This window comes from Taudactylus pleione, unplaced genomic scaffold (assembly GCF_031769625.1).
Source record: "Taudactylus pleione unplaced genomic scaffold, aTauple2 ptg000086l, whole genome shotgun sequence".
Taxonomy (NCBI): Eukaryota; Metazoa; Chordata; class Amphibia; order Anura; family Myobatrachidae; genus Taudactylus; species Taudactylus pleione.
Window position 1 is genome coordinate 13,427,914 of NW_028284488.1, and position 144,179 is coordinate 13,572,092.

The following is a 144,179-nucleotide window of genomic DNA, read 5'->3' on the forward strand; positions in this document are numbered from 1 at the left end:
GCCCCTTGTCTGGCTTCCCTCATGTTCAGAGCAATCATGGCCCCTTGATTTTTACAGTGAATAAGCATCATATATTAGCAGGTGTCTGAATCCTGGATATATTAATGTCTTCATGCTACAGCAGTGACCCACTGGCTGTGTACTGTACACACTGCTGGCAGCAGAGCTTGTTATCAAAATGTTAATGACTGCTGAGGTGCCAGAATGTTTTTCACAATCTAGGACATTTGACCCCTATAGCACTGATAACTAGGACAAAGGTGTGTTTCTGTGGAAGGCTAAATGTTTAGTATTCCATAAGTAATGCTAAACTGTGTTGCCATATATAATAACTCCAGTTCATGCCTATAAATACAGATATGCATACTCGTATAGGATTTACTTAATAGAAAAACCATTTGCATCAATGGGTTCTGTAATGTATAAGCAAAGGTTATGTGAAGTACTTGTGAGTAGATTTTGTTTTACTTTTTCTTCTTTGTTGCACACACTTGGCTTTATTTAATTTTGCTTCTTAAAAGTCTAAAGGTGATTCAGCTCCCTTAACCCAAGAACAGAGTTACAAGATTATTGTTTCATTTGATTATATATTTGGGTAGACAATTTGCATGCGAGCCAATTATTTGGTCTTGGCCAGAGTAACCCCCTAACTGGCTGCACTGCAGCCTGTTACTATGGTCACACCAGGGCTGATTGCAGTCTTCTGCCTAACGCATGTTCCTCCATGCCCGAAAATTATCTTATTGATTTTGTCTAAAATTACAAAATTAGTCCAAATATGCCCCACATATGGTCAGATATTTTGCTGGGAATTTTTAAGGTACATTGCCTGCTCATTGTTTTATTACTCAAGTTACAAATGTAAGAAAAGAGGACCTGATTAGTTTGAGACGGCTATAATAATGTCTGGTATGTTGGATAAATACTGGTAATTCCATATCTCAGATTAAAAGTATTTTACATTTTACCTGTTTCCAACAAAATGCAATCCTCAGAAGTCCTACAATCCAAAGCGTTACATCAAGGATAAATATGAGGGATTACTTTCTTGTTCATTTCTGCTGATAACCGCATTGATTATATTCAATTCTAATACATAGTTTATATTTTATAATTAAACAACATAAAATGTGTATTTCAATGTGTACACCTTTTGAAAATAAAGTAAAAAAAAAAAAAAAAAGTTCTCTAATGCTGGGTACAGACTGGCAGATATATTGTGCGATCAAGTGATCGGCCAATATATCTTGTGTGTGTTGGCCAGAGTGCATACCAGTAATATGTCTGTGAATGACGTCGTTCACAGACAGATCACGTCTGCACAGCAAATGACAAATATATCTGCAAATATATTGGGGCATTCGTACTGTGTGTAGAGGGCGTCGCGGCATGACCCCCAGTCAGTGGGACCTGCGTCTCAAACTAATCAGGTCCTCTTTTCTTACATTTGTAACTTGAGTAATAAAACAATGAGCAGGCAATGTAACTTACAAATTCCCAGCAAAATACCTGACCATATGTGGGGCATATTTGGACTAATTTTGTAATTTTAGACCAAATCAATAAGATCATTTTCAGGCATGGAGGAACATGCGTTAGGCAGAAGACTGCTGTCAGCCCTGGTGTAACCATAGTAACAGGCTGTAGTGCAGCCAGATAGTGGGTTACTCTGGCCTAGATCCAAATAATCTGGCTATAAGAACCACTAACCTATGCATATTTTTCCTGCCTTGGTCTAAAGGCTATTGTGGTACGCGGCCATTTGTATGTGTGTAGTACGTGTATATTAAACTAGTAGAATTACACTATGGGATATTCTTTCCTTTACAATTTTTACTGAGGAATACGAGATCCGGTCTGGGTCCAGCAACATCCAGGGAAAGATAAGGGGCAGATGGATGACCTATTCTGTGATTTACTGTAACTTGCTGATTCATATTTACATCCCTCTGACATGGTACTCTCCTTTTTGAGGAATAAAAGAAAGGACTTTTTAGAAGAAAATACTTCATTGATGGACTAATGTACATATGAAATTTACTGCTGCTTTGAATATCTCTCTATGTACCCTGGAAAAAGTACTGCTGGGTATATTATTTATTGTTGGTTGTTTTTAGAGTATACAGTATGTGGTGGGGATTTATTTAGTTTTCTGTTTATATATCTTAAAACAAGTGACTGTATCCTAACTATTCTTTCTGTTCTGTCCTTTAACGTTACCAAGACAACTTCAGAAGTAAATGTACTTTATTTCTGTAACACAGCAAACTAAAATACAGTGACAAATAGTTGCATGGAAATGGTACAGACACCAGTTTAAATTATCTCTGCCTTCAAAGGAAATCGTGAAAAATGGAGCACATTTTGTTAGTGCTGGAACAAATAAATTAGTCTTATGCCACTGTGAATAACGTTCTTCCCAGAGGTGTTTCTCGAACTATAAATGATAGAACATTATGTTCAAGTCCCTGTTGTTTAGTATATTGAGGCTATGCCTTATTACTGTTCTGGAACTGGGAAACCGTATCTGCCTTATAAAAACCCACCTTGACAAACAATTCTTTTAAGCAGCCATCATTTGGAAAAGAAAAAAAAAAAGCAATAATGTAAATAAGAATAAAGGCTCATACACACATTCATGATTATGCCCAATATTTTAAAGGGCAGTGCTTTTACTAGCCATGTCTTGATAGTAATATCAAAGTTCTTTTAAATATCGGGCATAAACCCGAACAGAAGTTTTAGGTTCTACAACCTGATACTTAGTAAGTAAACCCCTTAGTGCTTTCTTCTCAGAGCAGGCTTTTACTGGGGACAGGGAGTGGTACATTTTATTTAGAAGGGTCCAATCCCCCAATGGAGCCCTGTGCTAAATGACCTAAGAGTGGTTATCCATGTCGCAGGGGGACCCCACACTGAGGATTTGCTTGCCATAGTGTGACCGGAACCTAGCCTAATGATGATACCAGCATTTTAGGGGGGCGTATACTTTGTCCCCCAAATATCAAGCTACCTTGTAGGGGGTGCCACTATTTTTTTCTATTATTTTTAAACACAATTGCAAGGTCTGTGCTGCTGATGATGATGCGTTCTGGAGAAATATGTATAAGTTTACATAGTGACTTAACATGTACATTTATTTACCTCATGTACAGAATTGAAAAGTGTGTGTGTGTGTGTATATATATATGTATATGTACGTATATGTATATGTCATCTCTACATCGGCCCTGCAATTTGAATCATTCATCTTCCACTAATTGGGAATACCTTAATTTTATTATGTTAAACATAGACATTGGTGATTTTAATCTAGTTAAGATTTTTCTCCGTTAGCTGTTTCTTAGTATATTTTATAGTAGAAGATAGCCAACTGCAATGAACATATATATTTTCTCGTCAAAGGCATTTTGGGACAGGTGAGAACACACTCCCTCTTGATAATGCTGTGCCATATTTCTGAATAAATCACCAGAATAATGGTGCCTGTGGCTGCAGAGTAATTGCAATGGGTGCAGGATGTGTGTTGTGTGGGCCCCTTTCGACTCAATGGCCTGTGTACATCCATTATAGATATGCTAATGTTCTGGTGATTGCAACTATGAATCCACCAATTAAATGTATGTTTTCGTAGGATTTATTGGCTTGCAGTCCATTATCACTGTCACCAAATAGCAGTGCTTAGCACCCTGTGATGATCCTGGAACACTTCTACCTCTTTTCCACCAAAAACCCAGGCCCGACCTGGGTTATTGGACATGGTTCCAACCCTGGTCAGACCCATTTACACTGCACCTTCAATCTGGGTTACTCCCAGGTCAGCCCTGCTAAACCTGTGAGGTCATAAAAAGTGGGAGGTGACTGCTCCACAACCACCAATCCGCTCATTTTAGGCATGACCCAGGTCAGATAACCCGGGTTGCACCGTTTACACTGCACCATTACCTGGGTCCAACCCTGGTAGCTACCTGGGTTGGATTGCTGGGTCACTTGACCCAGGTTATTTTTCAGGGACCCTTTTACACTGAGCTGCGACCCGGGTAGACCCAGCAAAAACCCAGGTTTTTGCTCTGGTGTAAAAGGGGTATTACTGGCTCATTTGGAACAAGACAATTACCAAGGTGGTACTGAATTATACAAAAAAAAAAAAAAAAATTACCTGAAGAACCACAAAGAACATTTGTAATCAATATAATCTTCTGATAAGACATTAGTCATCATCTGCCCTAGACATATTCCTCTGGTCATCTTCCAGGACGAGAGAACAACTTAAGCATTTAGGAATTTTCTTACATATCACTATATGAGCAAACAAAGTAGAATGAAGGAACTAACAAAAATGCAGCTATGGATATTAATTGCTTATATTAGGCTGGTCATTATGCAACGTTTCGGTCTTCTCAGAGAAACAAGTTAATCTCCATTTTCTTCTGAAGTTACTGAGGTAAGAAGATGCGTACAGCATTATATTCATTCAGCACTCTCGGTGCAATTCAATTCTGTGCAAAGTGAGTTCATGATCACCACCTCTTCTCAATGGTGGGACCCAATCAATCAGTCTGCATCTAATAGCTGAGATCTGGTGTCCCTGTTGCAGCCAGTGTTTGGCTACTGGCTTCTCTGACACACCGGTACTTAATGCCAATCTTTTTGAACTCCTGTGGTTCGCCATGCGGTCTCTAAAACTGCCTGTAGTGAGACCAACATATGTAAGTCCACAAGGATAAGTGAGAAGATAAAAAAAAAGTGCAAGATGCAATGCAGCTGAAACTTAATTGGAATGACAACACCACAAAGCGGGTGATGGAACGTTTTTCCAGGGATCATCGATCTACAACTCACACAGTTTGTGCATTTAAAGCACCATTTCTTTGATGGCCACAACCACATCTCACATAGCTCCACCACTGGTTGGCCGCATCAATAGTTCTTTCAAGTTCGGTCCAAGTCTGTATGCCATAATAGGTGGATATTGTGTGTCTTTCTTTAGAAACATTGCAATAATCGGCCAATGGCGTCTAATAGCCTTTAGTACATCATACTATTTGTTGTCAAACCAGCTTGTAAAAATCATCCTTTAATTTATAGTTGCTATTATTTTGGTGGGTTAACTTTTGTCTAGCCTTAAGCAGACATCTCTCCCCCATTTTATTGGTGTAGCCTCGTTCTCTAAAACGTTCCTTCATCTCCCAAATCTGCTTTTCAGCCACCTCTGATTCTGAATTCAGGCGTAGCATACGAATGAACTGGGAGATGGGCAAACTTTTTTTAAGCTTAGGCAGATAATGGTTTGTTGTTTACAAAAGAGTGTTACGGTCAGTTTTCTTACGATTCAAAGTAGTAAATAGGCAGGAGTCATTTTTATAGATTGTCACAATGAGAAAATCAATCGATGTTTTATTAATCTTGGCCATAAACCTGACAGGGCTTGGCAGTTCATTTAAATGCTTAATAATTCCCCAAACAATTCTCCTCTGTATCATTCCAAATAAGGAAAATACCATCAATTAAACTGTATGGTTTTATCACCAAAACAAGCTAAAATATTTGTGCTTTCATATGTATCAGAGCATTGTTTGAAGTATCTCCCACCGTACAAAAAATAATTTTCTTTCAATTCAATTTCCTATAATGAACTCAATGGGAGGTCCCACATGACCAAATGTACACAAGACCTCCATTTTTGCAGCAATACCCGCCTTATGCTGAATTATTGTATAAAGGGAACTTACATCAAGGGTAGCTAACCAAAATTCATCATCGAAGGCTGGCATCCTATGAATTTTTCCCAGAAAGTCACCAGTATCCTTCAAATAACTGGGAACTTTGCTAACAATCGGTTGTAGGAAACTATTGATAAATTGTGCTATGGGTTGCAGTAGTGAGCCTTTTACTGAATTTATCAGCCGGCCAGGGGGAGATTTTTTAAAGCCTTACGGACTTTAGGGAGGGTATATAGTATCGGGCACTTAGGATGCTCAGGGGTCTATTTACTAAGCTGTGTTAGAAGATAAAGTGAAAGGAGATAAGGTACCAGCCAATCAGCTCCTTACTGACATCTCACAGGCTGTGTTTGAAATATTACAGTTAGTAGCTGACTGGCTGGTACCTTATCTCCTAACCCTGCTTAGTAAATAGACCCCTCAGTCGGCACAAAATTACTTAGATTCATCTAACCAGCCACTCTGCATAGTCCTCAAAATGCTGACATCAATGATTTTTTTTTGGACCTTATACATTGGATTTGTTTCACATAGCATGTACTGTATGTATTAGTGTCCGATAATTGATGCTGTATCTCCCTGTCACAGTCAGACCAACTGAGTAGTACAACTACACACCCCTTGTCCGCTGGGAGGATAACCAGGTTACTGTTATCCCTCAATGATTTTAATGCACCCCGTTTTACAGTACTCAAATTGTCATAAAGAGGCTTACCGCTCTAATATTCAGTATAATTTTCTGTCATTCTCAAAAAGGATTTGATACTAGAATATAAGAACTGTGGATCGAAACATTCAGTTTTTTTGAAAGTCACCTTATTCAATACCTCATATGAGTCTGAATCAGAAAAGAACTCCCTCAAACGCAGCTTTTGGCCAAATTTAAAGTGATCCACATGTAACTCAAAGGGGTCATTTCGCTTAGTGGGTACAAAACTCATGCCAAGTGATAATAATGAGATTGCAGCAGCTGTCAATTGGTGATCTAATAGATTATAAAATTCATGTCCGCCACCTGCAACATCTTCTCCTTGAAGCCGGTCTTCCACAGGTGCGGTCTTCTCCTGCAGTTAAGTTTCCACCCTCTGCTCACACTCCGTGGCCTAAAAATACCACTTGATGGTAGGGTGGCAAAACGATCAGTATTACCCCTTTTACACCAAAGTCCCGTGTCTGACCTGGGATTTGGAATACAGTTCCAATCCAAATCAGACCTGGGACAGACCCTTTACACCGTGGCACCAACCTGGTCGGCACTGTTCACACCGGGGCCGGGTCTGCAGTAACCGGCTCTTCCGGCGTTGCAGTGGACGCTTGAAGATGTTGTAATATCCAAGTGCCACTGAAGCCGGCCAATCGAGCAGCACGAGACACAATCCGGGTCATCGTGACTCGGATCGCACCATTTACACTGCAAGGTGACAGAACAACCCGTGGCCAACCCTGCAAGCTAAAAAAAGACAAATTACAAGCGCACAACTCCAAATTACTAATTATATACAATACATTTTGCAATAACATTTTTGCAATAAATAGAGGTTTTAGCATAATCATGGCCAAGGTTATGGGCCTACCCACCACTTCACGGTAACCTCTTAGGGTAGGTCCCTAACATACTGAGGTTCAAATCCAGAGAGCAGGACACCCCCAAACCAGCCCAGCTAGGCCACCCCAGGGCATTACTCTAATAAGAAAAGTGAAGTATAAAAGTCATCGTGACCTGGATCACGCCGTTTGCACTGCAGGGCGACAGAACGACCCATGGCCAACCCTGCAAGCTACCTGAGTTGAATCCCCGGGTCCCTGGACCTGGGTGGATCCGTTTGAACTGACAAAAATCCCGGGTTGATGCGCGTTCAAGTGCATCAACCCAGGACTTTCAGATCGGTGTAAAGGGTATATCTGAAGCTGTTGCTCTATGAGCATATATAATACCCATGTGTGATCTATCTATCTCTCTATATTTGAATAAATAGATGTAGTTGTGCAAGGGTTAACTAGCCTTGGGCAACAAATTTGACACTTGGAATCCACAGAGGGGGGTCACTTACGTATGACCCACTTGCAATTGTCTGTGCCCAAAAAAGTTTGGGGCATGAAATAGGGCATTAAATTGGGCAGAGGCATCAATTAATACATTTGAATAAGTAGCTAAAGTTGTGCAAGGGTTAAATAGCCTTGGGCAACAAATTTGACACTTGGAGTCCACAGAGAAGGATCACTTACATATGACCCACTTGCAATTGGCCTTGCCAAACAAAGTTTTGGGCATGAAATAGGGCATTAAAGTGGGCACAGGCACCAGTTAATACATTTGAATAAGTAGCTGTAGTTGTGCGAGGGTTAAATAGCCTTGGGCAACAAATTTGACACTTAGAATTCACAGAGAGGGTTAACTTACATATGACCCATTTGCAATTGGCCTTGCCCAACAAGGTTTTGGGCATGAAATAGGTGGTAAAGTGGGCACAGGGACCAGATTTTCTATATTTGAATAAGTAGCTGTAGTTGTGCAAGGGTTAACTAGCCTTGGGCAACAAATTTGACACTTGGAATCCACAGAGGGGGGTCACTTACATATGACCCACTTGCAATTGTCTGTGCCGAAAAAAGTTTTGGGCATGAAATAGGGCATTAAAGTGGGCACAGGCACCAATTAATACATGTGAATAAGTAGCTAAAGTTGTGCAAGAGTTAAATAGCCTTGGACAACAAATGTGACACATGGAACTCACAAAGCAGGTTCATTTCCATATGACCTACTTGCAATTGGTCTTGCCCAACAAGGTTTTGAGCATGAAATAGGGTAGTAAAGTGGGCATGGGCACTAGATTTTATACATTTGAATAAGTAGCTGTAGTTGTGCGAGGGTTAAATAGCCTTGGGCAACAAATTTGAAACTTGGAATCCACAGAGAAAGGTCACTTACATATAACCCTCATGCAATTGGCCTTGCCCAACAAGGTTTTAGGCATGAAATAGGGTGGTAACGTGGGCACAATCACCTATTTATATATTTGAATAAGTAGCTGTAGTTGTGCAAGGGTTAAATAGCTTTGGGCAACAAATGTGACACTCAGAATCCATAGAGGGGGTTCACATACATATGACACATTTGCAATTTAACTTGCCTAACAAGGTTTTGGGCGTTAAATACGGTGGAAAAATGGGCACAGGGACCAGATTTTCTTTATTTGAATAAGTAGATGTATATGTGCAAGTGTTAAATAGCGTTGGGCAACAAATTTGACACTTGGAATCCACACATGGGGGTCACTTACATATGACCGTCTTGCAATTGGCCTTGCTTAACAATGTTTTGGGCATGAAATAGGGTAGTAAATTGGGCAGAGGCACCAATTTATACATTTGAACAAGTAGCTGTAGTTGTGCAAAGGGTAAATAGCCTTGGGCAACAAATGTGACACTTGGAACTCACACAGTTGGGTCACTTACATATAACCCACTTTCAATTGTCCTTGCCCAACAAGGTTTTGAGCATGAAATAGGGTGGTAAAGTGGGCACAATCACCAATTCATATATTTGAATAAGTAGCTGTAGTTGTGCAAGGGTTTAATTGGCCTCGGGCAACAAATTTGACACTTGAAATCCACAGAGGGGGTTAACTTACATATGACCCATTTGCAATTGGTCTTGCCCAACAAAGTTTTCGGCATGAAAGTGGGCACAGGCACCAATTAATACATTTGAATGAGTAGCTATAGTTGTGCAAGGGATAAATAGCCTTGGACAACAAATGTGACACTTGGAACTCACACAGTAGGGTCATTTACATATGAACCACTTGCAATTGGTCTTGTCCAACAAGGTTTTGGACAGCTACTTATTCAAATGTATAAAATCTGGTGCACATGCCCAATTTACCACCCTATTTCAAGTCCAAAACCTTGTTGGGCAAGGCCAATTGCATGTGGGTTATATGTAAGTTAACCCCCTCTGTGGATTCCAAGTGTCAAATTTGTTGCCCAATGCTGTTTAACCCTTGCACTACTACAGCTACTTATTCAAATATATATATTGGTGATTGTGCCCACTTTACCACCCTATTCATACCCAAAACCGTGTTGGGCAAGGCCAATTACAAGTGGGTCATATGTAAGTGACCCCACTGTGTGAGTTTCAAATGTCATATTTGTTACCCAAGGCTCTTTAACCCTCGCACAACTACAGCTAGTTATTCAGACATATAAATTGGTGCCTGTGCCCACTTTAATACTTTAACGCCCTAATTCATGTCCAAAATCTTGTTGGACAAGGCCAATTGCATGTGGGTTATATGTAAATTACCCCACTGTGTGAGTTCCAAGTGTCATATTTGTTGCCCAAGGCTATTTAACCCTCGCACAACTACAGCTACTTATTCAAATGTATAAAATCTGGTACCCATGCCAATTTTACCACCCTATTACATGCCCAAAACCTTGCTGGGCAAGGCCAATTGCGTGTGGGTTATATGTAAGTTAACCCACTTTGTGGATTCAAAGTGTAACATTTGTTGCCGAAGGCTATTTAACCCTTGCACAACTACAGCTACTTATTCAAATATAGAAAATGTTGTCTCTGTGCCCACTTTACCACCCTATTTCATGCCTAAAACCTTGTTGGGCAAGGCCAATTGCATGTTGGTTATATGTAAGTGACCCCCCTTGTGGATGTCAGGTGTCAAAGTTGTTGCCCAAGGCTATTTAACCCTTGTACATCTACAGCTACTTATTCAAATATAGAAAATCTGGTCCGTATGCCCACGTTACCACCTATTTCATGCCCAAAACCTTGTTGGGCAAGGCCAATTGCAAACGGGTCATATGTAAGTTAACCCTCTCTGTGGAGTCCAAGTGTCAAATTTGTTTCCCAACACTATTTAACCCTTGCACAATTACAGCTACTTATTCAAATATATAAATTGGTGATTGTGCCCACTTTACCACCTATTTCATGCCCAAAACCTTGTTGGGCAAGGCCAATTGCAAGTGGGTTATATGTACATGAACCCTCCTCTCTGGATTCCAAGTGTCAAATTTGTTGCCCAAGGCTAGTTAACCCTTGCACATCTACAGCTACTTATTCAAATATAGAATATCTGGTCCCTGTGCCCACTTTACTACCCTATTTCATGCCCAAAAGCTTTGTGGGCCAAGCAAAATACAATTAACATTTTTGGAACAGATACCATATTTTGTTTATTCAATGTAAGCTTATTGATTCTATTTGATAAAAATGTTGTAATATAACATGTTCTGAATAAGAAGCTGGAAAATGAATAAGCAGCTGGAGCTCGAATAAGAAGCTAACTTCAGCCTCGTGCTTACATACATGCATGTAAGTGTGTGTAGGTGTGTGTGTGTGTAGGTGTGTGTGTGACCTGCCACCTGCAGGACAAAGTTTAACTTCCTTGTGTCTCGTGGAAATCCTGCCTAGAAGTGACGTGAGAGTGGGTTATTCACACCATATATGACAATTTCCTGCTGTAGTACTCGAGGTCCTACGTCTGACTATAGCTGGGCGTCTTCCAGACCCTCTCTCTTGTTATCCAGATTAAAGCGTGACCCCTGACTTCAGCCATGACAAACCGAAAAGGTAAGAACTAGAGTGTTGTGCTGTGTCACACCCCTTCTAAGGAGGAGATTGTAACTACGGCTGCAAGCTGTCATGTGGCTAAGCATATGTAATACTAGAATGAGATGAGTGTACAGGAATGAGTGTATTATTTAGGAATGCATACTATTTGTTGCAGAGGTACATTTTTTCAACCTAAGACAGATTTAGTACTAGGCACTTAAGGTATGATTGCATGTTATGAAAATAGCGTGCAGATGAGGCATTCCCATGTGATCATTTAATGCTCCTGCTTTCCCCACAGCAGGCAAGGAATATTGTGGGGAATTAAAGTGAGTGTGATGGTGAATAGTATCAGTCGGCTGCAGGCCACCGGAGAGAGAGGAGGGGGCCCCACACGGGGAGTGCACATGGGCCCCCTTCTCTCTTAGGACGCCCCTGAGCAGAAGCCTAAGGTTAGCTGTACAGACCGCAGTCCCCATTTTTAGCAATGGGAACTATGGGCCTGATTCAGAGCCGTTCGCTATTTGCGGACGGTCGTTCCAAAAAAGGGGCCGCTATTTAAATTGAGCGCTCGCTCTTTGCGGTTTGTTGACGCCTCTATGTCTGAGCAAGCGAACGAAAAATGCGCTCGCTATTTTGTAAAGACGCCCCTTTTGCCGTTCGCATCACACGTCATCTCCGGTATTTATTAGATCAATCGGGAACATCGAAACGCATCTGAACTGCTCGCAGTGCTTGTGGTAGGTTTTTCCTACCGCAATCACTGCGAGCAGTTCAGGCTAAAAGACAACCAAGTAACGTGGTCGATGGCGCTCCTTTACTAATTATACACTCCCATTAAACGCCCTTTTGACCGTTTGGCACGCCTGCGTTCGGATCTCCACTCCCCCGTTTTCAAGCACCTTCCCCTGTTACCTCCCACAAACGGTACATTTTGTCAATCAAATTAGCAGGCACTCACTGTTTTGAGAGCGCACGATTTCCGACCGCAATGACTGGTTTGCGCATGCGCATTACGACCCATACGCATGCGCAGTTGTGCGAACATCGCTCATAGCGAACGAGCGGCCGCTTACGAGCGGCTCTGAATCAGGCCCTATGGTCTGACCCCCTAGGTACCAAACTCGGAACAGTGAAGCAAAGCTTTTTTAAGTTTGGCCCTGTAGGTTTACGTCATCCTCATATGGCGTAAACCACTTTATTCTTATGGAGGCAATCTTGCGTAAGCAGGGCCGGCTCCTGACATGTTCTGTCAGTGCGGCACCGGGTTCAGCTGATGAAAAACCCCGCCCTCCACCCACCTGGTGCAGGTATTATTTTATGGTCAGGGGGAGGACGGATGAAGAAGCGGGCTTAGGACGCAGGGATGGAGCGGGTGGAGGGGAAGCTGGGGATGGCGCTGGGTGCAGAGACACCTAGCGCCGGCCCTGCGTTGGAGAGAAATCAAACGACCCATGTCCCGCAGCCTTTCCGAATCTGACATATGTGAAAGACTCCTCAAATATGCATGATAGTAACTCCCTGGGACAGCAGTTCTTGCTACAGCTGTTTCTGTGAGTTACAGTTAGTACATAATGGGGATATTTTCATTCACAATTTAAATATCAGTTGAGATACAGACTGTTAATAATAATGGCAGTGCATTGTTATTAATACATAAGCCTCCAATTGGTTGAAAAGGCCCAGCAGGAGATAGCAAACACTGGCTTTGTGCTGCAACTATTAGCATAAGAGACAACTTCCAACCCAGGGATTTTATTTATTTATTTTACCAATCATTTATATAGTGTGCACGTTCTGCATTGCTTTACAGAGAATATTTGGCCATTCCCAGTGGAGCTTACAAAATATAGGGCCTTATTCAGCAGTGCACGCTAGTGATTATAATCGGGAATCTGCGCAGGCGCATGACCCATTCTGCACATGTGCAGAACGGGTCGGCGATTCCGCACGTAGACTGGCAGCAAACTGTCAGTGATTGACAGTCTGCTGCCATTTGTGGGTGGGGAGGGGGTGGCGCTGGCCTCTCGCTGCCGTTGGGGGGGGGGGGGGGAGAAGCCAGGATCTCTGACGGCTGATGGAGATTTCCTGGCTTCTTCCTCTCATCTGCAGCAATCGGCTGTGTGACCCCATGGGGCACCTTAGCCTGCCGATGTTCCGCAGAGTATCCGATGCTGCATTGGACAACGCAGCTCAGAAACGAATTTGCAAAGCTGAATTCCGTACGTAGCTGAATAAGGCCCATATTCCCTACCACAGTGTGAGGCAGGAATGCTAACCATTACACCATCCGTGCTTCCCAAAATTTGGCAATATATTTGGGCCCCAATGTTACTGCCTGCGATTTGCTTGCAACCTGGTTTTGCCTGAGATTAACAAAGTAATTGTGAAGCAGTGACTCTTGTTTACATTGGCTGCAATACACTGTGGCCCTGATTCAGAGCCAGACGCTCTGACAGAGCACTCGCTCTGAAACAGGGCCGTCCCTCCTACTTTTTGGAGTGGCCTCCTGGCCGCTCACATAGCTGTGGGTGGCCACCCACAGCTATAGCGAGCGGCCAAAATTATGGTCGCGATGGTCAAGACCATCACGACGATCGGGCTTGCGACGAGACCCTTGCAGTAGGGTCTCGCTGCCACAAGCCCTGGAGTGCTTTTGGCTCTATCAGAGCCAAAAGCACTCCCACTGACATCACTAGTGATGTCAGTGTGGCCGGCCCCAGACGGTAGGCGTTCCCATGGGAACGCCTCCGTCTGGGCAGCCACGCCCACCAAAGGGGGCGTGCTGTCAATCACCATCGACAGCACGCCCCCTTTGGTGCGAGACCCTTAATGACGGCTTGGCCCTCGTTATTCGGGTCTCGCGCATGCGCACGACGGAGCCGCCTCAGTCGTGCGCATGCGCACTTGGGCAACATCGACCCGCTTGCGAGCGCTCGCGAGCGGGTCTGAATCAGGCCCTGTGTGTGCACCATAACATCACGATTCCAGTTCAGCGCATGTATACTCTGTAGACCCATACAAAATCGATCTACCTGATAGGTGGATGCACACCTACCAGGCAGTACACTTTTGGGTGCAAAGAGCAATCAATATACACAATCGTGCCGACATTCTGGCTGCCCCCTCTGGGAGGGGATGCAATTGGAAAACCGACTGTCTTAATCCCGACAGCCAGCTTCCTGATTGCTTTATCCTGGCGTGGGATAAATGACCAGCGTCTATATCTAGACGCCTGTCATTTACCAGATGCCGGGAGACTGACGCCCGGCATCCCGATCGAAGGGATCCCTGGCGCCGCCAGCGGACAGCCGCGGGGGGGGAGGGTTAAGTTTAGGGCACCCGGGGGGGACTTAGGGTTAGGAACCCACCCAGGAGGGTTAGGGTTAGGCTAGGGGGAGGGAGGGTTAGGGTTAGGCACCCCCAGGGGGGACTTAGGGTTAGGCACCCCCCCAGGTTTAGGCAGCGGGGAAAGGGGGGGTTAGGGTTAGGCACTTATTACAGGGGGGATTAGGGTTAGGCACTTGGGGGGGAGGTTAGCGTTAGGCACCCCTAAGGAGGGTTAGGGGGTTAGGTTAGGTTAGTAGATACTTACCTTAGGGACGATCGGGATTTCCAGTGCTGTCGGGCTTCCGCCGCCAGGAACTCTGCTTCTGTCGGCCTGCCGCTGCCTGGATTCGAACTGTCGGCCACAGGGCTGGCGGTATTTCATACTAATTCCCTCTGAGAGGGAGCAGCCAGATCGTCACAGCAGGGGAGGGGTCGCGGCCCGGGATATTACCTGGCAATTAGGGGGTGTGGTCACGTGATCGCATCAGTTTGGCCCCGCCCCCGCTACACAATTCCGAGATTACTGACATTGTGAAGCAGGGGACAGGTCATGATGACGCGATTCAGCGCAAATCACGGCATCGGACCCCACCTTTGCGGGGGTTTGTGTGGGGATTGTGGGGGGCCGGAGGTGTCGACGGGAGTCCGGGAGGTTTGCCTGCTTTTCCGGGGGGCCTGGAGTGCCACCCGATTTTCGGGAGGCTCCTGGCCGATTCGGGAGAGTAGACAAGTATTAATGAACTGTCCTGATTTAAATTGGACAACCTAAATTTAAGAGGACTGTCATATTGTCATATGGGTTAGAACTCTTGTCTCAGTTCTAGAATGGTTGAGAGATGTATGCTGTTAGTGGATGTCACTTCAATACAGCGAATACCAGTGGCAGATGCTCTGCATTGAAGGGGTGTTGGAATAGGGCAGAGGGTGGCCCAGCAGCTCTGAAGCACTAGGCATCCCCCCTAATTATGTGGTGCACCTTGATGTTCCATAATCCCACCTCCATTCAGTGCACGCTGATTTGATGAATTACATTTTAAAATTAGTAGGTATATATACACCAATCAGCCATAACATTAAAACTACCTGCGACACCCTCCCGTGCCGCGAAAGCAGCTCTCATCTGTCGAGGCAAGGACTGCCCAAGACCTCTGATGGTGTTCTGTGGTATCTGGCACCTAGACAGATTATTTAAATCCTATAATTTGTGAGGTGTGGCATCCATGACTTGGATTTATTTTTCCACAGATGCCCGATCGGATTGAGATCTGGGGCATTTGGAGGTCAAGTTAACACCTTGATCTCTTTGTCATGTTCCTCACACCATTCCTGAACAATGTTTGCAGTGTGGCAGGGCGCATATCATTCTGAAAGAGGCCACTGCCATCAGGTAATACTATTGCCATGTAGAGGTGTATGTGGTCTTCAACAATAGGTAGATGGTACGTGTCAAAGTAATATCCACATGAATGGCAGGACCCAAGGGTTCCCAGCAGAACATTGCCCAGAGCATCACACTGCCTCTGACGGCTTGCCTTCTTCCCAGAGTGCATCCTTGTGCCATCTCTTGGGAACGCCTCCGTCTGGTAGCCACGCCCCCGGCTTGCCCACCAAAGGGGGCGTGCTGTCAGTCACCATCGACAGCACGCCCCCTTTGGTGCGAGACCCATAACGACAGCTTGGCTGTCGCTATGCGGGTCTCGCGCATGCGCTCGACGGAGCTCCCTCCGTTGTGCACATGCGCATTAGGGCACCATCGACCCTGCGCTCGTGATCGGGTCTGAATTACGGTAGGCCCTGAGTGTTCACTTGCTGCCTAAAACTGGGTACACATTAGACGATATATCTTTTTGACATGGATCGGAAAGATATATCGGGCACATTGTCTAATGTTTACTCGCGATTGAGCACTCCCTTTTGTTGTCAGTGACATTGGCCCTCATTCAGAGCCGCTCGTAAGCGGCAGTACGCTCGTTCCGAGCGATATTTGCACATCTGCGCATGCGTACGGTTTTTAGTACACATGCACGAACCAGTCAGTGCGGCGGAAAATCGTTTGGTCGCTATATAGCGAGTGCCTGCTAATTTGAGTGACAGAATGAGGCGTATGTGGGTGATAACAGGGGAAGGTGCTTGAAAAGGGGGAGTGGAGATCAGAACGCAGGCGTGCTTAAAGGTCAAAGCGGGCGTTTTATGGGTGTGCATAATTAATACAGCAGCGTCATTCACCACGTCACTGGGTTATTTTATAGTCAGAACTGCTCGCAATATTGTGGTTGAAAAAACCAACCACAAGAATAGCGAGCAGTTCATACGCTGTTCGATGTACTCGATTAATCTAATAAATAGCGGACATGACGTATGATGCGAGCGGCCAGGGGGCATTTTTATCAAATAAACGAGCGTATGTTTTGCTCGCTCGTTCAGACATGGAGGCGGCAACAGACCGCAAAGAGCGAACGGTTCATTTGAATAGCCACCCCCTTTTTATGAACGAGCGAGCGCTAATTGCGAGCGGCTCTGAATGAGGGCCATTGTCACATCTGCATATCTACACAGCGGATGTGATGATCCTGCGGCCAACGTCTTGTTCCTGGATGCGGCCACTGAACAATGGGGGTCATTCAGAGTCGGTCGCAAGCGATGAGCGCTCGCAACCGACTCGATGTTGCCCCACTGGGCAAGCGCACGATGGAGCTGGCTCCGTCGCGCACATGCGCGAGACCCGGCTATCGACGGACGCTCCGTCGCTAGGGGTCTCGCAGCAGACGTGGGAGCTGTCGAAGGTGAGTGACAGCTCGCCCCGTTTGGGAGGCAGGCAGGGTGCGTGCCTGCCCAAACGGAGGCATTCCCGCCGGAACGCTTGACGTTTGGGGGCGGCCCCACTTACATCAGCAGTGATGTCAGTGGGGAGCTTCCTGCTCGATCAGAGCAGGAAGCTCCCTGGGGCTTACGAGTGCCCAGACCCAACCTTAGGGTCTGGTTGTAAGCCCCGATGGTCGCGATGGTCTTGATCATCGTGACCATCACCCATGTCGGTCGCTAGAGCTGTGGGTGTTAACCCACAGCTTAGCGATCGACAAGGAGGCGGTCATTCAGGATGCAAGCGGCCACCCTGATTCAGTGCGACCGCTTGCAACTAACGACCGCCTCTGAATGAGGTCCAATATATCATCCTCTGTGTACGGGCAACCAATGTATCATTATTCGGTTGCCCCATCGGCCACGATCCAGGATTGTCTAATGTGTACGCAGAATTATATATCCCACCCTTTGACAGGTGCCGTTGTTATTGACTTCACCTGTCAGTGGTTTTAATGTTATCACTGACGGTGTACATAAATATGATATATACAGTATGACAGTATGTGTGTGTAAATAATATATATATTATACACTGATATAATAGGGCGCTGTACTGTGGAGAAACTCCATTGTAAAATTACTTGGGGACAAAACCGTCCCTAACCAATTTGGTGTGCTAGACAAGATTTTGGCTGGTGCCCCTTAGCAGATAATCCCACCACCAAGTTTATTGTTGCATTTTAATATGAAAATGTGCACGCCAATGAATTCCTTAGTATTTCCTTTCAAACCCAACCAATTTGAATATAAATTAATTTAATGTAGATAAACACTACTGTTCTCCCCCCACAGCACCCCACTCTGCAAAATCTCCAACACCCCCTCACCCAGCATCCCTCTCCCAGCACATCATCCATCACCTTTCACACAGAAAAGCATCCCTCTCCAGGAACAGCACCCATCATCCCTCACCCAGCACAGCACTCCTCATCCAGCACCCCTCTCCCCTCAATGCACAGCACCCATCACCAAGTACCCCTCTCCCAGCACAGCACCCATCACCTGGCTGGCTGTGCACAGCACCCCTCACATCATCCCTCTCCCTGCTCAGCACCCCTCATCCAGCACCCCTCACACAACATCCCTCTCCCTGCACAGCACCACTCATCCAGCACCCCTCTCCAAGCACAGCACCCATAACTCCTCATCCAGCATCCCTATCCCATTACAGCACCCATCACACAGCACCCCTCACCCAGCACAGCACCCCTCATCCAGCACCCCTCTCCCCTCACTGCACAGCACCCATCACCAAGTACCCCTCTCCCAGCACAGCACCCATCACCTGGCTGGCTGTGCACAGCACCCCTCACAGCATCCCTCTCCCTGCTCAGCACCCCTCATCCAGCACCCCTCACACAGCATCCCTCTCCCTGCACAGCACCACTCATCCAGCACCCCTCTCCAAGCACAGCACCCATAACTCCTCATCCAGCATCCCTATCCCATTACAGCACCCATCATACAGCACCCCTCACCCAGCACAGCACCCCTTTCCCAAAACAGCACCCATCATCTGCCTGATTGTGCAGTGTTTGGTCTAGCGGGTCAACCCAGAATTGCGCTTTGTGGGGGTGGCTGGCACTGGCAGGCTGCAGGGAGAGGAGTCAGTGCAGGCGCTCTGCCTGCTGGACTCCACAAAGGCCAATGGGAAGAGGAGCTGCTGCAGCTGGGCATGTGCAGCAGCCCTTGTCCAGCTGCCATTTTTGTTGTTAACCACTGCCCCCATTGACTGTCTTTGCTCCCCGGCCTGTTTTTAACTGGCAGATCGGAGCTGAGAGCTCCGATTGCGGTAGTTCGCCAGTAAGGTAGCCGCGCCCGTCAGAAGAGAGAGTGTCCCAGCTGCCCACATCCAGCAGGTCCCCACAGTGTGCCCCAAACCTCCGCTGGCGTCGGCCTTAGACCTTCCAATGCCCTAGGCATTTGCCTAGTTTTCCTGTGCCAAGGGACGGCTCTGTTTGGGTGCATTAAGTGCTTAGATATACATTTTAATAGACCAAAAGAGCAAAATTATATGTAATCTTATCACAGAGGAGTGAAATACCCTTTGTCATGCACAATTTAATTTAGCCAGCTTTCACATGTGTATAATAAGACTACTGTACACTGAAATGTAGACATGTAACACTTTGTAACACATTTCAGGCCATGAAACCATGCAGTAATACTCACATGCAGAGTCCAGTTTCAGCCACTCCCTCTCTATGTTTAATACTAGATACAGGTGATGTTGCAATATGTGAACAATACATTGATGTAGTTTCTAAAGATAGAAAACTCAGTCCTTGATAAATAAAATATTGATTATTTAACAATCTGAGTTCCCTTGAATAAAAAGTACATCTACATGAAGGAAGTGTTGTGTATATATAGCAATTATGCATATAACACTGAAGACATCAATTATGAGTGAGTGGGGCCAGTTGCTCACTCCCCTCGTGGCCCAGTCTCGTTCTGGACTTGTGGAGTTTTGTATACAGCTCTATGGGGCTGTGAACAACAATATGCAAGTCCAGTGTTACTGTAAGTGCGGCATTTAGTTGTACTTACTCGCAGGAATGACTATGTCGCACCTAATTGAATTGAACATATTGATTAAAGATTTATCCAATCTGCTATCTCCCTTCCCAATAATGGTCTTATCAGTATCAGTATAGAAGAGAGGAGACCCAGGTGAACCCCATTTTAGCACAGACTCCGTAATTGTCTATTTATTTATATTGTTGGGACTGGTGGTGTGGTTAAATATACCAACGTTTTTTGTTTATTATGTAATTTTACAGTTTTCATTTGCAACATTCTATGGTGTGTATATGAATCACCTGAAGAACATGTGCTACTTTGTATCTACTTGTATCTACTTCTTACTCCCCACTAGGGCACCTAACACTTGGTTGCTTTGCTCTGTTGCTTATCTGGGTGTTATGGTCGCTAATGTAGCAATGTATATTATCCATGTCCTGGTCTTGTATTGTATTGTACTATAACGGGGCTTATCCATTACATGACTTTGTGAGTAATCCGACCAAGATCAGGGGGTTTTGTTCGCATTGTCCACAAAGTCGTGTAATGGATAGCCGGCAAGGACCAGTGATGTGCTGGGTCCTTGCCGACCCTGACTATCTACTGAACATGCCCGTCAACCTGACGACGATAGTGAGGTTCGGCATGTTCAGAGATAGGAGGTCGGACTCCTGCACTGAATGACGTTCAGTGAACGCTGTTCATTGCGGGCACCGCACCCGCGACCTGAAGGTCTGCGCGCTAGACATTCAGTCTTTCAAGTCGCCTAGTGGATAGGCCCCTTAAGTCACTGGTCAACTTATTTGTTTTTGTACTTTGTAAAGTGCTGCGGAACACTTGTGGCACCATATAAATAATTGATAATAATAATAGTAATAATATACAAGTATTTTGGACCCATCATTAGCCGTTTGGCTAGCTGTTGTATCTGGCTTCACTGAACTTTAATTTACTCTCTCCTCCACTTATTTTTCATCGCACTCTCTTCCTCCTGTCTTTTCTGTCCTTTCTTCCCACCCATCTCTCACACTTGGTGGAATGAGATGCATACCAGTTAGAATAAGATCAATCTGGCATTGGTGGGAGCCTGTGAGAGATGGGTACTCGGGTGACACCATCTGACTCTCACTGCATGTCAGGGCAAACGTTTAGTAGGATCTTATATAAATAAGGGCATTATTATTTCATATTATTATTTATTATTTATTTCCTTTTTTGCTGATACTGACTTTTTATGATAATATATATTTATTACATGGCAATATTCTGGCAATCGATGGTTTATGGCTGATGTTGAATACTTTTACCATCGATGTGGGAGAACCAGATGGTTTCCCTCCATCGAGGGTAAAGCATAACCAAATTTTTTTTTTTATGGAAGGTGCCGGAAAAGGAGCATAGCTCCGCCCCCAACACCCATGAAGTCCCGCCCCCAGGTTCTGATTGGCCCACGGGCCAGTCATTTAAAGAACAGGGATGACCATCGGTTGGTGAAACCTTCGATGGTCATCTATTGCATAGTTGGTCACTATTGATGGCTATTTGCAAAAAATGCCATAGATGGTAACCACACCGATGGCTATCCCTAGGCAATATTCCACCAACAGTGGTACTTTTCTTTTTACCTAGATAATAATTAATAGGATTATATTTTTTGGTTTTGGTTCTCCTCTGTTATTTTATGTGGCATGCAGTACCTATCTCTAGTCACTAGTTTTCACTGTTGCAGTTGTTGCCTGCAGAAAACTTTTTCACTCAAGAAGAGAGATTTTTTTTTTTAATCTTGGAGAGAGATCAAGTACCAACCAATCAGCTTCTATGGAGTGTATTTACTAAAGTGCGAGTTTTGAGAAGTGATGTTGCCCATAGCAACCAATCAAATTCTAGCTATTATCTTCTAGATAGTGCTAGGTAAATGTTAAGCAGAATCTGATTAGTTGCTATGGGCAACATCTCCACTTCTAAAAACCTGCACTTTAGTAAATAAACCCCTTACTGTCCATTTTCTAGCACAGCCTGTAAAATGACAGAAGCTGATTGGTTGGTACTTTATCTCTCTCCAATTTATCTCTCTCCAATATTTGACAAATCTCCCCCAAGATCTCTTTGTATACAGCTTTAGAAACTGTGATAGTATAACATCTACAATGACTCTGGTTATTAGCATTAGTCTCTGTACAAAGTGAACTGTAGTACAAAGATTCTTTGGTGTTTCCATCTCCTCACTAAAGACCACCCTGATATAGTGATGTAGGATGGTGAAAGAGATCGTAAAATTATTCCTTGTCTCTTGTATTACATCAGTTGCTGTTTCTGTCATTGAATCTTTTGGGACACAAAGCTGTATACAGGTCTGACCTACATTATCATGTGGTAGTTCATAAGTACATCATACTCAGCTCCTTTGGTATCCGGATTTACAACAAATGTCTGATTATTATGTGTCATGGTACAGCAATACCTATGAAATTATTACTAGTAAACCAACCCCCACAGCTCTGTCCCGCAAGTCTTCTCCCCTGCTCCGCCCTGCCCTGCTCTTTCATACTTATCAAGTTCCTGGCTCCTCTACTAAGTCTATCCCATCTCCCTCGCAAGGGGAGCCATTTGGGCTCTCACGCTGCTCCCACAGTGGGCGCATTCAGGAGGCGGGACGACCTTATAAAATGATATAGATTACCCACTAGGGATACACATTTAAAGCTATTTTCCTTTCTCTTTCCTAAATCAGGTTTAGAATTTTATACATCACATTTTAAAACAGTACAACTTGTATCTTAAATCTACCATAGAGTTGCAAGTTTTCTCTAGTGTTCATTTGATGACATGAGGCCACTTCTGAGCTTTTTACCCAGGGCCTACCATTGTCTTTAAGCACTGCTTGTCCTGTTTTATTTTTCCAAAAGAAGACCAGTACCTTGACATAAATTTACAATCCACTTTTATCTTCCCTACCATTTATTAGACTCTCTACTTTCTCCTAAGACTAATTAGCTTTCAATGGGGCGGGGATTCAATTGATTTTTAAGGTGCGCTAATTAATCAGCGCCCAATGTTGCAATTCAATTGTTTTTGGGCGTCCATTAATTATCACGCTATTCGCGCCCAATCAGACCGGGTTTAGCTGCGTAAAGCGACTAAACTCTTCTAAAGTCCTAGAGGGTTAAGATTAGTCACTGGGGGAGGTTATGGTTGGGGTACAAGGGAGGTGAGTTTAGGGTTGGACACCAGGTGGAGGGTTAGGGGTAGCGATTAGGGTTATGGATAGGGTGAGAATACTCACCGGAACCGCTGCTCCTTGAGATGTCTGCGGTGGAACTGCTGCAAACGTGACCGCTGAGACCTTGTAGCCGTGGCTAGAGACGCCGGGAGCAGGTAAGTCACCGCTAGACCACAAGGGACTGTTTGTCGAAATTCTATCATGTTGACATGTCAGCAGTGTCTACATGATGAATGTCGACCTTATATACCACACCCGTCCCACATGACATATGGACATAAAATAACCTGTTTCTAATTTGAATTAACTGCATGTGTCTTAGTAAAACCTGCATTAATTACATGAGAACATTGTGTCACAGAACTTGTCACATTGTAGATTGATCAGTTTTCTGTTTTTTTTCTTCATTTCCAGGAAAGGCAGTTTCCCAGCGTTCTTTCTAAAATCTACATAAGGATATACAATAATAACAGCTGGAGGCTTTGCCCTCTGTTGATGCGTTATTCAGAAGCATTACATTTTCTGTAGTTGGCAGGATGTTATACTGATTCCGTATGTCATGCTGCTTTTCGGAAACCTACAGTACTTTGTTAATCCTTCTCTGACACAGTGTTAGCTCTTTTTTATACTGGCAAACATCGTGCTTGTCAATGTATTAACTGATGCAAGTGTAATCTTCAAGGAAGTAACACTGTATTAATCCATTTATACCTGTAAAATAGCAGCATGCTTTAATTTAACTGTTGTGCATATTAGGGGACGTAGAACACTTAATTTACATAACGAGCAGAAACCCATTGATTACTTCACTTATCACATATACTAGAAATAACACAAGTTATACTGTGTACTAACTTGCATAACTGAAATACATCTCTTTAACCAGGAGCTATTGCCTAAACATGACATTAGCCTCTTGCCTGGCACTAACCTATGAGATGCGACCGCAGCCAGGAGTAATGCGACCGCAGCCAGGAGTATGTCACCTGACCAGGTCGCATCTCCTGCGTTAGTGCTGTCTCTCCGGATCCCCGTCTGTAAAAGAGGAAACACATGTGCAGAACAGATTTCCTCCTCCTACTCAGGCATCCTGGGAGTGATGTTGCAGCCTGTGACTGAAGACATCACTCCCAAAATCACACCCCAGAATGCTGTGCAAACAACACTCCAGGGTGCAGCAGCCTAACCTAAAAGTGTGAGGATGGGAACATAGTTTCCCTTCGTGAACAAATATGCTGAGATCAGCTGCAGCAGAGGGGACTGATGATCAGCCCCCCTGCTCCACACTCCGCTGCACTCCAATAAGGTGAGGGGATGGGGATATACCATGGGGGAGGGGGGTAATGGTGGACGGTCATCTTTGGCACTGGGGTGGGGGGAGGCTTATGCCCCAATAAAAAAAATGTTGGGCAGGGGGGAGGATATATTAAAAAATAAAAATGAATGTGCTGTGACACTAAAGACACTAAACAAAGGGGGCCTATTGTCATGGAGGGTGAGGGCCTATGGACACGGGGGGTGCAAAGCACCCCCAGGTATGTTTAAAAAAACAAACAAATATATTTTTAAAAATAAATTTCAAAGTTTATTAAATAAAAAAACACGACAATTTTTGAGTGCGTTTTGTCAAAAAAATAAAATAACTGACATTGGGTTTGTTTATGCCTCGGGTCTCCTATCTATTCCATATGGATTGGCTGGCGATGTCGACCAATACAGAAAGCAAAGTGGAATTTTTTAATATTTGGTTGCCATATATACATACTCTTACCACCCCTGTCAAATACTCACTTCGCCGGTCATTCGCTTTGACTTTCTGGTATAATCTAGAAGCGCTCTCCTTAGGACACCTTCCATTCTGAAGTATTGTTATCTCAAGTGTAACCCTCGGTGCCTATAGTGGCAAGATGGATTATAGAAAGGCATATCTATTCTTTCTTTTAAGATTTATGTTTATGGATTTCTCGTGTGCGGTTCTGTCACATCGGATGTTACTTAGGCCCGTATTCAATTGCAGGCAAAAAGTCTGGCACGTTTCGCCTGCCGGACCTTCCGTCTGCATTGCGTGTTTTTGGAGAAAACACTTTCCGCGCACGCGCACGCTTTTCGCCCTATTCAATTCCAAAGTGAAACTCTAACAGGCAAAAAGTGTTGGCAGAATTGGGAAAATCAGCCTGACGCCCCCCAAAAGATGTACTAACATTGGGGATCAATCTAGAAGTCTCCGATTAGCCCTACTGAAGCTATTTGGGGCACTTAAGTGCTGTCAATTACTCCTAAAAAGCATCTTTGCACAAGTGGTGAAGAATGGCATTTAGCAGGTTTTTTTCGGTGAAAATAAGTAGTCCCAGCAACTTTGGGGTACTTGAAAATGGGTGCAAGCATAGTTAAAAATCATTAAAGTCAAGCTTTAAAATGCGCCAAAAAAACACACCTTCAGCAAACACCTGCATTCAAAAAAAACACCTCCCCCATACTTGCAGACACCCCAAAAGTCTATTTAGCTAGTTTTTGCGTTTGTACCACATTTTTCTTTTTGGCCCCCATTTTCAAAGTCATTTATGGGGTATTTTCTTTTTAATTTGTTTTGTGTTTTTTGATGCAGTTATCCTTTGGGGGGCTGTTCAAAGGGTGCAGAGTGGTTTCCGCACCTTTGTACCCCAAAACCAAAATTCTGCACTTTTTTCCGCGGGGTATTCATAGGCGAAACTTTTCTGCCTATTACATTGCATTGCCTGTCCGCATAGTGAATAGTCTTTGCAATTGAATGGGTGGGAAAATTTCCGCCTGGCGAAATGACGTAATCGGCAAAACTTTTCCGCCGATCGCGGCTTTTCGCCTGCAATTGAATACGGGCCTTAATGTACTTGTGTATATGTTTTTTTCTGCTCCAATTATACTGTTTTATATATATTTTTGTTTCTCTAACTATGATTGTTTTTGAAAGATACAGTTCTTCAATAAAATATTGTAAAAAAATAAATTGTTAATTAGTGGTAAATATAAAGTACTATAACTTGTGTTATTTTATGTGTAGATTGACACTCCTTTTATAACAATGATTTATTGTACCTTTGTGTAATAAATGTTAATTGAAAAAGATGTGGGATGAAGTCAGGAAGCCGACAGTCGAAATGCCGACCACCGGCTTCCCGACTGTCAAATCTCGGCAGTGTACTAATGACAGGTGTCGAAATCCCGATGTCTGTCATTAGACCTACGCCGGGAGCCTGACGCCCGGCATACCGAACGAACGTAAGCCAGGTGCGGACAGCTGTGGGGGGGAAGCATTAGGTTTCAGGGCTCCCGGGGGGACTTAGGGTTAGGCACCCTCCCCAGGAGGGTTAGGGTTAGGCTAGGGAAAGGGGGGGTTAGGGTTAGGCACCCCAGGGGGGAGTTTAGGGTTAGGCTTCCCCCAGGAGACTTAGATTTAGGGGGGATGGGGGGGAGTTTAGGCACTTAGCGTGGGGTTAGGGTTAGGCACTACAGGGGGAGGTTAGGGTTAGGCACCCCTAAGGGAGGGTTAGGGTTAGGGGGGGTAAGGTCAGCATTACTTACCTAAATCCGCTATCGGGATCTTCACCCATGCCGGGTTTTCAGTGTCGGGATTTTAACCGCTGGCCATGCGGCTGGCGGTAATACATACTGATTCCACAGATGTACTGTATGTAGTTTACTCTACAAATAATCCTATTTTCATGTTTACATTCACAAATAATAATATTTTTATGTTTACATTCATTGTTATATATGGAATCTGTCAATGAACTAGACTTGTATAGATATAATATTGTATTATTCAATTTTAATGGAACAATTAACACAATGTTCAAGGGGTTTCGGGCAATGCTGAATGCAGATTCCCGATTATCATGAATCTGCGTGTGCCCAGAATGGGTCCTGCGCAATCATATGCAGCCCCTTCTGTGCCTCATTGACAAGCAGAGACATTTAAGGGGTGGTGCGGGGGTGGGGTCAGCTGGCATTCCCGGAAATGGGGGCGTGTCCACCCATTTACCAGGAGTGGCAAGCCGGCCAGCATGAGTAATCCTTCCACCATCGCGACCATCGACCATTGGGATCACAAATGCAGCAGGGGGTGTCATACACCTCCTGTTGCATTTGCATATTCACAATGACGGAATTGCAAAGCTGCCTGCTTGCAGCTTTGCAATTCCGATCCAACCTGAATCAGCCCCCAAATCACTTAGTAAAATGGTTGAGCACTTCCTTGGAATTACACCGCAATAACCATATGGGAGGCACTAAAGAAATATACTAAACATATTCTTTTCAGAAGATAGCTAATTTCAGTAAGCTGTTATTTTAATAGTCACTATCTGGCAGAACGGATGTGAGTAACAGGAAACGGAATTTGTCTTACATGCAGATTGAGTCTTAAGTCCATTTTCTGCATAGGCAGATAGCACCTATTGCTCCTGATCCAACTCTGCTGCATTCAACACTGTTGAACAATCACTTCTCGTATAAACACTGTGTTCCCCAGCTCTTCAGGACACTGTACTGTACACTGAAATGTGTCATGTTTATAAAACCGCTACTTCAGTGTTTTTGTTTCTTTGCATCCACCTCCTCTTTGCTTTCTCTTTCAATAGAACCACAGGCTTCATGCTTGCCCTCTCCTATTATTTAGCTAGACCTCCTCTCTCGGAAAACACATAAGTCACTCTTTATTTCAGTGGACGGATTCCCAAATTTATCTTTAATTTTTAAATCTCTCACCATCCTTGTTGCCAGAGGGCCTGATTCAGAGGTGCACCGTGCACGCACCGATTTCAGTTGCAACAGGCCATTGTTTTCAGCCTGCGCATGCGTCCAACTCGCAGCCTATGCCTCCCGATGGTTACCATACCAATGGGAATCTCAGAACTAATTTTGACTCAGAGAGAGACAATTCCAGTGGGCCTTCCTGGGTGGTAACAGTGTGAGTGGCTAACTAGACACATCCCACCGGCTGCGGCATTAACATAAAGATGCAGACGCGCTGCATAAGAAGATGCAGTCCCAGCTCTCATTACCGTCCGCCTCTGCGTCAGGCCAGAAAGAGACATGGAGTAATGTGTGCCATTTCATCTTGGATGTCTTCTCACACCTTAAGCTCAATCTTTTACAAACTGATCTCTTCCCAGTCACCAGTAGCTACCTACCTAGCATGTCTGTGTTGCCAATATGATAATAAACCTGTTACATTCAGAAACATGTCCATAAAGAGGATGTACAGCCGGGATGGCTGTCGGGATGCCGGGTGCTCAGAATGCCCGACACCAATCAGAATCCCGCCACCAGCATTCGACCGCTGGCATCCCGATGGTAAGTATTGAGGTTAGGGTAGGCACTAGGGGGAGGGTTAGGCTGTGAGGGGAAGGGTTAGATTTAGGCTACTGGGGGGAGGGTTAGGTTGAGGTTGCGGAGAGGGAGGGGTTGGGTAGTATTCTTGCCTCCTTCTGTTGGGATTGTGACCCAGTTGGGATGCCGGCGTTAGGAGTTTGACCGCCGGCATGCCGTACCCAACCACAGAGTATCTCACTTTTTTGTTTACACATCACTTATCCTGGCCTTTTGGCTGGGATGGATTTTCTTTTATGTTTCCTGCTGAAAGGCCTTATTTTCTACGGCACCAATTTATAAAAACAATTTCCACTGTTTATCAATGCACTTTCTTTGTGGGGGGTTTTTTTCTTACAGATTGTGGGGTACGGTTTCCCTTATTAGTTCCTCTCACCAAGATCTGAGAACCTAAACCGTACTTACCTACTTTGAAATTCTCCATGCCAGGGGAAGCCCTGAGAGAAGATGCAATTTCTGTAATAAGGCCCCGTACCTGTAGCTTCATGTTGAGGGGCGGGGCTAAAACATTTAAGATATGCCATTTTAGCACCGCCCCCTCCCTACAAAATAGAAGCATCCAACCCTTGGTACACAAGCTTATGAAAATCCATTTGCACATCTGCTTCTAGATGGTAATGGGGCTTCAGAAAATGTCTGGAAAATGTCATGCATTGACGTATAATACATTCGTAGGTGCTTAGTGATCCCACATATTTCAGTTATACCCAAGCAATTCCCTCAGTTATTCCTAGGACAAATAAAAGAAGGCAACTCACAGTGTAGTAAAATCTCATATATTTAATAATAAATGGTTAACAACTGCTACATGTGTAAAATCTTTCATACAGCTTACCTGGAATATATTAATGAATGGAAAGTCGTATAATTCCTTGCAGTTACAGTACCTGCTTGATCCATGTACTGAGTGTTGAACCTTTATTAGCAGTTGATCAGTACTATTGATGGTAACAGCAATGGGAGAGGCCTGTTCTGGGTGATTATAGTGCTGCTATGTCTGGCTGTGCAGTACTTTCTTAGAAGTACCTACATACAGTGTTCCTGGATACTATGGCTTATTGTGTCATTTGGACAACTTGTTATTGAGAATAGCGAAACTGATACAATTATTAGGAAAAATACAATACATGTAGCATTTTTTGTTTATGATATTTGGCTCTTGTAAGCATGTACTAGAAAACTTAAATCAGGTCCTAGTGATCGAATAAACAGGGTCTTAGTGTACATGGTGAAAGTGGCATACTGTACTGCTGGACGAAATATGACCCTTGGGATAAGAGCACATTAGTGATGTTGAGGCTGGCGTGACATCAGCTGTTTCGCACTGAACCCACCACTGATGCAGCAAAGAGGAAATGTAATCTGTTATGTAATTGAGGAGATTCCTTAGAGTTGTTTATGTTGATTTAGTGCAAAGTGGTACATTAGAAGTGGATGAGAGGCTTTTAGTAATGCATGGTGACAGCTGTCATCTGTGTACCTTGCATGCTAGTCTGACCTCCAAGATAACCTCAGCTAATATGCTGTATGTGTGCACATTGCTCTTGATCTGTGCAGTCCAAGTATTTACATAGAGATATACATTTACATGTACAGACTAGGGGCCTCATTCAGAGGCGGTCGGAGGATGCAAGCGGTCGCTCAGAAACTGGGCGGCCACTTGCTTCCTGACCGCCCGCCTCTGTTGCGGTCGTTAGGCTGTGGGTTAACACCCACAGCTCTAACGACCGCTCTGGTGATGGTCACGATGGTCAGAGACCATCGCAACCATCGGGGCTTACGACGAGACCCTAGGTAGGGTCTCCCTTGTCGTAAGCCCCGGAGAGCTTCTGGCTCTGTCAGAGCCGGAAGCTCTCCACTGACATCACTAGATGTCAGTGGGGCCGCCCCCAAACGGTAGGCGTTCCCATGGGAACGCCTCCGTTTGGCCTGCCACCCCCCCGGCCCGCCTTCCAAACGGGACGAGCTGTCAATCAACATCGACAGCTCGCCCCCTTTGGTTCGAGACCCGATACGACCGGCGCTGTCGGTCGTAGCGGGTCTCACGCATTCGCACAATGGCGCCGTCGCCGTCGTGCGCATGCTCTGTGGAGGGCCATCGACCCGGTCCGAGCGCATCGGCGCTCACGACCGGGTCTGAATGACCCCCCAAGTGCTTGTTGTGGTCTATGGAGGTTGTTAGGTATGGTGAGGCCACGTTCGGCTGCCAGTTGGACATCCCTCTTCTAGATTTAAAAGAATATTTTTATATCTGTGAAATGTTTACTGCATTTCAGACATGGTGATATTGTGTTCAATTGTATTTATGTTCACAAAAATTATAAAATAATGTATATATGAAATACCCTGAAATGGGAAATGATTCAATTAGGTTGAATTCAGTTTTACGTGGTCTTATTGTCCGATCACATCTGTTCTATTCCAATCATACAGGTCTACACATGGATTCTGGTTATGTTCTTTAGCTAACACTAGCTGTACAATATGAATATAACATATTTTGACATTATATTTGGCCATCGCCCTTGTATCTACTTATCTTATTTAACTATGTCATAGACATAGACTATACTGTAAGTGAGTGAAATAGGATACTACTGTATGTCAATATCCAAAAAGATGCATATACATGTATATGGAAGAACTAAGGCCCTCATTCAGACCCACTCGCGAGCGGCTGTCCGCTCGCAAGTGGGTCGATGGTCTGCACTGCGCATGCGCACGACGGAGGGAGCTCCGTCGTGCGCATGCGCGAGACGCGCCGAGCGAAGGACTTTCCTTCGCTCTGAGTTTCTCATCAAAGGGGGCGTGCTGTCGATGTTGACTGACAGCACGCCCCCTTTGGTGGGCGTGTCGGGGGCGTGCCTGCCAGACGGAGGCGTTCCCAAGGGAACGCCTACCGTCTGAAGCCGGCCCCACTGACATCACTAGTGATGTCAGTGGGAGTGATTTTGGCTCTGATAGAGCCAAAATCACTCCTGGCCTTGCGGTTGAAAAACTCAACCGCAGGCTTTTGCTCGCAGTTTCGATGGTCGCGATGGTCTTGACCATCGCGACCATCATCCTGCACGCTCGTATATGCTGTGGGTGGTGACCCACAGCTATACGAGCGTCCAGGAGGACGCTCCATATTAATGGAGGTGGACCCTGATTCAGAGCGAGCGCTCTGGTCAGAGCGTCCGGCTCTGAATCAGGGCCTAAGTCTATCATGCTTTGCCATACTAGGACAAGCACAGCACTCTCTCTTTATATTTCACCCCTTTATACTGCTGCCCTTAATAACCACCCTGTGTATTATGTGCTTAAGACACTAAAAAGTGTAGTTTTCTTTATAGTTAACAAGTGAATGTATGAACCTCTCAGTTACAAAATGTGTGATTATATGTATTTGGCCATCGCCCTTGTATCTATTTATCTTATTTAACTACGTCATAGACATAGAGTATACTGTAAGTGAGTGAAATAGGATACTACTGTATGTCAATATCCAAAAAGATGCATATACATGTATATGGAAGACGTCTATCATGCTTTGCTATACTGGGACAAGCACAGCACTCTCTCTTTATATTTCACCCCTTTATACTGCTGCCCTAACAACCACCCTGTGTATTATGTGCTTAAGACACTAAAAAGTGTAGTTTTCTTTATAGTTAACAAGTGAATGTGTGAACCTCTCAGTTACAAAATGTGTGATTATATGTATTCACTACGGAAGCATTTTTCCCATGCACATCACATGTCCTGTCTATAAAAGCGGGTAGCAATCGGGAAGCCGACTGCCTATATACCGGCAGCCGGCTTCTCGACTGTCTTATCCCGGCAAGGGGGAAATGCCGGGCGTCTGGATGTAGACGCCCGCATTTCCCCAACATAGTGATGCCGGGCGCCGCGAGCGGACAGCCGCGGGGGGGAGGGTTAGGTTTAGGGCTCCCGGGGGGCACTTAGGGTTAGGCACCCCCCCGGGAGGGTTAGGGGTAGGCTAGGGGGAGGGAGGGTTAGGGTTAGGCACCCCCGGGGGGGACTTGGGGTTAGGCACCCCCCCGGGGGACTTAGGTTTATAGCAGCGGGGAAGGGGGTGGTTAGGGTTAGGCACTTAGAGGGGGGATTAGGGTTAGGCACTTGGGGGGGAAGTTAGGGTTAGGCACCCCTAAGGAGGGTTAGGGTTAGGGGGGTTAGGTTAGGTTAGTGGATACTTACCTATCCACGATCGGGATTTCCAGCACTGTCGGGCTTCCGCTGCGTCGCACTCTGCTCCTGTCGGGCTGACGCTGACGGGAATCGAACCGCCGGCCATGCGGCCGACGTTATATCATACCCATTCCATAAAAGCAAACATGAGGTAACATTTGCAGAGCAAATGAAGACTGATAACAGAGAACAATGACTTGCATTTGGCAGCATAACAAACTGTGTCAAACACCTGCCACCATATCAGAACTTTTAAATATATATTTGTCAATGTTAGGAAGTCCATTTTAATATTGAATCAGCTATATTTAGTGGCCCTATAAGTTGTATATCCATAAGTTTTCATTCTGTTTGTCTGTAAATTGCTAATAGTTTTGAAATAATTTTTATCTTAGATCAGATTATGTATATATTTCTACATCGTTCTCAAACTAGATTGTATACAGCTATCTAGTTAAATAAATATTTTACAAGACAGAAGGATGTGGTATAGATAGTTGCTAGACTTCTAAGTAGTAATTCCTCTTACTGTACATGTGAACAGCATAAGTTTAATGGTTTAAGCTGAGTGAACACCATATGATAGCGCGACCCAGCGACGGTGTGATGTAACGATACATTGCGTTCTACGTACACACTGCAGGATTCGGGGTAAGATGGAGCGATGTATCGTTACATACTGCATGTAACAGCAGCGCATCATTCATTGCATCGTCTCATCTGCTGTGCAGCACAGCAGATGGGACAAGGGGCCTCATTCAGACCCGCTTGCAAGCGCTATGCTCTCGCAAGAGGGTAGATGGAGGGGTACTGCGCACATGCGGCGTGCGCAATGCGCGTGCGCTCACCCCGGAGCGAGTGAGAAATTAATTCGCTCCGGGGCTCGCTACAAACGGGGCGGCTGTCAACGTTGATCAACAGCTCGCCCCATTTTGTAGGCAGGTTGGGGGGGTGGCTGGCCAAACGGAGGCGTTCCCGAAGGAACGGCTGCCGTTTGAGGGCGGCCCTACTGACATCACTCGTGATGTCAGTAGTGAGCTTCCTGCTTTATTAGAGCAGGAAGCACACTGGGGCTTGTGGCAGACGAGACCCTACCACAAGGGTCTCGTCCCTACACAAGGGTCTCGTCGCAAGCCCGATGGTCGCGACCATCGCGACCATCACCTGGCCGCTCGCAAAAGCTGTGGGTGGTCACCCACAGCTTAGCGAGCGGCCAGGAGGCCGGTTTATAAAAAAAAAGCGGCCGGCCTAATTCAGAGCTAGTGCTTGCTTTTTGCGAGCGGCTCTGAATCAGGGCGAATGTGATGAAAGACCGACGAGAACAACGGATCAGGGTATACACACTGTACGATGTGTATGATATATTGTTCCGATCCGCCTCAGAAAGATATATATCGTACAGTGTGTACCCAGTTTTACAGTAGTTTTAAGTATATGATTTCTTACAACCTTAGGTTTTTGGAAACATAATAATGAATTACGGATATTAGTTGCTACATGAATGCAATCATTATCGGCAGAATCAATACAGCAATATGAGCATTTCAACTGGCCTTATGGTGCCCATGAACGGTGCGATGCACCGTGTAGGGTGACTGTCACCGCTGGCAATTGTGCGGTCCCCGCTGACCACACGATATGCCAGCTCCCCCCTCCTCCATCTGAATGGGATCGCACATCGCATCCCAGATCAGATGAACCTGCGGTAAGATCTGGGGATGCAATATACGTTCCCGCGGGAGCGCGTAGCACGATATCCGGTACAATATCGTGCCCATACACGGCACGATATAGCACCTATATCGTGCTGATCCATCAGATCGGCGCGTATATCGTGCCATGTATGACTAGCTTAAGATTAGATATATTGTAAAAAGTATAGATTTTTTTTCCTTATTATTTATTATGGGTCTTGATTTTGATTGATTTTTATTTTTTCATATGGAACGTAGCACAAAAATCTTTGTATTTGCCAAAGTTCATCCTGCCAGCCTGTAACATTCTGCTATTTAAAAGCAGAAACTGTTTTGTTGATATGATTGTGTATGTTTCACACTGCATTTACAGTAAATGTAGGTTCTAGATGCTAGCTAGAGTATCCAAAGGCATTGTTTCCATTCTTAATCAACGCAAATTAAAAGTTTTGTTCTAAACAAGTGCAATAATTTAGATTTTGATAATGTAGGTTTTAGTATAATCTGTAATGTAATTCATAATTAGTCAATTAACCTCAATAAATAATTCTACTATTGACCTGGTGATTAATTTTTTTTTAAAACCATCTTTAATGGAAATGGACATTTTGTAAGCTGAACTCAATATTCATGAGGATGTAGCTTATTTGTTTTGCTAGAAATTAATGACATAATAGAGGCATGATAAATTTTGTTCCTAGTGAATTGTTGAGCACACAAAATGACAGCTTGTTCTGTCAGTTGGTACTGTCTATGGGGGTGATTTAGCAGAGGACGTAGATGTGTGCCTGCATGCAGATTCGTGATCGTTGAGAATGTACAGAATGGGTCCTGCATGATCGCACGCAAAGTGGCAGCAGACTGTCAATGATTGACACAGTCTGCTGCCGTTTGTGGGCAGGGAGGGGGCAGCAACAGCCTCAGTTTCCCTAAATTAAGGCATGTCGCTGCAGTTGGGGGAGAGGGAAGAGGCCAGGATCTCCATCTGTCACTCTCCGGACTATTAAAACCACTTTCTTACCTCTCTGGTGCCTGTCCAGGATAGCACAGAGGTTCGCTCATGCTGCACATCGCTCCCGGCTGATGCTGAGGTCTGTCTGTGCTGCTCCTGCCCCATCCGCTCAGTCCTGTCACACTGAGCATGGAGCTGGCTCTCTGCAGCCTCTTGCTCACAGCATGTCTTCCCATCATTATGGCACACAGGCTTCACGTCAGAGTTCCCTCCTAAATAATAGTTTGGGGGCAGCCATGTTGGACTCTGTCACCTGACGCTCTTCCTCCACTCAGATCACTTCTCCCAGACCAGCTGATCGCAGCATCCAATCCCTGGGAATCCTCCCCTATAAATTCCATTTCCAGACTGGCCTCTGTTGCCAGTACAATGCTCATCCCAAACCCCTGGACCTAGAAACATTAAAATTGGGGAGTATATGCCTTCCATGACGTAGGTACTCACTAAGCAGGGGTATTTCAAATTTTGACTCCTAAGGGTGTGAAAAATACTACAATGTTTCCTCCCCCTGTGCAGTGTTCTGATTGACGGTCTCATTGTGGCTGTAGCACAGTTCAGTATTCAAACACCAACTGTCATCCCAAGTGCTGCCAAACATCACTGGCAGTTGCTTTGTCTCACCTATTTTAATAGTGAGGGAATGTGTTACTATAGAGGTGAGGGAGGGGAATGTGTTACTAAACAGGTATGGGAGGGGAATGTGTTACTATACAGGTGAGATAGGTGAATGTCAAATGTGTTACTACTGGGTGAGGGAAGGGAATGTGTTACAACAAGGGCAAGGGAGGGGAATATGAAACTACAGGGGTGAGTGGAGGTAATGTGTTACTCCAGAAGTGAGGGAGGGGAATAAGTTACTGCAGGTGTGAGTGATGATAATGTGGTACTACAGGTGTGTGAGGGAGGGAAATGTTGATTGTGTTACAACATGGGCATGGGATGTAAATGTGTTAATGAGGAAAGCAAGGATAATGTGTCACTACAAAGATGAGGGAGTGGAATGTGTTAGTACACAGGTGACTTACTATAGCAGTGAGGGAGGGGATGCCGTACTATAGAGGTGAAGGATCAATGTGTAATTGGAGTGGTGAGATAGAAATGGAAACAGTAAATATCTAAGGTCTAACTGGGTACATCAGCTAGCTTATATATATATTAGGGATGTGCAGGCTCGGTTCTACTCGGTTCCGTTCGGTTCTTTTTACCGGATCTTATTGGGTTTCAGCTGTCACGAGTTTTGGATAGCCAATAAGATCCGGTAAAAAGAACCGAACGGAACCGAGTAGAACCGAGCCTGCACATCCCTAATATATATATATATATATATATATATATATATATATATATATATATATAATCAAATGTCCTGACTGACTGATTTTCTCACTGACTCATCAACGCCCAAACCCCTGGACCAGAAACTTGAAAATTGGGGACTATATTCCTTCCATGATGTAGGTGCCCACAGAGGGTATTTTTCTAAATTTGACTCCTAAGGGTGTGAAAAGGGCAAAAAATTTTTCCTCCCCTGTGCAGTGTCCTGCCTGATTGTCTCATTGTAGCTGTAGCACAGTTCAGAATTCAAACATTAACTGTCATCCCAAGTGCTGCCAGACATCACCTGCAGTTGTTAATACACAGATAAGGGAGAGGAATGTGTTACTACACAGGTGATGGAGGGGAATGTGAAATGTGTTATTGCAGGGCGAGGGAGGGGAATGTGTTACTACAGGGGTTAGCGGGGGTAATTTGTTACCACAGAAGTGAGGGAGGTGAATGTGTTACTCCAGAGGTGAGGTAGGAGAATAAGTTACTACTGGTGAGAGGGAGAGATTGTATTTCTACACAGGTGAGGGAGGGGAATGTCGAATGTCTTACTTTGCGATGGGGGGAAATTTATTTTTTACAGAGGCGAGCAAGGATAATGTGTTACTACAGAGGTGAGGGAGTGGAATGTGTTAGTACACAGATGAGAGAGGGTAATGTCTTACTACAGCACTGGAGTGGTAATGAAAAAGTAAATATCTAAGGTCTACCCGGGTGAAACTGGGTATATCAGCTAGTACTGGTTAAACTTACATTTTACGTTAAATGGACTTCATGCATGTGCTATGCTCTAACTGTGCTGCTGTCTTAGAAGATGTAACATGAACACCACTTGCATTTTAGGTTTGCTCAGAGATATTTAGAAACAGTGCGTGATCTCAATGTGGACTGAGAATGCTGAGTGTAAGAAATGTTATGCCTCAGTGCAGCACTTCTAGGAGGAGAGCAGCTGATCCTCCCCGTGCACAGTGCATGCACACCCCATGTAAGCCACTCACAAGCTCAACAACTTCCCTATTGACTCCGAGCACTGCACGAGTTTGGGTGAAGATGCTGGGAACTTGTGTAACCTCTGACTGAAAACAAAGTCAGGATACTACATGCAAGGAGAAAACATGTTTTCATCCTACCCAGTATTCTTGGAAGTGCATAACTTGTTAGAAGAATGCTGAGAACTTGGTGCTTGTAAGAAGAGAGTACAGAACACAAATATTATGCTCCTGTTGGTTTACAGTGGTGGGAGTTAAATAGTTTGTAATTCAATAACAAGACGAGGTTTATAGTTTGCGTCTTGGAGCTGTGACATAATTATTTATTTATTAACAGTTTCTTATATAGCGCAGCAAATTCAGTCACGCTTTACAATTTGAATCAACATTAACATTATACTGGGTTGTAAAAGACATACATACATAAAAGACATACATAAGGGTAAGAGGGCCCTGCTCGCAAGCTTACATAATTAGAACAAAATATGCAAAAATAATATTCTGTATTGTGCATATGCAAATCACATGGAAAATGGCCACCACTTCATTTTTCATGTGATCATAGTCTGCAGCGCCAGCCGACGTGGGACTCCAAAGAGTTAAGTTTAATATGTGTGCAATGTGGGCCCCCCTAGACTCAAAGGCCCGTGTGCACCACACACCCTACATCCATTATAGAGACGCCAATGTCCCTCCCCAGAAGAGTAGAGTGGGCGCCTCGGGGTGTCCTCCTGGTACAGCCACCTACATACCAGACATATAGCAAAACAATTTTTACACTGAAATTTAGATTTGAGTTTGGACACACCTCTCTCATGTCTAAATCCCTCTGCACCTTTTAAATCATCCCCACCTGCAGTGAAACATGGTTTTACCAAGGTGCAAAGCTACTTGCTACTTTATTATTTTTTATTTATTTCCAGTTATTTATATAGTGCACACATATTTCACTGCGCTTTACAGAGAGAATATTTGGCCATTCACATCAGTCCCTGCCCCAGTGGAGCTTACAATCTATGGGCCTGATTCAGACCCGGTCGCTATAAGCGTACGCTCGCATGATGCGTATGCAAATATTAGAAAGTGACATGGCAGGGAGCTATCGCACAAGTGCTCACTTTGTGTATGCAGACTCCCCTTAGCGTATGCAGAGACGCCACTGCCCCACGTCATCTCCTGGAAGTTTATGAAAACATTGGTACATCGACCACTATCGGATGTGAACGCAGTGCTTGTGGTAGTTGTTTTTTACTGCAAGCATTGCGAGGAAAACAGAGGAAAAAAATGGCTGGTGATGTGTACTATGACGCTGCCTGTTAATTATGCAAGCCTCTAAAACGGCGTTTAAACACTCGGGCACGCCTGCTTTCGCATCTCCAACCCCCGTTTTTACTTGACTGCCCCTGTCACCACCCACAAACGGCCTCTCCTGTCACTCACTCTGCTGGGCTAGTTTTGCTGGGCGAGCGAGGGATTTGTGATCGCACAGTGTACTTCGCGCATGCGCACTGCATGCGCAGATTAGCAACTATCGGCAATTGCGAATGGACTGCAGATACCGTCCAGGTCTGAATCAGGCCCTGTGTTCCCTACCACATGCTCACACACATACACAATAGGGTTAATTTATTGGGAGCCAATTAACCTACAAGTATATTTTTGGATTGTGGGAGGAAACCGGAGTACCCTTAGGAAACCCACGCAAGCACAGGGAGAATAAACAAACTCCACACAGTTAGGGACTCAAACCCACGATCTCAGTGCTGTGAGGCAGTAACGCTAACCATTACACCGTCTGTGCTACTTTATGCTTTGCTTACAACTCAGAATCAACCCAAAAGTGTACTGGGCTCTTAGATTAGTATTGTTGTAATGAAGTTGGAATAAAATTGCAGATTAAAGACAACACAGTGTGGCAAGATGTATGGGACAACTCATCCACTGTATTTTGCCTTTTTCCCCCATGTTAGCATTCGAAACCCATATCGCTGCTGCATGCAATGCCAGTGTCGGGGTGACTCATGCATTGCATTTTTATTGCATTAGTGCTGCAAATAAGATGCATATTTGGTACAATAGTAGCGGTATGCATGCATGGTATGGCATAATATAATTATCTGTGACTCACCATATGGGATTATTTGGTGTGATTAGAGGATAGGCTTATGTGGACACAGCTGTACCTTTACTTCTAAATGTAAATTTGCTAATGGTGGGTACACAGATCTGCCGTCAGAGCGACCAATTGGTAATCTGTTCACACTTAACAAATCAGTCGCTCTATATGTCAGAGCTGACATCCCAACTAGGCGGACATTTAAATTTGCCCACCCAGTTGAGATATCCAGGGCAGTAGAGAGCCCTGTCGGGCCCGGCGCAAAGCCAGGGGGGCGCGCGATCAGTGTGATTGCTCCTCCCCCTCAGCAGCCACAGCAGTCTCCCACTGCAGGTCAGCACACTCTAAGGGGAGGCGGTGCCGGACCTGGGCTCCCGCCGAGCCCCTCAGAAAGCCCGGGCCCGGGTAAACAGTACCCGCCCCCCCTCTCACCGCCCCTGGAGATGTCAGTGTGGGGGGGCGGTCCCTACAGCCAGTGTACGGGCGGGCGGTGGTTCGCCTGTACACACAGCCACAGCATTGTCTGTATTGCAGGGCCGAACTGATATGTCTATAAACAATGTCGTTCACAGACATATCAGGTGTACACACCCACAGAAGATGCACTCACGATATAACTTAGATATAGTTAGTCACAGGCAAAGAGGGTGGCACTCCAGGACTCTGCAATTTTTCTTGACCTTCTGAAAACTGGAGTGCCACCTCCTTTACCTGTGACTGGTTATGCTATGTTGCTCGGTTGTGCACCGGGGTCTGCTAAATAGAAAGGGTGAGTGCCGGATCTGTGTTTGTATGCCAACAGGGTTATGATACTGACACCTGTTGGTTGGTATCCTAAAAACCCTCCCTGACCGATGCCTGAACCTTACCTCCCCCCTAGTGCCAAACCCTAACCTCCAGCACCCTAAACCTAACCCTCCCCCTTGTGCCTAACGCTAACCCACCCCCTACTTACTTTAGGGATTCCGGCCGCTGGAATCCCGGCGGTAGGGATATTGACTGCATCCATATATATATAATTATATATATATAATATATATATATATATAGATATATATATATATATATATATATACACACACACACACAAAGTCAACGAAATATGACCTGCAGGCCTGTCATATATAGTATAGTTTCATATTTTCATTTATGAGGACTGTTTTAAGAAATGGAGTGCTGTGCGGGCCCCCTGTTCTTGCACCGGCACATGCACCGAATAGACTCTTGCACTGTGCCAGCAACATTTTTCCAATGATTTCTTTACTGTGCATGCACAAATCTCCAGATAAATGATGTTAGCACAATTTTCCAGGTTATTTTGGCCATGTCGGGGTAGAGGTAAGTATAGGCCTTCCATGCTATCCCTTTAAACCGGGACACTAATGAATTACAGTACACATGTACTGTGGTTTATTAAAACCATGTGAAATGCAGGCTTGATGTCAGGCAGCCAGACTGTGTAATTCATGAGTGTCCCGATTTAGAGGGATTAGTATGGTAAGTCTAGTTAGTAAGTAGTCTGTCGGTGGAGGGCGAGCAATGTGAGCCCCTCTTGTCCCTGGGACCAGTGTGCCCAGGACATTCTGCACCCATTATAAATACTCCCCTTCATTTCTGATACATTTCCTGTTGTCCCCAGTCACTCATATAATTTAATTGCGCTTTAAGTCACTGTGTTGTAGGGCTGATTTGTACCACCCTAACATATTTTCCAAACACCACAATGATAATTGATCTTCTGAACTGCACACTAGTTATTTTAGCACATTCAAGATATGTAAGCAAAGTGCTTTCTTCTCTGCTTGTGTTTCTGTGACTTTGTCTTAAGTAAAATATAATTAAGCAATATAAACTTGCTCTGTCTGACGTGTTTACAAGCTTAAATTTCTCGTTATTATTGCATATGTAATATAGCGACATTTCCCTGTTGCACCTTGCAATCGCATCCTGCTAATTATTTTGTCATGTTTTGAGTGGTCATACGGAAAATGTGTATATAATATAAATACACTCAATAGCCATTTTATGTACACATTTCTAGTACTGTGTGTAAGGGAAAGGGATTGAAATGCCAGTGGCTGTTTATCCCGACAGCGGATGCCCGACATGAGGAGATCCCGACTGGGGTAGGTAAATATACTAACCCGGCCCTGTCCCCCCCCTAACCCTAACCCTCCCTTAGTGGTGCCTAACCCTAACCTCCCCTCCAGGGGTGCCTAAACCTAACACCCCCTTCCCGCAACCTAAACCTAACCCTCCCGGGGATGGGTGCCTCACCCTAATCTTCCCCTGGTGGTGCCTAACCCTCCCTCCTAGGGGTGCCTATCCCTAACTCCCCCCCCCCCAAACCTAATGCTAACCTCGCTAGACTCCCTAATACTAACCCTCCCCCCCTCACGGCTAACGCTGAGGGCATCCCGGACTTACCTTTGTTCGGGCTGGCTTCCTTGGCGTTCCGGCGTCGGGGTCAACATGAGCGGCAGTATTTTGACCCCTATGTTACATCCCTTGCTGGGATTCCGCTGTTATTGCCTCTCAGAACAACCTGTATTAATTGTGGAAATCATTTGCTGCGAATTTGTCGGCCGCAAATCTCCCATTCCACCAGATCTGTAAAGGTGCGTATCCACTAGCAGATAGTGCAACGATCGTATGATTACAACATTGTAATCGTACAGACGTTCCTCATCCCCTGTAGTGCCTGCACTGAACGATTTGTTGCTCAGTGCAGTGTAGGCACCCTCCCTCATCCCCGAACATGCACAATCTGTCGTTATCGGCAGATTGACTGCATGTTCAGGGGATGATTGATGTCAGAAACATTATACTGCACGGTTTATGCATGATTAATGAGCTATTGAACGATAACGATGTCATTATCGTACAATCGCCCATTAATAATGGCAAGTGGATACGTGGCTTAAGGTGCTATAATGCATTGTGGCCTAGAGACTGTGAAGACCATTGAAGTAAACTTAAGTCATTGTCATTTTTGTGGACCCAGCTGAGATGATGTGTGCTTTGTGCATTGCATGTTATCCTGCTGGAAGTAGTAATTAGAAGATGGGTAGACTGTGGCCATAAAGGGATACACATGGTCAGGATACAAATTCATACCAATGTATCATAGCAATTTATCATACCATATGAGTGAAATTAGGGCCTGATTCAGAGCTGAATGCTCTGAATCAGGGCCCTCCTCCCTGAAAATGGAGCGGCCTCCTGGCCGCTCGCATAGCTGTGGGTGACCACCCACAGCATATGCGAGCGGCCAAAAAGATGGTCGCGATGGTCTTGGGTAGACTGTTAAAAAGGGATTCATATGGTAAGCAATAACACTCGGGAAGGCTGTGACTTTTAAATAATGCTCAGTTGGTATTAAGGGGTCTACTGTCCAGTATTGGTGAGCCTGTTTCCTGTTCTTATCTCACAGGAGTGGAACCAGGTGTGGTCTTGTGCAGCAGACAATATGCTGTGCATTCAGAAATGTTTTTGTGCATACCATTGTTTTAATCCAAGGATATTTCCGTTACTTTCACCTTCCTGTCAGATTGAACCAGTCTGGCCATACTCTTTTGATCTCTTTGATTAACCAGGCATTTTTACCCATAGGACTGTCGCTCACTCCATGCTTGTTGTCTTGCGCACCATTCTATTTAAACTCAAGAGCTGGAAGCTAACAGAGTATGCTGGGACTTGTAGTTTCACAATACCCGGAGAGCTACACGATGTCTTGACTGATCTGTGTGAAAATCCCAAGAGATCTGATACTCAAACCAACCCCATCTAGCATCAACAATCATTCCATGGTCAAAGTCACATATTTGTTTTCATTCTGGTGTTCGGGATAAACTAGAGCTGAACCTCTTGACCATGTCTTCATGCTTTTATACATTGAGTTACTGCCACATGATTGGCTGTTTAAAATATTGCCTTACCGAGCAGGTGTACTTAGATTTTATTAAAATGTATTGGATTAATCTTTAGCTGTACCATGAAATACATCAGATTAAAGTACTTTCATTTAAAAATATGTACATCTGTTGAACAGTTAATTGTCACTTTTTCTAACTTTTATTTTATTGCCTGCATTATATATATTGATGCTTAGACACAGCAAAATAAAAGGAGGTAGTGAAACTTTGTTTATCCACTTTTGTATGGAACTGATTGTCATGCTGACAATGGAGTGACTTAAATTGCAACTTCAGTACTTTTACACTTCTGCATATTAAATAAATACAAATCTGTGGCTAAAAGATGAAGCTCAATGCTCTATTATATATGTACAATAGAGCATAGACAATTGTATATATAAAAGGTCTAAACAAATCTACAGTTGTACCAAGGCTCTCTTTGTGTGGAGTTTGTATGTTTTTCCATTGCTTGCGTGGGTTTCCAAAAACAGTAGGTGAATTGGATTCTGCCAATAAATAACACTAGTGTATATGTGAGTACATGTGGTACAGATGCGTCCTCATACAGCTATCCTTTTATTAACAAATGTCATGTAAACCTTGAAGGCAGCTTGTTGGTTCTATAGTCCATACTTGATGTGTTTATTTACTTTCCCTTCTCCTACAGTATATCACGGTTGTCCAACAGAAAGCCCTTGGGCCAGAAGCAGCCTTCCATGGATTTTTGTGGCCGTTATCTTTGCTTAAAATACTAGTATACTTACTGTATTACTTCATTAATTAACTATAGTTTGACCATAATCGCATAGTTAAATACAGGAATGCGTATACACAGATAGTGCTGTATTAGGTGTTAAATGCAACCCACATCACCTATACATTTATACATGTACATTAGGTGCTACTAAAACATGTTTATTTGATTGTTAAGGATAACAAGATATAAGCTGCTGTTTCCTCACTAATTATAAAAAATTATATAAGGTTGACCATCATGAGTCTATTCCTAGTGCAAATAGATTGTTACAAGCTGCCACTGTTTGCATTTCCGGGTCCTGTTTTGATAATGCCCATTTCATGGACACTAGAGCATTGACTCTTTCTGTGTGTAGGTGCTATCAGCCTCAGGGCCTGATTCAGAGCCGGACTCTCTTTCAGACCGCTTGCTCTGAATCAGGGCGGCATTTATTTTTATGTGAGCCGGCCTCCTGGCCGCTCACTAAGCTGTGGGTGACCACTCACAGCTTTTGCGAGCGGCCAGGTGATGGTCGCGACCATCGGGCTTGCGACGAGACCCTTGTGGTAGGGTCTCGTCCATCGCAAGCCCTAGTGAGCTTCCTGCTCTAAAACGGGGCGAGCTGGCAATCAAAATCGACAGCCGCCCCCTTTTGGTGCGAGACCTGTAGCGATGGAGCGCCCGTCGCTGGCCGGGTCTCGTGCATGCGCACGCCGGAGCCGGCTCTGGCGTGCGCATGCGCAGTGAGGGACCATCGACCCGCTTGCGAGCGCTGTGCGCTCGCGAGCGGGTCTGAATCAGGCCCTCAGTCCAGAGTTCATTTAGCAGCTCCATTTAACACCAATACTAAATGCTGGTGATATATTTTGTTTGGTATCACAATGATACTAACAAATATGCTACCAGCATTGAACAGTACTTAGCTGTCTGGCGAGGTCTAATGATGTCCCCCTTCGCATCCTCCACTGTGTTACTGGCAACAGGCTAATGACTAGTTGCATGCACAACAGCTGTTTGCGTATTGCATTTCAACCTGGCGGGACTTCGCAAAGCCAGATAACTTCAACCTTCTAGCAATAACAGAAATATGGCTAACACAATCAGACACTGCCTCTGAAGTGGAGACCAGCCCTTTCACATGCTGGTCTCCACTTCACATGTACTTCTACTCCTGAAAACTGTAAAGGAGGCAAGGTTGGAATATTACTATCCAATATTACACATTCACAGTTCTACCACAGGTTCCAACACTCACATTCACACCTTTTAAAGTACTTCTTGTATTCAGACTGTGCTCAGTTTCTGATTTCATTAACACTTCTTTCCCTCTCTCCCAACACAACCTTGTCACCTGTACTCACTTGCCCATTATTTAAAGTTATACCCCTTTTACAAACATATCCTGGATCTGACCCTGGATTTGGAACATGGTTCTAACCCGGGACAGACCCCGTTCACATTGCAGCTTGACCCTGGTTATTCCCAGTGCAGTGTTACATTTTCTACTGATGCTTGGAAATGACATCATCCCTAAGTGCTGGTGAGCCTGCTATTCCTGTGCTATAAATGAGAACCAGGTCGGATGAACCCATGTCACCCGTTTATACTGCCCCATAACCTGGGTACAACCCTGCTCTCTACCCAGTTAGGATTGCTATTTTTTGGGGACCCTTTTACAGTGAACCATGACTTGGGTTGACACGACAATAACCCTGGATATTTGGCCAGTGTGAAAGGGTTATTATGGAATTCTACCAAACCCACATAAATGTTAATTCTAACAATTTTCAACAACTTTCCACTTCTCTGTAACAACTTCTCTTAACAACTTAACCTCTGAGATTGTTGTACCACATCTTAACCAAACTCTAGAAATAGCCCTTGTTCAAATGCTTCAGCTACCCATCACCTCCATGTAGACTTGGATGTCAACCATGGCATACTTAAGTAAAAAGACACCTACAAAACTTCACGTAAGTAGGAATGTATTGACGTAAATCTCATACTCCTAATGATGACTTCCTCACATATTTCTATCTACTACTCCTATCGAAAGGTTCTGGACACTGCCAAACAAACATATTTACAATCTCTCATCTCTGCTCAAGCTTCGAAACACAAGCACCATTTTAATATATTTACACTTCTTCATACTCCTCCCAAACCCTACCCACTGGCTGCTATCAGTGCTCAAGACCTTGCTTCCTACTTCAAGGATAAGATTGATAAAATCCCAAATTAAATAGTATGCTCTTCCTAGACAGTTACCTTCTCAATTCCTTCCTTAAACTCTTCCATATCTTCTCTTCATTTGATCCAACAAATAAAGATGAACTATCTACATTCTTTTCATATTCCTACTATACTGCCTCTTCTCTTGATCCTATACCCTCCCAAATCAGTATAGCTCTGCCTCCTGTGCTCAACCCAATCTTAACTAATATTTGCAATCTTTCTCTCTACTGGTATGTTTCCATCATTATTCAACCATGCAGTGATTACTCCTAATTTGAAAAGTACAATTTTGACCCTAAAGCTGGGCACACACCACACAATAGTGTGCGTCCAGCCAACTGGACGGCATGATGTAACAATACAGCGTGCCATCCGTACACACTGCACCATGCGATGTAGAAAGGCTCAATGTATCGTTCCATGCTGCATTTAGCAGCATTGCGACGTTCGTCTTATCGTCCAATCTGCTGTGCGATATGGATGCAATGGATCGCATAGTGTGTACCCAGCTAGACTCTCTCAAATTGCAGTCCAATCTCTCACCTACTTTGTCCCTCCAAGCTACTTGAGAGACTTGCTTACACCTACTTCACACATCTTCTTGACTTGCACAACTTATCTCTAGTCAGACTTTCTGGCTGAACCGCTATGCAATGTGTATCACCTATTATTTTGTATCAAAATCCTATTTCCCTAGAGATTGTAAGCTTGCGATCAGGGCCCTCTTACCTCTATGTCTGTCTGTTATTACCCAGTCTTGTCTTATTACTGTTTTCCTAATTATAAAGCTAAATGGAATATTCTGGCGCTATATGAGTAAACGTTAATAATAATAATGTTTCCCTTATTAGCATCTATGAATGGCGAAAGCGGAACAGTCACAAACAGCAGTAAGCTAAGCTAAAGGGGTTCATAAATAGAGCCCTTAGTCGTCATGACCTATTTAGCATGACTTGCACCAGTGGAGAGCTGAAAACACTTGAATTGCTGGATGGTGAACGAACACCAGTAAGTAGCCATGGAACAAGCAGAGTTTTATGGGACAGATGATGAACCAGCAGTCATATTTGCATCTAGAAAATCATGGCTGTGATTATTTTCGATATGATTTACTACCCTAACATCAATAAATATGTAGAGATTATAGGGCGCTCTCCTAGAGAAGGCTGAATATTGGCAGGCAGCTCTCTCAGGGGTCCACCAACACCCAAAACCAGAGGCAATATATATAGTAAGAGATATAGTTATACACTTTGTATTTTTTATTTTAATTTTTTTTTCATTTAACTTATAGTTTATTGGAAATAGGCTGACATACTTTTTTGTTATATTGTTATTATCATTTAGTATAGGATTATAGTATTTAAAACACTCTCCCAGTTCTCTTAAGGAAAGTCTGTGTGATATCTCTTGATTGGGGACCAAATAGATTGCAGGTGCTGCACTCACTATTGAATGTAAAGGTGCCCATGCATCATTGACTGTTTGTCGCGATCCGGCGATGCGATTGGAAATGCCGGTGTTTCCGGGTGAAAATACATCGCTGGATCGTAGGCATTTCACATGTTAAATGTCGGCGATTTGACAATTGCGATCAGTTTTTGATCGCAATTGTCAAATCGCCGAAACCCAACATGTTGGATTTCTGCAAACCAGCAATCCGGGTTGCAGCATCACGGGATTGCGGCAATCTGTCGCAGATGTATGGGGCCCATATCTGATTGGGGGAAGTCTCCTACAAAATAGGCATCTTCCTGCTCATTGACATCCTTCTGAAGAAATTCTCAATGAGAAAGAAACATGTTAAGGTAAGGGTGTCCCCAGATCAAGAGTACACATTGGACTTTACGGACCTGAACATGTATCCAGAACAGACTCCCCACTGGTAATCCAACAGCCTGCGCTTAAACAGTGTGAACTGAGAAAGGAAGGTTCCTGAATTGAACCTATATCACGGCTGCAGATAGAGCACTGCAAGCATAGCGGGCTGTGGAGGAGCTTTAGAGTGGACTGACTGCCTGCAAGTGGGGTAGCCCTCCCAAGCCAGAACATAGTGAGCGGATAGTACCTGCGGTGCATCGGCGCACAGACCCCCGGTCCACAGCTACATTGCTGGACACGATGTTACTGCCATGAGCCACAACATCACACGAGGTTGTGCGAGTTGACAGCGGACCGGAGGGAACGTCCACTGTGATTCAGTGCCATGAAGTTGACGGTAAGACCTGGCCTGCAATTAACCTCTGATGGACCAAGTGAGCCTGTACAGCTAATTTACGGTATTCATTTCAATGTAAGATCAGCTACGCTGGTCTACAGAAGTCTCACAACAACAGGTCTCTCCTTCATTGTTACTGGTGTAGGAGAATTATTGCAGCTAATACCAGTGGAACTCAGGTCCTGATTCAGAGGCGCTCGCTATTTGCGAGCGCTCGCTCTGAATCAGGGCAGATATTTTTTATAAAAATCCGCCTCCAGGCCGCTCGCATTGTGCAGGCGGCCTGGCAATGGTCGCGATTATCGTGACCATTGGGCTTGCGACGAGACCCTTGTGGTAGGGTCTCGTCCACCGCAAGCCCCAGTAAACTTCCTGCTCTAATAGAGCAGGAAGTTCACTACTGACATCACGTGTGATGTCAGTAGGGCCGCCCACAAACGGCAGGCGTTCCTTTGGGAATGCCTCCGTTTGTGCAGCCACCCCCCCGACCCGCCTACAAAACGGGGTGAGCTGTCGATCAACATCGACAGCCGCCCTGTTTTGCTGGAGCCCCGAGCGAGTGAAGGTCTCACTCGCTCCGGGGCTCGCGCACGCTCATTGCGCACACCGTGTGTGCGCACTGCCCGACCATCGACTGAATCATCTGAATCAGGCCCTCAATGCGATACATATCAATTTAGGAGCCGCTCACAATATTTCAATTGAGTTTACTTTTGTCAAGGGCATTGGGAGAAGAGAATTGTAACACAGACACGAATGTTGGGAGGATAACCCTGTGGAACTTTAGTGTCCATTGTTGATTCATTTAACAAAGACATCAAATTGCGACAGTGGAAAACTAAGTGGGAACTAAGGGCCTGATTCAGAGCCACTCATAAGCGGCAGCTCGTTCGCTCTGCTTTGCCCAACTGCGCATGCGTACGGATCGTTATACGCATGCGCGAACGAGTCAGTGCGGCCGAAATTCATGTGCTCGCAAAATAGCGAATGCCTGCTAATTTGAGTGACAGAAAGAGGCGTATGTGGGTGGTAACAGGGGAAGGTGCTCCGGGGCTCGCGCACGCTCATTGCGCACACTGTGTGTGCGCACTGCCCGACCATCGACTGAATCATCTGAATCAGGCCCTCAATGCGATACATATCAATTTAGGAGCGGCTCACAATATTTCAATTGAGTTTACTTTTGTCAAGGGCATTGGGAGAAGAGAATTGTAACACAGACACGAATGTTGGGAGGATAACCCTGTGGAACTTTAGTGTCCATTGTTGATTCATTTAACAAAGACATCAAATTGCGACAGTGGAAAACTAAGTGGGAACTAAGGGCCTGATTCAGAGCCACTCGTAAGCGGCAGCTTGTTCGCTCTGAGCGATGTTTGCCTAACTGCGCATGCGTACGGATGGTTATACGCATGCGCGAACCAGTCAGTGCGGCCGAAATTCATGTGCTCGCAAAATAGCAAATGCCTGCTAATTTGAGTGACAGAAAAAGGCGTATGTGGGTGGTAACAGGGGAAGGTGCTTGAAAACGGGGAGTGGAGATCTGATCACAGGCATGCTTAAAGGTCAAAACGGGCGTTTTATGGGTGTGCATATTTAAAACAGCAGCGTCATTGACCACGTCACTGGGTTATTTTATAGCCAGAACTGCTCGCAAAATTGTGGTAGCAAAAACCAACCACAAGAATAGCGAGCAGTTCATACGCTGTACGATGTACTCGATTAATCTAATAAATAGTGGACATGACGTATGGTGCGAGCGGCCAGGGGGCGTTTTTATCAAATAAACGAGCGTATGTTTTGCGCGCTCGTTCAGACTTAGAGGTGGGAACAGACTGCAATTTGCGAAAGGATCATTTGAATAGCCACCCCTTGTTTTTGAACGAACGACCGCAAATAGCGAACGGCTCTGAATCAGGCCCCAAGTGGTTTCATACTATGAACTGTGGGGGTCATTCAGACCCGCTCGCGAGCGCAGGACGCTCGCAAGCGGGTCGATGTTGCCCCACTGCGCATGACGGAGCTCCCTCCGTCGTGCGCATGCGCGAGACCCGGATAGCGACGAGCTGTCCGTCGCTCCGGGTCTAGCACCAAAGGGGGCGTGCTGTTGATGTTGATTGACTGCACGCCCCCTTTGGTGGGCGTGCCGGGGGCGTGGCTGCCAGAGGGAGGCGTTCCCATGGGAACGCCTACCGTCTGAAGCCGGCCCCACTGACATCACTCTGATAGAGCCAAAATCACTCCAGGGCTTGCGACAGCGAGATGCTACCGCAGGGTCTCCGTCGCAAGCCCGATGGTCGCGATGGTTTGACCATCGAGGCCATCATCATGGACGCTCGCATAAGCTGTGGGTGGTAACCCACAGCTATGCGAGCGTCCATAAGGCCGCTCCTTTTTCATGTGGGAGGGCCCTGATTCAGAGCGAGCGCTCTGGTCAGAGCGTCCGGCTCTGAATCAGGCCCTGTCTTTGATATTAAGCCACACAGACTGTGGAGTCTGAGGTTAATACTCCAAAACACATGATGAAAGGCTGCTTTGTTCATTCACCTGATCAGATACAATGTTTTATGTATATGCAATTGTGAGCCAATAGAAGCTGGATAGGCACTACTGAGCTGAGCCATAGCAATAAGGATTGCAGAAGTAGGGACAGATGTTGGTTTTTCCCTTGTATAACATTTTATAGTTGTGATAAGCTGTTATTTGCATGCAGAGTATATCATATAGGGTATTTTATGATTATTGTATTGATTGAAATATTAGAACAAATTTTTGTGACTTAATAAATACAATATATTTCAAATATTTGCATGTCTCAATGGTCCATTACAGGATTGGTGCTTTCATTTCTTACTATATATTACCCTAACATCCAGCGAAGTATCATCATTCCTATAGTCTCACAGATAATTGAATCTGCCCCGTATAGCCTTGCTGGAAATCAGTTGTTGGCTTTTTTTCGACCAAAGCTAAAAGGTGCAACTGGCATACTGTAACTTCATAAGGGATGTAGTTATGTTGCGGCCACTGGTCACAATACCGACTGCTGAATGCCGGCAAAGGATACATGATAGGCGTCGAAATACCGACACCTACCATAATCCCGATGCCGGAATCCAGGAGGACGCGTGCCCAATTGAGGTAAGTACGGGCCGTGCGTTCTCTTAGCCGCTGGAGGGAGGGGTTAGGTTTAGGGCAGTTAGTGGGGTTAATGTTATGTTTTTTGGGGGAAGTTAGTATTAGGCACCCCTAGGGGGGAGGGTTGGGGTTAGACACCCCCCCAGGGAGGGTTAGGTTTAGGGACCTTCGCGATCGCATGGACTGGTTTGCACTCGCTCACTGCGTCTTATACGCATGCGCAGATTGCAAACATCGGCAGGTTACGTGCGAACGCAGCCTAGCGAACGGGTCTGAATCAGGCCCTGTGTTCCAAGCTGTTGAGTTTACCTAAAACCAAAAATGTATTTCAAATATTGTGATAAACAGATTTAAATAGAAAACATTAAACAACTGATGGGATTATGCTTATCAAAATATGTACATTATGTTCTCTTACGCCTAGCAACAGCAAGTTGCCATGTTGCATAGATATGCTTATCTAATTAAACAGGCAGACAGTAACTGAGGAGTCTGCAGGCTTATTTTTCAGATATGCGCAAAGACAGGGTTAGTGATGTCATAGTAGCTTAAATGACTACTGTCTTAGCTTTTCAACCTATTACAACACTGTCCTATAGATGATGTAAGGGCTCAGATATTTGTGGGGCGATGAATCTTTCGGGTATGAACAAAGATGCACCTGCATGTTTACATTTTTAAATGGCCGATTCAGAAACATACACAATGGCGATTACGGGTGCAGATTGAGCGATTGTTTGCCATCACACATGCGTGTAAGCCGCACTGTACGTGTCCAGTGGTTGCATTGCAGTACAGACGCACAGAGGAATCCATTGCAAAGCAGGTGACGGGGGGTGGTCGTAAAAATGCAGGGGTGCCTGTCTGACTGCCATTTGATGGGCGTGCATAAATTAGCCACTGCTATTGCATACGCAGCATGGGAGCTCTCTGCTTGCAAGGAGACTTGCAGTGTTTGCAACTGGTCAGGCTTGGTGTAACTGCTGTGTGTCTACTTTATGTGCATGGATGGTACCGATGTTTGAGCAGAAGAGCGACATTGGACGAATATGAGAGGGCAGCAGTGGGGGTCTTTATGTCGGCTGTGCTTTGGCAAGCATTAGCATATTTTAGCAACTACTATCTGTAGCCAATTGCAGTTGCGATTACATTTGCGTCCGCTGCTGAAACAGGCCCTAAGTCTTAAGATACATGCAACCTAAAATAGAGTGTATAGATACATCCAGAGCAAAGATACAGCCATAATCATCATTAGCTTGTAAACCTGTACCTGGATATGCATGTGCAAAGTTAAACCTCCTGAAATACATATCCAAAGGGTCATGTAACACAAAATAAGACACGTCTCAAAGGAACAGGCTAAACTTGCATCTGCATTTCCTTACTGTACACTGTTAATAAGCCGCTAGAAGCACAAGTAGCCCTAACTACAACCCAGATTTGTATGTATACTGAGTGCATCAAAGGTTCAGCAAAATGCAAACTTACAATGCACAAATTCATTGACGTGAAACTTTACGTGACGCCCATGAACTTTAAAGCCATCATCTGCCTGTTGGGCACCAGTTGGGCAGTCCCATGGTATTGAACACCTCCATTATTATGTGATTAATCCAGCTCATTAAATATAATGGTTGTTTGATTTTGTTACCTATACACCGAAACACAAACGTTTACTACTCAATTACTGATTGAATGTTTTTCTAGGTGCTACTGAACACCTTCCATTTGCAATAACATAATAAAACATAGATGTCAGATATCCTTTGAAAAAGTGAGGCGAAATGAAACATTCCAAGAATTTAAGATCATTGGCCCTCATTCAGAGCCGTTCGCTATTTGTGGTCGCTCGTTTAAAAACAAGGGGTGGCTATTCAAATGATCCGTACGCACATTGCAGTCTGTTCACACCTCTAAGTCTGAACGAGCGAGCAAAACATACGCTCGTTTATTTGTTAAAAACGCCCCCTGGCCGCTCGCATCCTACGTCATGTCCGCTATTTATTAGATTAATCGAGTACATCGACCAGCGTATGAACTGCTCGCTATTCTTGTGGTTGGTGTTTGCTACCACAAATTTGCGAGCAGTTCTGGCTATAAAATAACCCAGTGACGTGGTCACTGACGCTGCTGTTTTAAATATGCACACCCATAAAACGCCCGTTTTGACCTTTAAGCACGCCTGCGTTCGGATCTCCACTCCCCATTTTCAAGCACCTTCCCCTGTTACCACCCACATACGCCTCATTCTGTCACTCAAAATAGCAGGCACTCGCTATATTGCGTACCAACGATTTTCGGCCGCACTGACTGGTTCGCGCATGCGTACTAAAAACCGTACGCATGCGCAGATGTGCAAACTTCACTCGGAACGAGCGTACTGCCGCTAACGAGCGGCTCTGAATGAGGGCCTTTGTTTTCTAAAATGTTCAGAACTTCTTATTGACTTTGTAGATAAGGGCTCAGTTGTTAGAGAAATGTGTAACTCATTTCTTACTTGTGCTAATTGTATAATTACTAGCTCTTTATGGTGTAATGTGTGACTGCCCATGAGACTTCACTAAGTCATACTTTCCTACTTTAGTAATGTCCTCTCCAGGAGAAGCATGGAGAGGAGGTGCAGGTAGACATTGATGGGGGCAGGGGTGGACTAATCTTGTCATTAAGCCCTGCCCCTTGCGGCAAAATGATGCGAATTGCGCATATATCAATAGGGAACGGGGCCAAATGATGCAATTATCATAGAATCCTATAATTAGGCCCCACCCCTCCTCATGTAATGTGGATTCCTAGGAAGTGGGCTGGATGCTGGAGGAGTACCCAGGGGCACTGAGAGGGGGGGAGCGGGTACTAATTACCTGGGCCCGGGCTTGCTGGAGGGGCCCTGTTCTGATGCCGCCCCTCCCTCCTCCCTGTCAGCTGAGCAGCCCAGCACACGCTGCTGTGTGCTGGGCTGCAAAGAGAGACTGCTTGCTGATGCAGAGCAGGGCCAGTCTCATCTGCCTGGATTTGTCGTGTTTTGGTTTTAGCAAAACCACCCTCAATAGTTTTGGTTTTGGATTCCTTTAAAAATTTATAAAAACAGCTAAAATCATGTAATTTGGACCTATTTTGTTTCTACAACTTTATTAACATCAATAACATTCATTTACAGTCAATATTAATTACCTCATAGTTAAATTTAAAAAAGTCTGGGGTTGCCCCCCAAATCAATAATCACCCCCGGACCTTTCAGTCTTGTCTGATATTGAAAAATTGTGAGGTGGGAAACCTCTATGTCCCAATAATTAGAACTGGGCTGAACTAGCCGGGGGGGTTACCACTATAGTAGGGAGACACACAGCCATAATGTTAACCAGCCAACCAATTAGTCAGCCCAGGGCTGGGATTGTAAGAATCCCACAAAAAAAATTGGGGTCCCCCCTATTCCCTGCACCCCTGGATGGTGCGTGCAGGGTTAATAGTAATAACAGAGTTGATAATATTGTTATTACAGAAGACCTTCAAGTCCCAGCAAGCCTACCTCGGCATAATGGCACTTGTGGAACAACAAGTGCCAGCATGCACAGACATTAAGATCCTGCTGTAGTCCACTTGCAAAGGAAATATTAAAATTAAAGACATGACACAAACACAGAATATTGTACTAATTCTTTTTTTTTTTTTAAATCACCCTCACAGCCCTAGTTTTCCAATTTAATACTCACAAAATCCATGGATCACATCCTCTTCATTCCATGTAAACAATGGTATCCATGAGTTCTTTAAGAAAAAAAAAAAAAAACTATCGGTCTGGCCCTGTAAAGATCCATGATGATTCTTGTCACTTGCAGACACTGCCATAGAAATGAATAGGGAAGCAATGATTGGCTGAGAGTGTGGGAGCTGCGCTCTCAGAAATTCATCTCTTCCCCCATAATTTCTATGACAGCGTAGAAAAAGGCACCATAAGGAGAGCGCTGTATACGTGGCTCTCACACCCAGGTACACAGCAGGCCTGAGAGCCGTTTACAGCTCGGGCTATCCTCATCTATAGGGCAGACCCTTCCCTCCCCCTCTGTAGTGGAGGGGGCCAGGCCTGATCCTTTCCTGTGCTTATGGAAAAGAAACCTTAATATGAAAGAACATCTTGCAACTGATGTGAGTATGGTACGCTTGACCATTGATTTTATCGTTTGGACTGTTGTTGGGACAGACGGCATAATAGAAAATTAAAGATACCTCAGAGATTGCCTACCCACTTACTAATGTGAGTTAGGGTACGCATTAAAGGTGTCTATTGAGCTTTAGTACACCTACTACACAATTTTGATAAAAAGGACCAACCAAATATCCCTCCTTCTTCTTTTTCTCTCCTTTTTATCCGCATGTACTTCTGAGACATCAAGAGGAGGAATTATAAGGAAAAAGAAGGGGATCTGGTCCGTCTACAGACAATATTGACATTTATTGACGTATCGATTGCTTTATTTGGGTGCTGATATCTGAGGACTCCAATTTTTTCATTTTGTTGTATGTATTCAGTGTTGGGTGAACACTAGGAGTCTTTGTTTTCGATTTTGGCAGCCATCGGGTTACGCTTAGAAGTGGGTCATTTTTGGTTTAGTGTAGAAAAAGGTGTCAGGGTGCCATTATGGTACCAATCATTACTTTTGCTCTGGTTGGCAGCATCGGTCAAACACTACATATTGAGGCCCTGGGTCCATCCAATGTACACCAAGGTTCACTCTCCAGAAATGCTTCTGCAGATAACAAGTTGGACCTTCTACCTCTTTAGAGCCATCCATTTCATTACATAACACTACTGCTCCCCTAATTTAAGTCTTAAATTATTTATCACAAAACAATAACAATATGAACAGGACATTGAAACTGTCTTTATGAAATAAAGTACAATTAGAAATGCTTTTCTCCACTGAAGTGCAAAAAAGTAAACCCTCAGCCTTTCAAAGTATAGGACGAGAACCCATCTCTGCCAGCTATAGGCTTGTGGAGAATTCGATTCTGCAAATTCCTTTTTCTTAAAGGAAATGGCTGCGCACCCCTCCACACATGACAAAATGGCCCTGAAAGTGGTCACCTCTACATATTTAGCACATTTAAGGCCCCTACACACTAGACGATATTTTGAATGATTTGGCAGATTCCGAAGCATCAGAACGACAAATGATTCAATCAAATGGTCAAGTGTGTACACACTGTGCGCGCTCCCGCTGCGTCGTTTGTCGCATCTTCAGATGTTTTGGTCGTTCACAGACACATTGCCTGTACCCACCCGTCGATCCGCAAACGCATGGCCGTAACTACCATGGGTGCAGCTGCTATGGGGCCCAGAGCTGAGGGGGGGGGGGGGCGGCATCTTCCTTGTCGAAGTTATATGTATTATATACATTTTTCATCATTGGGTGGTACATAGGGGCCCTTACAAACTTTTGCTATAGGGCCTTCAAGTACCTACTTACGCCTCTGCGCAAAAGATATATCACCCAGTGCGTACCCAACTTATTATTATTATTATCATTTATTGATATGGCGCCACAAGTGTTCCGCAGCGCCTTACAAAGTACATAAACAAATTGTAGACAAGTGACTTACAGAACAATACAATACAAGACCAGGACATGGATAATATATATTGCTACATTAGTGACCATAACACCCAGATAAGCAACAGAGCATAAACAGCCAAGTGTTAGGTGCCCTAGTGGTGAGTAAGAAGTAGATGAAACTAAAGTAGGGAGAAGTACAAGAGGTTGGAGGGCCCTGCTCATAAGAGCTTACATTCTCTTACAACTTAAGGAATAACCCACCCCCTCCTATTGAGCAGTGTCAATCTCTGCTCTTCTGGAGCATCTCTATCTTGCTCCTTGAACCCGTGAAGCTTTGGCAAAGATATAAGCAGTCTTGCCAAGAGGATTTTGCATTGTGCCTCTGCCATTGGGCACTTCATTAATGGGGCCCCATGTCTTTCGTCTTTATGTAGATTTTTAAGATAAATTAGGTACACCTAAAAAAACATTGCTTGCACCACTTTTTAAAATTCACTTTGTTTACATAGACCCACTTTGATCAACTATAGCTTTAACTTAACCATGATTTATATTCTCATTTGATATTGCTCGAGAGATTTTAGAAGGTACAAGATAGAGAAAATCAATATAAGTATCTAGGGGCCCATTTATTAACAAGACATTTGCAATGCAATCTGGGCGTGATACTGGCGCCCATGATCCCATTGCAGGGTACGATCTTAGCGCCGGCATGTATCAAAGAGCCGACTCAGGGATGGGACTCCAAAAGGAGACTGTCTCTTCACTCCTGTGCCGCGCTCCTGCGCATGCGTGGTCTACAGACGACGCATGCACGGCGGCCATTGCCATGGATGATTCCTCTAGTATTGCGATGTGTAGCCCATAGGCTACAGCAGCACAATGCCATCTTTAGATGGTGTTAGCTGCCGGGGCCAAACTCCAGAATGCTAAATATGGCAGCATTGCATTCCCCATAGAAACCTATGGGGTTTGCAGCTGCTGTCAGAAATGGCAGGACAGCAGCAGCTATATAATACATTGCTTAATAATGTAAGCTCTTACGAGCAGGGCCCTCTACCCTCTTGTGCTTCTCCCTACTTTAGTTTCATCTATTTCTTACTCACCACTAGGGCACCTAACACTTGGTTGCTTATGCTCTGTTGCTTCTCTGGGTGTTACAGTCGCTAATGTAGCAATGTATATTATCCATGTCCTGGTCCTGTATTGTTCTGTAAGTCGCGTATCTGCAATTTGTTTATGTACTTTGTAAGGTGCTGCGGAACACTTGTGGCGCCATATAAATAAATTATAGTAATAATAATATTATTATTTGCAAATATCCCAAACACAAATAGTTAATGATAGATGGGCTCCCTAGAGAGAGTGTTATCTACTTCTTTATTATGCTGTGTGAATATATACAATGACCACTGCAAGTTGCACTCTATTTGTACAGCTGATACGCATCAAAAAACTTTTTCTAATAAGATCCGAAGGACGGGAAGTCATGTGACTGAGAAACCTCACTTCATGGAATGTCTGAGGCTGAGCATCTCTGTCCACAGCTGAGCGACTGATGTGAGGAATGGGCTGGCAGTGGGAGGAGGGCAGCTGGGTGAGGGAGATTCCCTTAGCAGCACAGGGAAACGTGACATACGTGATGCACAGAGCAGTGTAGCCCCCTCCTATAACCCAGTAACACTGCGCCAGCCATGGTCCCAGCCTCCTCATTACCAGCACAGGGTACCTATCTATCATCATTATTATGCTGATCACTACAATGTACAAGGAAGGAGGAAGCTAGACTGCGCCTATATATAACTGTTCATATAGTTTATTAACTCAGTGGCAGTGTGAACTCAGCTGTGATAGGGGCAGCAATTGTGTAACACTAATAGAGACACCTCTGCTTCCCAGTTACCTTACAATCAAACATAATCCAAGCTATTCACAGGACCTCCTCCAGGTATCTGAAACTAAGATGAAATAAGGTCACAATACTGTATATTACATGGAACTACTGTGCGGAACCTATAGAAACAATGCTGTATAATGGTTTCTGCTATTTTCAATGAGAGCATGCGTTCTCCGGATACCACATGCATGAGAATAGAACAAAAGGCATCGCCTTACATATGTATATGATAGGAAGATAAGAACTCTCACAGGAGAATCACAGCTGTAACAGTACAATGAGCTAGAAATCACCATAGCAATAGACGGGACAGGCTGCTGATTAGCCTCAGTCCTGTACACACCAGGATAGGAACAGCAGGTGGTGGATTCAGATTTTGGAAAGTTGGAAGCAAGAAAGATACACCAGATAGCAATCACCACGGGACCATAACAGAGTGCCCTCGGGTTTGGTGTAAAAATGTCAACTATTTACAAATGTATCAACTCCTCTCCCTCATCAGCTACATCTGCTTTACACGTCTCCTATTGTATCACTGATTTCAGCGCAAGTCCTAAAAACTCTAACAATAATATTGATGATGAACATACAATGGAAATACATATTTACCTGTAATATTGGTCATTTTATATTTGTCAAATACATTCATAATCAAAGCAAGTCATTATTTAGAGGGTATTTTAATAATTGAGTGGTATAAGCGTACACGCATGATACATTCCATTTCCAAATCTGCATAACACAAAAAGGCCGGATTGTATTATAATATGAACGTATGTTAATGATGCATAAGCTCAAAAACGTTAAAATAGTGTGTGTATATATATATATATATATATATAGAACAAAAATAGACGGCACTCTGGCGACTTTAAAAAATACACTAGACCCCGTAAATCAGGTCAACGTTTTAGAACACTACTTGGGTTCTTTCTTTCATCCTGACGAAAGAACCCAAGTAAAGTGTTCTGAAACGTTGACCTGATTTACGGGGTCTAGTGTATTTTTTAAAGTCGCCAGAGTGCCGTCTATTTTTGTTCTATATGTCGTGTTTCCATCCCTGTTCAGGGCTGGTAATTTAGAAGGGCACCGGCGCATGTTGTCAGAGGAGCATTCGAGTGCCAGCTTTCTTTTCTTGTGTATATATATATATATACAGTGGCGTAACTAGGGCAGGGCGAGCGGGGTGCGTGCCCTGGGCACCGTTGGACTGGCGGTACGGGGGAACGCCGCCGGCCATGGTACCGGCCCGCCCTAGTTAGCCAGTGTAGCGCCGACCACAATGAGTGCGGTCAGCGCTACACATTTACACAGGACCGGCGCTAGGCTTCCAGCGCCGGTCCTGTGCTTCACAGCTGAGCCCGTTCCCTCCCCCTGAGCGCTTGCCCAATAGCGCTAGGAGGCGGGCTCAGGCTGTGCATAACACACGCATCGCCGCCAGCGCTGGCGGCGATGCGTGTGTTAAACAGCAGCCAATGAGAGTCAGATAGACTCTCATTGACTGCTGCAGCACCCACTGCAAGAGCCGGACTTCTGTCCGGCTCCTGCAGTGGGTAATGGAACTGATGCCATGACGTCTCTCCCATAATGCTGAGCGCGCCAGCCCGGGCGGACTGGCGGGCGGGAGCGGCGTCGCGGACAGGAGCAGGAGCAGGGATTTAGGCAAGTATATTGTTATATATATATATATACTGCTCAAAAAAATACAGGGAACACTTAAACAACACAATGTAACTCAAAGTCATTCACACTTCTGTGAAATCAAACTGTCCACTTAGGAAGCAACATTGATTGACAATCAATTTCACATGCTGTTGTGCAAATGGAATAGACAACAGGTGGAAATTATAGGCAATTAGCAAGACACCCCCAATAAAGGAGTGGTTCTGCAGGTGATGACCACAGACCACTTCTCAGTTCCTATGCTTTTTGGCTGATGTTTTGGTCACTTTTGAATGCTGGCAGTGCTTTCACTCTAGTGGTAGCATGAGACGGAGTCTACAACCCACACAAGTGGCTCAGGTAGTGCAACTCATCCAGGATGGCACATCAATGGGAGCTGTGGCAAGAAGGTTTGCTTTGTCTGTCAGCGTAGTGTCCAGAGCATGGAGGTGCTACCAAGAGACAGGCCAGTACATCAGGAGACATGGAGGAGGCCGTAGGAGGGCCACAACCCAGCAGCAGGACCGCTACCTCCCCCTTTTTGCAAGGAGGAACAGGAGGAGCACTGCCAGAGCCCTACAAAATGACCTCCAGCAGGCCACAAATGTGCATGTGTCTGCTCAAGCAGTCAGAAACAGACTCCATGACACAGTGCATGACTCCAACACGTGCAGGACGTTTGGCATTTGCCAGCGAACAACAAGATTGGCAAATTCGCCACTGGTGCCCTGTGCTCTTCACACATGAACGCAGGTTCACACTGAGCACATGTGACAAACGTGACAGAGTCTGGAGACGTCAAGGAGAACGTTCTGCTGCCTGCAACATCCTCCAGCATGACCGGTTTGGCAGTGGGTCAGTAATGGTGTTGGGTGGCATTTCTTTGGGGGGCCGCACTGCCCTCCATGTGCTCACTAGAGGTAGCCTGATTGCCATTAGGTACCGAGATGAGATCCTCAGACCCCTTGTGAGACCATATGCTGGTGCGGTTGGCCCTGGGTTCCTCCTAATGCAAGACAATGCTAGACCTCATGTGGCTCGAGTGTGTGAGCAGTTCCTGCAAGACGAAGGCATTGATGCTATGGACTGGCCCGCCCGTTCCCCAGACCTGAATCCAATTGAGCACATCTGGGACATCATGTCTCGCTCCATCCACCAACGCCACGTTGCACCACAGACTGTCCAGGAGTTGGCAGATGCTTTAGTCCAGGTCTGGGAGGAGATCCCTCAGGAGTCCATCTGCCATCTCATCAGGAGCATGCCCAGGCGTTTTAGGGAGGTCATACAGGCACGTGGAGGCCACACAAACTACTGAGCCTCAGTTTGACTTGTTTTAAGGACATTACATCAAAGTTGGAGCAGCCTGTAGTGTGTTTTTCCACTTTAATTTTGAGTGTGGCTCCAAAACCAGACCTCCATGGGTTAATAAATTTGCTTTCCAATCATAATTTTTGTGTGATTTTGGTGTCAGCACATTCAACTATGTAAAGAACAAAGTATTTAATAAGAATATTTCATTCATTCAGATCTAGGATGTGTTATTTTAGTCTTCCCTTTATTTTTTTGAGCAGTGTATATACAGTCAGGTCCATAAATATTGGGACATTGACAGAATGTTCAGATTTTGGCCTCTATTCACCACCACAATGGTTTTGAAATGAAACAAAAGATGTTCTTTAACTGCAGTCTTTCAGATTTAATTTGAGGGTAATTACATCCAAATTGGGTGAACGGTGTAGGAATTACAACAGTTTCAATAGGTGCCTCCCACTTTTTAAGGGGCCAAAAGTAATGGGACTATCAACTCAAAAGCTATTTCATGGACAGGTGTGGGCTATTCCCTCGTTATTTCATTATCAATTAAGCAGGTAAAAGGTCTGGAGTTGATTCTAGGTGTGACATTTGCATTTGGAATCAGTTGCTGTCAACTCTCAATATGAGATCCAAAGAGCTGTCACTATCAGTGAAGCAAGCCATCATTAGGCTGAAAAATCAAAACAAACCCATCAGAGAGATAGCAAAAACATTAGGTGTGGCCAAATCAACTGGAACATTCTTAAAAAGAAAGAACGCACCAGAGAGCTCAGCAACTCCAAAAGAGCCGGAAGACCACGGAAAACAACTATGGTGGATGACAGAAGAATTATCTCCCTGGTGAAGAAAAACCCCTTCACAACAGTTGGCCAAATCAAGAACACTCTCCAGGAGGTAGATGTATATGTGTCAAAGTCAACAATCAAGAGAAGACTTCACAAAAGTGAATATAGAGGGTTCACCACAAGATGCAAACCATTAGTGAGCCACGAAAACAGGAAGACCAGATTAGAGTTTGCCAAACAACATCTAAAAAAGCCATTACAGTTCTGGAACAACATCCTATGGACAGATGAGACAAAGATCAACTTGTACCAGAGTGATGGCAAGAGAAGAGTATGGAGAAGGAAAGGAACTACTCATGATCCAAAACATACCACCTCATCAGTGAAGCATGGTGGTGGTAGTGTCATGGCGTGGGCATGTATGGCTGCCAATGGAACTGGTTCCCTTGTATTTATTGATGATGTGACTGCTGACAAAAGCAGCAGAATGAATTCTGAAGTGTTTCGGGCAATATTATATGCTCATATTCAGTCAAATGCTTCAGAACTCATTGGACGGCGCCTCACAGTGCAGATGGACAATGACCCGAAGCATACTGCAAAAGCAACCAAAGAGTTTTTTAAGGCTAAAAAGTGGAATGTTATGCAATGGCCAAGTCAATCCCCTGACCTGAATCCGATTGAGCATGCATTTCACTTGATGAAGACAAAACTGAAGGGAAAATGCCCCAAGAACAAGCAGGAACTGAAGACATTTGCAGTAGAGGCCTGGCAGAGCATCACCAGGGATGAAATCCAGCATCTGGTGATGTCTATGCGTTCCAGACTTCAGTCTGTAATTGCAGGTAAAGGATTTGCAACAAAGTATTAAAAAGTGAAAGTTAGATTTAGGATTGTTTAGTTTGTCCCATTACTTTTGGCCCCTTAAAAAGTGGGAGGCACATATAGAAACCATTGTAATTCCTACACCGTTCACCTGATTTGGATGTAATTACCATCAAATTAAATCTGAAAGTCTGCAGTTAAAGCACATCTTGTTTGTTTCATTTCAAAGCCATTGTGGTGGTGAATAGAGGCCAAAATATGAAAATTCTGTCAATGTCCCAATATTTTTTGGACCTGACTGTATTTTTTAACCTATCTGCACAACGGGGGAGGGGGGTGGCTACTACTGGGGGGACCTCTACTGGGGGAGGGGTGGCTACTACTGGGGGCGCCATTGGGAGGACCTCTACTGGGGGGGGCTACTACTGGGGGTACTTAATCGGGAGGGGGAACCTCTACTGGGGACTACTACTTGGGGGGGAACTACCACTGGGGGCATTATAAAAGGGGCCTACTACTAGAGGCACTGCACTCGGGGGACCACTACTGGGGGCAATAATAGGAAGGGCCACTACAGGGGGCACTGGATAGGGGCGATAACTACAGGGTGCCTGCATAAGGGGACCACTACTGGGAAAACTGCATGGGGGGGATTACTGCTGGGGGCACTATATAAAGGGCACTGCATAGTGGGGGGGACTACTACTGGGAGCACCATATAAAGGGCACTGCATAAGGGGATACCGCTACTGGGCGCACTGCATTGTGGGGATTGCGACTGGGGGCACTGCATAAGGGGGAAAACTACGTGGGGCACTGCATTTGGGGGGGCCACTACTGGGGGTACTGAGTAAGAGGAACTAATTGGGGGCTGTATAAGGGGGACCACTACTGGGGATACTGTATAAGGGGCACTACTATGGGCCTGCATAAGAGGGACCACAACTGCATACTGGGGGTACTGTATAAGGGGTACAACTGGGGTTAAGGTGCATATGGATAGGAATGTTCAGTTTGAAAATAAAGGGGTGTGTCATGTTGACACGCCCCATTTTTAAGTGACCATGCCCATTTTTTTTGCCACGCGCGCCTTTGGCACACACACATCGGGGGGGGCTCCCTTTTCAAATTTGCCCTGGGCTCCAAATACCCTAGTTACACCACTGTGTGTGTGTATATATATATATATATATATATATGTGTATCTATATAAAATTTACAGAGAGGCAATATCATGGCGATGAGAGGCGCTGGGGTTAAATGGTACGTGCAGGTCGCTGCGCTGCCGTTGCCTTGCAGTTCGGGATGTGGGCGCTAGGCGGCAGCACTGAGCAGCAGGTGGATGGGGTGGGGGAGACCCGCAGTGACGTCAGCGGTATCACGTTGCTCGCACTTGCCGGCCGGGTATACAGCTACAGAGCTAGGACGCAGCAGCAGCATTAGTCAGAGAGAAGTGAAGCGGCGGAGAAGATTGACTGCTACCTGGATCATATTATTGCTATATACACAGCACAGGGACCGTTGCTGCCCGCACATAGGATTACTATTATACATATATACAGTCATACTGGCCATGTCTGTCTCCCAGCCTGCCATCTGCTAGAAGCACACACAGGAGAGAGGGGGAATCCGAGACTGATATTAGCTGAGACTACAGCTGCCTGGACTTGTGCGACTATGCCTATGGAGCTTATGCAGAACAGGACCAAGAAGATCTGGCTGCCCCTGGACGGGATACCGGAGCTCCCCATCCATGGTGAGAGGCAGCAGTGCCGGTACGATGCCGGCTCCCCGACTAGATCCGCACATTAGAATCCCACGTGTAGCACATAGGGGCGGGCGACATCGGGATCAGCGTAGGGATGTCTGGGCTTTAATTCACATTCCCGATGTATGCTTCTACTAATATAAGTACATGGGTTATTTTGCCTGTGGTATTTGCTTTGGATGCTGCTGATGCTGGCCGCTGTAAATGTAGGACTGTGTGCCTGGCTTTGTGTTACTGCATATGAATGGGGGATTCCCTGCAGCTAGTACAGTGTGAGGTATTGTAATAAGCTTATTGCAGTGCGCCGTCACACTGAGTGTTGGCGTGGGGTGATTCGGGTCTTTGCTGCTGGCATCAGACGGTGACCCGCATTTCCCTGCCGGTACTGCGTGATGTGACTACTACCCAGGTCTCCCAGGCTGCAGGCACTGCGGGGATAATGATAGCGGGGCCAGTTGCCTGCTGCGGGTGGTCAGAGCCTCACACACGTATGTGTCTGGGTCGGAGCTGCTATAATATGGCAGTCAGTGTAGTAAATTCCGCCTGTGCAGATTACTGTAGTGACGTCATTGTGGTATTTGCCTATAACCTAATGTTTTAGTTTCCCTTTCTAAGGGCTAGATTATGCAATCACTACATTTCATTGTCTGCTCCCAGCTGAGGTACTGTTCCATTGTAAGTGATGTGTATGTACTGGTAATGTATGGGAGCAAATGACAGTCGATCATATGGTTTTAAACACTGGAAAACGGACAAATAAACTACTTCAAATTGGTTAAATTCGTGTGTTTTGACCATTTTTGGCTATTTTTCAGTGTTTGTGAGCAAATGTTCGATTGTCATTTGCTCCCATACATTACCAGGTTTTCATTCCAACCAGCCATAAAGGACAGATATCTGACAGATAATTTTATAGTGTATGCCCAGCATTAGAGATTGGTTAAACTGCTTGCATCGGTGTGTTGGGAAAATTAAGTGACCAGACCATTTACTAATCCCACATCACGTGTAACTAAATGAATTTGGATAGGTTGGACAGGTAGACGTGATGGATTAGTAACCTAAAATAACTTTTGTTAGACTTTGTCCTCTGCAAAGGGTTATTGAAGATTAACTTTCATCCTATAGGCTCTAACTTTCCATTTAGACTGGATATCTCTCTGTGTTTATAGCAATTTTGATAATTGCCCAGGTTTCAAAATTGGTTCTGGTTGCTTATTATTTTTTAATGGATTTTTAAATTGAAGTTACTTATACCTGTTTTACACCGGAGCTAAAACCCGGGTTATTGCAGGGTTACCCCGGGTAGCTCCTTGGTGTAAAAGGGGAGAGGGTTGGATCGACAGGTCAAGTGACCCGGCAATCCAACCCAGGTAACTAGCAGGCTTTAACATGGGAGTAACCTGTGAAACCCTGCAGTGTGAACGGCGCGCTTCGGGTCACGATGACCTGGAGTGCGCAGCATTCCGGCCGATTGGTCTGGCTTCAGTGGCGCTTGGAGATGACGTCCACTTCAACGACGGAAAAATCGGGTCTATGCAGACCCGACTCTGGTGTGAACGGCACCTACTCTGGAATTTCCTGGGTAGGCGCCGGCTAAATTCCGGATTGGAACCCTGTTCCAACTCCGTGTCAGACCCGGAATTTAGATGTAAAAGTGGTATTACTGGGGCACTTGACTGGATTATTCCACCATTTGTTATATACTTGCCATCTTTTGCTTTCTTTGCCTTATTTTTATTTAGTTTACCTTTTTACTTGCACTACTGCATAATAGATTACTGTCCGCTTCCTCTAGTTAAATCCCTATTTCTTAGCTTTACTATCAGGTCTGCAATGTTCTAATAGGCTTATCTAAACTCACCAATTTATACACCCTTTTATCTGCATTAAGTATGTGCACCGTTCCTTGGAGCTCAATGGCAGAAACAGACTGAAGTTGACAATGAATCATCATAGTATCCCTTGTAAAACAATGCTTTATAATATGAATTTGTTTTATTACTGGAAAACACTTAAAATTATATTGGTGCCTTTTGTTTAAAATATAGTTATCCAGGATGTTTTGATGACTGACTTGTAATATGGCAGTAAAATGTATGTTGTACAGGAAATAAGCTACGTGATCTTTATGTAAATTGTAATTTTATTCTCCAGTCGCATAGTTTACCTGTGTAAATGGCTTTGTCAGAGATTTCTCCCCTCCCTTCCTCTGTTCCCGTGACTGGGTATGCCAGCTTGTTCTGTTTGACGCAAGCAATTTGTAATTGAAAGACAGAGGAATCTGGAGGTTATTCCGTTGCCAGTCTCTTCTGCTGTTCATAGACAAAAGCTACTTTGCACTTAAACTAGTGGAGGTATATAATACAGTTGACTGCATTATTGATTTATATTGCTTTATATATGTGAGATATAGTATTGCTTTATAAATAAGTGAGATATAGTATTGCATAAGCAGATTGTTTTATTACTGTATTGCCATTTACTGCACATAATGGCATTACTTGGGTTGTGAATTGAATATATTAGGTTTGTTACAATATTTGGCTGTAGATTGTACAAAGCAAAGCGAATTCCATACCTAATTTTTAGCTTGTGTATTGTAAGGATAATAACCAAATTCAATTGGGTTGCAATGATGCAACACTGATTGTCCCTCTGAGAAATAAATTGAGGTTTGGTGAACAAGTAGTGAGTCAGCAGATGGCGTCTACTAAGCACTGCTCAAAAATTTACAGTAGTAAATATAAAGGCCCAAGACGCAGGTGGACTACTTTAATCTCACTTTAAATGTTATGGTGTGTGTGTATATATATACAAATGGAGATTTTACATATATATATTACAGCCACAATGTGTCTGCAGCGCCATACAGAAGCAGTATAAACAGGAAAAGGAAAACTATATACATTTCTATTGTTAGTTTGTCCTATAGTCTTTAACATTAGTCCCTGCATTACCTGTTTCCACCCAGTTTGACTTACAAGTTATGGTAGGCAGTGTTTTATGTCCCATGGCTGCTTATTGGATTACATAGTGATCAGACATGATTATCTACATCCAAAAAGGTGCTGGTATTCTGTCTAAGCTGTTCCTAACATCTCAAAGGGTCTAATGGAAAGTGAGTTGAACCACCAATTGTTTGGTGTATGAGCTATATTTTTGTTTCATGTTAACCTTATGGGGGGTATCCACTTAGCGATATACAAACGAGAGCATGATTGCGACATTGCAATCGTGCTGTCGTTTGTATAGCTAGTGATTTGCCTAGACTGCACATCCCTCATCCCCGCACATGCAGAACCTGATGAGATCGTCAGGTTGACCAGCATGTACGGGCGATGTTGGAAGTGACCTGCGGGCACGTGCATCGCGGGTCGCTTCTGTCCAAAACATGCCCGATGCATGCGCGATTTGCAAGCGTTTGCACGATAACGACATCGTTATCGTGCAATCGCTTGTTTAAATCGCTAAGTGGATAGAATTCACAGGATGTCTGCAGATAATTTACCTATATAGTCCTAACATCAGCATGTTCTTGTTTTACACCTGGTGAGAAACCGTAGAATCTGACTTGCATGGCATGACTCCAAAATGATTCCTAGATCAAAGCAGATCTGCAAAAATTGTGTGCACCTAGATTGGGAATGGAGCATCTTTGTTGAAGTTTGTGTTTGGTTTATTTTGCCCTGTGTTTTTTTATTTTCTTTCATTGGTGTTGGAAGTGGGTCTTTTCAAATGACAAGGTTTTTGAGATGTTTGTTGGGTCTAAGTAGAAGTTTCCTCTTTTGAAGTTGCACAGTTACTAATCTATTTACACGTCACACCTGCCTCAATATATATGGACACATCTAAGTAACGCACACAAAAGGAAAAGCATAAGGTTGTATCCCACTGTGATTGCTGACCTTTCTCTGTCAATATAAATATACTTTGTGCTCTTAATATAAGAACGGGCAGACAATGGGTGTCTGGTTAAAACAAAAATGACTTTAATTTGTCCACGAATTACTTAAATGAAGAGAAGTTTGTATCCTATATTTCAGAAATTAGTTGTATTATTGATGTGCCTATAGTGTCATGGAATCCTTTTTGTTACCTAATGCTGAATTGATGGACAGTGAGCGACTACAAGTCATAGACACTAAGGCACCCATTTATCAATATTCACATACTCAATGCGATCTGGGTACGATATTAGCATCTGGGTATGCAATGTCTTCACCCGAAAGTATTAAATTGCACATGCAGGACTTGAAGTGACTGCATCAGCGGTCTATTCACTCCTCTAGCGGGACTCCCACGCATGTGAGGTCTGCTGACCACTTGTTTGCAGCTGCCAGTAAATTTTGCGAAGTGTAGCCTATAGGCTACAGCAGCACAACTCCATCTTCAGATGCCATAAATTGCGGAGGGCCAATCTCCGGGATTGCGGCTGTTGTCAAAAATGGAAGGGCCGAGGATCTCACCGATATCTGTTGCGATCCCGTCATAGTACATCCAAGGGATACTTAATATTTGTGGATATATTCCCCAAAAATGGGTGTTTACATGGACTATGATGCAAATATGTAATGATAAATAGGCCCCTATGTAACATGCATGGTAACAAACAATTGTGAAGTTACTGAATTTGTGAAAGATGCCTACCTAGCCATTATATTTACATGATGTAATGAGTTAGCATATTGATAGAGAAGGATAATATGTGGGAATTTTCCCGATACTCCCTCTCCCTTGTTTGTGTTGGCCAAATGTGTTAGGAATGTTGATTGGTGCCAACTTCCTGTTGTAGAATAGACACTATGTGCTGTCTGGGATAAAGCAATTATCTAACCCAATAGCTGTGTCAGTAGAGCTCACATTTCTACTATGTACTGCAGGAAGATGAGTCAGGCTATTTGTATGTCAGATGCATAGTACTGTGCTTTGTCTTATTGGCTTAATATTAGTTAACAAAATGTAATCCTATTAAAAGAAAATTGTACACTTATAAGGTTTCTTTCTTCCTGCAAATACAATATCTAGATAAATAAATCTAATAAATAGTGGAATTCTCACTTAATTGTCAAATTGATTTTAATTCCATTTTCTTCTTTTTTTTTTCTTGCTATTTCAGTTGGTGGACCCCGTCTTGCTAACTCCCCGACTGTGATAGTAATGGTTGGCTTACCTGCTCGGGGTAAGACTTACATTTCAAAGAAACTGACCCGTTACCTCAACTGGAGTGGAGTCCCTACAAAAGGTGAGGTGCAAAGGGGATTATATATTTTATCTCCAAGCTTTCGGTACTTTCAAAACATTCCCACAATGCATGAATAAAGGATCTATTTTTTTCCATGTCTCTGTAGTATTGGCTAGGTAAATTGCAGTGTCTGTAGTATTTGCTAGGTAAGTTGCAGTGTCTATAGTATTGGCTAGGTAAATTGCAGTGGGAAATTGTATATTCCTGTTAATCAGTTACTACTTCAGATATACCTTCTCTGTCCATACTGACAGTGTATTATCTGAGGTGATTGATCATTTTAACCAGCCTATACCTGTGAGATACCATGTTTTGTTCATTGCTAATTTATTTATCCATTTTTTTTTTAAATGCAGCTTTTGAGTAATTCATTTAAAATACAGAACTCCTTTTACATATTTGGGGTCAACTAACCATCTAAAAAATAGGCAGATACCATCAAGCAGGCAGATCTATACATCAGTTAACCCTCTAATTATGTCATGTTCACTTTTTGTTGTGACATGTTTGAGCTATAGTTATCTTTTATGCTATTTTAACAGCACCTTCTATTTAAATATGTATTGTAAGATAACATACCTGTCATCTCTAACATGACATAATATTCGATTTCTTCTTTCACAGTGTTCAATGTTGGGGAATATAGACGTGAAGCCGTGAAGGACTTTAGTTCGTACGACTTCTTCCGTTCTGACAATCAGGAAGCCATGAAAGTCAGAAGGTTGGTATACTTTTGATATCTGCCTAGATGAAGTAGCATGGGTGTACATTTGATATGCCGAATAATTGCCATTTTTATCAGTTTATTCAGTTTGTTTTTAAATTTGTTTTTGTTTTTTTTTTTTCCTTTCTTTTTCAGACAATGTGCCTTAGTTGCTTTAGCAGATGTAAAGTCCTACCTAACTGAGGAAGGCGGACAGATTGCTGTAAGTTTCCATGCTCTCTTCCATTTACTAACTTGTCAGTTCCCATATTGAACAATATGGCTAAAAATGGCATTCGTTACCTTTTAGGTATTTGATGCTACAAATACAACCAGAGACAGAAGATCAATGATTGTTGATTTTGCCAAAGAGAATGACTTTAAGGTGAGTTGGTAGAAATGTCATTCTAGCTGTTCCAATGTCGTGTTTAAAAAATGGCATACACTAGTGTTGGGTTACAAGTGACCGTCATGAGTGAAATGCAGCCTTCCTGACCAGTAGTAATATCTCCGCCTTGGACCATCTGTCTGTTTCTTATTCAAATAGCTGGGACAGTAGGATGAGCCATAACTGGATGTTGAGATCTCCTCTTCAACTTGGCCAACCTGTTATTAACCTTGGGCTACCAATGAGCTTTGTAATGAGTTAACTCAATTGTTGTCCTAATGTAACGGTGGTATGCAGCTTTAATAAAGTGCCTGAATTAGTCATGTTTTGAGATACCACATTACTCTTAAATGTAATGCAGAGGCTCTTGAGGTACAAAGGACTAACCATTTTATTTGTGTATGTTTTGCAGGTGTTCTTTATTGAATCTGTGTGCGATGATCCATCGGTTGTTGCTAGCAACGTTTTGGTAAGGATCACATAGGACACTTGGGATCAGGCTTTGGGCAGAATGTAGGACTGCAAGATTAGAACTGAAAGCCTTAACCGAATTGGGCTTAACCTAGTTTGCAGCAATAATTGTCCTTCACTGAAGAGCAATGTTAGGAATTCTTATGCATCTTAATCCTGTGTACAACCATGAACTGAATGGAGCAAGGTGTCTCAAGGTGCACTCAATAGTTGTATCTGTAAAAGATCATGAATATTTATTGCGGTTTGAATAGATTAAATGGGGTAATGAGAGAGGGACAAAACACAAGGGTAAAGACAGGGTACAAACTAGTAAAAAAAAAAAATCCTCCTTACAAATGAGGGAACAGTATAACCTCTTAATTTTTAATAAAGCATCTTGCATTATTTGCAGGAAGTTAAATTGACCAGCCCAGACTACAAAGGATGCTCATCAACGGAAGCACTGGATGACTTCATGAAAAGAATAAACTGCTACAAGAATATGTATGAGCCGCTTGATCCAGATGACCATGACAGGTAACTACTGGGTACAGCTCAGTTTATTTTATTGGTCATTTCACCACCCCAAAAAATGACTTTGAAAATGGGGGCAAAAAAGTTCAAAGTTGGGGTACAAACGTATAATATGTCCCTCTCTTTCACACAGAGATCTCTCCATGATTACTGTTGTTGATGTTGGCCGAAGATTTTTGGTCAACAAAGTTCAGGATCACATTCAAAGCAAGATCGTATATTACCTGATGAACATTCACGTCCAACCCCGTTGTATATACTTATGTAGAGCGGGCGAAAGCGAGAGTAACGTCAAGGGAAAAATTGGGGGAGATTCTGGATTGTCACAGCGGGGGAAGAAGGTAAGAACCCATAATTAAATATTACAGTTGTGATTGGCACCATATTTTGTACAACTGATGTCACTATAATAATTTGACCAGATCTTAGATTGAAATTCTCGCATTCATCATAGCCCTAGATACAATAAAACACACAAATATGTGAATGGTTTATACACATTATGACCATGATTATCTTCATCAGTTTTCCATTGCACTGAAGAAATATATTGAAGATCAGAACTTAAAAGAGCTGAAAGTCTGGACCAGTCAGCTGAAGAGAACCATCCAAACAGCAGAAGCACTTAAAGTGCCCTATGAGCAGTGGAAGGCTTTAAATGAACTTGATGCGGTAAATTGGTCTCTTATGTTTAGAAAATCTGGTTGTAATTTTTGTTAATGTTTTGTATATTGCATTAACAGGTGTCCTTTTATCAATTATTTATTTAATGCTTGCTACATGTTACCACTCTCACATTTTGGAGCAGATTCAATTAAGCACAAGGTCTCCTAGGAAACTTGTGCAAAGATATTCCACAAAATATTGCTAGTAAGAAAAATTGCTTATTTTAAGCAGTCTGTTTCAGAGTGTTATTAAGAAATATATTTTTGTTTGCACCTCTGGGTATTACCTATCGTAATATTAAAAATGCTTCGCTCCAACGGGAACTCACAGCTAATTGAATTTGCCCTTATTGTTTGTTTATTTGGTTGTGAAACACTTCTTTACAGTCATTGTAAACTTTTCTTAGTAGTCTTACAGAATGAGTAACTTTTGCTGCAGCACATGTTGTTCTATGTGTGAATAGAAAGCAGAGATCTTTTACAACACCCTACTTTTTGTCAGAACAATCATTCTATTGTCATGGAAACAGATTTGCCCTTACTTTTAAAGTGTTGCTCTGTTGGTTACTTCTGACTCCCATGGAACAGACACTCCTAGCTCAGACTCAGCAGGAGACTGTTTAGAAATGGATGTGTTAAGCTGGGTACACACCTATACAATCATCGGGCCATTCATCCAATATCCAGAGAACGGCGGTTGGATTGTATAGGTGTGTACCCTGTCCCGATGCAGGAGCGTTAGCCAATAAACTGCTTTTAACGCCCCTGCAACGGTCGGTATCGGGAGGTCGCATCTTGTGTACAGTTTAATATTTATCGGTTCGACCTCCCGATCGGGGTCACAATGGGGACAGACTGCACGGCTGATCGGGACAGTTTTACCCGATCAGCCTGCAATCGTAAAAGTGTGTACCCAGCTTAAGCCTATATACCTTGTCAACGCAAGAATTTGTCTTTTCAAAGGAAGGCACCAATTCATGTTTAAGTGGTTGTTTCAAATGTTCTTAAGAGTTTCTTATAATTGTAAGAATGTGTCTACATAGCAGAGTCATGGCTGATTGTATTTCTCATTATTGAAGTAGATGATAATGAATTTGCTTCTGCTCGACAGGGTGTGTGTGAGGATAAGACATATGAGGAAATTAAAGAGCAGTATCCTGACGAATATGCACTGCGTGCTCAGGACAAATATTATTATCGCTACCCATCAGGAGAGGTAAGCTGCTTCCGTTCTTGAGGAGTCAATCATTACCTGTAGCTGTTGATGTAGAATAATTTTATTTTTATTTTTTTCATATATTTTAGTCTTACCAAGATCTAGTGCAGCGTCTGGAACCTGTCATCATGGAGTTGGAGAGGCAGGGAAATGTCCTGGTCATTTGTCACCAAGCTATCATGAGATGTCTCCTGTCTTATTTCCTGGATAAATCTGCAGGTATTGGCACATATTCAATATTGTATAAATATAAGCTGCCTACATTACGTTCTGTTTTGATGTTGCACTTTATATAATGTTTGGTGATTTGTGGCACTCATTTTATTTCTTCTTTTTCTTGTTCCAGATGAAATGCCCCATCTCAAGTGTCCTCTGCACTCCATGCTTAAACTGACACCATATGCATATGGTAAGTGTTCCCCCACACACTGTACGTAGCAACAGAACTTTTGTTAAGTTATTTGTTGCAAACTAATGACAACAGAGATTAATCCTAGAGATTACACATGAAAAAGTACTGTAGCCCATAGCAACCAAGCATTCACGTTTATCTTTAAAGCTGTGCTAGGAATTTGACAAGATGTAACTTTTCTATTGGTTCCAACATTCTTTCATACATATATCGTATTGCTTTTGCAATATGGCATAATATCCCTATTGCATTTCATTTGGCATAATTTATTAGTAGAGCAAACAAGTCCAACTGCAGCAAAACTAATATTGTATGTAGATTGGTATTCTTAATATAAACCTACATACTGTGGTGAAGGCAGTTAGAGAACATTTGCAGACAGGCACCTTATTCCCAATATTATCTCTTTAGGATGCCGCGTGGAGACTGTCACTTTCAGTGTGGATGCAGTGAACACTCATATGGATAGAACTGAGGTTAGTACTGTATTTTGATTACTTTATTCTTCATGGAGAATAGAGACATGATTGGATGAGGATTGGAGAAACAAGGATATTTTATATGATAGCTCAGTAACTTATTTTTGTGGATAATACCTCCGAGTACTTGCAGCCCATCTTCTCACAATATTTCTGTATTGCCACTTTCCTTCTCTCACTTCAATGTGGCCTCTATAGTCCTCCCCACTAAGGTTGAGTAAGGGACACCCCTGACTTACACTGCTTCAGTGGCTGGTTGATTGGAATCAGGGCGGATGATTACCACATGATGGGGTGATAGAGTTAAGGTAGTCAGCCATTTACAGAAACTGTAATCATGTAACCAGTATTGAAGGGTTTAATTTACCTACCACTTAAAAAGAGTGTAAATGGAGAGCTCCAGATAGCAGTGTTAGGGTAATGTATAATGCCAATTCTGGGAGAAACCACAGGAGCAATTGTAAACTTTTACTATATTGTTTCCAGTCCACTCTCTAAATTCCCCGTTGGCATAGAAGTTGGCATGCTCTGTGGCATCTTGTGGATGAACTTGGTCACAAGATGTTGCAGCTACAAAGCTTCTCTTAAGAGGCTTATCCCAATGAAGATCTCTAAACACATAACTGGTTTTTTTTTCACCTTGTAGATTCCTTGTCAGTACAGGTGATGTCTTTTTGGTATAATTGGAAATATCTTTAGTTCTATAAGCGAACATTCTTAATGATATATGCTCTTTTACCCTCTAAAGGAGAGCAAGAAAGGACCAACCCCGCTGATGAGACGCAATAGTGTGACCCCTCTTGCCAGTCCTGAACCAAATAAAAAGGCTCGAATCAATAGTTTTGAGGATCTTGGGGCTGCCCTGTCTGGATGTGCCACTCAAGAACCACCCACTGTACAAGCTGCACAGGTCAGTATGCGTATGATTTGTCCCGGGCACTATTCTTACTGGGCTGTATGCATTATGTGATGAGTATAATTAAAATCATGTGACTTATTGTACTTTTACTTACAAAACAAAGGGATTTTATTAGAAGGGTAACCTGCTTTACATTGTCTATAGCCTTAAGGTTCTATCTGACTTATGTGTTCTCTGCTGGCAGCTGGCATTTTATCTGCAAAGTATTTCCTTTCATTTTCTTTCTGCTGAACTGTACTCACCACTGGTTCCTTCTCTCCTTACAGTCTTTGCTAGGAAAGGCTTGCCTGTAAGTATTAATTCCCTCTTTATCTGCTTTATTCTCTGCCATTCTGTTAATACATTGCCAGTACAATACCTTGCTGTTTCAAGACTTTAAACTAACCTGCCTGATCATACATGCCATATAGTGAGTAATCTCCATAACCCTTCTTCCCATTCTGCAGTAACTCCTTTTAAATGCTCTCCACAATTTTTAAAGTGCTGTAAAGAGCATGTGGTAATTGTGATAGATAGATCTATCTATCTATTAGCTTTGCTGTTCCTGTTGTTCAATTAAACACAACTTTTTACTTATCAAAACATATCTGCACATAAACGTTTAAGTAGATCCGCTACAATGCAGACAACCTCTAGGGCCACCCACTGAATTTAATTACCTTCTCTTCCCCTCCTTTTAAAGGCTAGCAGTTTGCAATTGCATCGACTTGGCTTCATTGTTTTTAGGTAGAAGGTAATTTTGTTAGGTGCATGTTGGATTCGCTTCCCATGTAAAGTGAACCTCTCAAAGGTTTCTATCCGCAAGTTGGAGGATGGCAAATTCTACCCTTTTCATTAGGTGTATTAGTCTTGCACTCTTGTTACATCATCACCATTAATGAATTGCTGGCATGCTCCATGTCTTCTTCATTATAGTGCAGAACTGTGGATGTTTTATGTGTATGCAGTAAAGTTAAATGTATAGAACTATCATCTTTGCTACATTGCAGGTCTGGCTAACCTGTGGCTCTCCAGCTGTTGTGAAACTACAAGTCCAAGCATACCTGCCCACTAATCAGCTGGTCAAGCATGCTAGGACTTGTAGTTTCACAACACCTGGACAGCCACAAGTTGGCCAGGCCTGCTATATTGTAATGCTCAATGGCAAGGAAGGCGATGCACTTTACTCCAAATTTTGGAGATATTGTGTAGCAGACTAATAGGGGAATTCAGTATGGAGCGATAAGTCAATTTTTTGCGTTAATATCGCACCTATGACGTCATTATCGCAGGTTTTAGTTTTACACCGTATTCAATTTCAAAGACTTTTCGCAGGTTTGAAAAGTCTTTGAAAAAAAACGGGGATAACTTTTCACCACTGAATAGGTGGCGAAAAAAAGTGCAGAATTGGGGTTTAAAAAAACACCTGCCGCAGCTATTTAAATCCCCAACTTTCATTTGCAGGCTAAAAACGGGAGTACCCATAGTGATCCCCCATGTTTTTACAGCTTTAGGGGGTCCTACAAATTTTTTTTTTTTTAAGGAAAATTTCGTAATTTAACGCAAATCCCACTTCGTAGGCTCCCGTTTTCGTAGGTTTCATATTGAATACGGGGATAAGCGGGCGCGCGCCCGATACTTTATCCCAGGTAAAAGCTCTGATATGAAACGTAAACGTCGAAAGCAAAGTTTACGTTTCATGTTGAATACCCCTTTAAGTGCAAAACATATCTGCAGGTAGGACACCATGTCGGGCTCTTTCTGTTTGTTCTGTCTCATTCTTGTTTCCTAGCATGGTCCATTGACTGAGTTAATAAAGTATAACGAAAATGCCAGAGGCTTTTGTGACTTTGTATTTTGTGATACTAACATGTTCTATGTACATATGCCCATGCAGAGTGTTTGTCACATGTAATTTGTATGTGCTTACACAATCCTTCCCACTTTTGAGTTTCTGTGCAATAGACAACTTCTATACATGCCTTTCCTTTTAAAATACGTGTACGCAAGAGATTATTGCCTCTCCCCAAGCAGGTTACATGTTCAGCCATGTTTTTCATTTATATTAATTTCACATGACTCAAATATTGCAGAAAAGTAGAAGTTTTGATGGTGTTATCGCCTTGTCCGCTTTTTATTTGCTATAGCACAGAATGATCATTCCATACATTATTGTAAATTTATAGTATGCAAAATCTATGTTCTATGAATAGATCTGGGATGATGGTCAACTCATTATATGGCATGTTTGGTGGTAGGACTGGGAACACTTATTGGCAAATTCTGCCTGTGACATGCTTCTGTAAACTTCATGTTTGCAACTATCACAAAATACTTTTCATGAACAAGTGATATTTTGGCTATACTATACTTTAGTTTTGTTTTTCTTCACGACCTAATACAATGAATTGTTGCAGATTTATAAAGTGGCTGGGTGTTTTATTTTTAATAAAGAGAGCGGCAGCCTTGTCTGTAAGGATGCGCACCCGTGGAACATGATTAAGTATGTGCGCAAATTTTACAAACAGACCATCTACTTTGAAATAAATATTGATACTTCAATCAGCCTTTTGGGAATTCTAAATCAAATGAATATAGATCTCATATTAAGTTCCTCTTGCATGATTTTGTTAAAAACCCAGCAATTATGAATGTTATAAAAAGGTATTTTAGTTGTAGACTCTTAGGGGTTCCCTTGCCTGAAGTCTTGGTGTGCCATAACATGTACATTTACAACTGTATGTTCCACTTATATAGTAGAATAATATGTGTAACATGTTCAATTGCTTTCTTCTCCTCCTGTATTGTAGGGCATGAGTGAACTTGAGCTACACTGATGGTTCTGAAGGATGGCATAATCAGCAAGTCGGCATCTGATCCCTGCTGCTGAATTCCACATTTCATGACTATAGTTTGCTTGCAAACTCATTGTCTTTGAACTCCAAAGATGAGCCTTCAGCTACTTGTGTTGGAACAAATCTAAATCAAACTGGAGAAGTGGATCAACACCAAAGGGGATTTTTTTTTTTTTTTTTTTTTTTTCTTCAACTAGAGGTTGAACAATAAACCTCCGGCCATTTCAACAGCAGAGCGCACAGCTAGATCTGCCTGTATGCCAGCATATTGTTTATTTTACATATGCTTCTTTTGTTTCCAATATTTTTGATATTCATAGACATAGTACAGTTAATTTTAGTTTTATACTGTTTCCTGAAGTATTAGCAGAACAACAACACACCCACATAAACACCCTTAAAAATAGGATTGGGAAAATAATGCTTTACCTTCCACTGTTCCTCATCAGTCTTCTGTTGCTTGCATAGCCTATACGCTACTAAATTCTGAATCTGTTTAGAGATCTCGGGGTAAGTTTAGGAAGTGGTGCCTTTTCGACGGTTTGGCACACTGGTTTTAAAGGGGCAATAATAAATACAATTAATACTTCCCCAATTAAATTGAGCTGCTGAAGACGTGGCCACTTTGAAAAGCACCACTTAGTAAACTTACCCCGTGAGTAACACTTGTCGCAACAGGTTAATGTCACATTTGCACTGTGCTCTGGGATGCAGCTACAATTTTGTCTCTACTTTTCTAATCTAGAAAGGTGACAATTTATTTTTGTATTCTATATTTGGATTTGGTGCTTTCCTCTGGTTTACCATTACCTACTTTATACATGTCTCTTGAGTTATATCCCAAATTAAATGTAGCATGCAGCATCCAAAAAAAAACCAATGTTGCATGCAAATGAGTGGGTATGTATGGGGTCATTGGAACTTTTGGGTTCTATTCCCAAGCCTGCTCAACTGATTTTAGTCTTCTTACAAATAAGCTAGTAAAACATGTATTTTGTTGCCAGTGGATAAGGGCCCATCATATTACAATGTACTTTGAATCTTTCTCGAAAGTTGTATCCCAGGTTAACCACATCAGTGTGTTGATGGCATGCTGAAGTGGCTAACTATTAGAGTCATATATTCTGTCTCTGAATGCCACACTGTGAATATTGCATTACTGTGTGGTGGAAACCAGAACACACTCCTGTATATCTCCAGAAGCTGCTATTAGAATAGTATTTTCTCAGCTGATTTCTATTGTCTGTAACTTGAATTTTCTGGAGCTGCCTCCGCTGCTAATGCCTTCTTATATCTCCTTGAGCACACAGATACACTTTATGGTCAGGGATTGTCCATGTCATTGACCTTTTTTGTTTTGAACCCTGAGTTTCAAAGTGACATAAATATTTGGGGTTGCAGAGGGGGAGGGGGATTATTATATAAATATATTTTGATGGTTTCTCTTTATCTCAAAGATGCATACTTGCACTTTAATACAATTGTTGGGACAGATTGAGCTCAAGTCTTGCCCATGACTGATATGAGCTGGGAGATGGTGGAAGAATGTGTTTTATTAAAAGACCGGTTATGCCTGACGCCTGGATACAGATACACAGCAGCTGTGTGGTTTTTCAGACGCTGATTGGTTTCCCAAATGAGTTGATCTCAAATTGATGCTGCACTAGGACTGATCAGGCTGCACAGCAGGATTACATGATTATCCCATAGCATGCTGTGGGGTTTGTGGTACCAATGGCCACAATCAACTGTTGCAGACCTGGAAGACTGCGTTTGATTGTAACTTTTTTTTTTTATTGTGTGATTGTATTTGGAAAAATTGTGTTGTTGAAACACTTTGTAATAATTTAGTTTTGAGTTCATTTCAAGTTGGAGATCACTGGTTAGAGTATGTGTACTTTGCTTTGGAATCTATTCAAGGTTTCATTGTTCATTCCCTTTTGCAGTAAATATCATACCCATAGTACTAGTTCTATATATGTATGTGGTACACACTATCCAGTCCTCTTGGGTCCAAAGCATTTTCAAGTACTCTCTCAATGGGTGCGTTGTGCACCTTTTTGAGCTATATTTATATGCATTGAATCCAATGTCTTACAGTCAACTAAAATTGTTTATTTCTCAGAATCTCTAAGGTTAAGATTTCTAATACTGGTTATTGTGCTACTTCTGGGTACTTTGTTAATTTTAATTCTGTATATGTTTAGTTGGTCTTACTTGGAAGGGCTTAATATTGCACCTTTCTTTATTGAGTAATTGTAAACAGTACAGAAGACCAAAACTTTTTTTCTTCTTTGTAAAATGTTTAACTTTTTTTTGTTTTTCCTTTATAAATATTTTTAGTTGTGCTATTTATTTATTTAATGTTGTATGCTCAGCTTGTTTTCAGTCATTTCCATGTACATTTGTGACTTGTATTTTTTTTTGTGTGTATTTGTCTGGTATAATTGCATAAAATGAAAGCTACGCCAGCTAATACGGGACATGCCTTTCAGAAACTTGTATATTTTGTAGTTGCTGGACCAATAAAATAAAACTCTTGTAGAAATCTGTCTGTGTTCTCGCTATTATTTGTAACATTTAAAGAGGAATGACACACTTGCAGTTTTACAAAGCATTGTGTTTACTGCAGTTAGTTTAATAATGTAAATGTGTCATACCATTTTTTTTTTTATTTTTTTTTAGCAAGTTCTAGCTCATTACCGCAAAGTACTTATATTATCCCAGAATTTGTAGTCATTTTTTGCATTCCTAAAAATAAATATGTGCGTTTTTATATGTAATCCAACAAGGATTCTAAAGCTAGTTGGTACTCTTGCATGATCTATTAGGAGTAACTTAACATTGTACAACACAAAAAAAAATGTTTGCATGCAGAACTTTATTTTTTTATCTTCCTGCTAATTCTTTTAATATCCCAGCAGCAGTTTCTAAAGTGCTGAGGTATGATAATCCTTTTACAATGCAGTAGCTTCGAGATGTGACCTAGTTGTTGCAAGTTGTGCGATAATTTGGGGTGTAGCCAGGCCTGGGAAGGTCTGAAAATTAGAGTTCTATGATCTTAAGGAAATAGGTTATTCACATTTGAAGATTTATCCCGACCAAGTATTTAAAGTTGGAATTATGAGTAAGAGTTTCAGTAAACTCCGCTGCTATAGTATGTGGATGTATTTTAATTCTCCGAAGGAGAAAGTGTTTCTGTGACTGTAAAATGGTTTGGCACTGAGGCGTCTTCAAAATAACTACAGTTTATTATGCCAAGCTTTTCAAGAGGAAAATTATGCAAAGGTTCTCTTATTGACTTGGGGGTTGTGCTTTCTTTTATAACTATACTACCCTCCTTTAATTTGTATTTTATTTAATAAAAATTCATAAGAGTTTACTGATGAATGAGTGAGGGTCAACAAGTATTGTACGTTTCAGCAGTCGCAAAGATTTATATAGCCCAGCAAAAAAATTTAAATGTTTTTGTCGCCAATGATATTTGAACGAATTTAGGGCATTTGCTGAAATGAAAGTATCTTTTTTTTCGAATTCGCTCTAGTTCCTGAGATAATGGATACTCTCAAGTAATAGGAAACTTAGTCATTACACTTGCATATGGTAATCTATCGGAACATCAGACTGTGAGCTCCATGAGCAGGGTCCTCCTGTTCTTATTACCTACTTCTCTTATACACCAGCTACACTATACACCTCCTCCTTGGGCTCTGCCCCTGGACTCCACTTCTACAACCAAGACCTATTTTATGTGCCCATGCCAATGGCTACAGGTTTCAGCTTACGTTGAATATTTCCATTGTACCCCTTGCATGTGTGAGATTTGTAAGACACTTTGTTACTTGTTTACTGCATTGTACTGCACTGTTTTACCCTGTACTGTCTTATTGTTTTGCCCTCTGTATAGCGCTGCGGGCCATTTTTGAAACCCTATAAATAAAGATTAATAACATTCTAGAAGGTGAGACGCGAATATTCTTGGAGTTCACTCCACAATCATTCTAGAATATTCCCCCTCCATAGATCAGTGATCGGCCACCAACCCAGCAGTCAGTTGACAGTGGTCTATTTTTCTTGTTTCTCTTCCGTGTATCTCAAAAATTAGAGCCAATTTAGCAAAACCAATGTCCTTTTTGGAATCGCCACCATAAAGTTACCCCAAAATCACTCTAATATGATTGGCAATAAAATAAATGATACATAATGTTTTATCTCTGAAGCTGTAAAGTCTGTTTAACATTGAGAATTCATTCTATACAAGCATAACAACAATTTCCTCTATTAATGTAGTTCACCTCTTTGCCAGTCTTATTCATTAGTCAATATGGCCACTTTTTACAGAATCTCAAATGAATAAATTCTTTGCTGTCCAGTTGGATATCGCCAAGTGCTGCGGTCAATCTGCCACATTGTGGCCAGCCTGGGTTCTGCTTCTTCCCTTTCATATGCGTCTGCTCTTAAAACAGATGTGGAAAAGTGCCTATGTGACTGCAGTCAGGTTTAGCACTAATTAAACTTCATGAATAGTTTTTCAGGAACTAGCAGGAGAGCTAATGTGACTGGCAAACACCTAGGCTCTTGGCAGTATATAGCATTTCTTTGTGAGCTCAGCTGTACTGAAATAGGGTGATGTTATCCAGACTAAAGCCATGTGTTCATTTGGTTTACTCTGCTGCCGATACAAGACCTGGAGTAACATTTAATGAAACATTTGAGTAGATTTTTATTTTTTTCTTGGTGGTCCATAATCCAGAATTTTATTTTTTTTAATGTGACTATAAATGTTAGTGCATTTCTTTATTTTATATAATAATGACTTCCATGTCCAATGCCTAAATTCACCAATGAGATGCTGCAATTAATTTTACTTTACCTATATTCCCACATATTATATTTTATGTTTACCTGACAGCTGTCAGGTGCTTACTGCAGTGTTTCTCATATCCATTACTCATGGCTCCTGAATGCTGGAGCACAGGCATATTCATTACAGGCACATTTTAAAAGATTCCCAGTTGATGCTAATTATTTCATTTGTGATTCTGTAAAGAAACATGGAAAACATGCACTATTAGGGTGCCCAGAGCACTGAATTTAGGAAACACTGGCTTAGGGAGTAGCAGTGCCGATTCAAAACAAGGTGCTATCTGTAGAGTTTGCATGTTTCCTTATGTTCATATGGGTATCCTCAAGCTCTGATTTATTTCATGGTCCAAATGGGTATGAAATCCCGATGGCTCCATAGCCGCCGGGATGAAATGCAGACGGCGGAAGCCCAACAGAGGAGAATCCCTACGAAGCAGGTAAGTGCCTAACCCAAAGTCTTCCCGGTGGTGCCTAAAACCCCCCTCCCCCCTCGGCTATGTGCTAAGGATGGCCATACATGCCTCTATTTGATCTGGCGTCCTTCGGCTTGCCAGCATCGGTATTAAGATAGGCGTTGGTGTTTCGACGCCCGTCTTAAGTCCCTTTTCGGGCTTCTGCTGTCGGGATATAGACTGGCGACATTTAGTCCGCCGGTCTATAAACCACATCCCGGTAAGATAATATACTGGTAGGATAATTTTGCTTCTGAATAAGTTAGACCTAGTCTGTATAGATTTTTTTTTTTTTTTTTTTTTGTATCGAAACCAATTAAAATAAAATGAATTAGTTATACAATAATGCACAATCTGCTGAACTATATTGGTAATAATTCCTGCCCTTTATAAAGACTTTAAGAATTGAATTTTTCCGGTTTCCAGAAAGAGTTATAGGTTTAGCTATGTTTATTCAATTTTCACCCATTAAAATTATTAGAGATCTTGGTCTTGCACGATATCAGAACAATTCCAGTCTTTTCCATTGTCTTTATTACATCGTTCACCCTACAGTACTGGCTCTGACCTTTTTATATTATCAGCCTGTGCTCTAGTGGGTGCTTGGAGACTGCTCTGCCACAGAAGTATTACACACACACACTCCCTTCACCATAAATCATTTCTTAGGATCAACCATCTCTGTCTCCCTAGAGCAAAGATGGCATTGTCAGATTTATCCAAACACAATGCTATCCCATAATAATGACGTATTAATTATCTTTTCTTTTATAACATGTTCTATATATATACTAGTATTTTGGAACCATCATTGGTGGATTCCCTAGCTATTTATGCCCGGCGTTGCAGAGTTTTCTTCCATCCACCTTCTCATATATCTTGCTCTCTTCCCCCCTATCTGCCTGTCCCTTTCTTGTCCCATTTCTCTCTCTTCTCTCCCCCCCCCCCTTTCCCTCCCTCTCTCTTCTCCTTTCCATGTGTAATTATCTCTCCACCTTCATGTTTGCCACTTCTTTTCCCCTGTGACTTTCTCGCCCCCCCTACGTCTCTCTCCACCTTATATATGTCTTCCCTTATTTTCTCTATTTTCCTTTTTTCCATTTATTGCTTCTGTGTTTTAGACTGAACTAGCCTGAGATATAGGACATGTTTATTTTCTAATATTTGTTCAACAATAACATTTAGAATAAATGTTTTTCACGAATTACCTGTTGATGGGAGGTAGACTACAGTACAGTGAATGTGGTACTTTGTAATTGCGCTCTCTAGTACAGTACTTAGTTTCTGAGGTCTTTTCATCTTCTAAATTATTGCAATTTGCTCAAAATCACACTATGTTTGTCTATGGTGAAGTACTAAAGTGTTACAGCATTTTAAAACAATGACCCTGGGAGTTGAGTAGCTATCTTCCTGTCTACCCTACACTGTCCCTTTCTCCCTATCCATTTGTGGTCCCTGGAACTTAACGTTCTATCAGCAAAGCCGCTTGAAGTGTAGTCTGTGATGCGCCCCCTGCGGCCCATGCATAGGAAGTCAGCACAGTTTCCTGGGCTTCACCATAGTATAGGTCCTTGCCTGATCTGCACATTCTACAGCCAGGTGTGCGCACAGAAGCAGTGTGTTAGAACCTGGGTTTGTTGTGGAAATAGGAGCAGACACCTGAACGGATTTAAATTGGAAAGTGGGTTTTTTAATAGGTGAAGATGCAGACATGTATACAGATAAAATAAAGTCCAGAGTATAACGAGGAAGGTGATAACTGGAAGCTGTTGTGTAGTATGAATAAGTAATGTCCAGGTAGTGGCAGAAATAATAAGTCTTTGTAATCCAAATGATAACTGCAGGGCTGCAGACAGGATAACAGTCACTGATTGATACTGGTGAGGTAAAATCCAGAGGGGCTATGGAGTAATTAGAATAGAAACCGCTGATGGAATTAAGTGGAGAGTAGAACTGTGATGGATCAGAGTGAAATCAGAGAGCTAGGTAAATGGAGACAGGGTAGCTTCAGGGTTAACTGTAGACACAGGTTCTCTGGCAGGGAAAGGGTATATAGCAGGTGCAGAATGGTTCTTGCAGGAGACTGGGAGCAGGCAGAGCGGTGCAGGCTATTTGGGATCCAGCAGGAGCACAGGCGAGCACTCAAACAGATTATTCAAGGCACATAGACTCTCTCACAGCTACGCTGTGAAACACGTTGCGCTGGCAACTATGGGAAGCTCTGAACTCCCTTAAGTACCCAGTGCGGAATCGTGATAGGTCCGAGAGAGCATGTGACACGCCAGGACTGGAGCAGCTAAGTCACATGACCAGGGGCAAGATGGCGACGCCCATACCAGAGTGGAATGGAAACCCCACCAGGCCTACCCCGGACAGAATGCCCGCGGAACACTTCGCACAGCCAATGCCTGCCGCCAGACACCAGCCCCACCGCCGGAAGGACCACGCCACAGCGCTCTCACAGGCAATACCCATCGTCCCCTATGCCGGGAAACCCTGGTTGTGACACAGTGTATCCTTCTTGCCAGTACACTCAGAATAAGCCAGCAAACAATGCTGCTGAACATAGAGATGAGGTGGGTGTGTGTCCAGTAAAAGGCTGGCTGGAGAAGTATAATGTCCCGGCCAAGGGTAGTCTAGGTCAATTTAGAGGGTTGTATCATTATGGCAGTGCTTGGGAGCCCCCGCTCTCACTACGCATGACAAAAATGGACACAATAGCAAATTATTTTACTTCCTGATAACCTTGGATGGCAGAGCTGTAACTAATGGGATTTTCTAGGTTTTGGTGGGTGGATCCTGGGGTTCTCCGTACAAGAAGCTTGTGGGATCTGGTGAAGGTATCTCTATGATACATAAATGACACCCCAGCTGGACTGAACACGACTTTCAGTAATTGTGATATAGATCCAAACCCAGGAATCCATATTGTTACCATGGAACCAGGGGCTATCTGTTATAGCCTGGTTAGAGTGCAAGTGACAGAGAGAAAATGCATGAGTAATAGATTTACATTCTGTTATGCCAGGATACAGTAGCGTGCAGCTGTACTTCAGATGGGCATTAAATGTTTTGTTTTTTAAGCAAATTGCAGGATGTTTCAAAGTTATTTAATATATCAAGGTTGACCCAAACAAGTGTTAGCATGTATTTAACAGGAGCTTTACAGAGCAACTCAATGGAAGGAATATTACACCTTTTAGAGGCACATTACTGGACTAAGTAAGCGGTATTAAAATAAATAAAACAGGAAAACCTAAGCTCTATGCAAATTAGCCACCCTAATATCTCTTATTTCAAACTTTAGTAACTCTGTGGTGTTGCATTAAAAAATGGTTCCCTCATTTCTTATTTTATGCCAAGGCGACCAGTTTAATTGTTGATAGGTGTCATAGATAATATCAGCTTTATGGCAGTAAAAAAAAAACACATAAATTCAATTTATGTTTCGATGGAGTTCTATTGGAAGGTTGGTATATGTATCTTGGTTATCAATCCAGTATTTCATATATTCGTAAATGGTGGCTGGGTTATAAAGTGTACTGTTTAGAAAATGTGTGACATTCAGATTACATTTTAGAATATTAGCATGCTAATTTGTGTTTCTTTATTATGACTGTTTAAGTGCCTGAAAGCAGTACTGGTGCAAGGTTTATTGTCACTATAGGAAAAACTTCAGCCTACTGCCTCCCCTCCCCAGTACCCACTTCTCCAGCCCCTCACACACTTGGCTTTTTTAAAAATAATACTTGCTGGCAGGGCTTTTAGGGGGACCTAAAAGAACATATGCAAAATAAGTTATTGGGTGCTGACTTATATATATTTAAAGAGCTCTTATTCTAGTGATGCCGAAATGGACCCTGAGTTTCAGTCACAATTTTGAAGGTGGTTAAAGTCTTTACTCAGTAAATGAGGTTTAAAATAATATAATGTCTACCCAATAAATTAATAAGATTTTACAATTAAAGACTAATAATCTTTCGTGTGGAGGTTCAAATAACTTGGTTAACAATATTGTCCTGGAGACAGCACTCACGCAATAATATACAATAAATAAAATTAATATATTTTATAGTAATTATTGAAAAAAAAATCTATACATAGTATAAAATTAAGTCCCTGGTAGGTGACAAAAGGGAGCCAAGCAGTGAAGATTTTAGTGAAGCAAGTCAATGAAAAAGACAGACATCCAAATGCTTTCTTGGCTTACGCTGACTAAACCTTTAGATCTATCACACGATGGACTTTATTTTATACCATGTAGAGAGTGATACGTATTATCTGATTTCTCCAGAAACCTTGATCTAAGCCCTGTTTACTGATACAAAATTTCAGAATTTTTTTCCCTTTCCTATTTCATTTATGTGAAAAACAATTCTTTAATTTCCAACTAGTCCAATTCCCGGTAAGGGTCTGCTTTGGCATGACAATAAATAAAGCACAGGGACAGATACTGTATTTATTGTGGGTGGAGTTGATCTAAGGGGAGACTGTTTTTCTCATGGGCAACTTTACGTGGCCCTTTTGCGTGTCATGTCCAAATTAAATCTTTTTGTGTTGATGTCAGGAAGAAAAACTACTAATGTACTCTACAAAGCACTCTTTTTATAAGACCTCGGTTAAAAAAAAAAAAAAGACTATCCTCTAAAATCAAAATTGCTCCTGTGCTAAACCGGGATGGGTCATCGCTAGTAAAGCATAAAAGTATAATAAAGCATTTGCAAACAAATATTGCTGAAGTGCGTTTCACGGATGGCCTCCGCTTCCTCGGGTAAGCTGAATTGTTGTACCCTCCTTATTGACTCTGGTTGCTATTCATTCTTCCACATGCTGGCTGTATTATTTTGTGGACTTTTTTCCTGTTGATGCTGCTATAGACCAACAATAGCCTGAGATGCAAGGCAGACCATTGTAGTAGTAATAATAAGAAAGCCTTTGTATGAATATTACTATTGTAATCATAATATATCTTCTATTTAGATTTTTTTTTTTTCCATTTCACCATTTATTTTCTTTGTCTTCCATACTCCCATATGTTGTATGTTCAGTATTGTGCTCCCCTCATATGTGTTGCACTGTCTCCCCCCCCCACATTTGTAGCACAGCTACTCCCCATTAATCTGAGTTGCACTGAGCCCCCCCCCATAGCTATGTGTCTCATTGAGGGTTTCCCCTCTTCAAATGTATATTTACATTTGTATCATCACCTAGGGGTATATTTACTAAAGTGCAGGTTTTTAGAAGTGGAGTTGTTGCCCATAGCAACCATTCAGATTCTAACTATTATCTTTTAGACCAGGGGTGAGGAACCAATTATAGGTAAAGAGACATTATCACTGATGTGGCACTGTGAGTAACCGCACCTCGTAGCATAATGTGCATATGCCTATGATTGCGGAAAGTCAGAAAGCAGAAGTGACCGAGTTATATATATATCTACCAACCAGTGGCGGAACTCCCGCAGACAATGGAGTCATTTGCCGCCGGGCGCCAGCCCTGAAGGGGGCACCTGGCTCCAATGTCCCTGGGAGCTACTTGGAGAAGGAGCGCCGCTGATCGGCACTCCACCTCCATTGGCGTAACTACGGAGCGTGCAGGGGGTGTGGTCGCACCCCCTGCACCCTCCATTTGCCCGGCTCCTATTCAAACCCCCGGCGGCAACCGGAGGACGGAGCTCCCTCCGTCTTCCGGGTCCCGCAGTGCACTATGGGCGTGATGTCATGACGTCACTCCCATAGTGCCGAGGAGCGGACGCCGGGAAAGGACGGCAGCAGCACTGGAGCGGGGATAAAGATAAGTTTTTTTTTGTTTTTATGTGTGTGCACCATTGCGCAGGTGGGGGGCTCACTGCTGGAGACAACTACAGGGGGCTCACTACTGGGGGCAACTACAAGGGGCTCACTACTGGGGGCAACTACAAGGGGCTCACTACTGGGGACAACTACAGGGGGCTCACTACTGGGGGCAACTACAAGGGGCTCACTACTGGGGACAACTACAGGGGGCTCACTACTGGGGGAAACTACAGGGGGCTCACAACTGGAGGTTACTGCATAGGGGGACCATTACTGGGGGGTACTACATATGCGGGCACTGCATAGGGGGACCACTACTGGGGGCATTGTATAAAAGGAACTGCATTGGGGGGGGCGTCAGCTGGGGCTGGCATAGGTGCTGGGGGGGTGGTGGTATCTTGCCTCCGGGCACCTGGGATGAAGTTACGCCACTGCTACCAACTCTAATTGTATTTTTTCCAATGTCTACTGTCCTCTACCTTTCTTTTCCTTTTGATCTATCATTGTTCATTTCAATACATGACTCTCTTAGCTAACCTGGAGGAGTTGAGTTTCCCTGTAATGCTGATAGCAACAGGGATCTCCTACCAACAGATAGACCAGTAGAGACGTGTCTCTAAAATCTTCCTTATGACAATTAATAGTTCTTCCACTCCCTTATTTTGTTACTGAAGCGGCTGCATGATACAGAAGGATAGAAGTGTTGGAACTTGACACTGTTGTCACTATTGTATCAAAATTGTATCCAAGCAATTTGTATCTGGTTTTTCATTTCTAGGAGCTAAGACATTTGTCACACCAAAAGTGTAGAATATAGTCTGTCCTATATTAATATGTCTTGTACATTTATGTATCCGAATCACAGTACCAAAGAGGAATGACATCACTTGATGCTTATTGCTTAATACCTTCTTTTTTTTCATATTGATTGATATTAAATCCACTCCCCTTTTTTCATGGATGATTGTACGTGAGATATAGTGGATGAACACCAAATAGAATTAGTGAAGGAGGTACTCTGAGTGGAATTTTGAGATTTCCCGTTTTAGGTAGAGCATAGGTGATGAGTGTTAGAATGAACATTCATGACTTATTTTTGTCGTCGCACACCTACTGCAAATAGCCTAATTGAATACACATAACCCACTCTTGGGTATCAGAAGGCAATTTATTTGATATTTTGCATAACCCTCAATATTTAATACTTGTTTTAATGATATTTTCTTTGATATACCCCCATTTTGAACACGTTGGGGATATTTTAAAGGGGTAGTATCCAATACAATTTGTGTTATAATAAATATACTCATCATATTGTTTGAATTACTATGTTCAAGTGTGCCCCAAAAAGCAGTTTTTATCTTCTCCTTTTCTTTTCTGGGAGCACCACCAACCAAGAGCTGTACTATATGTATTGTGTCAAAACAGCTAATATGTTGGGATCTATTATATAAATTATGTCCTATTTGAACTTGTGCGGAATCAAGTTGTATATGTGAAAAATTCAGACTCAGTCGCACACAGATGTACACATGTTGCACATCAAATTGATCAGTGCAGCATAGCAAAGTAGTTTTGTCGCTTCCAGTTGTTCCAATGCTTGTGGCTTCGCAGTTGTAGGTGGAAGTATGAAGCGAACAAGGAGATGGGAGGATAGGGCAGACCAACACCAAGCGATGGACTTGACTGCTTCTTTCTTTGCAACGAAGATTGAGCTAGTGAGAGATGCAGGGGTAGGTCATTCTAGAATTGAAAAACAAAGTCTTTATACAAACATTACTTTTAAAATCATAATGTCTATTCTATTTGTAGTAATCTTTACTTTTCATAATCTTTTTTTTCCTCTTCAGTCCTCTCATTTGTCTGTATGTTCTGTACTGGTCTACCCCTTCCAATACTTGTATGTGTAGAACTAACCCCCCCTCTCATATTTGGATGTGTTACCCTGCCTTCCCCCAAAAAATGTAATCTATTTGTGCTGAGCACCTTCCCCTCCATATCTGTGTTACACTAAGCCACCCCCCTTTCTGCATGCATGTGTCACACTGAGCCTACCCTCCATATCTGTATGTTACACTAAGCCACCCCCCTTTCTGCATGCATGTGTCACACTGAGCCTACCCTCCATATCTGTGTGTTACACTAAGCCACCCCCCTTTCTGCATGCATGTGTCACACTGAGCCTACCCTCCATATCTGTATGTTACACTAAGCCACCCCCCCCTTTCTGCATGCATGTGTCACACTGAGCCTACACTCCATATCTGTATGTTACACTAAGCCACCCCCCTTTCTGCATGCATGTGTCACACTGAGCCTACCCTCCATATCTGTTTGTTGTACACTGCTGCACTGAGCCCCAGCGGGAGCATGCATCTTTGGTCGTTCATTGCATACACACGGAACGATATTAACGATTTATGGTTCACATCGTTGAAATATATTGTTCCGTGTGTACGCACCTTAACTACTGAGACTGAGTATTAATCCTGTTTTGAATACGTATTATTTTAGGATTATTATTTTTAGTTTTAAATGCGTTTAAATCATGGAGTTGATGAGAGCTATATTAATTATGCCATCAGACTCCTCCACATGCCACTATTATGCCATCATAAACCTGAGGGTCATTCCATGGTAACTCACATTACAAAGTGATATAGCAAACAATCAGCAACTCCTGTATGCAGTCTTCCAAAGCATGACCCATCTCTCTGTCTCATCAAACAAAACCAACCTCTCACACACTCCTTTTGCTGTTGACAGCCATGCACACTCTCGCCACGTCATCCTGCTAAGTGAGTTACCATGGAATGACCCCTCTGCATGCCACTATTTGACACTGACTCCTCCGCATGTTACTATTATGCAATCAGACTTCTTCACCTGCCACTATTATGCTATCAAACTCCTCCACATGCCACAATTATGCTATCAGCCACCTCCACATTTATACCCCTTTTCCACCTAAATTCCGGGTCTGACCCGGAGTTGGAACAAAGGCCCTCATTCAGAGCCGTACGCTCTGAGCAGAGCGCACGCTCTGAATGAGGGCCGCCCTCCATAATTATGGAGCGTCCTCCTGGACGCTCGTATAGCTGTGGGTCACCACCCACAACCTATAAGAGCGTGCAGTTTGATGGCCGCGATGGTCTTGACCATCGCGACCATCGCCATTGCGAGCCGGAGCCTGCGGTTGAGTTTTTCAACCGCAAGGCCCGGAGTGATTTTGGCTCTATCAGAGCCAAAATCACTCCCACTGACATCACTAGTGATGTCAGTGGGCCGGCTTCTGACGGTAGGCGTTCCCTTGGGAACGCCCCCGTCAGGGAGGCACGCCCACCAAAGGGGGCGTGCTGTCAATCAACATCGACAGCACGCCCCCTTTGATCAGACACAACGAGCGAAGGAAAGTCCTTCGCTCGTCGCGTCTGGCGCATGCGCACGACAGAGCTCCCGCCGTCGTGCGCATGCGCAGTGCACAACATCGACCCACTTGCGAGCGGACAGCCGCTTGCGAGTGGGTCTGAATCAGGCCCAAAGTTCCTATCTGGATCAGACCCGGAATTTTGCCGACTCGGGATATTCCCGAGTCAGCGCCGCTCACACCGCAGTCGGGTCTGCATAGACCCGGATTTTGCGGAGTGAAAGTGGTCGCTTGGAGATTACGTCATCTCCAAGCACCACTGAAGCCGGACCAATCGGCCGGCTAGCAGCGCACTCCAGGTCATCGTGACCCGGAGTGCGCTGTTCTCACAGCAGGGTTTCATGGACTACGCCCGTGTTAAACCCTGCTAGTTACCTGGGTTGGATTGCCGGGTCACTCGACCCGGCGATCCAACTCTCTCCCCTTTTACACCAGGGAGCTGCCCGGGTTAACCCTTCAAAAACCCGGGTTTTAGCTCCGGTGTAAAAGGGGTATTAGTTACACAGATTAGAATAAACATGATGATTCATTTCTCACACATCCTCAACTGTTACAGTAACCCTAGCAGGGAAACTTCAATTCTGTCCACACTGTCCAAGCCAGGGGCAGCTGTGTCCATGTATGTGTCTTTTGCCACAGTTGTTTCTGGTACTGTATGCAAATGGCACTATAGCCCTTCCCTGGTGTACATCCTTGTGAATGTGTAAGGAATGAGATGCACACTTTCAGTGTCCATAAACCTGAAATACCGCTTGTTGCGTCTTTAGATGCACCATCGAAAGTTGCACTAAAACTATCGCCGATGTTGATTATCTATCTGAAGTTAGTCTACTACACAGGTTCTCAAACTCGGTCCTTAGGACCCCAAACAGTGCATGTTTTCCAGGTCTCCTCACAGAATCACAAGTGAAATAATTAGCTCCACCTGTGGATCTTTTAAAATGTGTCAGCGAGTAATGACTACACCTGTGCACCTGCTGGGTGACCAGGAAAACTTGACCGGTGTGGCGTCCTGAGGACCAAGTTTGAGAACCACTGATCTACTATGTGAACGGTTCTGTGTTTATGAATGCAACCACTATCAGCGACACTCCCATAAAACACACACTCTGCATGCTTTTTTTTTGCCACCCACATCTTACCTCCCAGTCACCACTCAGGAATTCCCCACGCATTTCTGCTACCATACGTCTAAATTCGTACTGTGGCTCTGCACGAGAAAAATCAGCAGGACGCATACTCAGACGCATGTGCAAACGAAAATCATTTCTCCACTGCATCTGACTCAGAATCAGGGCCATAGTGTGGTATAGTACCATGGGTTCAGGATGGCTGTCTCCAATTCCGGGGTGAGCAAGTCCATGCCCTATAACTGGGTACACAGCCGATTTCTGGAACAAGATGTCCGATTCCAATGGATCAGGCCGATATATATAATCAAATCGTCTAGTGTGTACCCACTATGTCAGCTGTTGCGCGGTCCTGTTTGGTCATCAGCCGCATCGTCAGGTTGTCCCTACATGCAGCTCAATCTGACGATGCGGCTGACGACCCCATGCAGCGGGATGTGGCAGGAGTTGACATATCGGGTGGCCGGGCACTGGATCGTCTAATGTGAACGGCCCATCGGTGGGGGGGATTGCCAGTCGCATCGCTGGGTACACATTTAATTTAATTTGTACCCAGCTTATCAGTTTAACTATGGAGGAGGTATGTGCCGCTAGGAACTAGCAGCTGCCAAGTCTGGCTGACAACCTAAGCAGGGGGCCCCAGGTCTGCCAGCAGAAACTGTGAGGACCTGTACACATTATATGGCAGGGCCCCCTGCTCTTTGCTCGGCAACCCCCTGACTCAGACCTCGTCACCTATGCAACCGACCCCCATCCAAAAAAGCTATTTAATAAAATGCACTCACATATGTGTGTATATGTATATACTGTGTATGTGTGTATATAATTATATATATATATATATATATATATATATATATCAAAATGAAGAGAAAGAGGGCACTAACAATTATTCAAAGGTAATACTTACACCTAAACAGGCAATATATTGGTACTAAGTTCTTATTGTAAACACAGTCCCTTTTATTTAAAAAATAGTGTATCAGATTTGATTGGATGAACGAAAGTGGTTCTGTATAATTCCTCAAAGATTATTACAATTATATAGTAATAAATTTGTTACTGAGTCCTTATAATGTTCAAAAGTTCCTTTGAAAAGTGTATGAAATTCGGATGGCTGAACAACAATGGTTCTGTAGTCTTCTTTCTAGGATTTTCACCAAAATTTTCTCAACAGGAAGATGAGATGGAGTTTCAATAGAACAATCCTTCCTCTCGGTCACAATGGAATACACCCCCACACCAAGAAATCACCCAGACAAAAAACGTTACTAAAAGGTTTTTTTTATTTTTTCAACATAAAAAATGGTTAATAGTATGAATAACCAGCTTACATTAAAAAATTATTTTCTTTTACAACGTATGGTGAATGCTCGCCAGCATAGACCATGAGCAATTCCACCAACTATGTATGTATGTATATATATATATTTATATACACATACACTCACACAATCTCAAACAAAAGATCCATTTGTGCAAACCACAATGCCCATAAATAAAAAGAAAACCGTCCAGGACCGTTTCCACTATAGAGTGCTGCTCTCCTCCTTAGCCCGTCCCCCAATTATATTTAATTAATGTATATACACACACTCACTCTCTCTCTGGGACTGTTATGTTCTGACAGTGATCCAGAACATACATGGCAGTGCTCCGCCACCTCACTGAAAGGGTAATTCCCCGGCAGCCCAGTCCGAACCTGCTAGGGCCGCATATATATTGCATAGCCGTAGTTAAGAAAATGTATGGAACTGTGGCTGGCAACGTCCAAAAGCTTGTTAATGGAATGGTGATGGGAATAGCTGTAATAATGGCGTGTGAGAGATGTATAATGGGTTAGCCGACCCGATGTCTTTTCCCATAGGCAGCAACAAGAGTAAGGGGCAGACTAGATGGGCCAAATGGTTCTTTTCTGCCATCGAATTCTATGGGCCTGATTCAGACCCACTCGCGAGCGGCTGTCCGCGCGCAAGTGGGTCGATGTTATGCACTGAGCATGCGCACGACGGAGGGAGCTCCGTCGTGCGCATGCGCCAGACGCGACGAGCGAAGGAAAGTCCTTCGCTCGTTGTGTCCGATCAAAGGGGGCGTGCTGTCAATGTTGATTGACAGCACGCCCCCTTTGGTGGGCGTGCCGGGGGCGTACCTCCCTGACGGGGGCGTTCCCACGGGAACGCCTCCCGTCAGAAGCCGGCCCACTGACATCACTAGTGATGTCAGTGGGAGTGATTTTGGCTCTGATAGAGCCAAAATCACTCCGGAGCTTGCGGTTGAAAACCTCAACCGCAGGCTCCGGCTCGCAAATTCGATGGTCGCGATGGTCTCGACCATCGCGGCCATCACAAAGCACGCTCGTATAGCCTGTGGGTGGTGACCCACAGCTATACGAGCGTCCAGGAGGACGCTCCATGAAAATGGAGCCCGGCCCTCATTCAGAGCGTGCACTCTGCTCAGAGCGTACGGCTCTGAATGAGGGCCTATGTTCTTATGTCCCTCACCCTCACAGGACCGCTTTTGATGCCACCCAAAATATTAATGGTAAATTCCAGAGTTCTAGATTGCCATCAGCATATTTGGACTCTTCTTTTCATATAAAGGGGGAGATTTTTCAAAACTTGGAAAGAGATAAAGTGGAGATTGGTAAAGTACAAACCAATCAGCTTTTAACTGTAATGTTTCAAACACAGGGGTCTATATACTAAGACATGGATAGATATAAAGTGAACAGAGATATAGTACCAATCAATCAGCTCTTAATTATCAATTTTCAAACACAGCCTGTAACATGACAGGAGCTAAATGGTTGGTACTTTATCTCCATCCACTTTATATCTCTGAAATACTTAGTATATAGGAGCTCATTCGGACCCGCTCAGTAGATGCAGCCGCTCGCTCTCAGCATATGGAAATTTTGCAAAATGACGTCAAGGCAGCCGCTCACTTGGCAAGGCATAAGCAGGCCCACTATGCCTTGGCGAGTGATCACTTTGCGCTTACAGATGCCCACCAGCCTGTCTTTAGCCGCCCACTTGTGTACGTCATCTCCAGGAAGTATATTAAACCATCGGTACATCGGGTTACATCGGATCTGACCGCAGCATTTGCGGTTGACTGTACCCTACCGAAAGCACTGCGAGCACTTCAGTGTATTATTCAAATAGGTGACGTGTACAATGGCGATTCCTGTTTATTATGCACGCCCTAAAAATGGCGTGAAACACTCTGGCACGCCAGCGTCCGTAACTCCACTCCCCCGTTACTACTGCCCTGCCCCTGTTACCACCCACAAACGGCCTCTCCTGTCACTCTTTCCACTGGGCTGTCTTTGCAGGGCAACCGTGCAAAATCCAATCGCTCGTACTAGTTTGCACTCGCGTATTGCGAACTACACACATGCGCACATTAGCAAACATAGGCCCTCATTCAGAGCCGCTCGTTAGCGGCAGTACGCTTGTTCCGAGCGATGTTTGCACATCTGCGCATGCGTACGGTTTTTAGTACGCATGCGCGAACCAGTCAGTGCGGCCGAAAATCGTTTGTACGCTATAGAGCGAGTGCCTACTATTTTGAGTGACAGAATGAGGCGTATGTGGGTGGTAACAGGGGAAGGTGCTTGAAAACGGGGGAGTGGAATTCCAACGCAGGCGTGCTTAAAGGTCAAAACGGGCGTTTTAAGGGTGTGCATAATTAATCCAGCAGCGTCATTGACCACGTCACTTGGTTTTTTTAAACTCAGAACTGCTCGCAAAATAGCGGTTGAAAAAACCAACCACAAGAATAGCGAGCAGCTCATACGCTGTACGATCTACTCGATTAATCTAATAAATAGCGGACATGACGTATGGTGCGAGCGGCCAGGGGGCGTTTTTATCAAATAAATGAGCGTATGTTTTGCTCGCTCGTTCAGACTTAGAGGTGTGAACGGACTGCAATTTGCGAACGGATCATTTGAATAACCATCCCTTGTTTTTGAACGAACGACCGCAAATAGCGAACGGCTCTGAATGAGGGCCATAGTCTGCAACGAGCGGTCGCTTGCTAGTGAGCGGGTCTGAATGAGCTCCATAGATCCCACAGTCTGTAAAATGACTGTTAGGAGCTGATTGTTTGGTACTTTGGCCCTCATTCAGAGCCGCTCGTTAGCGGCAGTACGCTCGTTCCGAGCGATGTTTGCACATCTGCGCATGCGTACGGTTTTTAGTACGCATGCGCGAACCAGTCAGTGCGGCCGAAAATCGTTGGTACGCAATATAGCGAGTGCCTGCTATTTTGAGTGACAGAATGAGGCGTATGTGGGTGGTAACAGGGGAAGGTGCTTGAAAATGGGGAGTGGAGATCCGAACGCAGGCGTGCTTAAAGGTCAAAACGGGCGTTTTATGGGTGTGCATATTTAAAACAGCAGCGTCAGTGACCACGTCACTGGGTTATTTTATAGCCAGAACTGCTCGCAAATTTGTGGTAGCAAACACCAACCACAAGAATAGCGAGCAGTTCATACGCTGGTCGATGTACTCGATTAATCTAATAAATAGCGGACATGACGTAGGGTGCGAGCGGCCAGGGGGCGTTTTTAACAAATAAACGAGCGTATGTTTTGCTCGCTCGTTCAGACTTAGAGGTGTGAACAGACTGCAATGTGCGTACGGATCATTTGAATAGCCACCCCTTGTTTTTAAACGAGCGACCACAAATAGCGAACGGCTCTGAATGAGGGCCTTTATCCCTCTCTAAGCTTTGCTATATCTCCGGAAAAATTGACATTCCAATTTTTTTGGCAAGTAGAATTGCTAAAGGCAATCTATATAGATTCTCTCTACTGGGTCTACCTAATAGTATTGTTATTCCATAGATTGTAATCTGGCAAGCAGGGCCCTTTTATCTCTGTCTGTTAATATCTTGTTTTGTTTGGTTAATGGTTTGGTTATATTTTTGCAAAGCTCATAAGAATATGTGAGCGCTGTATAAATAAATAGGTGCACGGTCAGCGATTAGAATGTTTTAGATAAAACAAATTCTAGGGAGAATATAGTTTAATGTTAGGAGATAATCAATATGAGATAGCCTACAGTGGACTTTGGATTAGTATGTGTATTACATATCGTTCTTATTTCATATGTTCCAAGAGACCACCAGGTCATGTTAGGACTTAAGTAAATGAATACCGTCTTGATATTTGTACCTTGAGGTTGTTATTGTAGTGTTTACCTGTAATAATACAGGTTAGCAGCAGCTCCAATGGGTTGGGTATGAAATACCGGCAGTCGGGATGCCTTCTGTCAAAATGCCGACAGCGGCACCCCAATGCTTGGTATCCCGACGGGTCGGGTAAATATACTAACCCTCCCCCTTCTCTCCCCTAACCCTCCCCCCTTGGTGTCTAAACCTAACTGTCCTCCCTTAGTGCCTAACCCGCCCCCAGTGGTTCCTAACCCCTCCCAGTGGTGCCTGACCCTAACCTCCCCCCAAAGCCTAACCCTACCCCCCCCCCACGGCTAACAGCTAAGATGCCCCGGGTTACCTTTGATCGGGATGCCGCCTGTTGGGATTTCGGCATCAGTATATAGGCTGGCGCCGCCTATTTTAGTCCTAGGTCAGGATTCTGATGCTGGGATTTAAACAGACGGCATCCCGGTCGTCGGTATTATAACTACATCCTGCTCCAGCACCTGACTGCAATGACAAAACAAAGAACAAAAAAGTACATGCAGGCATTTGTTTCATGGGCTCCTTTCACAATCTGGGCTCCAGTACAAAAAAACATGTGACGTGAGATTTGCTTATTACACGGAGAGTTAGGTGAAATTGCACAACCACTCACTAAAACTATATCTCTCCACAGGTTGAACACAAATAAGATATCTAACTAAACCTAACCTGCAGTGAAGGCCAGTAAGGTAACATATCAGGGGCTAAATGTAATAGCCTCCGAATGTCCGATGCTGCGGAGATATTTTTCTGTCTCCCCGTATTTTTAAAATGACAATCCTTTTAAATGCTAAACCAGCTTGGTTTAGCCTTCTAAAGGATTGTCACTTTAAAATACAGGAAAACTCTCATAAATCCCTGCAGCGTTGGAAGTTCGGAGGCTATTACATTTAGCCCCATAACTTCAGATGAAAGCCCTATGGACGTCCTAGTCTGTGTCACACACTCCCAACACCGCTGCTCCTTATCTTACCATGTGGGAGTTGGGGTGGCATCCCCTGCTCCTAAGGCTGGCGGTGACATTATAGCAAAGCACCACACTCCAAGCATAACAGACATGGAGGAGGAGAAGCAGTCCACAGCTTCATAGGTATCCAGGGCTTTAAAACTACTGTATGATTGACATGAATGATGAGAGGCCACTCATTCTATAATTTTGGCAAGCCCTAACCATTGTCTGCCTAGGTTCACCTTAGGGCAGTAGCACTGGTCCTGGATATACTACTATTCAAATATGTTTTACCTATCATTTATATAAGATAAAAAAAACTGTTAGCATATTTAGTAATAATAGACAAAATGTCTTTGAGTCTTAAAATTCAGAAAATAGTAATTATGTTTGAAATTTTACATTCTTCCTTTGTAGCCATATCGTCTCATTGAGTTTTGAATTTCAAACATCACAAGAATTTTCACATTTTCGTTAGTAGTTTTTAGTCTACATATATAAATTCTATGTTTGTGTTTCAGGACACACAGGGATGTCTTATGTTGCATAATTAGCCTACCAGACAATATTGCTGTTTAAAGAAAAGCAAGATAAATCAGACAACTCCTGTAGATTAGTCTGAGAGTCAGAAAAATAACAGGATACCAGAACAATACTGAAGCCTTTTACTACCAAACTGCATAACCAACATGGCCGCCTGGTGGTTCAGGGCAAGGAACTGGTTGAGTGATGTAACTTCCACCAGCCAAAGACCTTTTTTATTTTTTCATGAGTTCAAAGCAGTGTAACAATGGCTAATGTGGGAACAGTGTCCACAAACATGAATACCACACATGCATGAGTGTAACAGGAACAACACTATGTGACAAAATCCTGGAATCTGGGATTAGGTTTAGAGACTATGCCAGACTGGGTGATGAAGAATGGGGCAAGTGGAGCAGAATCCTATTGTGATGTCTCAATATCAGACATGAGTCTATGTCTATATGGAACTCTTATAGATAAATCATTAACAGGGTTTCTGTTCTCCACTTTGGGTTCACTCACACATTCGGTAGGTGGTAGAGCAGATGGAGTTACAGGTTCTGACACTCCCAACAGGTGGTGTTTGTTTTGATCATAGAGAGTTCCATTAGCCGTTATGATATAATTGTTGGGCCTGTTGGCACAGACCTGCAGGCTGACCAAAGATGAACTTGTGGAACTGTTTGCATGAAAAGACTAGAATCAGTGATTTATTTTCAATCTGGGCATAGCTTGAGAGGCAAACGCAACTGGTTTGATGCGCTACATGCAGATAGCACCTAGACCAGTGGTTTCCAACCCGTAGCTCGCGGTCTTCATTTTGGTAGCTCACCTAGCTACTGTACTGCCGAGTAAACTAGGAGGAAGTGACCTCTGATCCGTGCTCCCCCGTGGTGTTGACGCCATGGGTGGAGCCACAGGGAAGCACGTCAAGTGATTGCCGCAGCTGTGCTTCCCTGTTGTTCAACCCATGGCATCTACGCTACGGCAGAGTGAGTGACTCCCACCATGACCTGCCGGAAAATAGCACAGCAGCCCTGCCTATAAAGTATCTGTTATTCCTTTATTGCACATACTGCCTTGGGGCCGGTAATTATCAGTGAAATGTGCTTGTGCTTAAATTTTGTTTACAAACTACAACAATATCACTATAATAATTAAATGCATTGTTGTTTTCTATGAACATTTTTTTTATTTTACTAAAGTAGATCACACCTCAGTTAAGGTTGGCGATCACTGACCTAGACCAAGCCAAGAAGCCTTCGCAGATATCAAAACTGAAAAATGCACATCAAAAAAACAACTGGACTGTTGGTCAGTATGGAATTCACCTTAGAGATAGCAGACTCATGGTGTGAAACCCAACACCACTCAGCATTCAACTACAAGAATTGATGAAGTGGAGCTGTAGCTTCACTGTAGTTAAGAACTTGGAGAGGTAATTAGTCATACCTAGGAAATGATGGAGACTGAGATTGTCAGTGGGCACAGTAATCTGCTGGATAGCCCAAGTTTTGGTTGGGTCTGGCTTGACACCCTCAGTCTGAAGTGAGCAAATGACCAATGTAAGGGACCTCCATCACTTGAAACATGCACTTCTTGGGGTTCAGGTTCATGTTGATGAAGCAGATATTGTGCTAAACTTTCAATAGTCATTAATCATATTCCTCCATGTGTGACCCAAAATCATTATGCTATTTATGATTATTTCACAAGGGTAGCATGGAACATGGCATCCTGAGGAAAACACATCTGTCCACTGTCCACTGGTGTCATTAATGTGGTCAGCATGGACTGATCTGATCCAAAAGGGGCTTAACTGTTCATGAGCCCCCAACCACCAGGCAGCTCCCACTATAACAGCTTTAGTTCTGCTCCTGCCTATATATCAGGCATCTCTGGGAAGCATTATGCTGAATATGGATGTTAAAATAAATGGTCAGAAAACTTGAATATCCACCATTTTAATCAGATCAGATACTGTGTAGCTTATTTTGTCTCTTGTTTGAGCTATTAGTTTGAGCTACCTGTAGTTCTATTGCAGAAAAAAGGGGAAAGCTGATGCACACTCTAAGTACTAAGAATAATAAATATCGAAAATATATATAATAAACTATCAATTAACATGGTGTTATATAGAGGTTCTTAGTACAAACAAACATGTACTAAGAACCTCTATATAACACCATGTTAATTGATAGTTTATTATATATATTTTTTGATATTTATCATTCTTAGTACTTAGAGTGTGCATCAGCTTTCCCCTTTTTTCTGCATCCGAATTCTATTGATCAGGAAATGATATGCAGAAAGGAAGTGAGATGTAAATGCATGCTAACTTGAACCTTGTGTAGAACATTGTATCGGTGTGTTTCTTAGATGTTGCACAAGTCTAGCTGTTGCTATGCTGCTCTTTGCACCTGTGACTAAGGAAATGAGTAATCAGACCTCTTACATGACAGGTGGCAATGGGAAAGCGAGGAAAGCGTAGGCAATTATAAGGAATCTAAAAGGTGACAAATCGGCCTCCTGCTTGTGACTGCCTTTTATGGCATGCAGGATTTAGTAAGAGGGATTACTGTTTAAAATGTAGGGCAAAAATGTGTCCAATTAAGAATGTTTGCTGACATAAAAATAAATGGATCTATACCTGCTTTATCATACTTTTTACTATGACAGGACCCATGTTGCTTTTTCCACTTTGAAAGTGTTATTAAATGTTATGACTAGTTCACTCACCTGTAAATGGCAGCCATTGGCATGAGTCATGTTACTAGAACAAAAAACTGAAGAGACAGACTAAAATTGTTTCCCCTCTATTGGTGGTGTTTATTTGTATTTGTGGTCAAAGCCAGCGGTGGTAACAGGGCTGAGTAGCGTCCTGGGCTGGCCATGCCACCTGAACGCATGATGTGAGGGACGGGACGTCAAGAACAGCACTGAGGATGCTCCGGGGGGCTGTATACAGAGGCGTCACCGCTTCTGGTGGCACCCGGTGCACATTCTGACTATCCCTGCACGTCAGAGACGCAACCGAGTCCAAAAAAGGGGCGTGACCTAAAATATAGGGGCGTGGTCTCGCAGGGGATCTTGACGTCTTCACTCCGGGGGCAGCCCAGCATTGCCGGAGATACTGGGCTGCCCCGGAGACTAGGCTGTCAGCACTGTGGGCTCATCTTCTATGACAGGAGCTGGATGCTGCAGGAGAATGTCACACTGCAGCTCCTGTCACTGCATGCCAGTGTGGGCCACACCCAGTTGTCACCCCTCCGAGGGTGACAACCGGGTGTGGCCCACACCCCCTCATAACGCCACTGGCTGTATACACTGCAGTCTGCCTGTCAGAGGCTTCCAAGAGATTCTCTGGGTGGCACTGCAGTGATTCTGGCTGCAGGGTGACATACTAGGCACCCTGCTAGCCAGATACATATGCTGTGGGGCCGCAACAGTGCCGCCCTCAGGGCTCTGTGCTGCGGCACCACTCTCACACCCCTAGCTATGGCCTTGGTCAAAGCAGAAATGGCTGGCACTACAGCATCAAGAGACCACAGCCAAGGAGATAATTATAAGCTTCCCAAAAGGCTTCCAAAGACGGTTATACAATACAAGATAATCCCTGGCAATGACTTCAATGTATATAAATGTAACTGCGTAAACACATTATATCTGGATAAATAATACCCTGTATGACCAGGACTTTTCCTGTCCAATGAACAACCTCCTTCTGTACTCACTTCATGTGAGCAGTGCACACAAGAAAAGGAGAATTGCCCACTACAGTAGTGTAGGTGTGAAATAAATGTCTTTTATTTTAAATTATAAAGTATATAAGATATAACTATGTCTTGAAATTCAGCTCCTATAACAGACAATGACTAATTTAATAAAATAAAATACATTTAACTAGGCTGTTGGCACTAAAAAGTCAGAAAATAAATACAAACACTGGGAAGCAATTAAACTAAAAATAAAACATAAAATAATAAAAACAGAATGAGTGTTACTTATTTGGAATCTTGCAACATGTTTCACCGATAAACCGCTTCCTTTTTTTTAACATTTAACTGATTCACATTTTAGTGTCGACATGATATATGTCAACCTTTTTTATGTGTTGACCATTTAACCCAGTCAACCTAAATACATGTTTAGAAAATAATGGTCAACCTAATGACCATGCTGACTTTTTGACTGTCGACCAATCGACCAGATACCATTGACAGAATGAGCAATGTTAATCAGATTGTGATGTGAGAATTTCTGATAGATGTGAATGGAGTGAATTATTATATACTTGTCTGAAGTTATGAGTTTTGAGAAAGTTTAAAAAAAACTTGAAGACTCTTAGGGGTATATTTACTAACAGGCAATTTTTGATTTGGCTTTTTAAGTATTAGTAAATGTGTGAGTTAACCCCAGAAACACATCGATATTGATTGATTTTAATTGATTTTAAGTCGATTAAAATCGACTTTTAGTAAATATACCCCTTAATGTCTGGTGGCATTAGGAAGAAAGGTTTGGGGAATAGTAGCAGCATAACATAAACCCTGGAGGAGTGAACAGAATTGGATGAAATGTCTAGGGGTCCATGTGATCCAAAATAAATATATATTTCAGATATATTGATTAAAGGCCAGTTTCCTTGCAGCTTGTATTCTGACCTCTCTGCTTTGCCTGTGTAGCTTCTCCAGAGCAGTGTATGGAAACGGAGTCTATGCAAATTGTTATCGCAAGTCTGATATTTTACATATGTCCCATCACAAGAACTACACTTAAAATATATATGCAAAGCAAAATGAAAATAGACGGGGATCTTAAAGAATTTTATTTCTGTTAAACACAACATCGATCTCAGAGCTGGCCCTAGGCAAACTAGGCAATTGCCTAGGGCATTTGGAATGTCTTGGGCATGCATTCCAAGCCTAGGTCTGGCTTAGCTTGACAGCGGTCAGCAGCGGAACAGGGATGGGTGGACGGCGACGGCAGCTCTGCTCTGCCTGCACTGCCGCTACCGCGATCGGAGCTCTTAGCCTCCCTGAGCATAGAGTGAGGAGTGCAAGCATGGTGGCTACAATATCTGCAAAGTCCAGAAAGGCTGAGGTGACAGGGTCACAATATTATTCGCCAGGTGAGTGCTGTGCAGGGGGTGCAGGGAGGTTGGAGTTTAATAATGTGTAAGGGGCACTACTGTGTAGCATTATGTGTATAAGGACATTACTAATGTGGGGCATAATGTGGAAGGGTCATTACTGTGTGGCATAATGTGGATAAGGGGCAATACTACTGTGTGGCATCATGTGTATAAGGTGCACTACTGTGTGGCGTAACGTTTATAAAGGGTACTACTGTATGGTGTAATGTGAAAAATGAGCAATACGGTGTGGTGTAATGTGAAAGACGGACACTACTATGTAACGTAACATGAATAAGGGGCACTACTGTGTGACGTAATGTGAATAAGAGACACTGGCTGGGATGTACTAAAAAAGAAAAAGAGGTAAAACTTTTGTTTCCATGTGTACAAAGCAGGGGAATGCAATGCATTCTAATGCGTCATCCTGGTGGGTAACACCTCTTTCAGGTGGCATTACCCTATAGAAGCCTAGGGGCTTCTTACCGGGATGCTTACCCTGGGAGGGATCTGATTGGATCCCTCCCATCACCCCCGCGACCCTCGTCCTTCTGCGCATGCGCAGGAGAATGCCAGAGGGATTTCTGGATGTTAAACCCTGAAGTCCCTCTGTCCATGGGCATCGCAAATGACCTTTGCAATGTAAATCGCATTTCTAGGTACATACCGCGGTAATGAACCACGGTATGTACCCGAAGAGTGATGGAATGTACAGCATCATGGATGCGATGCTTAGTACATCCCGCCCCGTAATGCAGTGATGTAATGTGAATGAGGTTGCACTACTGTGTGACGTAATTTGAAACGGTGGTACTATTGTGGCCACCCCCCCTTTTTTGGTGCGCATGCTTTTGGTGCACGCTGTCCCTATTTAAAATATGGGGGGTGGGAAGCCAATGCTCTTTCTGGCACAGGGCACTAAAATGTCTAGTTATAGTTCTGTGAGTGAAGATTGCTATGGGTGAGGGGTGATGGGTGTTGCTGGCTGCCAGGGACGTGCAGTCAGAGCCTCCCCTGTCATACTCCTGAGATTTGTTATAAATATGATTAGAATAATACAAAGATATTTCTAACTTATAAACATCTTCTTTGTTTATTGTAATCATTTTTATAGTTAACACTCTCCAGCTTTGTGGAGCTCCCTGGGACTGCAGGGATACAAGAGATGAGGCAGCAACAGCTCAGCCTCGTTTCTGTATAGTCAGACATTGCTTGGGACAGTAAGCTGCACAGAAAAAGGGCTAATAGAGGCATGCCTCTGAGTATGGGGGGGTGTGCCTTGAGCACTGATGGACACTTTGGATGTGTCATGTGACCAGGAAGTGTACTGCAGTGTTTAGAGATCGGAGCTCAGCAAGAGAAGACACAGTGTTGCAGGTATGAGAATCAAGTGACACTGACACTTAGGACCTCATTCAGACCCGCTTGCAAGCGCCTATGCGCTCGCAAGCGGGTCGATGGTGAGGCCCTGCTCACGCGCAGCAGCCACAGTGCACGTGCACTAGCCTCGGAGCGAGTGACAAATTCACTCGCTCCGGGGCTCTCTACAAAAGGGGCGGCTGTCGATGTTGATCGACAGCTCGCCCCATTTTATAGGCGGGGAAGGGGGGTTGCCGGACAAACGGAGGCATTCCTGAAGGAGCGCCTGCCGTTTGTAGGCGGCCCTACTAACATCAGCAATGATGTCAGTAGGTAGCTTCCTGCTCTGTTAGAGCAGGAAGCTAACTGGGGCTTGCGGGAGACAAGACCCGACCCGTTGCAAGCCCCAATGGTCGAGATGGTCTCGACCATCGCGACCACCACCTGGTCACTCGCTAAAGCTGTGGGTGGTCACTTACAGCTTAGCGAGCGCCCAGGAGGCCGGATTTTAAAGCGGAAGCGGCAGTCCTCATTCAGAGTGAGCAGCTCTGAATGAGGTCCTTAGTTTAGTGAGGGGAGAGTTACAGTGAGTAGGGGGTTAGACAGGCTCCCAGCACTCAGACCCATCCTCATGTGTGCCTCCCCAGTCATTGACCTCACCATACATCAATTTGGCTGCTGTGATCTGTGTTGCTGGGTGATGGGTGCTGTGCTGGGAAAGGGGTGCTGGGTCAGAGGTGGAACTAGCGGCGGTGCTAGGGGGCACCAGCCAAAATCTTGCCTAGAGCATCAAATTGGTTAGGGCTGGGTCTGAGCGATCTACAGTAGTTTAAAGAGGGATGTAGTTATCAGACCGGCGGACGGCATGCCGCCGTTCAGAATTCCGACCGTGGGAAGTCCAACACGGGGCTTAAGATAGGTATTGAAATACCAACACATATCTTAATCCCAATGCCGGAACACAGACAGATGTCAGCCTGAACCAAGTCCTGGGCGTCTTAGCTGTTAGCCGTGGAGGGGGGGGGAGGGTTAGGTTCAGGTAGCATAGTGGGTTTAGTGTTAGGTTTTGCAGGGGAGATTAGGGTTAGACATCCTTATGGGGGGGGGTTAGAGTTTGGCACCACTGGCGTGGTTTAGGGCTAGGCAATAAGGGGACAGAAAGAATCAGGGACAGAAAAAACGGGGCAGCAGCATCTATTAAAACTTTTTAAACAGCCACTGTGCTGTTACAGCAGCCATCCTGCTGAAGCCCCATCCACTGACACCATTCCCCCCTTCCCAAGTCAAACACCATCTCACACTGTGACAAGCAAGTGCTCCTCCTCCTGGGCCCACATACCTCTGTACCCAGCTCCAGCACCCCACGCCTCCTGCTTCCTTCCTGTTCCTCTCCTCTCCTCTCCCATCGTCCCTTATTGTTTTATCTCTCCCGGTACCCCCGACCCCTCCGTGCCCACCCAACACTCCCCCACAATGGCACCCCAGACCCCCCAACCTCATATTCCACCTTAGTGGTCCAGCTGAAGAGTGTGAGGACAAAGCCAAGTCTCAGCATGAAGGTAAGTGACTATGTTATTGTAATTTTTAACATATATATGTATGTGTGTGTGTGTGTATATATACATATATATATATATATATATATATTTATATATACTGTATGTGCGTTTGGAGGAAGGATCAAGGAGGGGGGTTTGGGGGCCCCCAGAGTTATGTGTACCGGGCCCCAAGGTTTATGTTGCCGGCCCTGGGTATAGATCTGATAAGGTGGCTAAAGGGAGACAGAAACACAGAGGGCAGAAAGAATGTATGTACACCCACAATGTGGAGAGAGAGACATAAAACACAATTGGGGAGACTAGAGACAGATACATTAAGAGATCAAAAGAAAAGGACAGATATATACAAAGAAGAGACAGAGATGCCCACAGAAATACAAATGGGTGACGGAGGCTCACATGGTGAGACAGGGGTAAAGGAACATACAAAAGAGGGCCATAGAGAGAAGGGGTGAGGAGAGAGAGAGAGAGAGAGAGAGAGAGAGAGAGAGAGAGAGAGAGAGAGAGAGAGAGAGAGAGAGACCCACAGGGGGAATGGAAACAGCAGAACAATAAGAGAAGCAGGGGTAAGTCACAGAGTTCCTGATTCAGCAAGGCCCGATTGTTGCGTTCTGTGCATGCATATGTATCGCAGTGTGCATGCGGGAACACTCCACTACGACCGAGACTGCTATTGCAGTGACTACACAGACCCATTGCAGAGTGATTGACAGGAAGTACCATTTGGGGGTGGTGACGGGGGGGTGGTTGGCAAAATTCAGGCGTGCCAGAAAGTTTGAACGCCGCTGCAGGGTAATGCATAAATTATCCACTGCGTGCAATGAAGTTAGCAATTCCTGAGTAAGGTCAGACCTTGTGCAAGTGTGCATGGGACTGTGATTGTACTCGATGTTACCGATGGTTTTGCAGTTTTGCTAAGTATTACGAATGTGTGTAAGGTAAGGGGGGCATCCATATGTTAGACTGCGTATGACACTGCGATTGCAATCATTAGCATATCTTCGCAGTGAGACTGCGTGCATAATTGCTATTGCAAACGCAATAGTGATCCTTGCTGAATCAGGCCCAGTGTGCCGTTGACAGAATTACCCAGGTGCCACAATCATTGTTCGGTTGGTCAGTTATTTTTGGCATTTGAGAAGTAATAAGTAAAGAAACCTTATTGAACCAGCTCCAGTTGTCAGTCTGGCTGATTAAATACCCATGTTACACACAATAATGATAATGATGATTGATGATGAATATTGGCAGCAGCTTCTGATTGACTGAGTGCATCTCCCACTGATACTTACAATGTACATCCTGCCATCTATTCACATTATTTATTTTTGGGGAGAAAGTAGTAAATTATTCTGTCTTTGCATCTGTAATGTCCCATATGTTAGACTAGGGACCAGGTTCGTATTCGTTCAGAGGGCAAGCAATGTGTTTCCCTTTTTTACAGACACAATGACATACACAAAGAGGGTGGTACAATGCAATTTTATTGTTGAAAATTAATAAGCAACAATTGATCCAAAAAAATGTTTACCATAAACAGAATACAAACTCACCACTTTCAATTCCAATGTAATCACTTACAACCTCCCTGTCCTCTACCGGTGACCCCAGCTAGCCAGTAAAGGTTACTACAGGAAACAGTTTTTAAGCCTTTGCTTTGAGAAAAACAGGTACAACACTTAGGGTATGCTGAAGGCAGTAGTTCGCCGGCAACTTGCAATAGTTTAAACACAGTCTTTGAGCCTTTGCTGAGAAAAATGGGGATAACACTTAGGCTATGCTGAAAGCAGTAGTTCGCCGGCAACTTGCAATAGTTTAAATACAGTCTTTGAGCCTTTGCTGAGAAAAATAGGGATAACACTTAGGCTATGCTGAAAGCAGTAGTTGACCGGCAACTTGCAATAGTTTAAACACAGTCTTTGAGCCTATAGAAAATAGAGACAACACTGAGGCTATGCTGATAGCAGTAGTTCACCAGCAACTTGCAATAATTTAAACACAGTTTTTGAGCCTTTGCTGAGAAAAATACATACATGCACATGCCACCACTATTACCTCAGAAATTGCCAGCCGGGGTTACACAGGGTTAGAGAAACATTACATTCATGCTATATATATTAATAAAGATGCGGCACCCAGCTCTTACACTGGATGTCACACTCCGCCTCCCGTCCCGCATTGTCTTAGCAGAGCGCTCCCTTCCTGGGCTATTCAACATCGCGCTGAATTGAATTGCGGCCAGTGTTTGTCCCCACTGTTCCAGTGCTGCAGTGCATCTAAAATACTTATTCATATACAGTAAAGAGCCTGGGGAGAGGGAGGGGAGGGTTCAAAATGACAGACAAGATTATATATATAATTATCTTTTCTCCAAGTTTAGGGTACTAATGAAGAAGGTGACCAATAGACAGTAATGTCAATTGTTCTGGGTCACCTACTACATTAGTACCGTATCCTTTCCAGAGTAAAGATAATTTTTTTATTTACAGGCCAAGTCACAGCTGTTTGATCTGGTAGAGGCAGGATGGGGGTGGGGAAAGCAATGTTCTAAAGCATGGCAGCCATTGGGGGAGGGGGGGCAAATGTGTGAATATAGGAGTGGAGTTAATCACAGCTGATCAAAGAGCTAAAGAGCAGTGAAAAGGAAAGGAACAAGAAAAGGAACCATAAATATTTCTAAGATAACAATTATCATACATAGCATTATGCGGGAAACCGACAGACGTAATCCCGACCGCCGGCTTCCCGAATGTCTAATCCCTGCAAGGCACTAATGACAGGTGTCGAAATCCCGACGCCTGTCATTAGCCCTATGCCAGGAGCCCGACACCCGGCTTACCGATCAAAGGTAAGCCTGGTGCCGGATCAGACAGCCGCGGGGCGGAGGGTTAGGTTAGGGGCTCCTGGGAGTTAGGGGCCCCTGGGAGGTTAGGGTTAGGCTAGGGGAAGGGGGGGTAGGGTCAGGCACCCCCGGGGGGAGGTTAGGGTTAGGCACACCCCCCCCCGGGAGATTTAGGGTTAGGCTGCGGGGAAGGGGGGGGTTAGGGTTAGGCACTTTAGGGGGAGGTTAGGGTTAGGCACTTTGGGGGGAGGTTAGGGTTAGGCACCCCCCCGAGAGATTTAGTGTTAGGCACCCCCCCGGGAGATTTAGGGTTAGGCTGCGGGTAAGGGGTGGTTAGGGTTAGGCACTTTGGGGGGAGGTTAGGGTTTGGCACTTTGGGGGAGGTTAGGGTTAGGCACACCACCCCCCAGAAGATTTAGGGTTAGGCTGCAGGGAAGGGGGGGGTTAGGCACTTTGTGGGAAGGTTAGGGTTAGGCACCCCTAAAGGAGGGTTAGGGGGTAGAATAGGGTTAGTTAATACTTACCTATTTATGTTCGGGATCTTCAGCCCTGCCGGGCTTCCGCTGTCGGGATTTGGGTAAATCATACTGATTCCCATTAGGCAATGCAAAGAGAAGCTGTAAGATTTGTAAAGTGCTAGTTGTTGCTAATTCAAAAGATACATTTTTGAAAGTTTTCCAAATATTCTATTAAATGTTAAATGTTGCAAAATGTGAAAGAGTCACAAAACACAAATGTATATACAGTACAAAACATTCTCTACATTTGCTATAAAGGTGCAAAAATAGCAAATCAAATGTTTTTCTCCTAAATTGTTCTTCTAATTGCTAACACAATTTTAATGTACATGAACACTGAATGGAGCATGACACCAAGACATTGACTATTGTAATTGTATTTAGAATGTCATGTCTACTGCAGATGGGATCAAATAAAAATACCAATGTAATATTCAAATGCAGCTTTCAGCAATTGGTTACCACATTCATCAGGCTGTGCAAAGCTGTATATACCACCAGGCCCGGCGACTGGGGGGGGACTAGGGGCACAGCTGTGCCGGGCCTCGAGGGTTTAGGGGGCCCCTGAGGAATAATACTTAACTTGACAATACTTGATCATGCACCTGCGCTGCGCAGCGCAGGTGCATGATCAGCAGGCACGCACAGACTGAATAGTCTGTGTACTAATGTACCCCGGCCCCCAACACTTACCATGCCCATGCCAAGGCGGCCATGCTGAGGCTCCTCTCTTTGATTGCACTGCTAGTGTGCGGCGCTGGCTGATGTCATGTGCAGCGCCACAATAAGCTAAAAAAACTTTATTGCACCTGCCAGCCCCGCACACTAGCAGTGCCAAATCAAACACAGGAGTGGAGCCTCGGCATGGGCATGGTAAGTGTTGTGGGGCCAGGGCTGCACTGTGGGAGCTAGTTGGCTACCGGAGGGCACTGACAGGGGGCTGGCCATTGGAGGGGCACTGACAGGGAGCTAGCCATTGGAGGGGCACTGACAGGGGTCTGGCTGCAGAGAAACGGGGATAAGGGGCCCCCAAAAAATGTGTGTACAGGGCCCCATGATATCTGTTGCCAGCCCTGTATACCACATTCATCAGGCTGTGCAAAGCCGTATATACCACATTCATCAGGCTGTGCAAAGCCGTATATACCACATTCATCAGGCTATGCAAAGCCGTATATACCACATTCATCAGGCTGTGCACAGCTGTATATACCACATTCATCAGGCTGAGTAAAGCCGTATATACCACATTCATCAGGCTGTGCACAGCTGTATATACCACATTCATCAGGCTGAGTAAAGCCGTATATACCACATTCATCAGGCTGTGCAAAGCCGTATATACCACATTCATCAGGCTGTGCAAAGCCGTATATACCACATTCATCAGGCTATGCATAGCCTTATATACCACATTCATCAGGCTATGCAAAGCCGTATATACCACATTCATCAGGCTGTGCACAGCTGTATATACCACATTCATCAGGCTGAGTAAAGCTGTATATACCACATTCATCAGGCTGTGCACAGCTGTATATACCGCATTCATCAGGCTGAGTAAAGCTGTATATACCACATTCATCAGGCTGAGTAAAGCTGTATATACCACATTCATCAGGCTGAGTAAAGCTGTATATACCACATTCATCAGGCTATGCAAAGCCGAATATACCACATTCATCAGGCTGAGTAAAGCCGTATATACCACATTCATCAGGCTGTGCAAAGCCGTATATACCACATTCATCAGGCTATGCAAAGCCGTATATACTACATTCATCAGGCTGTGCAAAGCCGTATATACCACATTCATCAGGCTATGCAAAGCCGTATATACCACATTCATCAGGCTGTGCAAAGCCGTATATACCACATTCATCAGGCTGAGTAAAGCCGTATATACCACATTCATCAGGCTGTGCAAAGCCGTATATACCACATTCATCAGGCTGTGCAAAGCCGAATATACGACATTAATCAGGCTGTGCACAGCTGTATATACCACATTCATGAGGCTGTGCACAGCTGTATATACCACATTCATCAGGCTGAGCAAAGCTGATGAAGAAAGTAATGTTTTACAGCACTTATGACTCTTTTCTTTTTTAAAATCTGGTTTTCTTTAATAAATGTCCCTCATTAAGGGCCGATGATTTAAGTCTGTGTATTTGTCTGAGTCCCACTGCACATACATCCCGATGGCTACCGCCAGGAGGCGCAGAACAAATTTGTATGCAAGAGCCATAGATTTCCTGGAAGGTAACGGGGATGGTTAGGCAGACTCAAGCGTGTCCCTGACAGCAACTGCATTTAAAGACACATTAGCGCTGACACAGGACGCCATGTTTAGATGGAGAAACTGCTCCTGCTATAGGGCTGGTGCAAGTTTCAATGGTGCATCCAATGGTGTGACTAAAGCCACACCAAGGGGTGCCAACAGCCGCGCTGTGGCCACTCTCTCTTGGTGAAAAAAAAAATTTGCTGCACGCTGGGGAGGGCGGCACTGTGAGCCCCCTCAGCCTGGCGCATAGCCAGTGGGGGGTGCAGTCAGTGTGATCACTCTCCCCACAGGCATAGGAGACTGCTGTGGCTGCTACTTAGCAGCTGCGAGCAGTCTCACAGTGCAGCCCAGCACATAGCAGAGTGTGCTGGGCTGCTTTTATGTAAGAGGGAGGGGGGGGCGGCGCCGGGCCCCTCTAACAAGCCAAGGCACCAAGTAATTAGTACCCGTTCCCCCTCCCACTCGGTCTCCTGGCCGCACCTCAATGGACCGCTGCAAGTGGATAGGTCAGTGTCAACAGAATCGGTTGTGGTATTAGCATAAAGTCGCACACGGCGCTGTGTCTACATCCACCCCAGAATCAGCCCCTAAATATAAAGTCACTTTTACAATGTCAAATACCATGGAATAATCAGCTATGGGCTGGATGTTCACCTACAGTAATAAAAGCTCAAATAATTATTTCTGATGCACAAATTTGTTGCAGCTTGTGACTTACCTCCTATCCTGGCCATAAAGTACAGCTGTCGTAGCTCACGTCTGAGAAATACTGCATACAGTAATTGCTATAAAGGGCAATAAACACTGCAATTATGGATGACATACACACAATGTAATCATATAAACAAATACCTGTGTATGTAATATCTTTGTCTGAAGTGCATGTACATCACAGCAATATATATGAGAAAATGTACAGTAATGGTGCATACACACGGTCAGATATTTCTTCAGATCTGAACGATAACGATTTAAAATATTGTTCAATCGTTCATATCTGAAGGAAAATCTGATATATCTGACATGCCTGAATGATGAACGATGCGCGTTCCCGTTTGTCAGATAACGATATCTGACATCTGATGTGTTTGCAGTCAGACTTGGACAATTCCATTCATTTTAATGCAGTCAAAAATCGTTCAAATCGTTTAAATCTTTGGTAAAATCGTTCAATCGTTCACCTGACAGATCTGACAAATCTGACCGTGTGTATGCTCCATTACACTTATCTTTATACAGCCATATATATTTATTAATCATTCTCAGCAGTTACACATTCAGTTTAAACATCTTAATAATAAGCCAATTTTAACTGTAACTGGGAATAGCTTTACTAACTCACAGTGCAGAACATTTAGATGGTATATAACATGGCTCTGGCATGGAGTCAAAATGTAATTACTAATATCACAAAGTTGTATATGTACACGTGTGTCTGTCATTAGCATGGTTCTCATTGTTTGTCACAAGCACAAAGTAGATATATGCATAACCAAAGCAATTTACAAACTTACAATTCTATGGGGCCTATTCATCAACACTAAAATAACGTTTTTAAGGACATTTTCCTTAAATAACGTTATTTTAGTATTCATCATGACACTTAGCACAGGAGATATCACTGATATCTCCTTGCTGAGCTCCCCTGCGTTAATTTCCACACTCCCCATACATTAGTATGGGGATATGGAAATTATGGTATTCATCAAATTCTGAAAATTAAACTGTGAGGTGGCGAATAGCAGGTGAAACTTACCTGCTTACAGCTGAACAGGTCCCCCGACATCTCCCTTCGGCGGTCTGGTACGTCCTCTGGCTCCGTCTGCAATGCTAACATTGTGTTCTACCAGCAGGGGAGGTTGGGGGGGCGCGCACAAACTTACCGCAGCTGTAAGTAGTGCTGCGCATGCGCTGGGTTTACGATTGTAACAGCGCATGCGCAGCACTGTTTCCAGCTGCGGTAAGTTAGAGCAGGCAGGGAAAACTATCTATTTCTCGTAAAGCTGTCATCACAAAAATGAGAGCTTTTCAGAATAGATTGTTATAGGGAGGAGGAATGATGAATTCCTCCGGTAATTAGGTAGAACTCCATGCGAGTTCTAAACCTAATTACCTCCCTCAATATTTTAGGTATGATGAATAGGCCCCTATGCATGCTGCTAATGATGAAGTCATCATGGCAATATTAGGCTGTATAATATAAGCATGTAAACTGAATACACCGGTATCTGCATAGCAGAGGCCAGTGTGTGTATGGTATGTGAGTATGTGACTTTCAGCATGTAGTAAGAAGTTGTAAAGTGACATCATTTGTGTATCCAGAGTGCTGGGGAACCTCTGTGACTCAGCTGTCCCCAGGTAGTTCAACAACACAGAGGAAGCTGTATTGTGCTTGCTAAGTGAATTCTTAACACGTCAGTTATTTTTAGCACAGACTGACTGATGACCTGAGGCATATCCAGACAAACACAGGGGTGAAAAAACAAAAGCCATAATTAACTGTTGTAAATGTCAGGAATGCAAGACAAAAACCCTATTGTAGTAAGTTGTTACTATATTTAGTGCTTTCAATATAAGCCACAAAGAATTGCGTCATATAGAACATGCAAATGCTATTACACATTTTGTTTTTGGGGGAACCCACAAATATTAAGGATCCTCTGAATGTATGTACAGGGGTGCCTCTGCAGAAATTGGAGATATCTGCTGTGATCTCCCATTTTAATTAGCAAAAACAGCCCCCATAAGTTTCTATCTGAGCTGCTAAAATGTCAAATTTATCAAGGCTCTGGTAGCTAACATCATCTTCAGAAGCTTATCTTCACATCTCTTCACAAGGACACTGTGCCACCTCCTCTCAGACCTGCCATTGGCCTCCACACAATGACCTCCCCCAATGGCGTAAATTCATCCCAGATGCCCGGAGGCAAGTTATAATTTGGTGCCCCCCCTAAAAGAAAGGGAAAATAAATATGGTGCATATGTATCTATCTATCTATCTATCTATCTATCTATCTATCTATCTATCTATCTATCTATCTATCTATCTATCTATCTATCACATATGCACAAAAACACTAATACCTGTGTAGAATAGCATTGAGTGGGATGAATATATTGTGGACAATGGAGGAGGTGCCCCTTCAGTGCTGGCGCCCGGTGGCAGGCGCCTTCATTGTCTCCCATAGTTCTGCCCCTGACCTCTCCTCATTCTGTCTGACTCACACCATCTGACAGCACTCCCATGCTTATCTCACACTTCTAACAGGCATTCTAAAGTGGCTCGGGCTCTTCTCTTGGAGCCCTCTATTTGAGCTGCGGCTCAGCTTGTCTCGGTCCCTCCCCCATGGGCGAAGAAAATCCATTCTGCATAAAGTTGTCCCAAGTAGTGAGGGCTGCCAGAACTATTACTTTTCTCTTCTATCCCTCCTGCACTGGTGTCCCCTATTGGAGGGAGGACCTACATCAGTAATGAGGAAAAATGAGAAATAATGTTGGGGGCATGAATAGAGTAAATAAATAGCTGTGTGAATGTTTTGAATGGGAGGGTAGACCCAAATCTATATTTTGATTGTGGGCCCAAATCTTGCCTAGAACTGGGTGCATGAGCCCAAACCTATATTTGCCTAGAGCCCCATGTAGTCCTAGACTGGATAGAAGGCAAAAAGTCTCCTATTTGGGCTTTTGGATATGCCATACTTAGGCAAATATTAAACCTGTAGGATCTGTTATCTTCAATTTGTATTATTTTGGGACAGCCTACTGTATAGAAGAAGTGTTTGGCAGCTGAGAGGCAGGTAGAATATTCTGTCTGGCCTCTCGGATTTTGTTTTAAACACAATTGGAGTTGCAAGCAGCATTCATTGACTGCTTCTCAGACATGCAGATATACCGGTAGGTCATTTACTAAAGTTACAAACTGTCAGATTTAGTCACCACCAATCTGATTTCTTTAATGTAGTGAATACAAATTGTGAGATTTACTAAGCTGTTGTTTCACAAACTGCCACCAAACAATTGCCAGAAAAAAAGAGATGTCCCTGACTGGTGAGACTACTTAAACTGTATGCAGTTTGAACTATCTGTCCAGCCAGAACACAATTATTATTATTATTATTATTATTATTATTATTATCATTATTATTATTATTATCATTTATTTATATGGCGTCACAAGTGTTCCGCAGCACCTTGCATAGTACATGAACAAATAAGTAACTAGTGACTTACAATACAATACAAAGCAGGACATGGACATGTATAATAAACATTGCTATATTAGCGATCTTTACGCCCACATAAGCAGCCAAGTGTTAGTTGCCCTAGTGGGGAGTAAGAGATAAATTAAATTACAGTAGGGAGAAGCACAAGAGGGTAGACGGCCCTGCTCGAAAGAGCTTACATTCTTTAAGGGAGGGGCAGATGAACAGGAGTGACACAGATGGGGTAGGTGGGGAGGAAGGAAGATGTAGCAGCAAGTTAAGGTGAGAGCTGGAAGGCTTTAATGAAGTAGTGGGTCTTAAGTGCTCGTTTGAAAGATTGTAGAGAGGTGCAGAGTCTGATGGGGAGAGGGAGGGAGTTCCAAAGGTGGGGAGCAGCGCGGGCAAAATCTTGGAGGTGGGAGTGGGAGGAAGTAATCAATTGGCATGAAAGGCGGCATGTATTAAGTAAATGAAGAGAGCGGACAGAAGAGTGAAGGGAGAGGAGATCAGAGATGTAAATGGGAGAGGAATGGGTGAGGGCTTTGTAAGTGAGTGTGAGAACCTTGAATTGGACTCTGAAAGGGAAGGGGAGCCAGTGGAGTGGTTGTAAGAGAGGGGAGGCAGATGTAGAGCGTTTGGAGAGGAAGATGAGCCGCGAAGCATCATTGAGCACAGACTGGAGAGGAGAGAGATGGGATTACAATAAAGAGACACATTATTGCAGACCCTCCAACATGACCCCTTCCATCAGGTACACAATACTCTGCTCCTGGTTTTCCCACCTACTTTATGAGTCCAGCCACCTGTGTTGAACCATCATTCTAATCAATTAACTAGTGCAACACAGGTGGCTGAAATCATACATTATGTGGGCAGTCCAGGAGCAGAACATTGTGTACCTGGTGGATGGGGTCATGATAGACTGCAGGGGTGGGCAATAAGCGGCCCTCCAGCTGTTGTTGAACTACAAATTCCAGCATGCCTTGCAACAGTTTTAGCATGGCCAAGTAGCAAAAATGTGGCAGAGCATACTGGGATGTGTAGTTCTACAACAGCTGGGGGGCCTGTTATAGTCCACCCCTAGTTTAGAGGGTCTGGTATTGAATTATTCATTAATACGTAATAACAGGCCTATATGTATATAATTTTTGGTTCGAATGAGCTGCATCTGCATGAACATGCTCTTACTGAACATTACCTATTATTCAGTGGCGCAACTAGGGCAGGGCGAGCGGGGTGCGTGCCCTGGGCGCCGTTGGACCGGCGGCGCGGGGGGGTGCCACTGGCCATGGTACCGCCCCGCCCTAGATAGCCAGTGTAGCACCGACCGCAATGAGTGCGGTCAGCGCTACACATTTGCACAGGACCGGCGCTAGGCTTCCAGCGCCGGTCCTGTGCTGCACGCCTGAGCCCGTTCCCTCCCCCTGAGCGCTTGCCCAATAGCGCCAGGAGGCGGGCTCAGGCTGTGCATAACACACGCATCGCCGCCAGCAATGGCGGCGATGCGTGTGTTAAACAGAAGCCAATGAGAGTCAGATAGACTCTCATTGACTGCCACACCACCCACTGCAAGAGCTGGACTTCCGTCCGGCTCCTGCAGTGGGTAATGGGACTGACGTCATGACGTCATGATGTCAGTCCCATAATGCTGAGCGCGCCAGCCCGGGCGGACTGGAGGGCGGGAGCGGCATCGGCATTGCGGACAGGAGCAGCGTGGAATCAGGTAAGTTATTTTTATATATATTTATTTATTTTTAAACCTATATGCACAACGGGGGAGGGGTTGGCTACTACTGGGGGGGACATCTACTGGGGGGGGACATCTACTGGGGGTGCCATTGGGAGGACCTCTACTGGGGGGGGCTACTCTACTGGGGACTACTACTTGGGGGGGGGACTACCACTGGGGGCATTCTAAAAGGGGCCTAGTATTACTAGAGGCACTGCACTCGGGGGACCACTAATGGGGGCAATAATAGGAAGGGCCACTACAGGGACCACTGGATAGGGGGGGGTCACTACTGGGAGCCTGCATCAGGGGGACCACTACTGGGGGCACTGCATGGGAGGGGGGGCACTATATTAGGGGCACTGTGGGGACCACTACAGGGGGCACTAGATAAGGGGGATCACTACAGGGTGCCTGCATAAGGTGACCACTACTGGGAAAACTGCATGGGGGGACTACTGTTGGGGGCACTATATAAAAGGGCACTGCATAAGGGGATACCGCTACTGGGCGCACTGCATTTTGGGGACTGCTACTGGGGGCACTGCATAAGGGGGAACACTACGTGGGGCACTGCATTTGGGGGGCCACTACTGGGGGTACTGAGTAAGGGGAACTAATTGGGGGCTGTATAAGAGGGACCACTACTGGGGATACTGTATAAGGGGCACTACTATGGGCCTGCATGAGAGGGACCACAACTGCATACTGGGGGTACTACTGGGGTTAAGGTGCATATGGATAGGAATGTTCAGTTTGAAAATAAAGGGGTGTGTCATGCTGACACGCCCCATTTTTAAGTGACCACGCCCATTTTTTTGGCGCGCGCGCCTTCAGCGCGCGCACATGGGGGGGTCTCCCTTTTCACATTTGCCCTGGGCTCCAAATACCCTAGTTACGCCACTGCTATTATTACATGAAAAATGCATGCCCATCGTCAATCACACATATGCGTGCATTTGCTTTCAGAACATGCAATATGTCATGCTCACAGGTGCAGTGCTCACTCTGCATCATCCCCACTATGTGTAGTGAGTGCACTAGGGGTAACTTTACTAAAGGTTGGTTATGAGTTTTTGGCGTTTTGCAGTCAGTTTTGCAAACCGACCATTTACTAAAGGCAAAACCAATGGCAAAATGACCAAAAACCCGACTTTAGAACATTGGATCAACTATCAGTGTTTTTTTTACTTAGGCCACTACAGAACCACAGGTTTACTAATGGTTGGTTTTAACATTGACCAAAACCCGACAGACAAAAAACGATCAAACAATACACCTGCCTGAAGACAGGTGAGTTTGTAAGAAGTGCTGCACATATCACTTTGATATGTGCAGGCTTTGGGGCCCATTTATCAAAGGGAATTTGAGGTAAATTCCCCGAAAACACCTTTTTTGGGGGGTTTACCTCAAATACTAAGTATCCCCTGGATGTATGAAAGAGGGACCGCAGCAGGAGCCCGTCACTCTGCATGTGCCGGATCATACATGCGGCCGCTATGATCGCATTTTGCAATGCGATCATGGGTGGTACTGCATGCCCTGATCGCATTGCAAAATGCAATCATTAATAAATGGGCCCCTTTGTTAGATTGAAAAGCCCATCCCAAATTGATTATTCTCATTCATGGATGGCCTCCTCTTCGTTACAAGTAGGCATCCAATGGTCTTTAGAAAATAACAAACCGAAAACACGAGCACCACGGACAGGTGCCAGTGGACCCTTAATGCCTAGATATACTGGTACTTGTTGTTCCACAAGTGTTGGCATGCTGGGGCAGGCTTGCAGGCACCTGCAGTCCACCTGTAAAGAACAATATTATTATCTATTTTTTACACATTAACCTTGCACACACTACCACCAGTGGTGCAGGAATCGTCTTCAAGATCATTAGAAATGTTTTAAAGATATTGAAGAACAGAATTGCTTTAAATGTATGTATGTATGTATTTATTTTTACAGATAATAGTGTTTTTACTGTGTAGTTTGCCTCAATATTTTTCATTCAGAATGACCTACACCCATAAGCTACCTACACACTATACAATTATTGGCCTATTTGCAAATAATCAGGTGCTCGGCCTGATTTATTGTATAGTGCAGCGTTTCCCAAATTGTGTGCCGCGGCACCCTGGGGTAGCGCGATGCACTTACAGGGGTGCCGAAGCCAGGCGCTCCGCATCCAGTCCGGTCCCCAATCAAATTATTTGGGCCGGAAAATGAGTAGGCCGTGCTGTGCGCTGATTTAGTTACAGCGCGCGGCCATGTACACAGAGCAGGGCACAGGTTGCTGCACTGTGCAATAATGCATTTGCCGTGCATATCTGGCTCCACCCCCATCATTCCCCTCCTCTGCGCGGCTACTTCTTCTAGGTCTCCACAGCAGACAGAACTTAAGAATTGGACCCTGACCAGACAGTGGTGTGGGGAACAGCATGCCGATTAATAAGGAGGAAGTGCAGGGCTCCACTTCCTTCCTCTGCAGGCAGGACGGCACTGTAAAGATACAGTAAGTTAAAATGGGAAATCTGAAAGTTTTGCACCTGAAACAACTGTAATTTGTGTCCTGAACTAGATATGAATATATATTTTCTAATGCAGAAACACTGTAAGCTACCTGTAGTGCTCTATCTGCTATGGAACTACAAGTCCCAGCATAAGGTCATCCTATCTGCCCCCACTCCTTTGTCTCACATCTGCTCCTACAACCCAATGTCCTTTTGTATCCCACCTTCTCCCCTCTCACCTTCCACTTTTTCACTTTTCATCCTCTCCTTTCTCCTCTTCTTCTCAGTGTGATAAACAAAACCAATGTTGGTGAAAACATCAGAAGCATAGCCATGTTCATCACCACATAACTGAAGCAAAGGACGGCAGGAAAGCTCAATTTTCTGATTTACCGAATTTTTGCTGAGTAACTGAACAGGAAACTTCTTGAGGGAGATTCAATTAATTGCTGCACACATAGGAGGTTATTATGATGAGAACCTTGCTTGTTTTTTCTAGTGTTAAATTAGTGTGAAAGGTTCCAATGGAACCTCAACACTAGTTGAATCTATCCCCCTTGGCCTATGGGTGCGGCGAAAAATGTCCAAGACACTTAAGGGTGCCATGAACCGGGAAAGTTTGGGAACCACTGGTATAGTGTGTGAATGAACGATTGTTTCAGCGTTTCACCGATAAAACGGTAAGGAAACATCCACATACGCATTTCTTCCATTATCTGATCTGTCGATCAAGAACGAAAATCTTGGCCTCAATTTCCTTATATAGAGCAGTGTGTGTGCATTCCCAATAATCTACCCATATTCCCTGTGTTCTCCTGTCACACTGTCATCATCCTTGTGGGTGGACATATGCAAAATCAGTGTGGTGTGGTGACAAATCGCTAGCTTCTATGGAAAACTTGCATTATGTATAGGACAGATATTGGGGCAGGCAATTTGCTGAAAAAAAACGCCCTGTTTCTCGTCCCGATTAAAGAAATCTGATAGTGTGCAGCTAGCATTACTGTGTCATACTGACTTTATCAGGTCAGGTCATTAGGTTGCTGGAGAAACAGCCCAAACCAAATATCCAATTTCTATTCTTGGCTAAAGATTGTATTTGCTGTTTGGTCAGGTGCATTATTACTGCACATTATGTTTATTTACAAAGATGCTTTGATTCTTTCACATGACTTTTTATCACGTGTCTCCTTCCAACCGAGTTTTATATGTGGTTTTACTGCTAGTTAGGTTATTTCTTAATGTATTGCAACTGTTTTGTTTCATTTAATGGCTTATAGTGGAACCATATTAAAATAATGAAAACACATATTTAAAAATACATGTAAGAGTAATCTATTAAGACATTCGAACAGGTGTTTTACTTTTATAGTGATATATTCTTTTTACAAAATCAACATCTCCTATAATTTATCTAAACAATGGACTATAAAAATTATAAAATATGATTATCTATTGTAAGTTACAGTCTAATTTTATGTACATATTTTTTTTCAAATCCCCCTCCCTATCATGTGTAGTATTGAAGACAAGGGCATAGCTACAGGGAGTGTGACTGCTACAGCACTGCCTCTGGGGCCGGCCCTCTCTCTGCACCAAGTTACAATGCCATCACTGAGCCCCGGCTTTTGTAAATCTATACAGTGCTACTGCAGGGCATCTGCTGTCACTGGCCCGGCTGGCTCTGCCTCCATCTCTCCTCACTGACTCATTTGTTAGTGAATAGTAGCATTCTTATATATCACGTTATATCATACACAATTGGGATTAAGGAGACTATATAATAACAAATATTTATTTTTTGTTTATAAAACTTTCTATATGCTAATCAGAATTCATTTAATCCGGCATGTCAGTTAACTGGGCAGACAGTGCAAATATTCAATCATTTACAATCAAAATGGATAAACTTCTAAATAATTTGCATATGCAGTTTATACTTATGTGATTGTAAATTACCAAATATGATAAAATTTTGCTATTGGGGCCCCTTCGGTCTTGATATGCCCCTGATTGAATACTTATTAATGGAGCACCCCATATTATGAAAGTCTGTAATATTACTTCTGTAGCAGGTTATTAAAATGAGTTGGAAGATATTGATATAATTATCATATAAACAATAGAGATTACTTAATCACATGCCTTCCAGATTTTATTATTACATTAAACACATTATAAATTATTAGACACATAAATACAGCAATTTGTTCCGGCATGGAGAATTTCAATGATACAAACAGGTAAATTGATTATTATTATGGCTGAGTTCAGACCAGTCACCTAATCCGTGACAAATTTGTCTTAATCTGTTCTCTCTTCTCAATGCTGTATGATATATCTTTGAGATTATTTTCTCTCATCTTCATTACCTGGAACTTTTCCAATACTGTTGCTGAAATGTGCTTATTTGCAGATATCTTTGTGTAGCTGTGGTGATTTGCCAAGTGGTACATAAAGTTTTCCATGTAAAGTGGTGAGGTGTTACCAAGTTACAAGGTCACTTACTCATAATACCTTAATAGAACAGATCTATATCACCGAGCAGTGAGGACAAAACACTGTAATAATATTATATATTACCCATATACAGTATGATACATTTTACAGAATACCAGTAACATTGTTTAGATGTACAAAATGACTCTACATTACACGTATATATATATATATATATATACAGTATATATATATATATATATAGAGAGAGAGAGAGAGAGAGAGAGTGTCACAGGACAAACAGGAGCACCACAGGAGGTCCGGTACTTACCTGTCCGGGCACCCTGGTGGGGTCCGTCAAGTGGAGGTGCAGGCTGCTGGCGGCTGGCTGGGTGCTTGGTCTGGTCCCTGAGAGGCAGCGCTGGGTCTCTGACAGGCTGGAGATGTGGAGGCCGGGATTCTCTGCGAACACTGCTGGGTGCTGGGCACCGCCATCTTGGAGCAGATCACATGGCAAGTATGAGGTTGCCATGTATGGCAAGTATGAGGTTGTCAGAGCCCATTGAGAATCCAGGTTGCTGGATTCTCAATGGGCTCTGACAACCAATCCAGCTTCAGCACTGGGTATTTAAAGGCTTCCTGGGAGTTCTAGAGTTGCCAGAGCAACGTCTTACACAGCTAGTCTGTGGGCTAGTTTTCTGTGCTCCATTAGTCTTGTTTGCCCCAGCATCTCAGTCTGCAATACCTTGGTTGGAGAATTCTGTTACCTGCTCCACATCCAAGTGGCACTGCCAGTTGGTCTGTTCCATCTCAGTCCGGGTGACCTATATCGCTGCCCTTGCTACGTTACAGAGTCTGCTTCACCTGCAAACTCAGTCAGCACCGGTTCCAGGTTTCCTACCACCTCAGCTGCTCCAGGAGTGATGTCCTGCATTCCCACTGGAATTTAGCTATCCGTTCCCTTCGTCTGTACCACCGTCCTTCATTTCTGCTGCAAGGCAGAGAACTTCATGAACAAATTTCTTTATTCAGCTTCATTCCAATTCCAGGAAACTGCTTGAAAGGACCTTCCTGTACCCAGTCTGGGTCCACTTCCTACTTTGGACGTGACAGAGAGAGAGAGAGGCCTATTAGAAAATGGCACAATTGGATGCAAAAGCAACGTTTCGAAAACAAGTGTGCTCCTTTCTCAACATGATTCAACTTGAGAAAGGAGCACACTTGTCTCTGAAATGTTGCTTTTGTATTTAGGGTCTGATTCAGAGATGGACGGATTTGCAAAGCCCCACACAAGTGGCTGTTCAAATCCATCCATCTCAGATGCAAATGCAGAAGGAGGTGTCAGACATCTCCTTGCTGCATTTGCGATCCCAGCACTGCGACCGATGTCACAGGCTGGGATCACCATTGCGACCAAAACATGACCTTCAATGCTAATGGAGTTTTGAATTTCTTTGAAGGTAGGGAACAATGCACATTTCCATGTCCTGGATGCTTGCTTTGTCTCCGGTGTCGCATGTGTGGGTGTTTCATAGCCTATAACAATACACTAACAGGAACTGCACTTCCACCTCATGGTACTCTGTCAAGTGCACAAGAGACAATCCCATCCTATTGGTTTTGTGAATTTCTGTGAGTCACTTCGGTACTCACTGTGCAGGAGCGGATTGGGAACTAAAAGTGGCTCTGGAAAAATTCCTGAAGGGGCCTCCCACAGGCGGCACCAGATCAACTGTAGGTGAAGATATATATATATATATATATATATATATATACATAGTGAGTATGTCAAATTTTAAAAAAGTGCATTATAATTAAAATGGATACATGACATGTGTATGATATCACACATGCAACAAATATAGCACTCCAGAGATATTTTAAAATGTTGTCTGCTAAGCCGATGTTTGTGGTGAAGATTACCGTGGCTTCTCAGAGCTCAGTGCTCAGGTTCTACCAGCAATTTAACATTACTTTTTACTAATGTTCAAAATATCCACTATTTTCCTGCATATCTCATTGTCTTTATGGTTAAAACATACAGACCTGCACCATATACACTTTCCCAAATATACAGGCTATAAACAAATTCCAAAACCATATGTATTTGCAAAAATATTTACTAAACTGGAGTAAACAGCAAAATGCATTGCTATGCTAGCAACCGCCCTATCATGCACGGAGCACACTGAGAAACACTGTGTCGGACGGCAGAGGTGGATATGACATAGGTCTTTCCACACACCAGGACCCCGGGACCGTTTGGCAGGTCAGGCATCGATATAGGCAGCGTTACAGTCCGGCAGGTCCACAGGGGCACAGGTATGACCTCTAGCTGGTGCGCTCCAGCTCCACATTGCTGCCATCCACTAGCTGCGGTAAACCGGCCATGGAGCAAAGTGGACCAGAGAGAGGTATCAGCAGTAACTGTCAGGATGATGAGAGACTGGCCCTTGAGTGGTGAGCTCATCGGCTACGATCGTTTAGACCAAGAGCCGGAAGTGCAAAAAAAAAAAGGATGTAAAAAAAAAAATCACTCGGTGAGATCCAGCCCCATTGGATCGTCGCACCACCGGGAATCCTACTGGTGAGTTCTATGGCCAATCCACACCTGTCAGCATGAACACTTTTACCTGTACCCCAGTTGCTCATGAACGATGTTGTGCACAGTACCCACTGAGATGTTCAATTCGTCAGCAATATCACTAACTCAAAAGCATCTTTCCTCCTGAATCAGACCTTCAATGCAGCACAGATTATCATCTGTGGTGGACCTGCTTGGCCAGCTGGATCGCTGCTCATCTTGAATGTTTGTCCTGCCGTTATCAAAGTCAGTGCACCAAACCCAAACCTGTTTTCGCGCCATGACGTTATCACTATACACCTTGACAAGTTGGTGCTGAATTTCAGCTGCTGAAGTGCCCTTTAGATGCAGAAAGCTGATCACATTATGCATCTCAATATTTGACCATGCTTTGGCCAGACCAGCCATCGTACGAATGATGTTAGGATACTTTGAGTGACATGAGGCGCAGTCTAATGACCGTGAGGAAAAGCAGTGGTCTACCTGCTCTGGCCTGGTGGGAAATTAGAATCAAATAGGGAACGTTAAACATGTGAGAGGTCTTGTTACCAACCATACTTATTGAACCACCCTCATGTGTGTATGTGTATATATATATATATATATATATATATATATACACACACACGAGTGTAATAAGTTTCAGGATGCACAAAAAGTATTATATTCACAAACAAAGTGAACATTAAATTTTTTTAAAGTATTCCCCAGAGGAGTCTATGCAGAGTTGCATGCGCTCAAACTATTTGGTCAAGCAGCTGGACCAGTCCGAAGCAGGTACAGTATGTCTTCTACATGCTAAAAGAAGGTCTCCACTGCAGCTTCTGGTGAGTCAAAACGAATCTCGCGCATCATGCACCTGATTTGTGGGTACACTAAGTAGTCGTAGGGGACCAGATCTGCACTGTTTGGGTGGATGACCAAGCTGCTGGATGCTTTCATGTGCCTGAAAATCCACCACAATCCTGAACTTGTGGGAAAGTGCATTTTCATGAAGAAGGGCACCACGTGTGCGAGTTCTTGGACGGCACCTGGAAATGGCTTCCAGCACTTGTGGCAGGCATTGGTTGGCGTACCATTCTCCAGTGATGCTGCACTGGTATGATAGCTGCATGATCAGTCTTGGCCATAAAAGCAGACATTATCTTATTGGTCATGCTGTGCTCATTCCCGAACTTCTGTGGTTGTGCACCACCAACTGGGCTCCACTGGGCAGACTGTTGTTTGGTCTTGGGGTCGAAACTGTACATCCAGGATCGCCACTGATGATCTCTCAGACAGAGTTTGAGCGACCGCCATCTAACCTGGCCAGCATGTTTCGGCTCCAAGTCACTCAAGCCTTCTTCTGCTTTTGAGTCAGCTGATGGGGCACCCAGCATGCAGAAACCATGCTCAGGCCAAGCTTTTTGTGAAGTATCAAACAGATGGATTTCGATGACATGCCTATCTTCTTCTCTAACTGGGCCATGGTCACCCTGGCATCCACCTCAACTATGGCCCGCATGGCAGCAACGCTGTCCTCGGTGATGGTGGATACAGGTCGGCCGAAATCCTGCAAACCACTCAAGCACAGTGGTTAAGGATGATGCTTCCTCTCAAAAAGCAGCTCGCAGTCGGTCAAAACTCTCCACTATTGTAATCGTAGAAGAGCATGGCTTTCCATGGCCTCTGTTGAGCTCCATAACGGAGTCTCTTGAAGGAAGTGAACAAGCTGACTTGTTCAATGTGCAGTGCCGCTTATATATTGTTCTGTGCCCTGAAATTTCAACAGATCACAACGTGTTGCCTCCGTTTTCCAGGTGGGACAAGGCCAGGGTGTGCATCAGCGGACACATATTCCTTGCTTCTTGCATGACCAGGCACTGGCCATGCTGCTGGACGCTTCAGCTCCAAAGGCCTGACCATAAAAGCAACCATCAGGACCATCGGTAGCAATGGTAGCAATGGTGACCCCAGCCTGCGACGTTGGACACATGTTGGGATTGCAAATACAGCAAGGAGGTGTCTGACACCTCCTTTTGCATTTGCATCTGAGATGGATGGATCTGCACAGACGCTTGTGTGCGACTCTGCAAATCCGTCCATCCCTGAATTAGGCCCAAAGTCCATGAATACTAACGATACTGGATCAGAACCTCTATACACACCTTCCTATACCTTCTAATGTCCTGCCTATACCTTCTAATGTCCTGCCTATACCTTCTAAGGATGACGCTAATTTGCGTATGCAGTCACACCATAAATAAAGACTTAGACGTGGAATCTGTGGTTCCAAAGCACAAGTGATATTCAGGTAAAAGTTCAGACAGTTACACGCAATCACAATTTAGGCGCAAATGGAAATTATACAGACCCAAGTACAGTATACATATGCAGGCGCTTCTGGACCCAGAGATAGGCATCAACAAGAGACCCCTAGTCATTCAGCATTCAGCACGAAGACCCCGAATCAGCGTTCGTGCACTTATATTTATACCCCCCCAGAATAAACAGGACAATAGGGAAGTCTGTTGCTGATATCATTGGTTCTCAGGGGTGAAGCATCTGTTACAGCACATTTAACAGGCTGGTTCAAACAGAGTCTCCCTGCCTCTAACAGCTGGGGGTCTTCCTCTTCACGCCTCTGGCAGCATCCTAACAGTTGTTTCTAAAATATACATTTTGTTGCTTGTAGGCTCTGCGATCCATAACTCGGGAATGCATGATGCAATCTCCCCACCGATAACACCGGAATACTGTGAAAAGAGTACGCATCAGTACAACTCCAAACATGACTGGTTTAGCATGTATAATAACTTAGTTATCAAATATCTTTATTTCTCAGCATTTAAACTAACTGAACCTACTTAAATCATACACTTTAAAGCTTATTGAACCTTATGTGTGAATATGTAATGTGTGGGTATCCAGGGTTTGATATGAGGACGCTAGTTAACTTGGGGCAGATGCGTGCGCATAAAGCTAATAAAACAGTGGTTTCATACAAAGTCCTATACATTCGCTAATATGCGACTAGTTAACAGCGCTATTGTATGTATTAATGTGCGTATGGGAAATGATGAAAAATGCAATCGCATGGTGCTAATAGTATTATCGCCACATGTACTAAAATGTGAGTTTATCTAAAATGGCGCTTAGGCGGCCATTCGCAAAATGGCGTCTTGCGATCTTATTTTGAAGATGGCATCTTGCGGCCAGTCGCAAGATGGCGTCGCCGCGATTAAATTTCAACCTGAACTTGTCTTAGCCAATTATTCAGCTTTGACAATACCTACATATATAGTAAATAACAGCATTCACAGAGAGATATACTCACTGTGAAATTATTGCACTTGGCTGTCAGCATAGTAGCTGTCTGAACCATTAATTTAAGAAATGAGCTTTAACAATTGACCTAATTGAAACATTGACCAGAGTTTATTGCAGTTCAGTTTCAGACTATTTATGTTCTCAGGTCACATTGAGGAATGAAGAATGTCTGTCTGGTTTTCTCAGTTCATTCTTTATTAGTTTATTACTTTGGTGTGTGAACAATTATTTCTCTTTTTCAATTCAGACATTTAAGTTGACCACTTTTACTAGAATTAAAGAGTATAATTAAAATAATGAATGGAATGGCACTAAACAAAATAAGCAAGAAACATCCAAATTATTAAGACTCCATAAATAGTTTGTAAGACCTCCCTCCCCTTATTAAAACCAGTGCTGTACCAACAACAATATTTACCCTATTTTACTTACAGTCTAGTCAAGTGAATCAGATTTTCATAAGTAGTGATGTCACATTAGTAGTATAAGCAACAATAACTGAAAGTTAGGCAGCACTACAGGGAAGAAATTTCTTAGCATGTATACTTGCTGGTTGTAAGAGTCTAATAATGTGACATAATTACTGGCCAAATAACTCTATTATTCCATATTATTCCATTTGTGGGTGCGATGTAGGGTGTCATCTGTCCCCAAGCTGGTACAGTTGGACTACCTTTTTACTTGTGGGTTCACAAAGTCTGTCCCAGGTTTACTAGCACCATGTGTGAGAATGTTTGAAGCATGCTACTCCCTCCATCAAACTATGGGGCCAATCCTATTCCGCGCGATGATCTCGCCAGTGTCATCGCGGCAGTGGCCATACTTTACGGCAGCCAGGATTCACCAAATTTGGCTTGCAGCCCCACACGGCAGAGAGCAAAGTTTGGCGAATTCACGGTCGAGTCGATCTGCGAAGGGAGCGATGTGCGGGTCTGTTGCCGGCGTTTTAACGCCGTTGCAAGGGCACATTGCACCCTTCGCACTATATAGCATTGATCCATCTGTTTATAAATAATACTTTTATTGTAAGCAGAATTTAGTTTTACATGTTTTCAATTTAAAAAAAAAATATTTTGGAAAGAGAAAGAAAGAACAATGGCCTCTCAAGAATTTAAGCAAAATAGTAATGTAATTTATTATAATATAAACCGGAGCAACAAACAAAATAAATAATTTTTAATTAGTTTGCCCCCAATGTAGTGCCCCTTATGGCCCTACAGTAGTGCTCCATATACCACACCCCCACATTAGTCCCCCAGTTAATAATATGCTCCCACAGTAGTTCCCCATAGTGAATTATACACCCTCAAACTATTGCTCCATATGTTCCCACAGTAGTGCTTCATATGCTCCACAAAGTAGTGTCCCATTTGCCCCCACAATAGTGCTCCATATTCCCCCACCTCATAGCATTGCTCAAGTTAATAACATGCACCCAAAGTAGTGCCGTAGAGTTAATAATGCCCCCCACAGTACTGCCCCATATGCCTACACAATATTGCCCCATATGCCCCTACAGTAATGCCACCACAGAAATTATTCATGTGCCCCCAGTAGAGCCACGTGTCCCCACATTAGTGCCGTATATTTCCCCACAATAGTGCACCATATGCCCCCACAGTAGAGCTCCATATTCACAGAAGTGCCACATATATCCCCTCACTGTAATGCCCTATTTGACCTCCGGTAGTACACTTGCCCCATATTCCACAGGTTCTCTCCAATCCCCTTCCATTCCTTGATTTTCATTTACCTTCATGGAAAGGTAAGTATAGCATATGGATGCAGTGTGCACCACACACCCCGAACCCATTATAGATACACCCCTGAAGCTGTAGTTGATTTTAGCTCTTTGACATGAAAACATTTCTGTTACAATGTATTGTAGAACAGCCTGAGCCACTTGCACCATACTTGCCTGCTCTCCCCAGATGCCAGTAATTATTATAATGTACTATACAGGTAACTAAAAGAATCATCAATATTGCTGTAACACATGGCACAGCTGGGTTTAAACCCTACTCCACCTCTCGGCGCTGCCAGGCTCAATCCCCGCCTCTATGAGACTTCAGCTGTCAGCATAGGTGAAACTAGAGATCTGGTAACGGGTGGTCTCAGTTTTAGTACCATGTCAGATATTGGAAAAAAATCACCAGTGGCGTCCTTCCCCATGGTATCACCCAGTGTAGGGAGGTATGTTGGCACCAAAAAGGGAGCATGGCCTCGTGATCAGGGGGCGATGTCACTTGAGAAGGGGGAATGGTCTCGCAGCCCAAACCCCAGTGGTCTGGTGTGTGGAAGAAGTACGGGTGAGCACTATGCAGTGCCAGCTCCCTCACACTGTCAGGAGCCGAGTGCTGCATTTATTGCTACAGTGCAGCACCCGGCTCCTGTCACTTTGGTGTCACCCCCAGGTGGGTTTTTGGGACCCCAGTCAGTTTGAAAGTCTTTTCTTACCTATATGGTGGTTTCTCTGCAACGGGGAATCTCTAAGGAATTTGAGCCTCACTGGGCAGCGTCTTCAGCCGGTATTCAATTTTCATGTAGGAGATCACATTGTCTGGAAAATACCTGTTTACATAGAAATGTAACCCATGTCATCATCATAACCAGATAATATATACTGTAGTAACAGAAGCTTTTGTGCAGGAAAAATGTGAATTTCCCTGATCAAACTTCTGTGTCTCTCCAGGCTCTCCTGTGTTACTCCAGACCCCCCAATGTCTCCATCCACAGGCCCCTCTGTGTCTCTCCAGGCTCTCCTGTGTTACTCCAGACCCCCCAATGTCTCCATCTCCAGGCCCCTCTGTGGTTCTCCAGGCTCTCTATGTCTTTTTATCTTCAGGCCTCCATGTCTCTCTATTGTCCGGCCCCCTTGTCTCTCTCCATCCCCAGGACCCCCTGTGTCTCTCCATCCTCAGGCCCAAATGTGGCTCTCAGCCTTATTCCACCAGCCCCAGTGTGCACCTAGCCCCAGTGTGCATCACTCTGCCCCATTCCCCCAGCCCCAGTGTGCGTCTCTCTGCCCCATTCACCCAGCCACAGTGTGCATCAGCGTCATTCCTCAGCCCATATCACCCCAGCCCTGTGTTAACTCCAGCCTTCCCCCAACCCTTTGCAGTCAGCTACAACCTCCCCCCCAGCCCCCTGTACAGTCAGCTAAAATCCTCCACAGCACCGTGCAGTCAGATACAACCATACCCCCCAGCATACTGTGCAGTAAGCTCTAATCCCCCCTCTCCCCTCAGCCCTGTGCAGTCAGCTCCAATCCCCCCCAGCCCTGTGCAGCTAGCTCCAACCTTTCTCCCCAACCCCCTGTGTAGTTAGCTCCAATCACCCCCTCAGCCCTGTGCACAGCTCAAATCCCCCCTCTCCCCTCAGCCCTGTGCAGTCAGCTCCAATCCCCCCAGCCCTGTGCAGTTATCTCCAACCTTCCTCCCCAGCCCCTTGTGCAGTCAGCTCCAATCCCCCCCTCAGCCCTGTGCACAGCTCAAATCCCCCCTCCCCCCTCAGCACAGCTCCAATCCCCCCAGCACTGTGCACAGTTCCAATCCTCTCCCTCCCCCCTAAGCACTGTGCAGAGCTCCAATCCCCCTCCCCCCTCTGCACTGTGCACAGCTCCAATCCCCCCTCCCCCCTCAGCACTGTGCACAGCTCCATTCTCCCCCTCAGCACTGTGCACAGCGACAATCCCCCCTCAGTAATGTGATCCCCCTCCTCCCTCAGCACTATGCACAGCTCCAATACCCCCCACCCCCCTCCCTGAAGTGGCCACCAGCACTTGCCTGCTGCTCCTTTGCTTTTGCTGCTTGTGGGAAGAGCTGGTGCTGGGCATGCGCAGCAGCTTCCCCAGTGGGCAATTTTTTTTTAAAGCGAACTGGGCTAATGGGTGGTCCTGTGCACCCCCGGACCACTCCCCAGTTTTGCCTATGGCTGTCAGTCACCGGGAAGGCAGGAAGGGGCAGGCTGCACAGCTTGTGTAGTGACATGAATTAGCTATGTCACTGCATGGAGGCATGGCCACACAGTAGGCACAATCGTGTCCCATCCGTGGCTGCAGCCATGACATTGCTCCTAGCCACGAGGTCACAGTATTTATTCCAGCAGTAAGCTCTTGGGTTCGTTCAAGATGGGGAGTTGTCCTCATGAAATAGAAGAGGGGACACCCCATGAGGTAGGAAGGGGCCCCACATAATGCCAGAACACTCAGCGATAAGCAGCAGATGCAATAGCTGCAATGTTAGTACTGATGTGGAAGGGGGACAGAAAAGAACCCATGTCTGCAGTAGTAATGTGAGAGCCCTGCAGCACGTTAGTAACCCCTGCAGAGCACAATAGGGGACCACCCAGGGCCACCGAGAGTTTAGAGGGATCCACTGTCTCTGTATTATAAACCTTTCTGGTAATAGGTATTAGTGATGGACTCATATTCTACAGTAGCACCCATATCTTAAAAAGTTCCACAGGAAAAGGATACAAATAAATAACAGTAAGAGTGTACAGCTACTAATATTAAAACAAACTATCCATCAACTAAGAGACAGGAGAAAACTGCTACTGGCTCACAAGCAGCAATTGATTAAAGCACAATTATATAATGGCAGGAGTGGGATTTACAGCTGTGGATAGTGTAGACACAGCATAAACATACCTTGGGAGCATGCATATGTAAGAGGAGAAATAAAAGGAATAAAGACTAAATTGTTTTTATCAGCATGAACCTAGAAGCTTTGGGCCTGATTCAGAGCCGTTCGCTATTTGCGGGCGTTCGTTCAAAAACAAGGGGTGGCTATTCAAATGATCCGTTCGCAAATTGCAGTCTGTTCACACCTCTAAGTCTGAACGAGCGAGCAAAACATACGCTCGTTTATTTGTTAAAAACGCCCCCTGGCCGCTCGCACCATACGTCATGTCCGCTATTTATTAGATTAATCGAGTACATCGACCAGCGTATGAACTGCTCGCTATTCTTGTGGTTGGTTTTTGCTACCACAATCTTGCGAGCAGTTCTGGCTATAAAATAACCCAGTGACGTGGTCAATGACGCTGCTGTATTAATTATGCACACCCATAAAACGCCCGTTTTGACCTTTAAGCACGCCTGCGTTCGGATCTCCACTCCCCATTTTCAAGCACCTTCCCCTGTTACCACCCACATACGCCTCATTCTGTCACTCAAAATAGCAGGCATTCGCTATATTGCGAGCACATGAATTTCGGCCGCACTGACTGGTTCGCGCATGCGTATAACGATCCGTACGGATGCGCAGATGTGCGAACATCGCTCGGAACGAGCGTACTGCCGCTAGCGAGTGGCTCTGAATGAGGGCCTTTATTTTTTAGGTGGACTTAATTTATAGCCATCCTTCCAGACTTCTCCCAGTCTAAAGCTGCATACACACGGTACGATCTGCACAACCAACAATATCGCTGAACGATTTCTCTTCAACTTTTCTGTAGTGCAGGACAAATGATATTGGGTGTACACAGTGAAAGATATCTATGATAGATATCTTTCAGGGATGTCATCCTGCCACATCTCTGAACATGCAAATCTTGATGACATCTTCCAAGTTGGCCATATATATCGTTATTGCCCATGCGGGAACGCACATCAGTGGCCGTTCATTGGTTGTTCACGGCATAAAAATGAACGATATGAATGATTTTTCGTTGAACGATATCGTTAACCTTCATAGATAGCGTACCGTGTGTATGCACCTTAAGAAACAGTACAAGTTGTATTTAGTATTTGCATTACTGTAAAGTGAAGGACTCAAATCTATTGTTGATTGATTGATGTCATTATTTTGGGGTAAATGTAATAGGGTGCAGAGTTCTGACATCGGTGAGTCCCATGTGAGACTGCCCGATGCTTTAAAGTAGCAGCTATTTAACAGGCAAAATCAACCTGGTTTTGCTTGTTAAATGACTACTAGTTTAAAGCATCGGGCAGTCTCACATGGGACTCACCGATGTCAGAACTCTACACCCTATTACATTTACCCCTTTGTGTCTCATTAAGAGAAAGGTCTGTTATAGCTTTCATAATTAATTAGCATGTAATGTTGTGTGGCAGTCACATGTAGGTTTATTTGTTCAGTAATTATTATTTGTCAAGGTGGACAGTTGAATGACAATTGAAAGCATTACTAATTGTTTAAAACTTGATTTTATATAAAATATACATATATATAAAACATTTCACTGGTGTCAATATAACCTTATAATAAAATAATATTCAGAATAGACACACTGGGCCTTATTCAGACCCACTCGCGAGCGCTGAGCGCTCGCAAGCAGGTCAATGTTGGCCAAGTGCGCATGCGCACAACGGAGGAGGTTCCGTCGTGCGCATGCGCGAGACCCGAGTAACGATGGCCAAGCCGTCGTTATGGGTCTTGCACCAAAGGGGGCGTGCTGTCGATGGTGATTGACAGCACGCCCCCTTTGGTGGGCGTGCCGGGGGCGTGGCTGCCCAGAAGGAGGCGTTCCCATGGGAACGCCTACCGTCTGGGGCCGGCCCCACTGACATCACTAGTGATGTCATTGGGAGTGTTTTTGGCTCTGATAGAGCCAAAAGCACTCCAGGGCTTGCGGCAGCGAGACCCTACCGCAAGGGTCTCGTTGCAAGCCTGATGGTCGCGATGGTCTTGACCATCGCGACCATCATTTTGGCCGCTCGCTATAGCTGTGGGTGGTCACCCACAGCTATGCGAGCGGCCAGGGGCTGCTCCAAAAAGTAGGATGGACGGCCCTGATTCAGAGCGAGCACTCTGTCAGAGCGTCCGGCTCTGAATCAGGGCCACAGGCTTAAACAAGCAGGCCCATTCCACGGTTTTACTATTACACTAAGCTTGGGTGGAGGCACTGAAATTAGTCATCCTAGAGTGAAAACAGGGTTACACCTGCTTTTATATTAATACATTTCTAGCCTGTTTATGAGATGCCCTGGTAACTGAGTTATCGACATCCACTAGACTGGCACCTGTATTGATATCCACACTACCATATTGCATCTGTATTAAACACCTGAGTATTCTGTGGACCCATTTGTACCTATGCCTCACCCACGACCTGGCTGAGCAGAGTGAGAGAGTAAGTGCTGTGCACCATACACCATTATACCATTATATATTGCACACATTGGGCCAGATTCTGCAAGAATCATAATTGCAAAGCTGCACGCAGGCATCACGCCCCCTGTGCATTACTTAACTTATCCCAGCTGCGTTGTCCAACACAGCATTGCATAATCTGCGTACCCATGGGGTCCTGCAGCAGGCTGCTGCAGTTTAGAGGAAGAGACCAGGTAATCTCCGTTATCTGACAGAGATCCTGGCTTCTTCCCCACAACGGCAGCAACATGGGAAACGGAGGGCATCGCCGTCCCCTGTCTGCCCCCAAATGGCAGCAGACTGTCAATGCTGAGTACCTGTGCAATGTGTTTCGATGGTACCGATGTTTACACAGAAGAGCGACATTAGATGGATGTGAGAAAGCAGTAGTGGGTGTCTTTATGCCGGCTGAGCTTTGGAAAGCATTAGCATATTTTTGCCGCTACGTTCCATGCAATTTGCAGCTGCAAATGCAGTAGCGATCCTTACTGAATCAGGCCCGATGTGTTATGATGATGAAACAAGAGGCAGACTACTGCCCCTTCCAATCTGTTGCCTGAGACCCAGGCCTATGTTACCTATCCACAAATCCCGGGCCTGCTCCTGATTGATCGTGGGCTAGCATTCACCAAGGTGCTGCATAATCTGGCAGAACAAACAGAACTTCTTGGTGATTTCTGAATAATTGTCCTATAACTTTCAGATCTGTACAATGAAAGGGCACTGAGATGGCTCTGGGCCTGATTCAGAGGTGGACTTAATGCCAATGTTTCCAATTATTTTTGAACTGTGCAATGCACATGAGCCGCACTGCACAATACACATGAGCCGCACTGCGCATGCAAAAAGTTTCATTACCATTGGCAGTTAGGACTTGACGCAAAGTGATTGGCAATAAGAGAGCATTTGTGGGAGTTAATAGGGGTGGGGGAGTGGTGACTCAAATGCAGGCGTGTGGTGACCATTTTGGGGGCGTCTGTGCCAGTGAGTGCAGATTTGTATGCAGTGGTTAAGGCTCCTGCTGCTTACTTCTGACGTTCATCCTGAGCGGCCATAGGGTTGCTCAGAACATTAAAGCTTCAACCGATGTGTGACCTATGTTGCGTTTGTGTTAGCAGGCATCAGACCTGAGACGCTGCTAGTGAGGGTCTCAGTACAAGTTCCAGTGGCTGTGACATTTTATTTTCACACTACCGCTGCATATCGGATTGCAGCCATGACGGGATTGGCACCCACCTCTGAATCGGCCCTCTGTTAATAACTATGGACCTGATTCATGTTTACACGCAAATGCCTTATATTTATGCAGATTGAGTGATTATTAGCCATTGCGCATGTGTATAAGCCGCACTGTGTATGCAAAGCGTTTGTATTGTGATTAAGTTTTCACAGAGGATTCATTCGCAAAGTGAGTGACAGGTAGTCAGTATTTGGGGGAGGTAATGGGGGGTGGCTAGAGAAACGCAGGCGTGTCAGGACCGATTAAACATTGCTTTCTGGGCATGCATAAATTAGCCACTGCGTTCTTGCTCGCAGCAGGAGAGCCCTCTGCATGTTTGGAGACCCTCTGTGTCTGTGTCAGGTTAGACCTACTCAGCAGGCTGCTGGCCACCTGATCTGCGTTCAATGTTTGCGGTTATGTGCACGTGTGGCCGATGTGAGATGCTTGCAGTGGGCATCACTAAGCACTAGATGGCAGGGAAAGTCATTAGCATATTTCCGCAATTGTGATTCGTGAGAGATCACAACTGTGATTGCATTTGCGTACAAACATGAATCAGGCCCTATTTGCAGTTCAACTAAAGCTAAATAGAGCATTGCTGACCAGGGATTGGGCAGACCATATGTTAGAACCACATGTTTAGGAGCTGGATCTAATTAAAATAATAAATTCATAAAACAGAGGCTTTGGGGGATGTCTATATAAGATTACATTTTGAATGTACAAAATATGAAAATAAGATAAATAATTTATACAAGACTTAAGCTGACTAGGTGATCTGAACATTACACAATGTACCACATCAATTACCTTATTGTGTAATTTGTTGCATCATTTTTTATCAGATGAATACAGCAGGTGCTAGCATATAAAATCAGTGTCCAGTGACACTTTATTGCTGGTCAGGTGGTTATCATGTCTGATGCACAGTCCTGGGCACTACACCCATCAGCATTGGGATCGGTATCAGTGACCACCGGACCTATGCCCGGCGGTTCAAATCCGCTGGAACCCCCACAGCAGTGACAATCCCGATTGGTAAGTAGAGGACTATCCCTAACTCCCCCCCCCCTAACCCCAACTCTCCCTTAGTGCCTAACCTTAACCTCCCCTGTAAGTGCCTAAACCTAACCCCCCCTGTCCCCAAAGCCTAAATCTAATCCTCCCGGGGGGTGCCTAACCCTAACCTCCCCCCGGGGGTGCCTAACCCTAACCCTCCTCCCCTAGCCTAACCCTAACCCTCCCTGGGGGGTGCCTAACCCTAAGTCCCCCCGGGAGCCCTGAAACCTAACCCTCCCCCCTGGTGGCTGTCCCCACCCGCCGCCTGGCCTACCTTCGTTCGGTATGCCGGGCATTGGGCTCCCAGCGTAGGGATAATGACAGGCGTAGGGATTTCTATGCCTATCATTAGTCCCATGTCAGGATTACAAAGTCTGGAAGCCGGCAGTCGGCTTTTCGATCGTCGCCTTCCTGACTGCATCCCATCAGCATTATATGATAACAAGTGCATACTTGCCAACTTGTATTTATTTTTTTTTATTTATTTTCATTAGGTTCTGCAAAACATTTTACCCTAGGACTGTGCTTTGTGATATTACTTTCTAATTATAATTATTATTAACATTTATTTATATAGCACCAGCATACTCTGTATTGTTTTACTATCTGGAAGATTAAATGAACTGTGAGTAATTACCCATGAGCAAACAATGTGCTAATTTTAGAATTCATAAACGTAATATATATATATATATATATAGATATATATATATAATATGAACAACAGATTACTGAAACTATGACGTGGGGAATGTAAGTACTACTTATCAAGTGCAAATAATTAAATTGTTCATATCCATGGGGATGTGAAGGGAGATGGTTATATAATATAATGTTTATGTATTTGCAATTTTACATGCCTTTTAAGCACATTTCTATAATACATGATACAAAGTATTCCTCATCACACAGCTTGCACATACTGTGCAATAATGTCTCATGCATGTGTTATGCAAAAGAACTACAAGTTCCTTCTCTAGTACGTGTGCTATAATGCTGACTAATGCTATAGCGTGTATGTTCTTCCGTTACAGGCAGCTTATGTAATACAGATCACATTTCCTTTTCCATGAGTCCACTGGGCTTTTGTGTGTAAGGAATTATTAGTTTGTCTTAGAAGTCTACGTACATTACTGTTACTGCACATTACTGTTAACTTTTCAAGCTATAACATTGTAAATTAGCTTTTAGTGAATAATGAGACCATGCTTCCATAATGATATATAATAGGTGGAAAGTATTAAAGTCTTAATCCCACCCTTCCTACCAGGGCCGGACTAGGGCTAAAAATCGTCCCTGGCATTTAAAGCACACAGGCCCACCTGCTGTGGGCTCCATGACACTATTCGTGGTAACCTCCTGAACTGGTTGTGAATTAACTGCTCTAGCACATTTCTATCTTTAAGCCTGTAAAGCCAGCTGGTGGTCGTGCAGCCCATGGTGTCTCTCAGCACAGATGCTCTTCTGTGTTTCCACTCTCCTCCAATTTCTCCTTATTCCTGGGTACACACTGAAACGATGTCACCCAATATGTAGTTTCTGGCCAAATCAGAGTGAAATTTCGGCTGGATCGTAGCAGTGTGTACACCCAATCTGTGCACTCCTGCAGTCGTTAGTGATATCTTCCGGTCAGCCATGCTGCACTGCCAACTGGACGATATTGCATGCGTCGAAGGATCGCTCCGTCCTTCATGACATTGTTCTGATGTACCGCAGATACCGCCAGCTCATCGGCCTCCATATGGTCCCGGTACACATTGTCTGGTGTAGCAGAGGCGTCACTTACCTCTGTGACACCCGGTGCGGCAGGACTGAAATGCTTTGCGCGCTTGAAGGGGGCGTGGCTTCACAAAAGGGGGTGTGGCTGTGAAGCCACACACCCTATGTGTGCCGATTCGGGAGGCATTAATGCCTCCCGTTCTCAGCACACAGTGGGCTTCCCCAGTGCTCCTGCAGCTGCTGGGGCAGCCCACAATCTCTCCCCTTCCTCTCTCCATATCACGGTGACACCATCTGACGGGTTGACACCAAAATAGCAGAGCGGCTTCCTGACTGCATCCCCCCTGGAGCCGCCACTGAACTGTACTGTGCAATGTAGCACCAACCAGTTATGTGAAGTAAACAAGTTTGAAAAA

General features: G+C 44.1%; 1 protein-coding gene across 3 annotated transcripts; it reads left to right on the forward strand.

Annotated features, from left to right (window-relative positions):
• Positions 1-11,173: 11,173 nt before the first annotated feature.
• On the forward strand, positions 11,174-82,374 carry PFKFB3 (6-phosphofructo-2-kinase/fructose-2,6-biphosphatase 3). 3 transcript variants are annotated; one of them, XM_088468723.1, is made up of 16 exons: positions 11,174-11,322; positions 71,098-71,223; positions 71,848-71,944; positions 72,083-72,149; positions 72,237-72,311; positions 72,727-72,783; positions 73,180-73,304; positions 73,435-73,642; positions 73,827-73,973; positions 75,078-75,182; positions 75,272-75,401; positions 75,529-75,591; positions 76,006-76,070; positions 76,822-76,983; positions 77,259-77,281; positions 79,782-82,374. In XM_088468723.1, exons 1-16 carry the CDS (start codon positions 11,307-11,309, stop codon positions 79,786-79,788), a joined length of 1,473 nt encoding a protein of 490 aa, XP_088324849.1. In that variant the 5' UTR covers positions 11,174-11,306; the 3' UTR covers positions 79,789-82,374. The 3 variants fall into 3 exon arrangements, with proteins under 3 accessions (XP_088324849.1, XP_088324846.1, XP_088324847.1); XM_088468720.1 differs by lacking the exon at positions 11,174-11,322 and adding an exon at positions 65,586-65,966; XM_088468721.1 differs by lacking the exons at positions 11,174-11,322; positions 77,259-77,281 and adding an exon at positions 65,586-65,966.
• Positions 82,375-144,179: the final 61,805 nt, after the last annotated feature.

Bases quoted from the DNA above. Each gene is read 5' to 3' on its own strand.
- PFKFB3 (XM_088468720.1), top strand. From the start codon at position 65,888: ATGCCTATGGAGCTTATGCAGAACAGGACCAAGAAGATCTGGCTGCCC. The intron at 75,183-75,271 runs GTAAGCTGCTTC...CATATATTTTAG, and splicing joins ATCGCTACCCATCAGGAGAG to TCTTACCAAGATCTAGTGCA. The intron at 75,592-76,005 runs GTAAGTGTTCCC...TTATCTCTTTAG, and splicing joins ACTGACACCATATGCATATG to GATGCCGCGTGGAGACTGTC.